At 53.0% G+C, this 144179-nt stretch overlaps 4 protein-coding genes across 8 annotated transcripts; 2 read left to right on the top strand and 2 right to left on the bottom strand.

The window, feature by feature from the left end:
- Nucleotides 1-4486: 4486 nt before the first annotated feature.
- Nucleotides 4487-32146, bottom strand: LOC144952229 (eukaryotic initiation factor 4A-II). Its single transcript, XM_078882649.1, has 10 exons — nt 32033-32146; nt 22467-22515; nt 19442-19574; nt 17529-17668; nt 16830-17108; nt 14870-15013; nt 13167-13304; nt 8819-8908; nt 8273-8352; nt 4487-4661 (listed from the first exon to the last, which is right to left on the bottom strand). Exons 1-10 carry the CDS (start codon nt 32056-32058, stop codon nt 4610-4612), a joined length of 1131 nt encoding a protein of 376 aa, XP_078738775.1. The 5' UTR covers nt 32059-32146; the 3' UTR covers nt 4487-4609.
- Nucleotides 32147-35836: 3690 nt separating this feature from the next.
- Nucleotides 35837-41419, top strand: LOC144952240 (uncharacterized). Of its 2 annotated transcripts, none has more exons than XM_078882666.1 (2): nt 35837-37233; nt 41051-41419. In XM_078882666.1, the coding sequence occupies exons 1-2, from the start codon at nt 35935-35937 to the stop codon at nt 41063-41065; spliced, it is 1314 nt and encodes a 437-aa protein (XP_078738792.1). In that variant the 5' UTR covers nt 35837-35934; the 3' UTR covers nt 41066-41419. The 2 variants fall into 2 exon arrangements, with proteins under 2 accessions (XP_078738792.1, XP_078738791.1); XM_078882665.1 differs by having other exon boundaries at nt 41030-41419.
- A 5413-nt stretch (nt 41420-46832) lies between these two features.
- Nucleotides 46833-52550, top strand: RPL39 (ribosomal protein L39). The gene is made up of 3 exons (XM_078882657.1): nt 46833-46939; nt 49770-49873; nt 52311-52550. Exons 1-3 carry the CDS (start codon nt 46937-46939, stop codon nt 52357-52359), a joined length of 156 nt encoding a protein of 51 aa, XP_078738783.1. The 5' UTR covers nt 46833-46936; the 3' UTR covers nt 52360-52550.
- Nucleotides 52551-62046: 9496 nt separating this feature from the next.
- LOC144952201 (F-box-like/WD repeat-containing protein TBL1XR1) lies at nt 62047-133022 on the bottom strand. 4 transcript variants are annotated; one of them, XR_013640590.1, is made up of 18 exons: nt 132472-133022; nt 109271-109353; nt 83584-83698; nt 81511-81656; nt 77253-77480; nt 75310-75403; nt 73744-73885; nt 72985-73192; nt 72244-72307; nt 70455-70552; nt 69556-69616; nt 68798-68919; nt 68203-68277; nt 67768-67895; nt 66994-67159; nt 66245-66346; nt 62199-63173; nt 62047-62072 (listed from the first exon to the last, which is right to left on the bottom strand). XR_013640590.1 is itself a non-coding variant. In XM_078882604.1 (17 exons), the coding sequence occupies exons 3-17, from the start codon at nt 83639-83641 to the stop codon at nt 63147-63149; spliced, it is 1719 nt and encodes a 572-aa protein (XP_078738730.1). In that variant the 5' UTR covers nt 83642-83698; nt 109271-109353; nt 132472-133022; the 3' UTR covers nt 62047-63146. The 4 variants fall into 4 exon arrangements, 3 of the variants coding, with proteins under 3 accessions (XP_078738730.1, XP_078738732.1, XP_078738731.1); XM_078882604.1 differs by having other exon boundaries at nt 62047-63173; XM_078882606.1 differs by having other exon boundaries at nt 62047-63173; nt 75310-75400.
- Nucleotides 133023-144179: the final 11157 nt, after the last annotated feature.

Raw genomic sequence — 144179 nt, 5'->3', positions numbered from 1 at the left:
GTCAGTTTTGTACCAGTTTAAAAGGGTAAAAACCTACTATATTTTGCCACTGGTAAAAGAGATCTCATAGGGGAAATTTAGTTCAGATCCACACGGCGTAGACGTTTCAATACGCGCAAAAAAAAAGTTGGTCTTTTCTTTGTGTATCTCTCCCTTGTGATGGGACTTTGTAGGATGAACGTTGAGACTTATAAAGGGGACACACGGGGTGACCGACATGGTCCGAATTGGTCCGTAATAAGGCAGGGGCACTGATCGTGGGTTGACCGGTATGAATAGGAGAGTTGTGGAGCAGAAGAGATGGGGGAGGTGGGGAGAGAAGACGGGACACAGCAGGTTCCGGAGAAGCCGCGGTGAGCGGAGGAGCCGGGAAGGGAAGAGGGGAACGAGGAGGAGAGGAGGGGAGGAGAGAGAGGAGGGGGGAGGAGGGGGAGCAGAGGGGAGAGAGGAAATGTGGTGGACAGGGGAGTGGGCGATGGAGGAGGCCGTGTGCTCGGTGGCAGATGACGGGGAGCTCTGCGTGCTGATGTGAGCTACACGTCGGAGGCCGTCGGGACTGCGAGAAGGGCTGCGTGCAGAACGAGAGAGAGCGAGAGAGTGAGCGAGTGAGTGAGAGAGTGACCGAGAGAGAGAGCGAGAGAGTGAGAGCGAGAGTGACCGAGTGAGTAAGCGAGTGGGCGAGAGAGTGAGCGAGAGTGACCGAGTGAGTGAGCGAGTGGGCGAGAGAGTGACCGAGAGAGGGAGAGAGTGAGCGAGAGAGTGAGTGAGCGAGAGAGTGAGCGAGTGAGTGGGCGAGAGGGGTGGAGCGAGAGAGAGAGCGAGAGAGTGAGCGAGAGTGAGCGAGAGAGTGACCGAGTGAGCGAGAGGGTAAGCGAGATAGAGAGCGAGTGAGTGAGCGAGAGAGTGAGCGAGTGAGTGGGCGAGAGGTGAGCGAGAGAGTGACCGAGAGAGAGAGCGAGAGAGTGAGCCAGAGTGTGACCGAGTGAGTGAGTGAGTGGGGCGAGAGGGGTGAGCGAGAGAGAGAGCGAGAGAGTGACCGAGTGAGTGAGTGAGTGAGCGAGTGAGCGGAGAGCGAGCGGTGGGGGTTTACATAAAGCAAAGTTAAAAAAAAAATTACGAAATGATGAACGAAGCAAAGTGCCGAATACACCGAGCATCTTCTTGTTTCCACTGATCGTAAAATAACTAAATAATAAATAAAAAAAGGGGAGGAGAGGGAAGGGATCGGAGGGGAGAGAAGAAATGTGCTGGAGAGGAGAGGGGAGAGGAGGCACAGGAGGTGGAGAGGGGAGGAGAGGCACAGGAGAGGGAGGGGGACGAGGTGGAGAGGGGAACGAGATGGAGGCGAGAGGAGGCACAGGAGGGGAGAAGGGGGACGAGGTGGGGAGGAAAGGGGAGCAGAGGGGAGGGGAGAGAAGAAATGTGGAGGAGAGGCACAGGAGAGGAACAAGGTGGAGAGGGGAGGGGGGCACAGGAGGGGAGAGGGGAGAGAAGGCACAGGAGAGCAGAACGAGGTGGAGAGATGGGAGGAAAGGAACAGGAGGGGAGAGGGGCACGAGGTGGGGAGGAGAGGCACAGAGGAGAGAGGGAACGAGGTGGAGAGGGGAGGGGGGGAGAGGCACAGGAGGAGGGGGGCGGGGTGTAGAGAAGAGGGGAGGAGAGGGGAGGCACAGGAGAGGGGGAGGGGGGCGGGGGTGACCCACACGCACACCACACCTCCAACTCAGGGCCGACTTAGAAAACATTTTAATTTTTCATTTTTTTTTCTATTTTTTTTTCCATTTTAAACACGCTTTTGTACAGAAAGTTGGCCAGTCGAGGTCAAAATCGGTTTCTTTTTTGCTCGAATCCCAAAAGCATGCACACACGGCAAACCACCCCCCCCACCGACCCCTGCCCCCCTCCACCCCCCCACTTCACGCAGCTTTTACTGTAAGTCGCTTCAGTCAATTCCTCCACGACTAACAAGAATTACTCTGCAATTGGCTAATTTTTAAACCATTTCTCTTATCTAAACTGCGTTACGTTGGCAAACGGGGGACGACGGATTGAGGGGGTGGGAAGATGAATCTGAAAAATAATATCACGCCGATTAAATTTCCCCGTTTCATCGCTGCGCTCACCACTGGTTAGGGGGTCCTTACGAATTTAAATTAAAAAAAAAGCAAAGCACCGCTCGCCAAGGTTGGAAGTGGCCATGAGCCGTCGTCCACGGCGACGGCCCGCGCCCAGAGCCGTTGTCAGGGCGACGACCCGCGCCCAGAGCCGTCGTCAGGGCGACGACCTGTGCCAGAGCCGTCGTCAGGGCAACGACCCACGCCCAGAGCCGTCGTCAGGGCAACGACCCGTGCAAGAGCCGTCGTCAGAGCGACGACCCGTGCCAGAACCGTCGTCAGGGCAACGACCCACGCCATAGCCGTCGTCAGGGCAACGACCCGCGCCTTAGCGGCTACCAAGGCCGGCACACGCACGAGGCGGGGGGTGGTGTGGGTCAGCATCACGCCCGGCCACCTTTGTCTCCCCCATGGCGATGTTTTACGGAGGGGGGGGCACCCATCGCCAAAGAGGCGCGTCACCGTGGCCGTGCCGACCTGGTGTGGCGGGGACCGAGGCCCAGGACCGGTTCAGATAAAATCGCATCGTGGGTCGGTGAGACCGCCAGAGCGGGGAATCTAACGAATGGGGCCCGGAGCCGGGATTCGTAGCGCATAGCGCACTAACGCTCCCCACACTCACTCACGCCGGCGGTGTGGTGGCGCGGTGGTGATTTGGTGGCAAAATGAAATCTTCGGTGGGACACCGGCGGTGTCACAGCGGCAGCCTGGGACCGGCGGGGGGGGGGGGGGGGGAGAGGGGGGTGTGTAGTGAGCCCCCCTCTCCACGGTCATCGTCGTCGTCGTCACATTCACTTTCTCCGTCACGTTCACTTTACCGCGTCGCCGTCGTCACCATGGTCAGGTTCAACTGTCACCGTCTTCACGTTCAACTGTCATCGTCGTCACCATGGTCACGTTCAACTGTCACCGTCGTCACCATGGTCACCGTCGTCACGTTCAACTGTCATCGTCGTCACCATGGTCACCGTCGTCACGTTCAACTGTCACCTTGGGCCATGGGCGTCCATTTTGAATACTTTTCAAAATGGCCACCGCATCCCCGTAGTCAACTTGCTAAACTCTTGAGTCTTCTCGTTGCTTTCCTTTGCTTGTTTAAACGGTTGTCTGTGTGTCGGTTCTATCTTTTAGCTTTTTTTCTTAATTACGTTTTTTGCTTATTTTTAAAGTTTCCATTTTCAAAGTTTTCTTTTTTTGTCGATTTTCATTTTTTTGGCCCGTTACCCAAACACCCCCTCCAACCCCACCCCATCCCTCCCTCCCACACCCTCCCCACCCCCACCTTTCCCAAAATGCCCGAGCGAGTCTCTTTCCTTTGAAGCAAATACGGTTACACACACACACAGAGAAATAGGCCCTGCGGTCAATGTCGAGCGAGACTGGGTTACGCGCGGACCAAAACTAAATCGGGGGGGGGGTTCGGGGGAACCAAACTCCGCCTGTAAAACTATCTGAAGAGGAAGTGAAATGAAAAACGGGGGGGCGGGGGGCGAGGGAGCGATTCGACGATTCAAAACAACGACAAAAAAGCGGAGAGAAATGTTTTGGGTATTTTTTAAATATTACGTCAAAAAAAGGAGAGGGTTGGGTCGGGGGGGTCGGGGGGTCGGATGGAAAAAAAACCGTGGTTGGAGAGAGGCCGCCGCCTCTCGTCACTTCGCGAGTGACGGAGACACAAGCAGGACCCCCCCCCCCTCCACCCACCACCACCCACACCCCTGGGGGAGGGGGGGTGGTGGTTGTGGTGGTGGGGGGAGAGGCCGATTTTTCCCGGCGACCACGCATAAAAAAAACCCACAAACAGCGGAGAGAAAACGTGGAGGGGGATGAAAAAAACACGCACAAAAGAATCGCGCAAAAAAATCAAGTCGAACCGGTGCCTAACGGGTGGTACAGGGGGGGTGTTGTGTGTGTGTGTCGCGTTAATTTTATGTCGTTTTTTTGTCACTTTTACTGTGGGGGGGGATTTTTAATCACATTTTTTTTAGACCCCTTTTTTATAACGTCACTATCGTTGGAAACAATCTCGCTCGCCCGATCGCCCGTCCGTCGCCCCGCCCGCGCGTGCGATGGGTGGTGGTCGTTACAACACTCGGCGGCGGGGTGGTGTGGGTGGTGCGGGTGACAGTGGGCGGTTGTTGTGGTGGTTGTCGAGCCGACTCTACAATCGCGGGCTTGGCTCGGTTGGTGGTGGTGGTGGGGGGGGGTGGGTGGGGGAGACGGTGGTGGTGGCGGTGGTGGGAGTGTGGGGGGGTGGGAGTGTGGGTGGGGGGGGTCGGTGTGGAGCCCGGTCGCTGTGTGTGGGTGGGGGGAGTCGTACATTAAACGACCCACCCCCCACACCTCCTCCCTCCTCCCCCCCCGTTCTTCTTCTCCCGCCCCTCCCCTCCCCCTCTCCTCACGCCTAGATGAGGTCGGCACGTTCATGGGCATCTCCTCCACCTGCGTGTTGTAGAACGTCTCGATGTCACGCAGAATCCGCTTGTCCTCCTCAGTCACAAAGTTATGGCGACGCCCTTGCGGCCAAAACGACCTCCTCGACCAATCCTACACGGGGGGTGGAGGGGGGGGAGGAGGAGGAGGAGGGGGGGAGGAGGGGGGGAGGAGGGGGGGGGAGGAGGGGGGAGGAGGGGGGGGAGGAGGAGGAGGGGGGGTGAGGATGGGGGGAGGAGGAGGGGGGTGGAGGGAGGGGGGTGGAGGAGGGAGAAGGGGGGGTGGAGGAGGAGGGGTGGAGGATGGGTGGAGGAGGGGGGAGGAGGGGGGGGGGGTGGAGGAGGAGGAGGGGTGGAGGCGGGGGTGGAGGAGGAGGGTGGAGGAGGAGGGGGTGGGGGTGGAGGAGGGGGGTGGAGGAGGAGAGGGTGGAGGGGGGGGTGGAGGAGGAGGGGGTGGAGGAGGAGAGGGTGGAGGATGGGTGGAGGGGGGGGTGGAGGAGGAGGGGGTGGAGGAGGGGGTGGAGGAGGAGGAGGGGGGGTGGAGGAGGAGGAGGAGGGGGGGTGGAGGAGGAGGGGGTGGAGGTGGAGGGAGGTGGGGGGACACGCACGCGTTGGTAAGTTGGCACAGTGGACAGGGAAGGTGGAGCGTGACAAAGTCATCCGGCGCAAACTCCAGTGATCGTCCCTCGCAGCAGCAGCTTTTGGCTAACCGTCGAACAAAGATGGTGGTCACCGCGGCAGTCTGGAACATACAGAGACCTGTAGACTCATCACACAAAGACCCACAGACTCACCACACAGAGACCCACAGACTCACCACACAGAGACCCACAGACTCACCACACAGAGACCCACAGACTCACCACACAGAGACCCACAGACTCACCACACAGAGACCCACAGACTCATCACACAGAGACCCACAGACTCACCACACAGAGACCCACAGACTCACCACACAGAGACCCACAGACTCACCACACAGAGACCCACAGACTCACCACACAGAGACCCACAGACTCATCACACAGAGACCCACAGACTCATCACACAGAGACCCACAGACTCACCACACAGAGACCCACAGACTCACCACACAGAGACCCACAGACTCACCACACAGAGACCCACAGACTCACCACACAGAGACCCACAGACTCATCACACAGAGACCCACAGACTCACCACACAGAGACCCACAGACTCACCACACAGAGACCCACAGACTCACCACACAGAGACCCACAGACTCATCACACAGAGACCCACAGACTCACCACACAGAGACCCACAGACTCACCACACAGAGACCCACAGACTCACCACGCAGAGACCCACAGACTCACCACGCAGAGACCCACAGACTCACCACACAGAGACCCACAGACTCATCACACAGAGACCCACAGACTCACCACACAGAGACCCACAGACTCACCACACAGAGACCCACAGACTCACCACACAGAGACCCACAGACTCACCACACAGAGACCCACAGACTCATCACACAGAGACCCACAGACTCATCACACAGAGACCCACAGACTCACCACACAGAGACCCACAGACTCACCACACAGAGACCCACAGACTCACCACACAGAGACCCACAGACTCATCACACAGAGACCCACAGACTCACCACACAGAGACCCACAGACTCACCACACAGAGACCCACAGACTCACCACACAGAGACCCACAGACTCACCACACAGAGACCCACAGACTCATCACACAGAGACCCACAGACTCATCACACAGAGACCCACAGACTCACCACACAGAGACCCACAGACTCATCACACAGAGACCCACAGACTCACCACACAGAGACCCACAGACTCATCACACAGAGACCCACAGACTCACCACACAGAGACCCACAGACTCATCACACAGAGACCCACAGACTCACCACACAGAGACCCACAGACTCACCACACAGAGACCCACAGACTCACCACGCAGAGACCCACAGACTCACCACGCAGAGACCCACAGACTCACCACACAGAGACCCACAGACTCATCACACAGAGACCCACAGACTCACCAAACAGAGACCCACAGACTCATCACACAGAGACCCACAGACTCACCACACAGAGACCCACAGACTCACCACACAGAGACCCACAGACTCACCAAACAGAGACCCACAGACTCATCACACAGAGACCCACAGACTCACCACACAGAGACCCACAGACTCACCACACAGAGACCCACAGACTCATCACACAGAGACCCACAGACTCACCAAACAGAGACCCACAGACTCATCACACAGAGACCCACAGACTCACTACACAGAGACCCACAGACTCACCACACAGAGACCCACAGACTCATCACACAGAGACCCACAGACTCACCACACAGAGACCCACAGACTCACCACACAGAGACCCACAGACTCATCACACAGAGACCCACAGACTCATCACACAGAGACCCACAGACTCATCACACAGAGACCCACAGACTCATCACACAGAGACCCACAGACTCATCACACAGAGACCCACAGACTCATCACACAGAGACCCACAGACTCATCACACAGAGACCCACAGACTCATCACACAGAGACCCACAGACTCATCACACAGAGACCCACAGACTCATCACACAGAGACCCACAGACTCATCACACAGAGACCCACAGACTCATCACACAGAGACCCACAGACTCATCACACAGACCCACAGACTCACCGCACAGAGACCCACAGACTCACCGCACAGAGACCCACAGTCTCACCACACAGAGACCCACAGACTCATCACGCAGAGACCCACAGACTCATCACGCAGAGACCCACAGACTCATCACGCAGAGACCCACAGACTCACCACGCAGAGACCCACAGACTCACCACACAGAGACCCACAGACTCACCACACAGAGACCCACAGACTCACCACACAGAGACCCACAGACTCACCACACAGAGACCCACAGACTCACCACACAGAGACCCACAGACTCACCACACAGAGACCCACAGACTCACCACACAGAGACCCACAGACTCACCACACAGAGACCCACAGACTCACCACACAGAGACCCACAGACTCATCACACAGAGACCCACAGACTCATCACACAGAGACCCACAGACTCATCACACAGAGACCCACAGACTCATCACACAGAGACCCACAGACTCATCACACAGAGACCCACAGACTCATCACACAGAGACCCACAGACTCACCACACAGAGACCCACAGACTCACCACACAGACCCACAGACTCACCACACAGAGACCCACAGACTCACCACACAGAGACCCACAGACTCACCACACAGAGACCCACAGACTCACCACACAGAGACCCACAGACTCACCACACAGAGACCCACAGACTCACCACACAGAGACCCACAGACTCACCACACAGAGACCCACAGACTCACCACACAGAAACCCACAGACTCACCACACAGAGACCCACAGACTCACCACACAGAGACCCACAGACTCACCACACAGAGACCCACAGACTCACCACACAGAGACCCACAGACTCACCACACAGAGACCCACAGACTCACCACACAGAGACCCACAGACTCACCACACAGAGACCCACAGACTCACCACACAGAGACCCACAGACTCACCACACAGAGACCCACAGACTCACCACACAGAGACCCACAGACTCATCATACAGAGACCCACAGAGTGGAGCGAGTGGGGGGTACCTGTGGATGTAGTTCTCTCGGTTGGTGGGCAGGTCGTAGTTGATGACCAGGGAGACTTGCTGCACGTCAATGCCACGGGCCTGGGTCACGCACAAAGACAAAGATCCCCCATGTAGCCTTAGTTAACTTGTCCGCCAAATACAGGCCTCGTCAGAGGTCGAATTCGGAACCACGACCTCCTGCGTACCGGGCTCGGTAGTTAACATCCTGCCAAATACAGCAGGCATCGTCAGGGTCGGCATCGGACCCACGACTTCCTGCGTACCGGGCAAGGTGGTCAACATCTCTGTGTCTGGGATCGAAACCACGACCTCCTGCGTACCAGGCGAGGTAGTCAACATCTCTCAGTGTCTGGGATCGAAACCACGACCTCCTGCGTACCAGGCGAGGTAGTCAACATCTCTCAGTGTCTGGGATCGAAACCACGACCTCCTGCGTACCAGGCGAGGTAGTCAACATCTCTCAGTGTCTGGGATCAAAACCACGACCTCCTGCGTACCACGCAAGGTAGTCAACATCTCGCGGCGAGTGGGCTCCGCTACTCACCAGCAGGTCCGTGGTGATGAGCACGCGACTGGAGCCCGAGCGGAACTCGCGCATGATGAGGTCTCGCTCCTTCTGATCCATGTCACCGTGCTGCAGACGGACACAACAAAGACAAAGATCCCCCGTGTAGCCTTAACAGACTGTAGGGGCAAGTGCTGTTAGCGAGCAGCACCTATGAAGGCCGGCACGGTGGCACACGAGGGGGTGGGTGGCCAACACCACGCCCGACCGCCTTTGTCTCCCCAGTGGCGATGTTTACACACCGCACCAGGTACTCATTTGAGGCTGAGTCGACCTAGGAGAGGCCCGGGACCGGTTCAGATAATCGTCACCGATGTTGGCCGTGAGCGGGAATCGAACCCGGGTCGCCAGGTTTGTAGCGCAGCGTAGCGCTAACCGCTACACCACCGCTCCCCATGCAGACGGACACACACAGGTGTACACACACACACACACGTATCGTGTGTCAAACTTCTTTGGCACCGTAACGTAGCCAACCGTGCCGTATGTCGAACTTCTTTCGCACCATACTTAGCCACAAGCGGCGGCGCGCGAACGCCCTAGCCGTCACTCGGCCCGTGTTTAACCGGCGGAGTCGGGGTGGATGGGAGGCGACTGAGTGGATTGGGAGAGCCGGTGAAGTGCGGTTGGTGGCGTTGTTGTGGAGTGTTGGTGTTAGACGGTGAACGGGCCGAATCGCCGGTTCCGGTGGATTCACGGAGCTGGCGAGACACGCCGAGAGGCAGCTTCAGGTCATCGGGGGTCATGAATATCGCAGCTCCGATTGGCACAGTTGGGTCTGGAGAATCAGCGAGTCTGGGCGAGCTGCTGAGCGTGCTGGCGAGCAGGCGAATCAGTGAGTTGGTGAGTAGGTGAGTCAGCGAGCCGATGAGCGAGTTGGTGAGTAGGTGAGTCAGCGAGCCGGTGAGTAGGTGAGTCAGCGAGCCGGTGAGTAGGTGAATCAGCGAGTTGGTGAGTAGGTGAGTCAGCGAGCCGGTGAGTAGGTGAATCAGCGAGTTGGTGAGTAGGTGAGTCAGCGAGCCGGTGAGTAGGTGAATCAGTGAGTTGGTGAGGTGAATCAGTGAGCGAGTTGGTGAGTAGGTGAGTCAGTGAGTTGGTGAGTAGGTGAATCAGCGAGTTGGTGAGTAGGCGAGTCAGTGAGTTGGTGAGTAGGTGAATCAGCGAGTTGGTGAGTAGGTGAGTCAGCGAGCCGATGAGCGAGCTGGTGAGTAGGTGAGTCAGCGAGCCGGTGAGTAGGTGAATCAACGAGTTGGTGAGTAGGTGAATCAGTGAGCAAGTTGGTGAGTAGGTGAGTCAGCGAGCCGATGAGCGAGTTGGTGAGTAGGTGAGTCAGCGAGCCGGTGAGTAGGTGAATCAGTGAGTTGGTGAGTAGGTGAATCAGTGAGCAAGTTGGTGAGTAGGTGAATCAGCGAGTTGGTGAGTAGGCGAGTCAGTGAGTTGGTGAGTAGGTGAGTCAGCGAGTTGGTGAGTAGGTGAGTCAGCGAGCCGATGAGCGAGTTGGTGAGTAGGTGAATCAGTGAGCGAGTTGGTGAGTAGGTGAGTCAGCGAGTTGGTGAGTAGGTGAGTCAGTGAGTTGGTGAGTAGGTGAGTCAGCGAGTTGGTGAGTAGGTGAGTCAGCGAGTTGGTGAGTATGTGAATCAGCGAGTTGGTGAGTAAGTGAGTCAGTGAGTTGGTGAGTAGGTGAGTCAGTGAGTTGGTGAGTAGGCGAATCAGTGAGTTGGTGAGTAGGTGAGTCAGCGAGTTGGTGAGTAGGTGAGTCAGTGAGTTGGTGAGTAGGTGAGTCAGCGAGTTGGTGAGTAGGCGAGTCAGCGAGCCGATGAGCGAGTTGGTGAGTAGGTGAATCAGCGAGTTGGTGAGTAGGTGAATCAGCGAGTTGGTGAGTAGGTGAGTCAGCGAGCCGGTGAGTAGGTGAATCAGCGAGTTGGTGAGTAGGTGAGTCAGCGAGGCGGTGAGTAGGTGAATCAGCGAGTTGGTGAGTAGGTGAGTCAGCGAGTTAGTGAGGCGAGTCAGCGAGCCAATGAGCGAGTTGGTGAGTAGGTGAGTCAGCGAGCCGGTGAATCAGCGAGTTGGTGAGTAGGTGAGTCAGCGAGCCGGTGAGTAGGTGAATCAGCGAGTTGGTGAGGTGAGTCAGCGAGCCGGTGAGTAGGTGAATCAGTCAGCGAGTTGGTGAGTAGGTGAATCAGCGAGTTGGTGAGTAGGTGAGTCAGCGAGTTGGTGAGTAGGTGAGTCAGCGAGCCAGTGAGTAGGTGAATCAGTGAGTTGGTGAGTAGGTGAATCAGTGAGCGAGTTGGTGAGTAGGTGAATCAGCGAGTTGGTGAGTAGGTGAGTCAGCGAGTTAGTGAGTAGGTGAGTCAGCGAGCCGATGAGCGAGTTGGTGAGTAGGTGAATCAGCGAGTTGGTGAGTAGGTGAGTCAGCGAGCCGGTGAGTAGGTGAATCAGTGAGTTGGTGAGTAGGTGAATCAGTGAGCGAGTTGGTGAGTAGGCGAGTCAGCGAGTTGGTGAGTAGGTGAATCAGCGAGTTGGTGAGTAGGTGAGTCAGCGAGTTGGTGAGTAGGTGAGTCAGCGAGTTGGTGAGTAGGTGAGTAGGTGAGTCAGCGAGTTGGTGAGTAGGTGAGTCAGCGAGTTGGTGAGTATGTGAATCAGCGAGTTGGTGAGTAAGTGAGTCAGCGAGTTGGTGAGTAGGTGAGTGAGTGAGTTGGTGAGTAGGTGAGTCAGTGAGTTGGTGAATAGGTGAATCAGCGAGTTGGTGAGTAGGTGAGTCAGCGAGCCGATGAGCGAGTTGGTGAGGAGGTGAGTCAGCGAGCCGGTGAGTAGGTGAATCAGTGAGCGAGTTGGTGAGTAGGTGAATCAGCGAGTTGGTGAGTAGGTGAGTCAGCGAGTTGGTGAGTAGGTGAGTCAGCGAGCCAGTGAGTAGGTGAATCAGTGAGTTGGTGAGTAGGTGAATCAGTGAGCGAGTTGGTGAGTAGGTGAATCAGCGAGTTGGTGAGTAGGTGAGTCAGCGAGTTGGTGAGTAGGTGAGTCAGCGAGCCGATGAGCGAGTTGGTGAGTAGGTGAATCAGCGAGTTGGTGAGTAGGTGAGTCAGCGAGCCGGTGAGTAGGTGAATCAGTGAGTTGGTGAGTAGGTGAATCAGTGAGCGAGTTGGTGAGTAGGCGAGTCAGCGAGTTGGTGAGTAGGTGAATCAGCGAGTTGGTGAGTAGGTGAGTCAGCGAGTTGGTGAGTAGGTGAGTCAGCGAGTTGGTGAGTAGGTGAGTCAGCGAGTTGGTGAGTATGTGAATCAGCGAGTTGGTGAGTAGGTGAGTGAGTGAGTTGGTGAGTAGGTGAGTCAGTGAGTTGGTGAGTAGGTGAGTCAGCGAGCCGATGAGCGAGTTGGTGAGGAGGTGAGTCAGCGAGCCGGTGAGTAGGTGAATCAGTGAGCGAGTTGGTGAGTAGGTGAATCAGCGAGTTGGTGAGTAGGTGAGTCAGCGAGTTGGTGAGTAGGTGAGTCAGCGAGCCAGTGAGTAGGTGAATCAGTGAGTTGGTGAGTAGGTGAATCAGCGAGTTGGTGAGTAGGTGAATCAGCGAGTTGGTGAGTAGGTGAGTCAGCGAGTTGGTGAGTAGGTGAGTCAGCGAGCCGATGAGCGAGTTGGTGAGTAGGTGAGTCAGCGAGTTGGTGAGTAGGTGAGTCAGCGAGCCGGTGAGTAGGTGAATCAGTGAGTTGGTGAGTAGGTGAATCAGTGAGCGAGTTGGTGAGTAGGCGAGTCAGCGAGTTGGTGAGTAGGTGAATCAGCGAGTTGGTGAGTAGGTGAGTCAGCGAGTTGGTGAGTAGGTGAGTCAGCGAGTTGGTGAGTATGTGAATCAGCGAGTTGGTGAGTAAGTGAGTCAGCGAGTTGGTGAGTAGGTGAGTGAGTGAGTTGGTGAGTAGGTGAGTCAGTGAGTTGGTGAATAGGTGAATCAGTGAGTTGGTGAGTAGGTGAGTCAGCGAGTTGGTGAGTAGGTGAATCATTGAGTTGGTGAGTAGGTGAGTCAGCGAGTCGGTGAGTAGGTGAGTCAGCGAGTTGGTGAGTAGGTGAGTCAGCGAGTTGGTGAGTAGGTGAGTCAGCGAGATGGTGAGTAGGTGAGTCAGCGAGTTGGTGAGTAGGTGAGTCAGTGAGTTGGTGAGTATGTGAATCAGCGAGTTGGTGAGTAGGTGAGTCAGCGAGTTGGTGAGTAGGTGAATCGGCGTGCTGGTGAGTAGGTGAATCGGCGTGCCGGTGAGTAGGTGAATCGGCGAGTAGGTGAATCGGCGTGTTGGTGAGTAGGTGAGTCAGCGAGTAGGTGAATCGGCGTGCCGGCAATCCGCGTGCGTACCATGGCGGACACGGTGAAGTCACGCGCGTGCATCTTCTCCGTGAGCCAGTCCACCTTCCGCCGGGTGTTCAAGAAGATCACCGCCTGGGTGATGGTGAGCGTCTCGTAGAGATCGCACAGCGTGTCCAGCTTCCACTCCTGAATCGCACGAGCAATGCACGCACACCAAGGCGGTCACACACACGCACACCAAGGCGGTCACACACACACACACCAAGGCGGTCACACACACGCACACCAAGGCGGTCACACACACACACGCACACCAAGGCGGTCACACACACGCACGCACACCAAGGCGGTCACACACACGCACGCACACCAAGGCGGTCACACACACACACGCACACCAAGGCGGTCACACACACACACACGCACACCAAGGCGGTCACACACACGCACACGAAGGCGGTCACACACACACACACACCAAGGCGGTCACACGCACGCATGCACGCAGCCCCCTGGGGTAGCAGTGGCATAGTCGGCTATAGCGTCTCTCGCACGCGTGCCCACGGTAGGCCTCGGCAAGGTAAGGTAAAAGTGTAAAAACAACGAGCCTACCTTTACCCTACCTTTCACCTTACCACAATACAATCACGCTACCCTACCTTTTACCCTTTAGCAGGTAAGGTAAAAAGCAACGAGCCTACCTTTTACCCTACCCTTTACCCTAACCCCTTGGCATGTCGACACCTTTACCTTTACCCTTTACCCCGGTAAAAAGGGTACCATTACCTCACCTTGCCGAGGCCTAGCCCACGGTCGGTCGCGCCTAGTACGCCCGATTCAGACTCGAGTCCTTGCAAAAGGTTTAATCCAATTGGCGCTTGAACATCTCAACACACCTCCCTGTTCTACTGCCAGAGAAGGAGAAAAACTACTCCTCAATCTCTCGGTCGTTTTTTAACCCACTTCCCGTGATCCAATCGAGCTGACATTTTCCACACAGACTCGTTGTGCGTGACAATGAATTTTGCGCAAAATTTTTTTCCAAAATTTTACACTTTTCAGGACAAAAAAATTATATTTAATTACAAATTGCTTAATGCTGCCATGCAATCATCTGACCCATAGGTGGCAGCCATCTCAAGCCAGAGGACGAGAGGACTCTAGCCGCCACGCATATAAAGGATTTAGAGTGAAAAACTTAGTTTTTACGGGTTATACTTGTTTCATACTTTGATACTGGCAAAAAAAAGGTGCCATGTTAGTAGCCGCTCATCCCGAGCTGTGAACGCTCTCATAGTGCACTGCCCTTGGCGCCGTCCGCATTTTGTCTATCGACCACCGTTGTGGCCGAAACGTCGTGAGAATTGTATTTTATTGTGTTTGAGTTTTATTATTTTATTATTTCCCTTCTACGTAACTTTACCGAAAGAACCAAGAAGATATCGACCACCAGTTCTAGTTGTGGTGGTTGTGGCGGTTGTTCTCGTTGTGGTAGTTCTAGTGGTGGTGGTTGTGACAGCAGCGATTGTGGTAGTTCTAGTTGTGGTGGTTGTGGCGGTTGTTCTCGTTGTGGTAGTTCTAGAGGTGGTGGTTGTGACAGCAGCGATTGTGGTAGTTCTAGTGGTGGTGGTTGTTCTCGTTGTGGTAGTTCTAGTTGTGGTGGTTGTGACGGCAGCGATTGTGGTAGTTCTAGTTGTGGTGGTTGTGGCGGTTGTTCTCGTTGTGGTTAGGTCAGTGGTTCCCCCACGCACCTCGCGCTCCACCATGATGTAGAACTGCTTGATGCCCTCCAGGGTGAGCTCCTCCTTCTTGACGAGGATGCGCACCGGCTCGCGCATGAACTTCTTGGTCACCTCCAGCACCTCGGCCGGCATGGTAGCCGACAGCAGCACCACCTGGGGGTGCGGGAGCAAGCCCAGGACGGTGAGCAAGTGAGCGAGCGAGTCAGTGAGCAAGCCCAGGACGGTGAGCAAGTCAGCGAGCGAGTCAGTGAGCAAGCCCAGGACGGTGAGCAAGTCAGCGAGCGAGTCAGTGAGCAAGCCCAGGACGGTGAGCAAGTGAGCGAGCGAGTCAGTGAGCAAGCCCAGGACGGTGAGCAAGTGAGCGAGCGAGTCAGTGAGCAAGCCCAGGACGGTGAGCAAGTGAGCGAGCGAGTCAGTGAGCAAGCCAGCGAGCGAGCCAACAGGCGTGCGTGCGATTGGGGAGCCGCGGGGCAGTGGTTATGTCCGTACGCATGTGTAGGTGTTCAACTTCTTTCGCACAGTACGTAGCTAACCGTGCGCATACCTCCCCCCCACACACACACGCGCAAACTCCACACACACATACAAACCCCCACACACAAACCCACGCACACAAACCCCACACACGCAAACCCCCACACACGCAAACCCCCACACACGCAAACCCCCACACACAGGCAAACCCCACACACAGGCAAACCCCACACACGTGAAGTGAACGAATGCCTGCGAGTAGGCGAGGTCACGGGACAGACCGAGGTGCCATGGATCGACTGACTGAGATAACTAGCCAACTTGCTGTGTTTTAGCCACCCGGCGCTCCGCTCGTTATTGTGAGCGTCGCTCCCTCTGACCTCCGTTGTTGCCTCCAACTGCCCAGTAGCATCCTTCACGAGCCTCCTCCAGAGGCCGATCTTGACACCGCTGGTACCAGTCATCGGCAAGTCCTATCAGCTCCACATCCTCCTGTACCACATCACTCCATCTCTTCTCTAGCCCGTGCCGCGCCCGTTTAGCCCCCTTGATCCGGCCAAACAAAAGCTGTTTAGGCATGCGGTGGCTGGGCATGCGGGCTACATGACCCAGCCAACGCAGCCTTGGCTAGAGGAGCTTACCCATGGGACTTTGCCCAGATCTTTCAAGGATTTGTGAGCTCCTCACACAATCCAGCCTGCAGGTTAAACCCAGGATGGATCGTCGGCAGGCCAGCCTAAATGTTTATAACCGGCGAAGATATTCCATTAGGGGAGTTCACGTTTCGCAAGCATGGAGAAGGGAGGGCATGACCTAAAGCTTCGTGTGGAGTGACAGACCAGGTAGCTTCCACACAGCGTTACACAACCGATGAAAAGATAATGCCGCTCGACTGATTCGGAGTGAGACCTCTGCTGTCAAACCGTAGCTGGTCATGAGCACACTGCTCAGGTATGGGAAACTCTCCACTCTCTCCACAACCCCCCCCCCATCACCAATTGGGAGTTGAGGGGGGACAAACATCACCGCACACACACACAATCCCCACACACACACAAACACACACACCCCCAAACACCTCGCCATTCGCCACTAAGTGGCGGTGATGTCACCACGACACTTGTGCCAGGCTATGTACACCTTGAGGCCACGTGAACTGTCGAATGCCCGCTGGCAGGTCATGTGGCCTCACACACACACACAAACACCCCCAACACAAACACCCCCAACACAAACACCCCCAACACAAACACCCCCACACGCACACACAAACACCCCAACACAAACACCCCCACACACACACACAAACACCCCCACACAAACACCCCCACACAAACACCCCCACACAAACACCCCCACACAAACACCCCCACACAAACACCCCCACACCCCAACACAAACACCCCCACACAAACACCCCCCAACACAAACACCCCCCAACACAAACACCCCCCAACACAAACACCCCCCAACACAAACACCCCCACACCCGCACCTGGATGTTGGAGTTGAGCTTCTGGAAGATCTCGTAGATCTGGTCCTTGAAGCCGCGACTCAGCATCTCGTCCGCCTCGTCCAACACGAACATGCGGATGGCGCGCGGCGAGAGGTAGCGGCGGTTGAGCATGTCGAAGACGCGCCCCGGCGTGCCCACCACGATGTGCGGAGCCTCCGCCTGCAGCTTCTGCATCTCGTTGCGCACGTTGGTGCCCCCGATGCAGGCGTGGCAGGCGGCGCCCATGTAGTCGCCCAACGCCAGCACCACCTTCTGGATCTGTCGGAAGGGACGAGACGGCGAGGGACGGTGAGCGAGTTTGCGGCCAAGCGAGTGTGCGGGCGAGTTTGCGGGCGAGCGAGCTTGCGGGCGAGCTTGTGGGCGAGCGTGCGAGTTCGCGGGCGAGCGAGTGAATCTGTGGGCGAGCAAGCGAGTTTGTGGGCGAGCGAGTGAGTCTGTGGGCGAGCAAGCGAGTTTGTGGGCGAGCAAGCGAGTTTGTGGCCGAGCGAGCGCGTTTGTTCACCGAGCGAGCGAGTTTGTGGCCAAGCTAATGAGTTTGTGGCCGAGCGAACGAGTTTGCGAGCGAGCGAGTTTCTTCACCGAGCGAGTGCGTTGGCGTTGGCCGAGCGAGTGTGCGAGTTTGTGGCCGAGTGAGCGATCTCGTGAGCGAGCTCGTGAGCGAGCGGTGCGTCCGTGTACCTGCTGCGCCAACTCGCGAGTGGGCGCCAGCACGAGGGCCTGCGTCTCCTTGGTGCTCACATCCAGCTGCTGCAGGATGGAGATTGCAAAGGTGGCAGTCTTTCCTGTGCCAGACTGAGCCTGGGCAATCACGTCATAGCCTGCGGGCACGGCAGGGACACGCAGCGCACACGCGTGTGCGCGAGGTTAGCACGGATGGCTAGGTACGGTGCGAAAGAAGTTCTACAAACGTGCACTACACGTCACACTACACGTCACACTAATCTATAAACTACACACCACTAAACACTACAATCAACACTATACTATACACCACACACTACACATTACTATACACTACGCTTCACACTCCATACCACACTATACACTACGCCACTAAACTAAATTGAAAACGAATTTCTTGAGAACTACTCTGTTTAGTTTGTTGTCCTTCCCCCGCTTCTCCGATTAGCACGGTTGGTTACGTACGGTGCGAAAGAAGTTCAACATACACACATTACACGCATGCCAAGATCCGTGTAGCCTGTGCCGACTGTTGGGGAAAGTGATATTAAGCGAGCACCTATGAAGGCCGGCACAATGCACAAGAGGGGTGGCCAGCACCACGCCCGGCCACCTTTGTCTCCCCAGTGGCGATGTTTACACACCGCACCAGGTACTCATTTGAGGCCAAGTCGATCTAGGCGAGGAGGCCCAGGACCGGTTCAAGATAATCGTCACCGGTGTTGATCGTGAGCGGGAATCGAACTGGGCTCGCCGGGTTCGTAGTGCAGCGGTGAAAACCGCTCCCCGCAACAACAAAACCCGCCATTCGCCACTAAGTGGCGGCGATGTCACCACGGCGCCTGCGCAGAGGTCGCAACCGGGTACCCGATACCCGTACCCTACCCGATACCCGTACCCTACCCGATACCCTACCCGATACCCGTACCCTACCCGATACCCGTACCCTACCCGATACCCGTACCCTACCCGATACCCGTACCCTACCCGATACCCGTACCCTACCCGATACCCGTACCCTACCCGATACCCGTACCCTACCCGATACCCGTACCCTACCCGATACCCGTACCCTACCCGATACCCGTACCCTACACGATACCCGTACCCTACACGATACCCGTACCCTACACGATACCCGTACCCTACCCGATACCCGTACCCTACCCGATACCCGTACCCTACCCGATACCCGTACCCTACCCGATACCCTACCCGATACCCGTACCCTACCCGATACCCGTACCCTACCCGATACCCGTACCCTACCCGATACCCGTACCCTACCCGATACCCGTACCCTACCCGATACCCGTACCCTACCCGATACCCGTACCCTACACGATACCCGTACCCTACACGATATCCGTACCCTACCCGATACCCGTACCCTACCCGATACCCGTACCCGTTTGCGACCCTGGTGCGGCCGGGTACGGGTAGGCCGTGAGTCACTGGTGAGTCACCGTTTGTCACTCATTTCCCAACGTCTTGTCTCTTCTCACAATTCAAGTTCCTAGAATCAACCCACCCGCGCCTGCAACATGGCTTCATCCCAGAGGTCGCAATCGGGTACCCGTACCCTACCCGATACCCAGCCACCCGTACCCTACCCGATACCCGGCCGGGTACGGGTAGCCGGGTATCGGGTAGGGTACGGGTACCCGTTTGCGACCCTGGTGCGGCCGGGTACGGGTAAGGAATCAAAACCCGTTTGCGACCTCTGCTTGGCGGCCACGTGAAGTGTCAAACGCCCGCTGGGACAGACCCAGGAGGTCACGGGACAGACCCAGATGGGTGCCACGGGTTGACCGACTGAGATGACTGGGCAGATGCACCACCTGTGCCCCCCCTACTCTGCCACACACACACACGCACACACACGCACACACACGCACACACACGCTCACCCTTTATGCAGGGCAGGATGGCGCGCTGCTGGATGGCAGACGGTTTCTCAAAGCCGTAGGCGTAGATTCCACGCAGCAGAGTCTCCTTGAGGCTCATGTCATCAAAGTTGTCCACGATCTCATTCCAGTTGCTCTGTACACGCGCACACGTGGGGAAACACGGCCATTCCATTGACGAGCGTTTAGCTTCGCGCAAGCGAGTTTGTGGCTCTTTATGCGAGTCTATGGGTCTCTGTGCGAGCCTATGGGTCTTTGTGCGAGCCTATGGGTCTCTGTGCGAGCCTATGGGTCTCTGTGTAAGCCTATGAGTCTCTGTGTGAGTCTATGGGTCTCTGTGCGAGCCTATGGGTCTCTGTGCGAGTCTATGGGTCTCTGTGTAAGCCTATGAGTCTCTGTGTGAGTCTATGGGTCTCTGTGCGAGCCTATGGGTCTCTGTGCGAGTCTATGGGTCTCTGTGCGAGCCTATGGGTCTCTGTGCGAGCCTATGGGTCTCTGTGCGACCCTATGGGTCTCTGTGCGAGCCTATGGGTCTCTGTGCGAGCCTATGGGTCTCTGTGCGAGCCTATGGGTCTCTGTGCGAGCCTATGGGTCTCTGTGCGAGCCTATGGGTCTCTGTGCGAGCCTATGGGTCTCTGTGCGAGCCTATGGGTCTCTGTGCGAGCCTATGGGTCTCTGTGCGAGCCTATGGGTCTCTGTGTGTGAGCCTATGGGTCTCTGTGTGTGAGCCTATGGGTCTCTGTGTGTGAGCCTATGGGTCTCTGTGTGTGAGCCTATGGGTCTCTGTGTGTGAGCCTATGGGTCTCTGTGTGTGAGCCTATGGGTCTCTGTGTGTGAGCCTATGGGTCTCTGTGTGTGAGCCTATGGGTCTCTGTGTGTGAGCCTATGGGTCTCTGTGTGTGAGCCTATGGGTCTCTGTGTGTGAGCCTATGGGTCTCTGTGTGTGAGCCTATGGGTCTCTGTGTGTGAGCCTATGGGTCTCTGTGTGTGAGCCTATGGGTCTCTGTGTGTGAGCCTATGGGTCTCTGTGTGTGAGCCTATGGGTCTCTGTGTGTGAGCCTATGGGTCTCTGTGTGTGAGCCTATGGGTCTCTGTGTGTGAGCCTATGGGTCTCTGTGTGTGAGCCTATGGGTCTCTGTGTGTGAGCCTATGGGTCTCTGTGTGTGAGCCTATGGGTCTCTGTGTGTGAGCCTATGGGTCTCTGTGTGTGAGCCTATGGGTCTCTGTGTGTGAGCCTATGGGTCTCTGTGTGTGAGCCTATGGGTCTCTGTGTGTGAGCCTATGGGTCTCTGTGTGTGAGCCTATGGGTCTCTGTGTGTGAGCCTATGGGTCTCTGTGTGTGAGCCTATGGGTCTCTGTGTGTGAGCCTATGGGTCTCTGTGTGTGAGCCTATGGGTCTCTGTGTGTGAGCCTATGGGTCTCTGTGTGTGAGCCTATGGGTCTCTGTGTGTGAGCCTATGGGTCTCTGTGTGTGAGCCTATGGGTCTCTGTGTGTGAGCCTATGGGTCTCTGTGTGTGAGCCTATGGGTCTCTGTGTGTGAGCCTATGGGTCTCTGTGTGTGAGCCTATGGGTCTCTGTGTGTGAGCCTATGGGTCTCTGTGTGTGAGCCTATGGGTCTCTGTGTGTGAGCCTATGGGTCTCTGTGCGAGTCTATGGGTCTCTGTGCGAGCCTATGGGTCTGTGTGCGAGCCTATGGGTCTCTGTGTGAGCCTATGGGTCTCTCTGCAAGCCAACCGAGCTGTGTGTGTGCATGTTGAACTTCTCCAACCGTGATAATCGGAGGTGCGGCGGCGGGCGGGGGGGTGAGGACAAACTAAATGCAAAAAGCGGTTCTAACGCAGCGAGTTTTGAGAATCGAGATTTAACCGACTTGAGACCCCGCAACGGTTCGTGTTTCTGGGCTACCTGAGCTGACGGGGGAGGGTGGGGTGGGTGAACGGACGCCACTTTTAGCGCAGACGCCGAGTCAGCTGTACCGGGAGACGATCTCCGGCTACGGGTGTGGTATCTCCACCGCCACCATCACCGCCACCTCCCATTCGCTATCATCGCCATCGCCGCTGTCGTGACTATCGCCACACCATCGTCACCATCTCACCGCTATTGTCACGATCACCACCACCGTTACCATCACCGCCACCACCACAACTATCATCACCATCGCCGCTATCAACACCATCTCTTGTCTCACGACTACGATCACCGCTACTAACACCATCACCACCAACCACCACCGCTGTCGTCACCATCTCCATCACCGCTACCGTAACCATCACCACCATCATTATCACCGCTATCGTCACCATCACCGCTATCCACCCCATCTCACGGTTATCATCACCATCACCGCTATCGTCACCATCTCCATCACCGCTACTGTAACCATCACCACCACCGTAACCATCACCACCATCATTATCACCGCTATCGTCACCATCACCGCTATCCACCCCATCTCATGGTTATCATCAATATCACCGCTATTTACACCATCTCCATCACTATCACCACCATCACCATCTCACCCGCTATCTTCACTATCACCATCACTCTCTATCAACATCACCGCTATCGTCACCATCACTGCTTTACTATCACTACCATCACCATCACCGCTCTCATCACCATCTTTATCACTGCTATTGTTACCATTACCACCACCATCACCATCTCACCCGTTATCTTCACTATCACCATGACTCGCTATCAACATCACCGTTATCATCACCATCACCGCTATACTATCACTACCATCACCATCTCACCGATATCGCCACTATCACCATCACCGCTATCAACAGCACCCGTCTTACGGCTATCATCACTTTTTCCGCTAACGCCACCATCTCCATCACCGTTATCATAACTATCAGTACCATCATCGCATCGCTATCCTCGCCATCACCGCTATCGGTGATGGTAAACATCAGCACTGAGCAGACAGTCTTGCGGTGGTCTCTCTATGTGTCTTGTGGTGTATGTCTGTGCAGCGCGCCACAAGAGTCGAAGCCACACGCGGCACCTCACCTCAATGATGCCATCGGGTTCCATACCCTCCGGGCCATTGTCACGGGATCTGCGGGGGGGGGGTGGAGGGTCAGAAGGGAAGGGGGAGAACAAAACGTCAAACTTCGAACGAGAAAACGAAACACGAACATTCCACGGCGACCCTCCCGGGCGTACAAAGACACTCGCCGTTACGATGACGCACGGCGTGTGCACGTTGCACGCCGTCGGGACGGGAATCGGAAGAAAAGCTAAAAATAAAAGAACTTTCCACCGGTACCGAGGCTCTCCCCACAAGGCCCGTGCGCGAGGGGGGAGCAAGCTCGTGTGGCGCAGTTTTGGTGCCGGCTATGGTAGAGTGTGGGGCGGTGATCACGGCGCTACGCGGTGAGGTAACGACGTCTTTATAAAAAATCAACGGCGCTGTTACCGCTACTACGTCTCTAAAAAAAAAGTCATCTCCTGTAGATGTCGATGCCACTGGTTCTTCACGTTCTGCAGATGCCACTGGTTCTTCACGGTCTGCAAATGCCACTGGTTCTTCACGGTCTGCAGATGCAGATGCCACTGGTTCTTCACGGTCTGCAAATGCCACTGGTTCTTCACATTCTGCAAATGCCACTGGTTCTTCACATTCTGCAAATGCCACTGGTTCTTGACGTTCTGCAAATGCCACTGGTTCTTCATGTTCTGCAGATGCCACTGGTTCTTCACGTTCTGCAGATGTAGATGCCACTGGTTCTTCACGTTCTGCAGATGTAGATGCCACTGGTTCTTCACGTTCTGCAGATGCCACTGGTTCTTCACATTCTGCAGATGTAGATGCCACTGGTTCTTCACGTTCTGTAGATGCCAATGGTTCTTCACGTTCTGCAGATGCCACTGGTTCTTCATGTTCTGTAGATGCCACTGGTTCTTCATGTTCTGTAGATGCCACTGGTTCTTCACGTTCTGTAGATGCCACTGGTTCTTCACGTTCTGTAGATGCCACTGGTTCTTCACGTTCTGTAGATGCCACTGGTTCTTCACGTTCTGTAGATGCCACTGGTTCTTCATGTTCTGTAGATGCCACTGGTTCTTCACGTTCTGTAGATGCCACTGGTTCTTCATGTTCTGTAGATGCCACTGGTTCTTCACGTTCTGCAGATGCCACTGGTTCTTCATGTTCTGCAGATGCCACTGGTTCTTCACGTTCTGTAGATGCCACTGGTTCTTCATGTTCTGCAGATGCCACTGGTTCTTCATGTTCTGCAGATGCCACTGGTTCTTCATGTTCTGCAGATGCCACTGGTTCTTCATGTTCTGCAGATGCCACTGGCTCTTCACGTTCTGCAGATGCCAACGCCACTGGTTCTTCACCTTCTGCAGATGCCACTGGTTCTTCACCTTCTGCAGATGTAGATAACACTGGTTCTTCACGTTCTGCAGATGCCACTGGTTCTTCACGTTCTGCAGATGCCACTGGTTCTTCACGTTCTGCAGATGCCACTGGTTCTTCACGTTCTGCAGATGCCACTGGTTCTTCACGTTCTGCAGATGTAGATGCCACTGGTTCTTCACGTTCTGCAGATGCCACTGGTTCTTCACGTTCTGCAGATGCCACTGGTTCTTCACGTTCTGCAGATGTAGATGCCACTGGTTCTTCACGTTCTGCAGATGTAGATGCCACTGGTTCTTCACGTTCTGCAGATGTAGCAACGGAGATCGCACGCCCAGCAAAGGAGCTCATTTGCTTTCTGGTAACCTTCAACAATTTAACTTTTAAACACAATCTAGTATATTCAATAATACTGTTTGATCTTACATGAAACTAAAACTATTTTAATTCGCCAGGTACGGCCCCCACAGAGCAATGTTTCTTTGAGAAGCGACGTGGCAATCACAAACGATAGCTCAACCAAGCGGCGGCTCATCATCATCATCATGACGCGGGGAAAAGCATAGCAGCCAAATACTCTAAAACGCATGACACGTCGATTCTAAATGTGGGAGGGAAAAACCAAGACGACCTGGAGAAGAATCTACCGGACCACGGGGGAGAGACACACGCAAACGCCAAATATACAGCAGGCGTCAAGGGGTCAGAATCAAACTCACGACCTCCTGTATACCAGTTTACACGCCTCTCTCCCCGTGGTCGCGTGGATTTTCCCCCGGGGTCCCTCCGATGTTTCCCCTCCACGTTTAGAATCAACGTCACATGTTTAAGAGCATTTGGGCTGCTATACACTACCACGTGATGATGGCGATGATGATTAATCCACTTCCGTTGAGCTATCATTTGTGGTAGCCAGGTCACTTCTGAAAAAGAGTTGCATGGGCTCACTCAGTCGCGTGGTAAATTAAAAAAATTGTTTCGATTACACGGGAATAAGCGCTGCTAGCGACCGCCTATTGAAAACGGGCGCAGCACACTCGCACGCCACCACCCACGCCATTTGAGGCCGAGTCTACCTAGGGGGAGGGTGATCCTTGCCAAACCAGTTCCAGACACCCTTCAGCCCCCCCAAAAAACGAAACAAATCGTGTTCAGGCTAATTATTTGAGGCCGAGTCGACCTAGCGGAGACCCAGGTCAGTTACGGACACCAATTTAGCGCAAAAAAACGCGGGGTGCGGTATGTGTAGAGCTTCCTTTCGCGCCGTACGTAGCCAACCGTGTTTTAAACTCAGAGGTGTCGTGGTGGCGATGCTCATTTGAGGTAAACCCCAACCACATTCACTCCGCTCCCCACTCACCCCCATGTGGCAACAGCTGATGACGATTTTGACGACGATGCTATGAGTCACGTACGGGCAGCAGTATACCCCCACCCCCCAATCGTGTAGACGGTGGGGGAAGCTTCTGCACCCGACTCGATGGGTTGGGTCCCTTACCCACCCAGCAATTCCCTTCCTCCCCCACCCACCAACTCCCTCCCCCCTCACTCCCCACTATTGCTTTGTTAGCACCAACTTCCCCCAACCACATCTGCCCATAACACTGGTGGATAAAAGCCATCGACCCGCACCAGTTGTTTGACCACACTTTCAGAATATGTACCGACACAGAAGGAATCTGATTAACTTCATTTTTCACAGACGTCCATGAAACTTCTTCTTGGTTCTTTCGGTAAAGTCACGTAGAATGGAAATAATAAAATCATAAAAAATTATACAATAATTCTCACGACGTTTTGGCCACAACGGAAGTAGCCGTCCTCAGGTGGAGAGCAGGTCTGTCGAGTAGACAGAGTCTGAATGACAAGCCCCAGGCTTGGAGCGACTATTTAAGCTGGGATGGAGGGGCGAAGAGCGCCTTGACAAAAGAATTTGCATATCAAGATGAATGTAGCATATTTATGGGAAATGCAGATATGCAATTAGTACTACTTGTGAAATGCGTAGGAGGTTTGGCGAGGGATTTAGTCCATGAAACTACTTAACTTTTACCAGGTAAGGCCCAGCGGCTCTTTTTAAGAATCGACTAGGCCAGCACAAACGATAGCTCAACGAAGTAGCGGCTCAACATCATCATCACGTGGAAACTTCTAGCAGCCGCCAAACACTCTCAATGCGTAGATATTGTTTCTAAATGTGGAGGGGGAATAAAAAAAACGGAAGACCCGAAGACTAAATTCACGTGACCACTTGGGAGAGACAGAAAGACACACAAACTCCAAATACACAGCAGGCATCCATTGTTCGGGATCGAACCCACGACCTCCTGTATACCAGGCGAGGGAGGTGACATCTCCCAGCCACCGTGGCGCCCCCAAGTGGGAACGGGGTGAGAAAGTTACTTCAAATGATGCGAGACTAGAATCGGTACGGACGTAACAGATGCCACTCATCACTGAACATTCACCGTGGGCTAAGTTCATAACGTGATGCGTTAACTGCACACACAGCGCGAAGCCAAAGCTATGTACTGTATGTACGTTGAACTTTTCGCACCGTACGTAGCCCACCGTGCTGCGTGTGTGTGTTCAACTTCTTTCGCGCCGTACGTAGCCAAACAAGCACTTCTAAAGAAAGCAAATAATTAACGCTCTTTATTCAACCCCAGAAGATATCCTGACCCGAGTCTCAAGACTAATTGCCAAGAGGGGGGTAGCTGCTATACTGGGGTTTGTTTGACCATTTCCGCTCACGCCATACAAACTATATGTTTTTTTTATTTGTAAGTGCCCACTCTTAATAAGGAGTGCGCGTCATACGATGCCGGGAAACCGGGATGATTCTGGACTCGCACGGGCAGACAATGCTTGCGACGCAGTCCCTCCCTTGGTCAATCCACTGCTGGATGAAGGCCGTGGCGGTCTAGACACCCCTGACCTTGCCACACGATGATTGCAGTTCACGAACCCGCTTGCTATGCTGCAACACCGCAACACCCACCCCCCGTCCCCTCCATCTGAACGAGTTTCATCACACGTAGTAGCAGTAAACTATTTTTATTGTACAAGTTGTAAGGCACCCACTGAACTGCTATGTGGTAAGGGCCCATCCATTTCGTACGTACGCATAGATGGGGGGAGGGTGAAACCTTGATCATACATTGTCTACATTGGCCTTCAAAATGAGTTAGATAATCCGGCGGTGCTTAAACACGTTAACGTTATTCATTCTTGATCGTTTCTGCGTGGATTAAATATCGGCCGTTCTATACAATTCGGGGAGGGGGGGCGCCAAGCGTACGTACGCAGGTGGGGGGGGGGGTCGGTGTTAAAAGTACACGTGCGTACAGGGAGGGGGGTAAGGGTGAAGTTGACAGATGTTTGCGTACGTACTAAATGGATGGGGCCCCCTAGCTCTTTTTTAGAAGCGACCCCTGGCTAAAACAAATGATAGCTCAACAAAGTGGCGGCGCATTATCATCATCACGTGGAAATTTATAAGCAGCGGACAAATACTCTCAACGCGTCATGTTGATTTTAAATGAGGGAAAAACTGGGGGATTCGGAGAAAAATCCACACAATCACGGGGGGAAACAGAGAAACGCAACTCCAAATATGGAACAGGCATAGTAAGGGTTGCGATCGAACCCACGACCTCCTGCGTACCAGGCGAGGTGGTCAACATCTCCAAGCCACCGTGACGATGATGATAGAGACACTTAAAACTTCAAATATACCGCATCAGGCGGTCAGGGTCGGGATCGAACGCACGACCTCCTGCATACCAGGCGAGGTCGTCAACATCTCCTAGCCACCGTGGCGATGATGATAAGAGACCCGCAAACTTCAAATATACCGCAGCAGGCGGTCAGGGTCGGGATCGAACCCACGACCTCCTGCATACCAGGCGAGGTCGTCAACATCTCCTAGCCACCGTGGCGAGCAGGGACGATGACCTCGGTAGCAGGAGAGTCGCGGTTAACAAGCGCCAGCAAAAAATCCCCATTACGCAAGAACTCGGCAAAGCCAGCCAGAGGGGACTGGCGTCAAGATCCCAAGGCAAACAAGGAATGGGGGAAGGAGGGAGAGATAGAGGGGGAGGAGAGGGAGTCCAAAAGCCTCTTTCACAAGCTCATCCGAAAGCATCGCGTGATGCGGTAAAAAAACGATGGGGTGGGTCACCGCATCATCATCATCGTCGTCGCGCACACGTTTTCAGATGAGCCGCAGCTTCCGCGGCCGTCTGGAACGCTCTCTTTCTGCCCGGTATTAAGAAGCCGCTGGGCGCTGTGCCACTTTTGAATCATTATCATCATTACCATCTAGGATTGACAAACTAATTTGACTTAGAACTGGTTGTTGCGTTTCAATAGCCGTCTCCCCCCCCCCGCATCTACGATTCGCGCGACGTACGATGCAAAAAAAGTTCAACACAGACCACACATAGCATGGTTAGCTACGCGCGGTGCGAAAGAAGTTCAACATGCACACGCGCTCGCTCGCATTTCGGCCACGCAAGGGAGGCAAAGGCAACTATCACAAAGCTCCAGGGTGTCTCTTTGTCCACTCGTGTGGCGGGGGTGGTGTTGGGGGAAGCGGTGGCCCATCCTGCCTCCCCCTCCCCCACCAGAGTTCGACTCCAGGCCGAGGATAAACAATAATGTAGCGGCGGCAGAGGTCGCAAACGGGTTTTGATTCCTTACCCATACCCGGCCGCACCAGGGTCGCAAATGGGTACCCGTACCCTACCCGTACCCTACCCGAAACGAGTGACAAACGGTTACTCACCAGTGACTCACGGCCTATCCGTACCCGGCCGTACCAGGGTCGCAAACGGCTACCCGTACCCGGCCGGGTACGGGTAGCCGGGTATCGGGTAGGGTACGGGTATCGGGTACCCGGTTGCGACCTCTGAGCGGCGGGCGAGTTGATGATAACGTCTGTAACTGGCCCTATCGTGTTCCCCCTCTTACGCCACATTCATTCGTTAAACCCTCCCCCCCCCTCCTCCTCCTCCGCGACTGATCAGCATGGGGGGAAGTATGGTCAAGCAAGAGCACGTGACCGGACACGGGTGGAGTTATGGCTCCGGGAGTTTATGTAACTAAAGCGTGTAAAAAATTTACCCGTAAAAACAAAGTTTTTCACTATAAATCCTTTATATGCGTGGCATCGGGGCGGCTAGAGTCCTCTCGTCCTCTGGCTTGAGATGGCTGCCACCTATGGGTCAGATGATTGTCTGCCACCATTAAGCAATTGGTAATTAAATATTTTAAAAAATTTCCCTAAACAGTGTAAAATTTGGGAAAAATTTTTTCACGAAAATTCATTGTCACGCACAACGAGTCTGTGTGCAAAATGTCAGCTCGATTGGATCACGGGAAGTGGGTTAAAAAACGACCGAAAGATTTGCAGGTCGTAAGCAAGCAAGTGAACTTAATATAAAGGATTTAAAAATAAAGAGTCTCTCTGAACGGATCTTTAACTCTAGCGCCTTGCCTGCCGCTGTTCGCTTGCTACATTTTGGACATTGGACCAAAACCAAAGCCAAAATCAGCCACCCCCATCCGCTCCTCCTCTGTTTCGTGAACCGGGAAGGGAGAAACGGGAAGGGGTGGATGTGCGGTGGGGGTGGGACTGGTCCCGCAAGATGACTCCGTACAGATGGATTTCACAAACAAACCAAAAAAAATCCACAACTAAAACCCACCCACCCACATCCCGTCTTTTGTGCCCACCTCTTAATCCCAACAAACCTATAAGACCTAGATAATAGATCCCCCCCCCCACAGCCTGAACTGTTGGTACAAGTGCTGTTAGCGAGTAGCAGCACCTATGAAGGGCCTGCACTGTGGCACACGAGGGGGTGGGTGGCCAGCACCACGCCCGACCGCCTTTGTCTCCCCGGTGGCGATGTTAGCTACACACCGCATCAGGTGACTCATTCGAGGCCTAGTCTACCTAGGGGAGGAGGCCCAGGACCGGTTCAGATAATCGTCACCCGGTGTTGGCCGTGAGAGGGAATCGAACTTGGGTCCGCCTGGTTTACGTAGCCCTAACCGCTGCACCACCGCTCTACCAAAACCACCACCACAACCACACCGCGTGCATTGTTTCACGGCTCAAGGCTCGGCACAGATGGATTTAACAATTCATTCAACTCTTGTGCCGTCCACTTGACTTGTGACTATCACCCCACCCCGCTCACCGTGGCCACTCTGGCGAGCCGATCCTTTCAACTGGTCCGTTTCGCCAAGCAGCACTACTAACACGAGACTAGCCACCATCATCATCATCAACAATCAGTAGCCACGGTCATTCCACTGCTGGATGAGGGCCTCCCAAGCCACACGTTAGTCCAATCTTCCTGGCGGAACCTCGACGGGAAATACCGTCAACTGGTCCGGTTCGCCAAGCAGCACTGCTAACACGAGACTAGCCACCATCATCATCATTATCAGTAGCCATGGTCATTCCACTGCTGGATGAGGCACAATCCTCCTTATCCAACCCAATCCGCTGCCATCTCATCCCCGCGATCCGAGAGATTATCCCTCTCGGGATACGTGCAGAGAAGCCCCCGGCTAATGGATGCCACACAAAGACAAAGATTTGCCTCCCCCGTGTTGGGTGGAGGAAAGTGCGGTTAGTAAGCGAGTTGGAGCGCCTACGCAGGAGGCCGGGAACTGTGACACACACACACGAGGTGATGGTGGGTGGCTAGCACCACACCCGGCCGCCTTTGTCTCCCCCCCCCCACGAACAGCACCGGGTAATCTCTAATTCGAGGACGAGTGGTACCGGACCGGTTCGGATAACGGGGATCTCCAAATGTGGGTTCGTATCGAACCACTCAAAGCACAGCCCGTGAAACGAACTCGCTCCCCACAGAGATGCCACACACAGCAGCAAGTCTCTCCACCACCATCACCACCATTATCGTGCCGTTGTTTAGTTCGTTTAAGACGTTGAAATCCACCCTTCCCCCCCCCCTCACACGTGATATAGTATAGTTTGTTTAACGAGATTACGTTAATATCTAAGCGGATTTAACGTTAAAGCGCTCGCATCACCCATCATCACCAACGCCCATCACCACCATCATTACCATATCACCCATCACCACCACTATCATCCATAATCACCCATCATTACCATCACCACCCGTCACCGCCACCACTACCATCACCCATCATTACCATCATGACCACCCATCACCCCATCATCACCACAATGACCCATCACCGACATCACCACTATCACCCATAACCATCACCGACATCACCAACATAATCACCATCACCACTATCCTCATCACCACCACCACCATCATCACCACCCACCATCATCACCACCACCATCATCATCACCATCACAATCATCACCACCACCACCACAATCATCACCACCCACCACCATCATCATCACCACCCATCACAACCCCCATCATCACCACCCATCACCATCACCCTCACCACCACCCATCACCGCCACCACCATCGCCCGCCGCAACCGCCTCCATTTTACGTTCGGAGCGCACGCGGCCCTCCCATCCCCCCACGCCTCCTCCTCCCCTCCCAGAGCCTGCGACTCGCCGCTCGCTCGCGCTCCCGCACCACGAAGCCTTCGACGGAGAACATTCGTGTCCTTCACGTCGTTTCGTAACGACGGTTTCACGTTTATTTATCCAACAACAAAACGCCGCTCCATTTTAACACAAAAGCCGCGGCCGTACGCACTTGCATCGGCTTTTTTTGTTGTAAAGGTCAAATTGATTTATTTAGTTTTGATTTCACGTAAATCTATTGTTGGTAACATCGACGCACCGAAGGGAAGGTACATTTAATAACGTTAACAAAAACGTCGACGTTGTATTCGCCACGTGCGACTTTTTATTTTAAAACTCCCTTCGGCGCGAGAACGTGGGTGGTGGTGGTGCTGGTGAAAGCCTAGGCCTCTACGGGGCCTCGAACGAAGCCTCGGTCTTGCCTGACCAACCTCCCCGGTTGGTTGCGCGACGACCCCGGCGACGCCAACCCCTCCGGACCAGAGGGGTCGGGCGGGTCTCGTGAGGGGAAAAAAAAAATTTCCGCCCACGAACTCGAGTCGCACGACAAACGACAGCGAACGATCTCGCCGCTCGAACGGCGACGATTGCGACGAACGCGGCGCGGCTTTTGGTGTCCCTTTGGTCGTCGAAGTCGTTACCTGTACTCGGCAGACGTGTCGGACATTTTCCCTCGCAGCTTCGCGGCAAAACGGAAAAGAAGGGCGGCCCGGTCCGCGCAGCGATACTTTATGTGAAGCGGCCGCGACCCACCCCCACCCACCAGCTCAGCAATGATGGGGTGGGTGGTTATTTAAATCACCGCAAATTAAATCGTTTTTAAAATAAATATACTTTGGTGGGTGAGAAAATATTAAATCGTTTCGAGTGTTGGGGGAGGAGGGGTTGAGAGTTTGCGTGAGAAATAAATCTCGGGTTTTTTTTATGATGTGTGTTAGCGCACTATTTCTTTTCAGAGGAGGTTTTTTTTGTGTGCGCACGTGTGGCGTTCGTCGGGTCGTGATGCGGCCTCGCCCGGGCTCCATTTAATGCGCGTGACGTCACCGGGATTGTGATTTTTTTTATTTATTTTTTTTCAATTCACAATCTGGAACTGAGGGGAAATTCGACTTAAAAGAGCCACGGAGAGACAAATTCCACCAAACCGAGGCTCCCCTTTTAGAAGTTAACGTTTTAATTTCCGTCAAATGGACCGTTATTTTTTTTATTTATAAAAAAAGGAAAAATATGCGGATTCACGTGACCCACCGTCAAGTCTCACCGTCTCACTCAATCACTCACTCATTCACTCACTCATTCATTCACTCACTCATTCACTCACTCAATCACTCATTCACTCATTCATTCACTCATTCACTCACCGTCTCACTCAGTCACTCATCACTTCACTCATTCACTCATCATTTCACTCATTCACTCACTCATTCACTCATTCACTCACTCATTCACTCACCGTCTCACTCAGTCACTCATCACTTCACTCATTCACTCATCATTTCACTCATTCACTCACTCATTCACTCATTCACTCACCGTCTCACTCATTCACTCACTCATTCACTCATCACTTCACTCATTCACTCACTCATTCACTCACCGTCTCACTCAGTCACTCATCACTTCACTCATTCACTCATCATTTCACTCATTCACTCACTCATTCACTCATTCACTCACCGTCTCACTCATTCACTCACTCATTCACTCATCATTTCACTCAATCACTCTCTCATTCACTCATTCACTCACGATTTCACTCACTCACCAACCATCTCACTCATTCACTCACTCATTCACTCATAATTTTACTAATTCACTCACCAATTATCACACTCATTCACTCACCATCTCACCCACCATCACACTCATGACTCACTCACCATCTCACTCGCCATCTCGCTCACTCACCAACTCAACCATTCAATCACCATGTCACTCATTGACTCACCGTCTCATTCATCATCTCACTCACCCACCCACCATCTCACTCTTTCACTCACTCAGTCACCATCTCACTCATTCACTCACCACCTCACCCATTCACTCACTGTCTCACTCATCATCTCATTCAATCGCCATTTCACTCATTCACTCACCCACCATCTCACTTATTAGCTCACCCATCAACTCACTCAACCACTCATTCACTCACCCACCATCTCACCATCTCACTCACCATCTCGCTCACTCATTCACTATCTCACTCATTCACTCACCGTCTCATCTCATTCAATCACCATTTCACTTACCATCTCACTCACCATCTCACTCACCATCTCACTCACCCATCAGCTCACCCATTCACTCACCCACCATCTCACTTAATAACTCACCGACCACCTCACTCAACCATTAATTCACCCACCCACCATCTCACTCAACTACTCATTCACTCACCCACCATCTTACTCATTAACTCACCCACAATCTCATTCAGCCACTCATTCACCCACCGTCTCACTCATTCACTAAACAACCATCTCACTCAACCATTCATTCACTCACCCACCATCTTACTCATTCACTCACCCACCATCTCATCCAACCACTCATTAACTCACCCACAATCTCATTCAGCCACTCATTCACCCACCGTCTCACTCATTCACTAAACAACCATCTCATCCAACCACTCATTCACTCACCCACAATCTCATTCAGCCACTCATTCACCCACCGTCTCACTCATTCACTAAACAACCATCTCACTCAACCATTCATTCACTCACCCACCATCTTACTCATTCACTCACCCACCGTCTCATCCAACCACTCATTCACTCACCCACCATCTCATTCAACCACCATCTCACTCATTCACTCACCCACAATCTCATTCAGCCACTCATTCACCCACCGTCTCACTCATTCACTAAACAACCATCTCACTCAACCATTCATTCACTCACCCACCATCTTACTCATTCACTCACCCACCGTCTCATCCAACCACTCATTAACTCACCCACAATCTCATTCAGCCACTCATTCACCCACCGTCTCACTCATTCACTAAACAACCATCTCACTCAACCATTCATTCACTCACCCACCATCTTACTCATTCACTCACCCACCGTCTCATCCAACCACTCATTCACTCACCCACCATCTCATTCAACCACCATCTCACTCATTCACTCACCAACCATCTCACTCAACCATCCATTCACTCACCCACCATCTCATTCAACTGTGCGCCCGATAACGCACCTGCATTGTCTTTGAAACTGATTGGTCTGCACACCAGAGACAGCTTTCCTTAGAGCCTAGTCTCATATGGTGTTCGACCAGATGACGCCAAAAGGCGCACAACTCAAAGACAATGCACCATCACCGTATGAGAGCTCGGGGTAAGAATTTACAAAGTCAATGCATAAAGTATCAGAGTCTTGTTTTTTGTTTGCATTTGACTGCAAGTATTGTGGTCAATGTAGTAAGCATGATTCCTTGCAAAAGGTGTCAGTTTTGTTGCCAGAAAAAGGGGAAAACCCCCTATTAGTATATTTTGGTACTGGCAAAGGAGGTCCCATGATGTAACCTGGAGGCGCTTTAACGATTTGTCTAGCCATCGCATGAATGGCAGCATTCTGCGATGGCTGTCGACCGGGGAATTCAGAAACAGCAACCGCTGTCCCGTTGGTGATTCAATACACCCCTGGCCGATGAGAATTTTCAAGGGCATCTTGCCTAGAAAATCGGTGCCCAGCAAACAATATATGTCCTTCCAAACAGATTCCCCCTATTTGCACAGAGGCCAGCATCCGACCCATTGTGCCCAGACCCTCCCCCCCCCCCCCGTTAGCTTCCACTCAAGCGCTCTCCATGGGGGTAAGAGGATCGGACGACGAAGGCAACGTACGAAACACAGCCTCGGAGACCATAGTCGCAACGGCCCCCGTGTCTATCAACAGACGAACCTGGATCTCCTGGATTAACCCCATAACTGCTGAGGAACCCGCCGTGGCGCCCACAACGCGATGAGCCAGAGCCAGAGGTCGCAACCGGGTACCCGATACCCGTACCCTACCCGATACCCGGCTACCTGTGTAGTGACATAAGAAGGGAGGGGCTGCTGGGGGCTCTGGGTTCCCAGGTGGGTCCAGACGCTAAGCCTCTGGGCGCCAGGCGTTGAGTTCCCAGGGGGTCCAGACGCTTAATCCCCTTGGCGCCGCCAAAGGGGGGGGCTGTGTGTGCTCTGTGGGATATCTGGGGGCGCACACGGCCCCACCCCTCGTTGTACCAGGCATAAAAGGAGAGCTCCCTGGACGATCGGGGCCCAGTTGTAACTCAAGACCCAAGACCCACGACCAGCCATCTGAAGACCCGGGGATGCTGTGAGAGCCAGCGCTGGGACTCTGGAACTCCCGACTCTACGACCTTGTGAGGGCGAGTTCCGGAGCGTAGCCAGAGTAGAGTACCTAGGCTGTAACAGAGTATCAGGACAGTTGGACTGTTGGACTGTTGGAGTGTTGTATTGTAATAAAGAAGTTACCTCTACAAGTGTCTCCGGAACCTGTTACATTTGGCGTCAGAAGTGGCAATGGAGACAAGAAGTAAGCCACGTACCTTCAGTCCTGACGGCGATGTTGAGGAGCAAGCGGCGACGGGGCAGCCAACTCGGGCCGACAGCGACGCTGCACCGCCGGCTCAGCAGTCGTCCACCATACCTGCCGATCTTCCTCCAGCGTCGGGAGCAGCAATGGAGGAAACGCTGCTTCGCCTCACCGAGCTGCTCCACGCCACCGTCTCCATCCTGGACGACATGCGTCGCTCACAGGCGGAGACAGCAGGGAGAGAGGAGGCGCAGCGGCCGCACCATCCCGCCGGCTCCCACACAAAGATGGCGGCCGTTCCCGCCGCAAATACATCCGGGTGTGTCGTCACTTCTGCGGGGGGAGCAGTGGCCGCTGGGAGCGACGTCACTTCCGGGCCCAGCGTGGGCCAACCCGATGACGCCGCGTCATCAGCGCTGCGTCCCTCACCGCCGGGTGACAGCGCTGCGAACGCGAAGCCAGCTTCAGCCGGGTTGCCAGGCAACGAAAGCTTGGCTCACGTCCAGCAACGCCTGCCGGCACTCAAGGCATTTTCTTCAGAGGGGGGTGAGTGGGCAGCGTTCGAACGCCGGTTCGTCTCTCTTATAGAGACGTCCGGCTGGTCGGAGTATGAAGCGCTCCAAGGCCTCCCGGCCATGCTCGACGACGACTCCCTCGCAGCACTCCTTACTGTGCCACGCGCAAAACGTGCCACGCTCACGGATGCCCTTCATCAGATGCGGCTGATTTATGGACCCCCATCCGAAGCACGTCACCGCTTCGATGCGAGGAGGAAGAAGGCCTCCGAGTCGGCGATGGGGTACCGCAGCGCGCTGCTGGCCATGGCAAAGGTTGCCTACCCTCGCATGGATGAAGACGCTGTGGAGTCACTCGTGCTGCAGAAGCTCATGAGCTTGGCCCGCCAGCTTCGAGTTGCCATGCCGACAGCCGACGACGACGACGACTTCACGTCGCTACGTGCTGCCAGGTGCATCCAAGCACACCTACATTGCGATGAGGACACGACCATCGCCGCCTGCGCAGGCCCACCTGATGCACAAGCCTATGACGTGCATTCGGGGCCTCATCAGGCCTTCGCAGCAACAGAAAATCGCGGATCGTCCAACTGGCGATCCCAGCGAGATCACCACCAGCGGGACCGGCCAACCTCGCGCCAGGACGGAGCGTCCATCGTCTGCCACAACTGTGGCCTTCGGGGCCATGTGGCGTCCGGCTGCCGGGTCCCCCGACGCCGGACTTCAGGACCTCCGGCGCCTCGGCCACCACCGTATCCTCGGCATACCCAGGCGAGTCACGACACCTCGCACTCTCGGCCCCCACTTACAACAAGCACGCACCCTCACACCACACAGGGGGGTCATGCTTCTGAGGAGGGGGATTCGGGCCCATCATTGAACAACCGGGCGCTCGGACCGGGTCAATGGTCCGAGTTGGCCCATAGGGTCGTTGCCGCTGCGGCAGGGTCCTCTGCCGTAGTGGGTTCCATCGAGGGCGTTGATGTTCGTATGTTGATCGATACGGGTGCGTCGGCGACCATCATTTCAGACATAATTTATAACATTTTGCCCGATATATGCCGTCCCTTGCAGCCAGTTGATGTGCCATGCTATGCCGCAAATGGGGGTTCGTTGGGCATCACCGGACGGATCAATGCTCAGATCCGCATTGCTGACGTCCAATTAGTTGGGCCCATTTTGGTCTCATCAACCCTCGCCGTTCCGTGCCTCCTCGGAACAGATTTCTTGGGGAAGATGCCCATTAAAATTCTCATTAACAAAGGGTGTATTGAGCTCCCCTCCGGCCGACGCATGGCCTTCCTACCCACACCCACTCGGTTGCACTCCGCATCTACGACGGTGCAGGCGTTGGCGGCGTGCACAATTCACATTCCTCCTGGCTCTCAGATGTTAGTTCCCCTCCGGTTTCGTAAACCCCTTGATTACGACGCGTTCATGGGGGGTGCTGTGATCGGGCCTTCGCGTTCAGCTGAGCGGGTGTCGGACCTCGTGTGTGCACAAACGCTCGTGCGAAGCGACCACGACCCCTTTATCCAGGTCCTTAACGCGGGATTGGAAACGGCCGTTATCTGTCAGGGAATGGTGCTTGCTCACGCGACGCCAGCCCCGCCAGAAGATGTGATCGTGGGTCACGTAGGGGGCGAGTTCTCTTCCGTTGCCAAGCCAGGTCCTGACACAGGATGGCTCGACGCGCTTTGCTCCACTTCTGCCGATTTGTCACCATTACAACATGCTAAATTACGCACGCTGCTGAGCGATTTCGCCGACGTTTTCAGTCAAAGCAAATTCGACATTGGCTGCACTAAATTGCTAAGCCACCACATCGACACGGGTGATGCCGCTCCAATTCGTCAAAACCCATTCCGGTTGAGCCCGGCCGAAAAGGAACATGTACGGGTGGCCGTCAACGATATGTTGGCGGCCGATGTCATTGCGCCATCAAATAGCCCATGGGGGGCGCCGATCGTTCTTGTTAAGAAGCACGACGGGAGCCTCCGCTTTTGTGTTGACTTCAGGAAACTTAATAAGATTTCGGTGGCCGACGCCTACCCGCTTCCCAGGATGGACGAGTCGCTCGATGCCTTAGCAGGTGCGCATTACTTCTCCACCTTGGATCTCCTCTCGGGGTTTTGGCAGCTACCCCTTGATGACGCATCCAAACCAAAGACGGCCTTTCGCACGCCGCAGGGACTGTTCCAATTCAACAGACTTCCCATGGGTCTTCACTCGGCCCCGGCGACGTTCCAGCGCCTGATGGAGCTGGTCCTCGCTGGGCTCCAGTGGGATTCTTGCCTAATCTACCTCGACGATGTAATCGTGTTCAGCAAAACTTTTGATGAACACCTCACGCGATTGAAGGCAGTTTTCCTTAAAATGCGAGCGGCTAACCTCAAATTCAAACCGCAAAAATGCCACCTCATGAGGGATTCGGTTCGTTATTTGGGCCATATTGTCAGCCGCTCGGGAATTGCCACGGACCCCGAAAAGACAAATTGCGTGCGCTCATGGCCAACTCCTACCTCTGTTGGGGAGGTGCGGAGTTTTATCGGCTTCGCCTCATATTATCGACGATTTGTTGCGGGATTCGCATCTATTGCGAAGCCCCTCCACGCATTAACGGCCAAAGGGGTCAAATTCCGATGGGGAGAGTTAGAACAGGCATCATTCAATGCCGTCCGAAAAGCACTGGTCGATGCTCCTACCCTGTCTTATCCAGATTTTACCACTCCGTTCATTCTGGATACAGACGCCAGCAACACCGGAATTGGAGGGGTGCTGTCGCAAATTGTCAATGGAGTGGAGCGCGTCGTCGCCTATGGCAGCAGGGTGCTGTCGCCCGCGGAGCAACGTTACTGCGTGACGCGCCGCGAATTGCTTGCTATCGTTTTTTTCATAAAGCAGTACAGGCCATACGTGTATGGCAGGCATTTCACAGTACGCTCCGACCACGCGGCGCTACAATACGCCTTGCGAGTGGACCAACCATCTGGACAGCTCTCGCGTTGGCTCGAGATCCTCCAGGACTTTGCGTTCACTGTCATTTACCGCAAGGGGATTCAACACGGGAACGCCGACGGGTTGTCGCGACTGCCGAACAATGGGCGCTGTGCTTGTTTTTTGGGTGCGGGGCGTTGTAGGCAGCCTGACGGGGTACCGCCCCCATCCCTTGCGGCCGCGGCCGGGGATGGGGTCGGGGACCACGGGGCTCCCTCCACGCAAGTTCCGCAGGACGCATTGCTGGGCCTCGGGTTGGACGACTGGGGACGTCTTCAGATGGAAGACGTCTCCCTCCTCAAATTGAGACGCCGCGCTAGGGATGCCGAGGGTCACAGGGGGCAGGGGGGCCCCGTATCATATGTCATCCGGGAAGGCGTCCTCATGCATTGGGATGGGGGGTCCCAATCCCACACATTGGTGGTGCCCACCTCCCTGCGGGGGCGACTTGTGTGGGAAACCCACAGTCGCCTCTTGCACTTGGGTGTTCAGAAAACACTAGCTAAAATCCAATTGGAATTTTTCTGGCCGGGCATGGCAAACGATGTGGCTGACCTTGTGCAAGGTTGCACAGAATGTGCACGGCGGAAACCACCTGCTAGGCCGTCCTGCCCGCCGCTCCAATCCATTAAAGTTTCCCGGGTCAATGAGATCGTCGCATTGGATATTTTGGGTCCGTTTCCCGCTACTCCTCGGGGTAATAAGTACCTTTTGGTTGGGGTCGAATATTTTACCCGATGGGCCATGGCCTGGCCACTCCCCAACCAGTCTGCAGCAGCCATTACAGAGGCCTTTTTCCAGGGCTACGTCCTGGACAAGGGTGCTCCCGAACGCCTGCTGACCGACCAAGGGAAAAATTTCTCTTCCACCCTGTTGCGGGATGTGTGCAACCTGCTAGGGACACACAAAATTCGCACCTCGCCATATCACCCCCAGACTGACGGTATGGTCGAGCGATTACATAGGACACTTACCTCCATGCTAAGCCACCAGGTGTCTGAGTCACAGACTGATTGGGATCTCCACATACCTGGTGTCTTGGCCGCCTATAGAATGGCGCCCCATGCTGCCACGGGGTACTCGCCATTCTATCTAATGTATGGTAGGGAGGTTTGCCCCCCAATCGACGTACAATTGCACATTAAACAGCCCGCACCTAAGGCTAAGATTGCCGACCACATCCGTGCTAATGTGCGTCGTCTCGTAGATGCCCGGGAGGCTGCTCAAAATAACTCAGAAGCCCGTCAGCTTGCCAACGAGCGGTTGCGGAATCTCCGCACATCCCGCCACGTTTGGGTAGAAGGGGACCGCGCCTGGCTCCACTGCCCGCAGGTACCATTGGCTACTTCCTCAAAACTGCTTAAGCCTTGGAGAGGGCCGGTTGTTATTATTCGCGTTCTCCGCCCGCAGTGTGTCAGGATCCAGCATGGCAAGCGACGTTGGTTCGTGCACCCGTCACGTCTAAAACCTTACATTCAACCCTACACACCTCCTTCACATCTCCGGGGCCGAGAGCGCGACATGTCTGACGAGTCGCGCCGCGATGATGCTGCTCCTAACTCTCGGGCAGGTCCCGCTGCCCCGCCCTCAGGTGCCTTGGGAATGAAATCCGCCACGGCCGACCCAGCGGGAACAAGCTTGCCCGCGGGATCAGCGACCCAGGACACAAGCGCAACAGCGGGTCGTCGGTCCCCTCCTGCCTCCGTCGCGACCGATGGACCTGCCACTCGGACTCGCTCAAAACTCAAACGATTTTCATGACCCCCGCCCACGAACTCTCGTCCCAACGCGACGCCACTCACTTTTCCATCATGTATAGTGGGCGATTGGGGCGTGCGTTCATCCTGCATATATGTGTTTATACAGTGTTGTTCTGCATCGGTGACCACAGGAGGGGGAGAGGCGCTTTCTTCTCATTTTTTTTTCTTGATTTGTCACACACTCATTCTGATGGCTAACAAATAATTTCTTGTACAATTGTATTTTTTCTTGACAGCCGGGTCGGCTGGAGGCTACGTAGAGGGGGGTAATGTAGTGACATAAGAAGGGAGGGGCTGCTGGGGGCTCTGGGTTCCCAGGTGGGTCCAGACGCTAAGCCTCTGGGCGCCAGGCGTTGAGTTCCCAGGGGGTCCAGACGCTTAATCCCCTTGGCGCCGCCAAAGGGGGGGGCTGTGTGTGCTCTGTGGGATATCTGGGGGCGCACACGGCCCCACCCCTCGTTGTACCAGGCATAAAAGGAGAGCTCCCTGGACGATCGGGGCCCAGTTGTAACTCAAGACCCAAGACCCACGACCAGCCATCTGAAGACCCGGGGATGCTGTGAGAGCCAGCGCTGGGACTCTGGAACTCCCGACTCTACGACCTTGTGAGGGCGAGTTCCGGAGCGTAGCCAGAGTAGAGTACCTAGGCTGTAACAGAGTATCAGGACAGTTGGACTGTTGGACTGTTGGAGTGTTGTATTGTAATAAAGAAGTTACCTCTACAAGTGTCTCCGGAACCTGTTACACCTGTACCCGGCCGGGTACGGGTAGCCGTTTGCGGCCCTGGTGTGGCCGGGTACGGGTAGGCCGTGAGTCACTGGTGAGTCACCATTTGTCACTCATTTCGGGTCGCAAACGGCTACCCGTAACCGTACCCGGCCGGGTACGGGTAGCTGGGTATCGGGTAGGGTACGGGTATCGGGGGGTACCCGGTTGCGACCTCTGGCCTGGGGTGCCATTCCCGTGCTGATGGGTGCAGGCCAGCGCTACTTCCCCCCTCCGTTCCGCGGGCGAAGGAGGCACACGCAATGCTCGCCCACGGCCGGCTCCGTTGCACCGGCCGCCACCGCCGGCCAGTCGTTAGGGTTGAGATGCGCTTGGATGCCGCGGGCCACCTGCAGAAGAGAAGTCGGGTCGTCTTCCTCTGCCACCGCGAGGGTGACCCCCAACTCCCGAGCCAAGGAGAGAAGCCGCTCCAAGGCCAGGGAATCCAAGGCGACTCTGTCCATGCGAGGGAAGGCCTCGTGCCCCAAGGCGAGGAGCGCCCTGCGTTAGGCCAGCCGCGTCTCGCTCTCACCCCGTCGCCGCAGCTTGAAATCTTCTCCGAACTTTAGGCGGGGGATCAGAAATAGCGGCCATCTCGGTGTGGGCGGCGCGTGCGAGGGTCGCTCTATCCGACTCGAGGATGGCGAAAAAGCGGCTAACGAGTCGTCGTCGAGGGCCGTGGGAAGAGCTTGGAGCGCCTCCCGGGATGTCCACCCCACCGAGATGTAGGCGGCCTCGAATCGACGACGAAAATGCGTCCAATCTCCACCTGCAGCAGTGAACTGATGCACCTGCAGCAGTGAACTGATGCACCTGCAGCAGTGAACTGACGCACCGGCGGCAGCCGTCGGAACTTGGGAACGACTTCCACCTTGGAACCCGGCGGCTGCTTCTGCGGCGCGGGCCGATCGCCCGAAATGGCGGACGAGTGGAGCATGGCTGCAACCCGCGGAATGGCGGGAAGGTCCAGCGCTCCAGTCGCCTTGGTCATGACAGCGGCGGGAAGTGCGTCTTGGCGTCAAAAACATGAGCGGCGGCTGACAGCAACCTCGCCAGGTGATCGGCGATGTCCAGCCAGCTCTGCGGAGGAGGTGGCTGGGCTGGACTCGCCATGCACTCCTGAGTGGCAGAGGTCGCAAACGGGTTTTGATTCCTTACCCGTACCCGGCCGCACCAGGGTCGCAAATGGGTACCCGTACCCGGCCAGGTACGGGTAGCCGTTCCCTACCCGTACCCTACCCGAAATGAGTGACAAACGGTTACTCACCAGTGACTCACGGCCTATCCGTACCCGCCCGCACCAGGGTCGCAAACGGCTACCCGTAGCCGGGTATCGGGTAGGGTACGGGTATCGGGTACCCGGTTGCGACCTCTGCTCCTGAGCCGACTGAAGCACGTCGTCTGAGCGAGCGCTCGGAGCTCCGGCAATCGGAGCTGTAGGAGGGACGACGTCTTGGTCGGCGTCGTCATCACCGGACGACGCAACAGGTGCGTTCTTACGTTCGTTGGCACTTCTAACACCAAATGTAGAGTCTTCAAAAATGTCTCACACCGACACGTTGTAACAAGTCACCTGCTTAGACTTTATTCAGCTGTTCTTGCACCAGCTGTAGGCACACCTATAACTACGCTTGGCGTGCAGTGCCAACCCCTACAGGACAGGGTGTGGGAATGCCGGCCGTAGGTATGGGGTTACTAAAGGTCATGGCACTCTCGTTAACCCGAGAGGACACGTGACCGGTTACGTCTACAAAGTGGCCCAGTGGGAGGGGCTAGGGGTGGTCACGTGGTTAGCATCCAGATCCTTCCCGAGGTTTCTGCAAGGTGGGCGTGTGTTCTACGGGACCGTCCATAAATGACGTCATGCACCTAGGGGGCGGGGGGTCAGACATTTGTGACGATGTGTGACGCGGGGGGGGGGGGTTTGAGAAATGTGACGTCACATTAAAATGCGCAACTTTAAATAAATATAAACAACATGTTCTACTTAGTTAAATAGACTTTTTGATAAATGTTTTCTCCTACAACATCAGAGTGCAGCGCCACATTGAATACGAACTACAATGAACGTGTTGTTTATATTTATTTAAAGTCGCGCATTTTGATGTGACGTCACATTTCTCCCCCCCCCCCCACCTCGTCACACATCGTCACAAATGTCTGACCCCCACCCTCCCCCCTAGGTGCGTGACGTCATTTATGGACGGCCCCTTCCTAATTCTAGATTTGAAGCTTTCGTGACTGCAAGGATCCATATTCTTTAGGGTTTTTCGGTAAAGTCACGTGTTGCCTCCGAAACGTCGTGATTTTTATTTAATTTTTATTTTACTTTTTGTTAATTAAAACATTTTTACCCACGTGACTTTACCGAAAAAACCTAAGAATATGGCCCCTTTTAAAATCCTTTATTAAATCCTTTATATTAAGTTCACTTGCTTGCTTGCGCGCTTACGACCGTGCAAATCTTTCGGTCGTTTTTTAACCCACTTCCCGTGATCCAATCGAGCTGACATTTTGCACACAGACTCGTTGTGCGTGACAATGCATTTTCGTGAAAAATGTTTTCCAAAATTTTACACTTTTTAGGAAAAAAAAATTATATGTAATTACCAATTGCTTAATGGTGGCAAGCAATCATCTGACCCATAGGTGGCAGCCATCTCAAGCCAGAGGACGAGAGGACTCTAGCCGCCACGCATATGAAGGATTCATAGTGAAAAACTTTGTTTTTACGAGTTAATTTTTTAATTGGCCGTGTCGTGTGGTGGCGGGTTTAACGACACAACAACATATTTATCTAACCCTCCCAAAAAACCCTCTATAATGAATGAAACACAACTTGCACGCGGACATTTCGTCTGTCGACAAAGAGCTTCATAGCTCCTCGGATTCCCTCCCCGCTGCACGCTCTGGAGAAGGGCCATTGCCCCGAAACGTCGACGGACGTGCGCTGCTGACGACACACCGCCGTGAACGCACGGCTGCGTCGTGACATCACCCGTGCGTCGTGACGTCATCGCGTCGCTCCACGCGTCGTGACGTCGTCACGCACGGTGACGTCACGCTCCAATCGGCCTTTTGTTCCTTCACTCGCAAACCGCGCGATGACGTCACGCCGCCTCGCGGTTTGTTTTTTATCCCCGTCTCGAAACTTCGTGACGCCACGCGCAGCGGCGCGGTGACGTCATTCCGCAAACAGCACCGATTCTCCACGCGACGTGGCGTCATCACAACCACGGTGACGTCACGCTAAACAACCGTCTTCTCGAGATGGCGTGACGTCACCACGCTAGGTTATGATGCCATGACGTCTCAATCTTAGCGTCGGATGGGATCGTCACCACGCGTCTGACGTCATCACACTTACACGGTGACGTGACACCACAATTCTCTTTTAACCTTCTCGAAGCCGTCGTCATCACGTGGCGTGACGTCACCCTCGGACACCGAACGCGGTGACGTCATTCCGCAAACAGCAACTTAAGTCTCGCGCGGCATGACGCAATACGCGCGGTTGACGTCACGCACAAAATCCGTCTCCACGCCTTCTCACAAACGGCGTGACGTCACCACGCTCCGGTTGTGCGAGGGTGACGTCACGCCGCAATCTCAGCGGTGACGTCACCACGGCGCTTGTGCCAGGCAAGGTGCACGTTTAAGGCCAATTGTCGAACGCCCGCCGACAGGTAACGGGCTGACCCAGCAGGTGTCACGGATCGACCGACACGCCCGGCCGCCTTTGTCTCTCCCCCAGTGGCGATGTTTGCTACACACCGCACCAGGTACTCATTTGAGGCTGAGTCGACCTAGGGCAGGAGACTCAGGACCGGTTCGAGATAATCGTCTCTACTGGCTTTTGGCCGTGAGCGGGAATCGAACTCGGGGCCGCCAGGTTCGTAGCGCTAATCGCTGCACCACCGCTCCCCACGTGGTTGCAGACGCACGCGCGCGGTGACGTCACGCCACAATCCGCCTTCCCTGTTCCCGCCAAACGGTGTGACGTCATCAAGCGCGATGACGCCACCGCGTCGGTACGGCCGCGCCGCGACGTCACCGCGCACGGGTGACGCGCGGTCAGCCGTGCGCGGTGACGTCACGACGCACTGTTAACTCCTCCCCCTCTCTAACCACGCCCCCCTTTAACCCCTCCCCTTCCTCCCTCTAGCCCCGCCCCTCCATCCTCTATAACCCGGCCTCTCCCCCCGTCCCTCTCTCTAGCCCCTCCCCTTCCTCCCTCTCTCTCACCTTTCCCCCCCTCTCTCTCTCTCTAACCCCTCCCCTTCCTCCCCCTCTCTCACTTCGCTCCTCCCCCTTCTCTCTTTAGCTCCTCCCATTATCGCCCCTCTCTCTCTCTAACCCCTCCCCTCCCTCTCTCTCTCCTCGCCCCTCCCCCTTCTCTCTTTAACCCGGCCTTCCCCCCCTCTCTCTCTCTAGCCCCTCCCCTTCCTCCCTCTCTCTCACCTCGCCCCTCCCCCTTCTCTCTTTAACTCCGCCCATTTCCGCCCCTTCCTCTCTCTAACCACGCCCATAACCTCTCTTCGAGATTTGAAGCTTTCGTGACTGCAAGTATTCATATTCTTAGGTTTTTTTCGGTAAAGTCACGTAGGTAAAAAATTAAAATTAATAAAAGTTAAATAAAAATAAAATTTAAATTTAAAATATGTATTTTTATTTTACTTTTATTAATTTTAATTTTTTACCTACGTGACTTTACCGAAAAAACCTAAGAACATAACCTCTCTCTCTAGCCCCGCCCATCCCTCTCTCTAGCCCCTCCTCTTCCCCCCCCTCGCCCCTCCCCCTTCTATCTTTAACTCCGCCCATTTCCGCCCTTCCCTCTCTCTAAGCCCCTCCCCTTCCTCCCCATCTCTCTCCTAGCCCCTCCCCCTCTCGCCCTCTCTCCTTTCCCCCTCCGCCGCCATCGACGCCGCCGCGACGTCGTCTCCCTCAGAATGGTGAGGAGCAAACCGCGCGCGACAAAATCCATCGCCATCCGCCTCCATCGCCGCGTTTAATCGCGACCGGGACACACCCCGAGTTCGCCCATCGTGGATCCGCGTCGCGATATCGACGCTTTATCGTTTTAATTTCCTTTTTAAAACAAAACTTTGAGGGGAGAAAAATTCTCCGACCGCCTCCCCCCACCCCCATTGCCCACAGCGGTTGAAGCCTTTCCTCGTAGGCCGCAATTGCGGTAACAGTCGCGGCCTGTCTGAGGAGATTCACGTTTGGCTGCTTTTATCTCTTCGCTCATCACCACCATCATCACCATCATCACCACCATCATCATCACCATCATGACCATCATCATCACCATCATCACCATCATCACCATCATCATCACCATCATCATCACCACCATCATCACCACCATCACCACCATCATCATCACCATCATCACCACCATCATCACCATCATCACCATCATCACCATCATCACCACCATCATCACCATCATCACCACCCGTCCATTCGTTGCTCTATCCACTGCTCGACGATTTCGCTTCCGAAACGAGCCGGCACATTCAGATTTTGACTATAAAGACGGCCTCGCTCGCCTCGCACTCACCACGACCACTCCAGCAGTAGACGGAGCACTGCCTCATACGTCACGACTACAGTAGAGTGACGTGGGGGGGGTGACATCATCCAGCAGTAGACGAAGCACTGTCTCATACGTCACGACTACAGTAGAGTGACGTGGGGGGGGGTGACATCATCCAGCAGTAGACGAAGCACTGTCTCTTACGTCACGACTACAGTAGAGTGACGTGGGGAGGGGGTGACATCATCCAGCAGTAGACGAAGCACTGTCTCTTACGTCACGACTACAGTAGAGTGACGTGGGGGGAGGGGGGTGACATCATCCAGCAGTAGACGAAGCACTGTCTCTTACGTCACGACTACAGTAGAGTGACGTGGGGGGAGGGGGGTGACATCATCCAGCAGTAGACGAAGCACTGTCTCATACGTCACGACTACAGTAGAGTGACGTGGGGAGGGGGGTGACATCATCCAGCAGTAGACGAAGCACTGCCTCTAAGAGTGAGATGATGATGGGTGATGATGGGTGGTGGTGGTGATGGTGGTGGTGGACTATGCTCTCTCTCTCGAGGCCCGTGGTTCGAAACGTCGCCTGTGAATTGGTCGATTCGGTGACCGCGAGTGTGACTTGTCAGACTTCAAATATTTTGACTGAGGCATCTACACACACGCGTGGTGCTTCAAAAACATGTTAACACTTACATGGGACTATCGTTTTTTAATGAGAAAACAATCGTAAGACGATGACATGTAACGTTTATAGCTTCAAAGAGTATCCCATTTGTTCGCCAGCGTTGTCAACAGCACGTCTGGAATCTTCTCCAGCTGGTCTTCGAAGCCTGGAGACGCAACATTTGTTGTTGTGCTGCTGTTGCAAATGCTCAGCAGCAGAAGCGTTAACATTTTTTTGAAGCACTCTGTATGTAGTGTATAGTGTGTAGTAGAGGGTGCTTCATAAAAATATTAACACTTGTATGGGACTATCGTTTTTAATGGCAAAAGAAGTGTAATGTGATAACGTGTAATATTAACATGATAACATGTAATATTAACATGATAACATGTAATATTAACATGTAATATTAATAGCTTCAAAAAGTTAAAGGGTCTCCCACTTGTTCACCATCATTGTCAACAGCACGTCTGGAATCTTCTCCAGATGGTCTCCGAAGCCTGGAGACGCAACATTCGTTGTTGTGGTGCTGTTGCAAATTCTCAGCAGCAGAAGCGTTAACATTTTTAACGTGAAGCACACCTCTATATTATAATGTGAGTTGTGTATCTGTGCGATTGTGTCAAAGTTGTTGTTAGCTGCGCTACGAAGCCGGCAGTCGATCCGAGTTCGAACCCCGCTCTCGGTCAGCCACTGCTGACGATTACACTGGTCAACATTTGCAGCTGTTTCAGACTAATTTCAGGGTGCTGATTCCAAATCTGATCTCAGATTTGCTCTATCACGTCTCATTTTTATGCTATCGGCATACCCCATTTTCATTTATTTTACCCGAAATTAACTCTGTCACTTATGATTGCAAGTTGTTGCGAGTCAGTGACTGCTTTAGTGTTAAAACATGGTGCTGTATTTTTAGGATAGTGCGTTTATAATATCATTTTATGTAGATATCCACATTTATTTAATATTTTTCTTCTGCAGTTTTTATTGAAAATGCAATATTTGACATCTCAAAAACCTGATGTGATAGACAAAAACTGATGCCACATTTGGAATCAGCACCCCCCAAAATTACCTTCAAACCGTTGGAATACCTTATGCCAGAAAAAGTGTGTTGACCAGTGTTATCCGACCGGTCCTGGGCCTCCTCCCCTAGGTCGACTCGGCCTCAAATGAGTACCTGGTGCGGCGGTGTTGTGTAGTAAACGTCGCCCGCTGGGGAGACAAAGGCGGCCGGGCGTCGTTGCTGGCCAAACCCATCTCGTGCGCCGGTCTTCCATCGTACCCAGCCGTGTGTCAAGGCTACGCGGGGGATTCTTTGTGTCCTCTTAGGTTTTTTCGGTAAAGTCACGTAGGTACAAAATAATACAAAATAAATGAAAATAAATCAATTAAATCACGACGTTTCGGAGGCAACACAAGCTTCCTTCATCAGGTGGAAACCGTCACAGCACGATAGCTGTATCAAGTTACCTACGTGACTTTACCGAAAAAACCTAAGAATATGAATCCTTGCAGTCACGAAAGCCTCAAGTCTAGGATTATTTGCGTGTCTGTGTGCCGTGTAGAGCTCACACAAGACGTTCAAGATCAAGCGCTTCTTGGCGAAGAAGCAGAAGCAGAATCGGCCGATCCCCCAGTGGATCCGCATGAAGACGGGGAACACGATCCGGTAACTCCTCGCTTTGCACTGCACTAGACACTACGTCACTATACACTACTTCATTATACACTACTACACTATACACTACTTCATTATACACTACACTATACACTACACTATACACTACTTCATTATACACTACACTATACACTACTTCATTATAAACTACACTATACACTACACTATACACTACACTACGTCACTATACACTACTTCATTATACACTACACTATACACTACTTCATTATACACTACACTATACACTACGTCACTATACACTACTTCATTATACACTACACTATACACTACTTCATTATACACTACACTATACACTACGTCACTATACACTACTTCATTATACACTACACTATACACTACGTCACTATACACTACTTCATTATACACTACACTATACACTACTACACTATACACTACCACACTATACACTACTTCATTATACACTACACTATACACTACTTCATTATACACTACACTATACACTACGTCACTATACACTACTTCATTATACACTACACTATACACTACTTCATTATACACTACACTATACACTACGTCACTATACACTACTTCATTATACACTACACTATACACTACTACACTATACACTACTTCATTATACACTACGTCACTATACACTACTTCATTATACACTACACTATACACTACTACACTATACACTACCACACTATACACTACACTATACACTACCCTATACACTACACTATACACTACTATACACTGCACTATACACTTCCCCATACACTACACGACTATACACTACACTATACACTACACTGCACTATACACTTCCCCATACACTACACTACTATACACTTCACTATACACTACACTACTATACACTACACACTACCCTATACACTACTACTATACACTACCCTATACACTACATCACGATACACTGCATCACTATACACTACCCTAGACGAGAGAGAGACACACAAACTCCAAATATACAGCAGTCGTCAGGGTCAGGATCGAACCCACGACCTGTACACCAGGCAAGGTAGTTAACATCCCCTAGCCACCGTGATGATGATGATGATGATGAGAGAGAGACGCAGACTCCACATACACAGCTGCAGGCATCGTCAGGGTCGGGATCGAACCCACAACCTCCTGTACACCAGGCGAGGTAGTCAACATCTCCTAGCCACCGTGATAAGAGAGAGACGCAGACTCCACATACACAGCAGCAGTAGGCATCGTCAAGGTCAGGATCGAACCCACGACCTGCATACCAGGCGAGGTAGTCAACATCTCTCAGTGTCTGGGATCGAACCCACGACCTCCTGCGTACCAGGCGAGGTCGTCAACATCTCCTGGCGGGACGCAATTACGGCGTCGGTCTGACCCCGATCACCGCGCCGCCATTATTCCCGCCAACATCAACGCCGCCGCGTGTCACCCACGCCTCCCCCGTCTCCCACGCACCTCGCCGCACGCCCCAGCGAGGTGCCGGGAGATACGGACACAGCCTTGCACGGTCGTCACCGTTGCGTGCCTACGTGCACCGTGCGTCGCCCAGCGTGTGATTCGATAACAAACTAAACGCAGCAGCAGCAGCAACAACAACAAGAAGCAGTTCTAAAGAAATGAGTTTGTCGGTGCAGACGACGATGATTTGAAAGTGCAGCGTAGCTCCCCAGCGGCTCCGTTATATCGGCAGGGAGAGCGTTCCAGACGGCCACAGAAGCAGCGCGTCTGAAAGCGCCGCGCGGCGATGATGCAGTGACCACCGTGTTAGTTGGACGGTTAGCGAGAAGCGGCCGCTGCGAAGATGACCGGAGTTTGCGTGGTGATGGTTTCCGCTTGTGCCAGGCTGTGTGCACTTATAAGGCCACGTGAGGGATAGACCCAGGTGCCATGGGTTGAGGCGCACACTCACGACGCACACACGAACCCCACACACACGACACACAACCCTCGCACACACGACCCACACACACCCCACACACACACGAACCCCACACACACCCCACACACATGACCCTCACACACCCGTGAGCCTCACATGAACCCCACACACACACGAACCCCACACACACACGAACCCCACACACACACACGAACCACACACACACACGAACCCCGCACACACACGAACCCCGCACACACACGAACCCCGCACACACACGAACCCCACACACACGACCCCCACACACACGACCCCCACACACACGACCCCCACACACACACTAACCCCACACACACCCCACACACACACACCTCACACACACGACCCACACACACTAACCCCACACACACACCCCACACACACGACCCCCACACACACACGACCCCCACACACACACGACCCCCACACACACACGACCCCCACACACACACGACCCCCACACACACGAACCTCACCCCTGCCCTCCGTCTCTCCCACCGCTCTCCCAAGGTACAACTCCAAGAGGAGGCACTGGCGGCGCACCAAGCTGGGCCTGTGAGGAGGACGAGGAGGAGGGGCCTCCATGGAGGGGGGCGGAGTGGAGAGGCGGTGGACCCAACATCGGCAGGGAATCGCAGCCCGCAGCGACCTTGTCCCACCACTCACCTCCCCACGGTCGAGGGCTCCCCCCCCCACCCCCACCTCACACTGTGGAGCTTTTCAAATAAACCCCCCTGATTGAGACGCAAAGCTGCCCTCCCCAAGACTTGTCTTCCTTTGGCCGCGGCGATTACTCCAAAACTTCCTTTCGACGGCTCTCTCTCTCTCTCTCGTTGTGTTGTTGTTGGTACGCGCGTGACCGCAGGTATTGTGGTCTCTGCAAACATGACTCCTTGTAAAAAAGGTGTCAGTTTGTTTGCCAGATAGAAGGGTAAAAAAACAATTATCATATTTTTTTACTGGCAAATGAGGTTCCAATGGTTGACAGAGCTCGCAAACGGGTTTTGATTCCTTACCCGTACCCGGCCGCACCAGGGTCGCAAACGGTTACCCGTACCCGGGTACGGGTAGGGTACGGGTATCCGATTGCGACCTCTGGGATGAAGCCATGTTGCAGGCGCGGGTGGGTTGATTCTAGGAACTTGAATTGTGAGAAGAGACAAGACGTTGGGAAATGAGTGACAAACGGTGACTCACCAGTGACTCACGGCCTACCCGTACCCGTACCCGGCCGCACCAGGGTCGCAAACGGGTACCCATACCCGGCTGGGTACGGGTAGCCGGGTATCGGGTAGGGTACGGATATCGGGTACCCGGTTGCGACCTCTGGTGGTTGAGCGTTACGAACACCACACCCCCCCCACCCCCCGATTCCCGTGACGATTCTTCGGAACCGGTCCTGGGCCTCCCGTAGACTCGGCTCATTTTTGCGTCTTTGTCGGCCGTAAAGATTTCTCCAAAACTTCCTTCGGCGGCTCTCTGTCTGAAATTTTGCTGCAAAGCTTTCGTGACTGCAGGGATTCATCTTCTTGGTTCTTTCGGTAAAGTCACGTAGAATGGAAATAATAAAATAATAAAAATGAAACAATAAATTCTCACGACGTTTCGGCCACAACGCAAGCAGCCGTCCTCAGGTGAAGAACAGGTCTGTCGAGAAGACAGCGTCTGAATGAAACACTCCAGGCTTGGAGCGACTAAGCTGGGATGGAGGGGGGAAGAGCTCCTTGACAAAAGAATTTGCATATCAAGAGGAATTTAGCATAATTATGAGAAATGCAGATATGCGATTAGTACTAGTGAAATGCGTAGGTTTGGCGGGGGTGGGGGGGTTAAAGTCATTATGCCCGTGCATTATGCAGGATTGCCGTGTTTGGAGCGCTACGAACCTCTCCGGCGACCCGAGTTCGATTCCCGCTCGCGGTTGACGCCCGTGTCGATTCTCAGAGCCGGTCCTGGGACCCTCCCCGAGACTGGCGCTCATTTGGTCTTGAGTTCTGGAGCGATTTCTACAACTTGCTAAGATTGTGAGCTGGTGTTCTTGACGAGGCTGAGAAAAGAGTTCGCATTCGGTGTGGTGGTTGCAAGGCGTTAATAATACAGGTAGGAACAACGGTTCCACACTGCCCACCAGGGATTATTTGTCTGTCGTGCATAGCCACGCCCTCGATTTGTATTTCATAAAGCGCTTCGGGCAGGCTCAGCATCCGTGTCACGCGGCTTGCGCGTGACACGGATCGCACGAATGCGCTGTCCAACCAAGTTCCTACCTGCCCACTCCGAAGGAACGTGTTGGAGGGGTGGGGGAGTGCCTTGCTGCTTTGTTAAAAGTTGGGCGTGTCTGTGTGTGTGAATGTGTTACGGCTACGTAACGCCGTGTGAAAGCTACCCGGTCTGTCGCACCACACGAAGCCTCAAGTCTTCTCGGACACGGTCATGCCCTCCCTTCTCTACGCTTGGAAAACGTGGACCCCCCCATAATGGAGCATCTTCGCCGGATAGAAACATTCAGGCTGGCCTGCCTACGATCCATGCTGGGTTTAACCTGCAGGCTGGATTGTGTGAGGAGCTCACAAATCCTTGAAAGATCTGGACAAAGTCCCATTGGTGAGCTCCAGCAGGCAAGGCTGCGTTGGCTGGGTCATGTAGCCCGCATGCCCAGCCACCGCATGCCTAAGCAGCTTTTGTTCGGCCGGATCGAGGGGGCTAAACGGGCGCGGCACGGGCTAAAGAAGAGATGGAGTGATGTGGTACAGGAGGACGTGGAGCTGAGAGGACTTGCCGATGACTGGTACCAGCGGTGTCAAGATCGGCCTCAGTGGAGGAGGCTCGTGAAGGACGCTGCTACTGGGCAGTTGGAGGCAGTCGCCCTCCAACAACAACGGAGGGCGGAGGAGCGACGCTCACAACAACGAGCGGAGCGCCGGGTGGCTAAAGCACAGCAAGTTGGCACAGTAGGGGGCACAGGTGGTGCATCAGCCAGTCATCTCGGTCATCTCGGTCAGTCGACCCGTGGCACCTGCTGGGTCTGCCCCGTGACCTCCTGCCAGCGGGCGTTCGACACTTCACGTGGCCTCAAGGTGCACTTGGCCTGGCACAAGCGTCGTGGCGGTTGTTGTTGTGTGTACCCTGTGTGTGTGTGTGTACTCTGTGTGTGTACCCGTGTGTGTACCCTGTGCGTGTACCCTGTGTGTGTGTACCCCTGTGTGTGTACCTGTGTGTGTGTGTACCCGTGTGTGTGTGTGTACCCGTGTGTGTCTGTGTCACTGTGTGTGTACTCTGTGTGTGTGTACCCTGTGTGTACCCCTGTGTGTGTGTACCCCTGTGTGTGTGTACCCTGTGTGTGTGTGTACCCTGTGTGTGTGTGTACCCCTGTGTGTGTGTCGCTGTGTGTGTACCCCTGTGTGTGTACCCGTGTGTGTGTACCACTGTGTGTGTGTACTCTGTGTGTGTGTACCCGTGTGTGTGTGTACCCGTGTGTGTGTGTACCCGTGTGTGTGTGTACCCGTGTGTGTGTGTGTACCACTGTGTGTGTACCCGTGTGTGCCTGTGTGTGTGTGTACCACTGTGTGTGTCTGTGTGTGTGTACCCGTGTGTGTGTGTCACTGTGTGTACCCGTGTGTGTGATCGTGTTAAGAGACAGAAAGACGACCAGGCAGGCGGCCACTAAGAGCCACGCGGTAGTTTTGTTTCCGTGTTTTCTATTAACAAAATAGAGGCATTTAGTACAAGACGACGACTGCCGTGGGGACATGGGTGGGGGGGAGGTGGGGGGGGGGGAGGTGGGGGGGAGGGAGGGGGACGTCGCAGATGTGGGCGGCGCGCGCGCGTGACCCTACTGGGCAACCCGGGGGGGCGGGGCTGGGAGGAGGGGAGGGGGGCCGAGGGGAGGGGCCCGGGGGGAGGGGGGGGTGCAGGGGGGGAGGCGAGGGGAGGGGGACCGGGGGGGGGCAGGGGGACCGGGGTTCTAAAAAAAAAATTTGTTTCAACTTCCTTCGACCCGCCCAGTAGCGAGCGTCCTTCATCACGAATCTCAATCACCATCACCACCAATCATCATCACCATCACCACCATCACAGACAAACACCCCTCCACCCCCGTGCAGCCTCCAACAGGCCGTTTGGGGGGCGGTGGAGTGGGAAAGAGGGGGGGGGGGCAAGTGCTGTTTGCGAGCACTTCACGAAGACTGTGGCACACGACAGTGTGACTAGCAACCACGCCCGGCCGCCTTTGTCTCCCCACCCGCCCCCCCCCCATGTTTACACTACCGCTAACACCTCACCAGGGGCTCGGGATCGGTTCGGACACAAATCTCCACCGGTTTCGATTTAAAGCTTTCGTGACTGCAGGGATTCATCTTCTTGGTTCTTTCGGTAAAGTCACGTAGAATGGAAATAATAAAATAATAAAAATAAAACATAATAAAATACAATTCTCACGACGTTTCGGCCACAACGCAAGCAGCCGTCCTCAGGTGAAGAACAGGTCTGTCGAGAAGACAGCGTCTGAATGAGTAATATATAATTACTTATGTCATACTGATGACAATACCATATTCAGACTCTGCCTTCTCGACAGACCTGTTCTTCACCTGAGGACGGCTGCTTGATTTGTGGCCGAAACGTCGTGAGAATTATTTTATGTTTTATTTTTATTATTTTATTACTTTCCTTCTACGTGACTTTACCGAAAGAACCAAGAATACATCTCCACCGGTTGTTGTTGTTGGTGGCTCACGCAGACGGGAATCGAACTCGGCTCCTCAGCATCGCAGGCTGCCCGCGCTAACCGCTGCACCACCGCTCCCCCACAACAAACACCACCAACCCCACCACCAACCCCACCCCTCATCCTCTGCGAAGCAACAATAAACCAGGGGACTCACGGTGACCATTACCGCGACGAGAGGTTTTTGATTTGATCGAGTACACAGACGCAGTGTGTCGTCAAACACGCCGCCGCCACCACCACCACCACCCGACACGACCAATTTAAGTAAGTGATTTGTGTCACGTAAATCACAAGACGTGGCATTTATTAGTTTACGACTTTAGCACTAACCGGTTGTGTGTGTGTGACTGTGTCTGTATGTCTGTGTGACTGTCTGTGACTGTGTGTGTGAGACTGTCTTTGTGTGTGTGACTATGTCTGTGTGACTATGTCTGTGACTGTGTGTGTGAGACTGTCTTTGTGTGACTGTCTGTCTGTGACTGTGTGACTATGTCTGTGTGACTGTCTGTGACTGTGTGTGTGTGACTGTGTCTGTATGTCTGTGACTCTTTGTGTGTGTGACTGTCTTTGTGTGTGTGTCTGTCTGTGACTATGTGTGTGACTGTATAACCGTGTGTGTATGTCTGTGTGTATGTCTGTGTGCGCGCAACTGCCACCAACACCCCCCCCCTAGGTTGACTCAGCCTTAAACGAGTACCTGGTGCGGTGTGTAGTGAACATCGCCACTGGGGGAGAGACAAAGGCGGCCGGGCGTGGTGCTGGTAGCCACCCACCCCCTCGTGTAGCCACAGCGCCGGTAGCCTTCACAGGCGCTGCTGCTGCTCGCTAGCAGCACTTGCCCTGCAGCCTGCTAGAGGCTACACGAGGGGGGGGGGATGATCTTCGTCTTTGCTGCAGAGTTTTTTTTAAGGTTTAAAAAAAAACCCTCAACAATTTAACAATTTCGGGCGACGTTTTACCGACACACTCGCCAATTGCACCGCGATCTCCCCGCGACGCACGAAAATTAACAACAAACTCCCCACCCCCTCCCCGCCCCTCCAATAATAACAACAAAAACATCATCATCATCGTCGTCGTCGTCATCGTATCTCCACCGACTCATCGCCGGGGTGGTTTGTGGGTTTGTCAGCAGCCGTAGCAGCCAGCTACCCGGCTAGCACCTAGCGGGGAGAGGAGTTCAGCGGAGGGAGGGAGGGAGAGTTCGATCCCTGGTCTGTTCGTGCGGTTTCACCGGGATGGGGATGGGGGTGAGGTCAATAAATTCACAAAACCGTGGGGGTGAGATTCGGCCCCGTCGTAGGAATGTGGAATTTCCCACCCGGGGGAAGGGAAGGGTCGCCGGTGATGTCTCGTCGTTACACGAGCGGGAGGCTGGAATGGATTGTAACGCGGATTAGCGGAGCTGAGGGTGAGAGAGATGAGGTGAGAGAGTGGGAGAGAGAGAGAGAGAGATAGGGTGAGGAGAGATAAGGAGTGGGAGAGAGAGATAGGGGGAGAGAGAGAGATAGGGGGAGAGAGAGAGATAGGGGGAGAGAGATAGGGGTAGAGATAGGGAGAGAGTGGGAGAGAGAGAGTGGGAGAGGGTGAGGGAGATAGGGGGAGAGAGAGAGATAGGGGGAGAGATAGGGAGAGAGTGGGAGAGGGTGAGAGAGATAGGGAGAGATAGGGAGAGGGTGAGAGATAAGGAGTGGGAGAGATAGGGAGATAGTGAGACAGAGTTAGGGAGAGATAGGGAGAGAGTGGGAGAATGAGAGAGATAGGGAGAGATAGGGAGAGTGAAAAAGAGAGTGGGAGAGAGAGATAGGGGGAGGGTGAGAGATAGGGAGAAAGTGGGACAGAGATAGGGAGGGGGAGAGGGTGAGAGAGAGGGTGACAGAGTTAGGGAGAGTTAGGGAGAGAGACGGAGAGGGGGGGAGAGATCCGCATGGACATCAGAGTCGGATTCGCCACCAGAGTGACAATCACAAAGATGTTTGGGGCGTAAAAACGAGAGGGGGAGAAAAAAGATCGCGGCCTACGATGGGAGGCTCTCATCCAGCAGCGGATCGACGGGGGGCGGGAGGGCGGGGGGGCCGTGACGCTATTGACAAGAGCAGTGAGGAGGTTGCCAGGGGGGGGGCGGCGGGGGCGGAACGAGGAATGAACGTCGGCTTGCCAACGTCAGGAAAACGTTCGGAAACAAAACACAAACATGACGAGACGAGCCGTGCCGCTGCATTTATCCGAAACCGTGCGCGCACGTGGGACTTCTTACGCACCGTACGTAGCCAACCGTGCGAGTCGGAGGTGCCGGGTGGATTTGCCGGTGGAGGTATTGGTGGAGGTGGCGGTGGAGATGCCGCGGGGAGCTATTCGGTGGCGGTGCCGGGTGATTTTCTGGTGGAGTTGCCGAGGGATTTGCCGGTGGAGATGCCGCGAAAGATTTGCCGGTGGAGGTACCGGAGCGATTTGCCGGTGGAGGTGCCGGGGGGGATTTGCCGGTGTAGCAGCGGCGCTTCAATGGAGCGGCGGTCGCGGTGAGAACTCGACAAACCCTCGAGGTCATCGACGACGGAACCGCCGGATCGGTCCGGAACCGGAGTGCCGATTCCCGGAGCCGCGGCTACGGTGGTGCCACTGGGCCCTTCGTGCCCCCCCCCCCCCAAAAAACACACAGGGGGAATGGGGGGGGGTCATGGTGGGGGGCATGGAGACCCCCCCCCCCGTCCCGCCGTACTCGAGATGAAGGGACCGGATTCCTGCGGTGGTCAAAACTCCACATTCCTAAGGCGGGGAGACGACGGGGGGAGGGGTGGGTGGTGGTGGTCAAGGGTGGTGGTGGTGGTGGGGGTCGCGGGTGGTGGTGGTGGCAGGTGGTGGCGGGTGGTGGCGGGTGGTGGTGGCGGGTGGTGGTGGTGGCGGGTGGCGGGTGGTGGGGGTGGCGGGTGGTGGTGGCGGGTGGTGGTGGTGGCGGGTGGTGGTGGTGGAGGGTGGTCGCGAATGGTGGTGGTGGTGGAGGGTGGTGGTGGTGGTGGTCGCGGGTGGTAGTAGTGGTGGTGGTCGCTGGTCGCTGGTGGTGGTCGCTGGTGGTGGTCGAGGGTGGTGGTGGTGGTGGTCGCGGGTGGTAGTAGTAGTGGTGGTGGGTGGTGGTGAGGGTGGTGGTGGTTGCGGGTGTGATCGCGTTCCTCTTGCCGAGTGGAATAGGGGGACGATGAGAGGAGAGGTTGGTGGGATGGGAGGGAAGAGTGGGATGATGAGAGGGGGAGGGAGTGGGATGATGAAGGGAGACGATGGGAGGGGAGGGAGGAGTGAGATGATGATGGGAGGGGAGTGAGATGATGATGGGAGGGGAGTGGGACGATGAGAGAGGAGTGGGGAGGTGGGGTGGGTGCGGTGTGGGTGGATAGCAGTGGGGGAAGGGGGGTGAAGTAACCACCACCACCACCCCCTTGCCCCCACCAGTCACCAAGTCGCGGGCTGATAATCGTTGCTTAAAACAAAACACAACAACACCAACCACCACCACCACCACCGCCACCACCACCGACTTCCTCCACGGAACTCACAGACGGACGGCAACCTCCTGTCGGGGCCGCCCGCCTCCCGTCGTTACTCGCCGCTTGTTGTTGTTGTATCGGTGTTGTTGTTGTTGTTGTGTATCTGTGTTGTTGTGTATCTGTGTTGTTGTGTATCTGTGTTGTTGTGTATCTGTGTTGTTGTGTATCTGTGTTGTTGTGTGTGTTGTTGTGTATCTGTGTTGTTGTTGTGTATCTGTGTTGTTGTGTATCTGTGTTGTTGTGTATCTGTGTTGTTGTTGTGTATGTTGTTGTGTATCCGTGTTGTTGTTGTGTGTGTTGTTGTTGTTGTGTATCTGTGTTGTTGTGTGTGTTGTTGTGTATCCGTGTTGTTGTTTATCTGTGTTGTTGTTGTGTATCTGTGTTGTTGTTGTCGTCCCTTGTTGTTGTGTATGTGTTGTTGTTGTGTGTTGTTGTCGTCCCTTGTTGTTGTGTATGTGTTGTTGTTGTTGTGTGTTGTTGTCGTCCCTTGTTGTTGTGTATGTGTTGTTGTTGTTGTGTGTTGTTGTCGTCCCTTGTTGTGTATGTGTTGTTGTTGTTGTGTGTTGTTGTCGTCCCTTGTTGTTGTGTATGTGTTGTTGTTGTTGTGTGTTGTTGTCGTCACTTGTTGTTGTGTATGTGTTGTTGTTGTGTGTGTTGTTGTCGTCACTTGTTGTTGTGTGTGTGTTGTTGTTGTGTGTGTTGTTGTCGTCACTTCTTGTTGTCGTCACTTGTTGTTGTGTATGTGTTGTTGTGTGTGTTGTTGTCGTCACTTGTTGTTGTGTGTGTGTTGTTGTGTGTGTTGTTGTCGTCACTTCTTGTTGTCGTCACTTGTTGTTGTGTATGTGTTGTTGTGTGTGTTGTTGTCGTCACTTGTTGTTGTGTATGTGTTGTTGTTGTTGTGTGTGTTGTTGTCGCCACTTGTTGTTGTGTATCCGTGCTGTTGTCCCTACTGCGAACGACGCTTCCGCGCGGAGTAAAACACAAATTTAGTTGCAATTAATTCAGTTCTTGTTTTTGCCTCTCCCGTCACCGTAAAATCGTCGCCACCACCACCATCCCCCCACTTCCTCTCCTTGCCCTCGGTGCTTCGTGCCGCTCCGTACGGAGGGGGTATAGGGGGGGCCCGGGCCCCCCACACGACAATCAAGCCGCTACCCCCCCCCCCAGCCCCCCCTCGCGCGCTCACACAAAACAAAATAAACCAAACAAGATGCAAAATCAAGACGACGGTCCCGCCACACGGGATAGACGGGCGGCCGATTTAAACCTCCCCCCCCCCACCCCTGGCCCCCCCCCTCCACCCCTGCCCCCCCCCCCTCCCGCCCCCCCCCCTCGCGAACCGCGGCGGTTGTTTACAGATCATCGTAATTTTTTTGCGGTTTAAATTTTAAGTTTTTAGGTTTTTTTTTTTACACAACAACCACCGTTTAACCGACGCCCGCCACTGAAACGATAGGAAACCTTCCCCCCCCTCCCTCATACCCCCCCCTCATACCCCCCCCCCTCATACCCCCCCCCTCATATCCCCCCCCCTCAAACCCCCCACCCACCCCCCCCTTCATCAATAATAAAATCTAAACTCTTAAACCTACGCAAAAGTTATGTACAGGTGCGTGTCGATAGGAACAAAAATACAAGGTCGCTCGCCACCGCCGGTTCTGTTTGTATCGTCGCCGCAGCCGTCGTCATCGTCGTCGTCGTCATCATCGTCGTCATCATCATCGTCATCGTCATCATCGTTGTCATCGTCGTCGTCATCGTCATCGTCGTCATCATCGTCGTGGTTCCTGTGAAATCTCATCCGCCACTCCGCCCACCCCCCCCCCCTCCCCACCAACCTCTTTACAACAACAAGAAAAAGAAAAACAAAAAATTATTTCCACCGAATCTGGGATTTTTGAATTTTCCTCTGCCGTCTGCCGCGCCCCACTCCACTTTTTTTTATATATAATTTTTTGTCGCCGTGGCAACCGCCGTCGTCGCCGTGGCGACCGCCGTCGCCGCCTTGGAGATCCCCGCCACCGTCGCCTTGGAGACCGCCGTCGTCGCCGTGGCGACCGCCGTCGTCGTCGCCTTGGAGACCACCGCCACCGTCGTCTTGGAGACCACCGCCGCCGTGGCGAGCACCGCCGTGGCGACCGCCGTCGTCGCCGTGGAGAACCCCGTCGTCGCCGTGGCGACCGCCGTCGTCTCCCTCTCCTGCGCTGCCCCCCGCCGTTGCTGTGAGCGTCGTGACGCGGCCCGGCAGCAGAGAGGTGTGAACAGTGGGGGGCACGACAACACCTGGCCAACGGGGGGGGGGGGGGCGGCCTCGCCAGCGCAGTCGTCCATCTGCTGCTGCTGCTGCTGTAGCTGCTGCTGCTGCTGTAGCTGCTGCTGCTGCTGCTGCTGTAGCTGCTGCTGCTGTAGCTGCTGCTGTTGTAGTTGCTGTTGTAGCTGCTGCTGCTGTAGCTGCTGCTGTAGCTGTAGCTGCTGTAGCTGCTGTTGCTGTAGCTGCTGCTGTAGCTGCAGCTGCTGTAGCTGCTGCTGTAGCTGCTGCTGCTGTAGCTGCTGCTGCTGTAGCTGCTGCTGCTGTAGCTGCTGCTGTATTTGCTGTAGCTGCTGCTGTAGCTGCTGCTGTAGTTGCTGCTGTAGCCGGCTGGCTCACTGCGAGGTTGTGAATGGGGGGGCGGCCGGAATGCTGCAGTTGGGGTGGTCCGGTGGGGGAGGTGGTGGGCGACGTAGAGGCGGGGGGGAGGGTAGTGGAGTCACTTGGTGTGGTGGGGGGTAGTGGGAGGGGGGTAGTGGGGGGTAGTGGAGTCACTTGGTGTGGTGGGGGGTAGTGGGGGGGGGGGTAGTGGGGGGTAGTGGAGTCACTTGGTGTGGTGGGGGGTAGTGGAGTCACGGGGTGGGGGGTAGTGGGGGGAGTAGTGGAGTGGACATTTCTAAAGTTGAACTTCTTCAAATCTCTCCCTCCTTGACCACCACCACCACCACCACTTTGTTGTTGTTGTTGTTGTTTATTTTTAACGTTATTATTATTATTTACACATTCACCGTCGGTCCCCCCCCCCCCCCCTCTGTCGATCTCGGCCACAGCTACTTCCTAAGATCCAGCACGCACACCTGCACACACGCACGGCGCACACAAAGACACCACCACAGACACCACCACCACCAGGAGCTGTCATCGGAGTGTCGGGGCAAGTGCTCCATGATACAGGCACGGTACAAAGTAACAGGTCCCTGCGGGGTGGGGCTGGTAGGAACGAATAACCAAAGAACATAAACATCATGTATTGTTACACTTGTTTAGCCAGGAAAGCCTCACTGAGTGTAAAGGTTTTTGTAGGGTCCTGCCAAGTGTTTGCAGTAGGGGGCGATGCTGCTACACCTAATCGGACAATACGAAGGGAGAGTTTGAGGCCTAGTTCTAGGCTTTAGGCCTAGCTGTAGGCTTGAGGCCGCTGTGAGTTATTTTTTTATTTAAATGTTTAATTATTCATGTAAAAGCTTTAAATGTAAATGTTTCTATTTAAAAACATCAGGGAATGTAACATTGTTAAACATTAACTCCCTTTCACACACGCGGGGGTACGATACGAAGGGAGAGTTTGAGGCCTAGTTCTAGGCTTTAGGCCTAGCTGTAGGCTTTAGGCCGCTGTGAGTTAATTTTTAATTTAAATGTTTTAATTAAAAGCTATCTCAGGGAATTACAAGGGAATGTTACACTTGTTTAGCCAGGAAAGCGTCACTGAGTCTAAAGGTTTCTGTAGGGTCCTGCCAAGTGTTTGCAGTAGGGGGCGATGCTGCTACACCTAATCGGACATCGGACGGACGGACGATATAATCTATTGTCGGCTGGTTCACTTCGTTCCTACCAGTAATAAATAGTAATATATAGTATCGTAATTGTATAGTGAATATACAGCAGTGTGAAATATACATTAGGGTGGGTAGAATAATACATAGTGTAATATTACAATGTATAAGGCGTGTGTATAGTAATACGGTATGTAATTTAATGTTGGGTTTGTCTATGGCAGTGTATAGTACGGTGTAGACCGTGTGATGTAAGAGAATAAAGTTTAGATGGAAGCATATTATATTTTTTACGACGTAGAATTGTAATGTATTACTTACTGTTAGTAGCTCAGCTTATTGGAGAGTATATTTAGCATACTGATGATACTATGTAGTTTATACCTTAGTTGTTTACGTGGTGGTTTTAGTTACTGCAGCTACATACTATTAACACTCCTTCCCTTGATTAATGCAACCCCCTATCCCCTCCTTTTGATGCTGCCAATCCTGCATAATGCACGGGCATAATATGACTTTAAACCCCCCGCCAAACCTCCTACGCATTTCACAAGTAGTGCTAATCGCATATCTGCATTTCCCATAAATATGCTACATTCATCTTGATATGCAAATTATTTTGTCAAGGCGCCCTTCCCCCCTCCATCCCAGCTTAAATAGTCGCTCCAAGCCTGGTGGTGTTTCATTCAGACGCTGTCTTCCGGACAGACCTGTTCTTCACCTGAGGACGGCTGCTTGCGTTGTGGCCAAAACGTCGTGAGAATTTTTAAATGTTTGATTTTTATTATTTTATTATTTCCCTTCTACGTGACTTTACCGAAAAAACTAAGAAGATGAATCCCTGCAGTCACGAAAGCTTTAAATCGAAAAATTACGTGACTTTATTTGAATGTCACGTAAACAGAACGTGGCCAATTCGTTGCTAGTACAGCACTAACCGGTTGCTGTGTGTTGGAGAATTAAACCCACTACAACATTTACAATTCGTTGCTAGTACTGCACTAACCGGTTGCTGTGTGTTGGAGAGTTAAACCCACTCACTCGCTCCCTCACTGACTCGCGCGCTCACTCACTCGCTCCCGCACTCACTCACTCGCGCGCTCACTCACTCACTCGCTCCCGCACTCACTCACTCGCGCGCTCACTCACTCGCTCGCTCACTCACTCGCTCGCGCGCTCACTCACTCGCGCGCTCGCTCACTCACTCACTCGCGCGCTCGCTCACTCACTCGCGCGCTCACTCACTCACTCGCGCGCTCACTCACTCACTCGCGCGCTCACTCACTCACTCGCGCGCTCACTCACTCGCGCGCTCACTCACTCACTCGCGCGCTCACTCACTCACTCGCGCGCTCACTCACTCACTCGCGCGCTCACTCACTCACTCGCGCGCTCACTCACTCACTCGCGCGCTCACTCACTCGCGCGCTCACTCACTCACTCGCGCGCTCACTCACTCACTCGCGCGCTCACTCACTCGCGCGCTCACTCACTCGCTCCCTCACTGACTCGCTCGCTCACTCACTCGCTCGCGCGCTCACTCACTCGCGCGCTCGCTCACTCACTCACTCGCGCGCTCACTCACTCGCGCGCTCACTCACTCACTCGCGCGCTCACTCACTCACTCGCGCGCTCACTCACTCGCGCGCTCACTCACTCGCTCCCTCACTGACTCGCTCGCTCACTCACTCGCTCGCGCGCTCACTCACTCGCGCGCTTCGCTCACTCACTCACTCGCGCGCTCGCTCACTCACTCGCGCGCTCACTCACTCACTCGCGCGCTCACTCACTCACTCGCGCGCTCACTCACTCACTCGCGCGCTCACTCACTCGCGCGCTCACTCACTCACTCGCGCGCTCACTCACTCACTCGCGCGCTCACTCACTCACTCGCGCGCTCACTCACTCACTCGCGCGCTCACTCACTCACTCGCGCGCTCACTCACTCACTCGCGCGCTCACTCACTCGCGCGCTCACTCACTCACTCGCGCGCTCACTCACTCACTCGCGCGCTCACTCACTCGCGCGCTCACTCACTCGCTCCCTCACTGACTCGCGCGCTCACTCACTCGCTCCCGCACTCACTCACTCGTGCGCTCACTCACTCGCTCGCTCACTCACTCACTCGTGCGCTCACTCACTCACTCGTGCGCTCACTCACTCACTCGCTTGCTCCCTCACTCACTCACTCACCCACTCACTCACCCACCCACTCACCTCACTCACTCGTGCGCTCACTCACTCACTCGCTCCCTCGCTCACTCGTGCGCTCACTCACTCGCTCACTCACTCACTCGTGCGCTCACTCACTCACTCGTGCGCTCACTCACTCACTCGTGCGCTCACTCACTCACTCACTCGTGCGCTCACTCACCGATCCATCGCTGGCGCTCGCCCCGACTTTGTCGCCCGACGAGTTCCAGCAAACCTCGAAGATGCCCCCCGTGCCCCGGTAGCTGTGCACCAGGCACCCCGTCTGTGCGCACACCGCAGAGATACACGCACACACACACGGGGACACATGGACACACAGGGACACACACACAGGGGGACACGCGTACACACAGGGACACACACACAGGGACACACACACAGGGGGACACACACGGGGACACGCGTACACACAGGGGGACACACACAGGGGGACACACACACAGGAAGACACAGGGAGACAAGAACACACAGACAAGCATGTCAAACCTCACCCCGGGTCTCTCTCTCCCTGGGTGTCTCTCACCCTGGGTCTTTCTCTCTCCCCCTGTGTCTCTCTCCCTGTGTCTCTCTCTCCCTGTGTCTCTCTTTCTCCCTGTGTCTCTCTCTCTCCCTGTGTCTCTCTTTCTCCCTGTGTCTCTCTCTCTCCCTGTGTCTCTCTGTGTCTCTCTCTCCCTGTGTCTCTCTCTCCCTGTGTCTCTCTTTCTCCCTGTGTCTCTCTCTCTCTCCCTGGGTCTCCCTGTGTCTCTCTCTCCCTGTGTCTCTCTCACCCTGTGTCTCTCTCTCTCCCGGAGTCTCACCCTGGGTCTCTCTCTCTCTCCCTGTGTCTCCCTGGGTCTCTCTCACCCAGTGTCCCTCTCACCCCGGGTCTCACTCACCCTGTGTCTCTCTCACTCTCTGAGTCTCACTCACCTGCGTGTTCCATATGTGGACACACTTGTCGAAGGAGCCACTGGCCAGGTACTTCCCGTCGGGGCTGAAGGCGACGCTGTACACGGGCTCCTGGTGCTTGGTGAGGGTGTGGATGCCGATTCCCCGGTCCACGTCCCACAGCCGCACCGTCGAGTCAAACGACGCGCTGGCAACACACACGCACACGTGGTGATGCACACACACACACGTGGTGACGCACACACACACACGCGGGCACACACACACACGCGGTGACGCACGCACACACACGTGGTGACGCACACACACACACGTGGTGACGCACACACACACACGGTGACACACACACGCGGTGACGCACACACACACGCGGTGACGCACACACGCAGTGACACACACACACACACGGTGACGCACGCACACACACACACGTGGTGACACACACACGGTGACGCACACACACTCGCACAAACGCGGTGACACACACACACAAAAATGCGGTGACACACACACACACGCGGTGACGCACACACACGGTGAGACGCACACACACGGTGAGACGCACACACACTCGCACAAACGCAGTGACACACACAAACGCGGTGACGCACACACACACACACGGTGAGACACACACACACACGGTGAGACACACACACACGCACGGTGAGACACACACACACGCACGGTGAGACACACACACAAACACACACAGGCTCCGACACACACACACGTGCGAACGTGTCCCTGACTACCGCCACCACCGCCACCACCGCCACCACCGCCACCACTCACCTGGCTAGCATGAGGTTGGCGTTGGGGTTGCTGGTCCCTGGCCCCGTGGGGCTCCAGCGTATGGTGTAGATCTCCTTGCTGTGCGCTTGCAGGTCGTGCACGCACGCATCTTGCTTCATGCTCCAAATCTGCGCGCACGCACACACACAGATCCCGCGGGCAGCCTGTAACAGACCGTCGGGCACAGCGCTGTTCGTAGCCAGTAGCGGCACCTGTGAAGGTAGGCACGGCACACGAGGGGTGGGTGGGTGGGTAGGCACGGCACACGAGGGGTGGGTGGGTGGGTAGGCACGGCACACGAGGGGTGGGTGGGTGGGTGAGCAGCACCTGTGAAGGTAGGCACGGCACACGAGGGGTGGGTGGGTGGGTAGGCACGGCACACGAGGGGTGGGTGGGTGGGTGGGTGTGGTGAGTGTGGTGAGGTGGGCCCCTCACCTTGAGCGTCATGTCATCGGAGCAGGAAGCGAGCAGCGACCCCGAGGGATCCCACTTGATGGCGTTCACCTCGTTCTGTCGGAGGCGGCACACAGACGAAGGTCACCCGCGTAGCCTCGACAAAGCGCGGGCGGGGGGGGGGGGTGCCGCTGTCGGCAAGTAGCGGCAAGGCCTTCCAAGGCCGGCACGGCGGCGCACGGCGGGTGGCCGGCTGGCACCACACCCGGCCGTCTTTGTCTCTCCCGTGGCGATGTTTACAAATCGCACCGGGTACCGGGGTTACTCATTAGAGGCTCTCCATGTGTCTCCTGGCGCGTCCCATTTCTCCCCGTGTCTCCCTGTGTGTCCCTGTCTCTCTGTGTGTCTCCCTACATGTCCCCGTGTCTCCCTGTGTGTCCCTGTCTCTCTGTGTGTCTCCCTACATGTCCCGGTGTCTCCCTGCGCCCCTGTCTCTCAGTGTGTCTCCCTCCACGTCCCCGTGTCTACCCCTTATTGCGTGCCCCCGTGCGCCCCACCCCGTGTCTCCCCGCGTGTCTCACTGTACCACCCCCCCCACCCCCACCGTGTCTCCCCCCGCGCCCCCTCACCCCCGTACCGTGTGACCCTGGAAGGTCTTGATTGGCCGGTCGGCGCCCAGGCGACAGATGTGGATGCACATGTCGGTGCTGCACGAGGCAAAGCTGGTGTTGCTCTGCCAGTCCACGTCCAACGCTGGGGCTGTGGGGGATAAACCGCCACGGTGAGAAGGAGGAGGGGCCGCTCACCCGCCACGGTGAGGAGACGCTCACCCGCCACGGTGAGGAGACGCTCACCCGCCACGGTGAGGAGGAGGAGGGGCCGCTCACCCGCCACGGTGAGGAGACGCTCACCCGCCACGGTGAGGAGACGCTCACCCGCCACGGTGAGGAGACGCTCACCCGCCACGGTGAGGAGACGCTCACCCTCGCTCGCACGGTTAAGTGCCCACTCACTCACTACAATGAGTGCCCACTCACGTACACGCACTCACACACACATGCTCACACACTCGTACACGCTCGCACACGTACACACACTTGTACACGGTCACACACACACACACGTACACACACTCGTACACACACACACGTACACACACACACGTACACACGCTCACACACACACGCTCACCAAGACGCTCACACACAAGTACACGCTCACACACACACACTCACCAAGACGCTCACACACAAGTACACGCTCACACACACACACACGCTCACACACGCTCACACACAAGTACATGCTCACACACACACACACACACGCTCACACACACACGCTCACACACACACACACACACGCTCACACACAAGTACACGCTCACACACGTACCAGAGTGGAAGGGGAACTGCTGTTTGGCCTCTCCCGTGTGAGCGTCCCAAATGATGGTCGTCTACAGGAAAACACGCGCACACACGTTATACACACGCTAAACACACGCTAAACACATACTATACACACGCTAAACACACGCTAAACACACGTTATACACACGCTAAACACATACTATACACACGTTATACACACACTATACACACACTATACACACTATACACAAGTTATACACACGCTATACACATACTTTACACACACTATACACAAGTTATACACACACTTTATACATACTATACACACGCTAAACACATACTTTATATACACTATACACAAGTTATATACACGCTAAACACACTATACACACACTTTACGTGTGATTCACGTGCTATAGACACGCTATACACACGCTATAGACACGCTATACACACGCTATAGACACGTTATAGACACGCTATACACACGTTATAGACACGCTATACACACGTTATAGACACGCTATACACACGTTATATACACGCTATAGACACGTTATACACACGCTATACACACGCTATACACACGCTATACACACACTGCACATGCACTATATATACACGCGCTAAAGACGCGTTATACACACACGTATGAACAGATGGACAAATGGTGTGTGCGTGTGGCGTGTGCGTGTGGTGTGCGTGTGGCGTGCGTGTGTGGTGTGCGTGTGGTGCGTGTGGTGTGCGTGTGGTGTGCGTGGTGTGCGTGGTGTGCGTGTGGTGTGCGTGTGGTGTGCGTGGTGTGCGTGTGTGCGTGTGTGGTGTGCGTGGTGTGCGTGGTGTGCGTGTGGTGTGCGTGGTGTGCGTGTGTGGTGTGTGTGCGTGGTGTGTGTGCGGTGTGCGTGTGCGGTGTGCGTGCTCCACCTTGTCGACGCCGGCACTCAGGATGTAGTTGCCGCGCTTGTTCCACTTGAGCGCGAAGATGGGGCCCTTGTGCTGCCCCAGCGTGCTCGCCAGGTTCCCTGACAGGCACGGGAGCGGCACGCCACCATCACCATCATCGCCATCATCGCCATCACCACCATCACCACCATCGCCACCATCGCCACCATCGCCACCATCGCCACCATCGCCACCATCACCACCGCCATCACCGCCATCACCACCATCACCACCGCCATCACCACCATCACCACCATCACCACCATCACCACCATCACCACCACCACCACCACCACCATCGCCATCATCGCCATCACCGCCATCACCGCCATCACCACCATCACCGCCATCACCACCATCACCACCATCACCACCATCACCATCGCCATCACCGCCATCACCGCCATCACCGCCATCACCACCATCACCACCATCACCACCATCACCACCACCATCACCACCACCATCACCACCACCATCACCACCATCACCACCATCACCATCACCACCATCACCATAGCCACCATCACCACCATCACCACCATCATCATCATCATCACCACCATCACCACCACCATCACCACCACCATCACCACCACCATCACCACCATCGCCACCATCACCACCATCACCACCATCACCACCACCATCATCACCACCACCATCACCATCACCACCATCACCACCATCACCACCATCACCACCATCGCCATCACCATAGCCACCATCACCATCACCACCATCACCATCACCATAGCCACCATCACCATCACCACCATCACCATCATCGCCATCACCATCATCACCATAGCCACCATCACCATCACCACCATCACCATTGCCACCATCACCACCATCACCACCATCACCATCAACACCACCATCACCACCACCATCGCCATCACCACCATCACCATAGCCATAGCCACCGCCATCACCGCCATCGCCACCATCATCGCCGCCACCATCACCATCAACGCCATCACCATCAACACCATCGTCATCGTTACCACCGCCATCACCACCACCGTCATCACCACGATCGCCACCACTATCACCGCCATCACCACTGCCACCACCACCATCAACGCCATCGTCACCACCGCCATCACCACCACCGCCGTCATCAACACCATCATCACCATCACCACCACAAAACAAACAATGCTTCGTCTCTATGGAATCATGAATCAGCAGATAAAAGTTTTCTCAGTGTAATATAAAACTTAAGCTGATTGGTGAAATCTAAGTTTTATTTTTTACCAAGCAAGCTCCCACTGAGCTGCGACGTCGCTCTTTCTCAGATGCGACCCCCTGGTTACCACAAACGATGCTCACACGAAGTAGCGGATTATCATCATCATCGCGTGTACATTTATAGCAGCCGCCTAAGACGCGTGACGTCGATTCTAAATGTGGAGGGCGAAAAAAAAACGCAGGGCCCGGAGAAAAATCTACGCAACCACCACGGGTAGAGAGAGACACGCAAACTCCAAAGTTACAGCAGACGTCAGCGTCGGGAACAAACCCACGACCTCCTGTACACCAGGCGAGGTAGTTAACATCTCCTAGCCACCCTGATGATGATGATGATGAGAGAGAGACGCAGACTCCACATACACAGCAGCAGGCGTCAGGGTCGGGATCGAACCCACGACCTCCTGTACACCAGGCGAGGTAGTCAACATCTCCTAGCCACCGTGGCGCCCACGTTCAGAATAATAAACTTCAGCCCCGAATGGAGGAAGGAGGGACGATGAACTCCACTCACCATCTTTGGTCCATATCCTGGCAAACCCATCGTAGGACCCCGTCGCCAGGAGTGACCCCTCACTCTGCAAAAGATAAAGATCCCCCGTGTAGCCTTTAGAAGAACGCTGGGGCAAGTGCTGTTAGCAGCGAGTAGAGATGGAGAGACAGACAGAGAGAGACGGAGAGAGACAGACGGACAGTCGGACAGACAGAGAGAGACAGACAGAGAGAGACACAGAGACGGACAGAGAGACAGAGAGAGACAAACACAGAGACAGACGGAGAAAGACACACGGAGAGAGACACACAGACAGAGAGAGACACAGAGAGAGAGGGAGACAGACAGAGAGAGACACGGAGAGACAGACAGAGAGAGACAGACAGAGAGACACAGACACAGACAAAGAGACACAGACAGAGAGAGACAGAGAGAGACAAACACAGGCACAGAGAGACAGAGAGAGACACAGACAGACGGAGAGAGAGACACAGACAGAGAGAGACAGACAGAGAGAGACAGACAGAGAGAGAGACAAACACAGACACAGAGAGACAGACAGAGAGACACAGACAGAGAGAGACAGACAGAGAGAGACAGACAGACGGAGAGAGAGACACAGACACAGAGAGACAGACAGAGAGAGACACAGACACAGAGAGAGACAAACACAGACAGACACAGAGAGACAAACACAAACACACAAACACACAAACACAGAGAGACACAGACGGAGGGAGAGGGAGGACAGATGCGACGCACGTTCCAGTCGAGTGACGTCACGTCCTTGTTACTGGGCACGTCTTGACCGCCCTCGCGGATGCAGTGGCGCAGCACCAGCTGATTGGCACCGCCACCAACGCCACCACCAACGCCACCACCGACGCCACCACCGACACCACCACCACCGCCACCACCGCCGCCTCCACCCTCCCGCAGGTCCCATATACGCGCCGTCGAATCTCCGGAACTGAGCCGGAAGGGAGACGACACGGTCAGGGTGAGCGTGGGTGAGCGTGGGTGAGCGTGGGTGAGCGTGGGTGAGCGTGGGTGAGCGTGGGTGAGCGTGGTGAGAAGTGTGACAAGCGTGGTGAGAAGTGTGACGAGCGTGGGTGAGCGTGGTGAGAGCGGGCGAGCGAGGTGAGAGCACGAGCATGGCGAGCGTGGTGAGAGCGGGCGGAGCGTGGGTGAGCGGATGAGGGGTGAACGAGTGAGCGTGGGTGAGCGAGCGAGGGGCGAGCGAGCGAGCGAGCGTGGGTGAGCGAGCGGATGAGGGGCGAGCGAGCGAGCGGGGGGCGAGTGTGGTGAGCGAGCGAGCGGAGCGTGAGCGAGTGGATGAGGGGCGAGCGAGTGTGGTGAGAACGAGCGAGCGAGTGTGGTGAGAGCGAGCGTGGCGAACGTGGGTGAGCGAGCGGAGCGTAGGTGAGCAGATGAGAGGCGAGCGATCGAGCGTGCGCGAGCGTGGTGATGAGCGAGCGAGTGAGCGAGCGTGGGCGAGCGGTGAAGTGCGCCGCCGCTCACCCAGAGGCGAGGAGGTCGCACACGGGGTTCCAGGCGCAGATGAACACCTCGCTCTCGTGTCCGCGCAGCACCGTCGCCTTGCTGGGGGGTATCTCAATGTCCCCCTCGGCGGCGTCCACCTCCATGGCGTCCGCGTGGCTGTCTGCTCCGCCCACGCCACAAAGACAAAGGTCCCCCGCGTAGCCTTAGCAGACCGTTGGGGCGAGGGCTGTTAGCCAGCGGCATCGGCGCCAACGAAGGCCGCTGCCTTGCCACACGAGGGAGGTGGATGGCAGAGGTCGCAAACGGGTTTTGATTCCTTACCCGTACCCGGCCGCACCAGGGTCGCCAACGGGTAGGGTACAGGTACCTGATTGCGACCTCTGGGATGAAGCCACGTTGCAGGCGTGGGTGGGTTGATTCTAGGAACTTGAATTGTGAGAAGAGACAAGACGTTGGGAAATGAGTGACAAACGGTGACTCACCAGTGACTCACGGCCTACCCGTACCCGGCCGCACCAGGGTCGCACACGGGTACCCGTACCTGGCCGGGTACGGGTATCGGGTACCCGGTTGCGACCTCTGGTGGGTGGGCAGCAACCGCCCCCGGCCGCCTTTGTCTTCCCAGTGGCGATGTTTGCTACACCCCGCATCGCACCGGTTACTCATTTGAGTCGATCTAGGGGGAGCCTCAGGTTTGGTTGCGAACGGGGAGCAAATCGCAGCGCACACAAGCGTACATACACGCACGCACAGGCAGGCACGCACAGGCAGGCACGCACAGGCAGGCACGCACAGGCAGGCACGCACAGGCAGGCACGCACAGGCAGGCACGCACAGGCAGGCACGCACAGGCAGGCACGCACAGGCAGGCACGCACAGGCAGGCACGCTGACAATGATAATGACAATAATGCCGATGATGACAATGATGACGCTGACAATGATAACGATGACGATGAGAATAAAATCGCTGACGATGATGTTAATTGTCATGCCGACGATGATGATGACAAATGACAAAGCTGACGATGATGACAACGACGATGATAATGCTGACGATGATCATAATGATATCGTTGATGACGACGATGATGATAATGATATAATGCTGACGACGATGATGACAACGATGATGATAATGCTAACGATGATGATAACGATAATGCTGATGATGACGACAACGATGATGATAATGCTGACGATGATGACAACGATAATGCTGACGATGATGACAATGTTGAGGATGATGACAACGTTGATGACAATGCTGATGACGATGATGACGATAATGCTAACGATGATGATGACAACGATAATGCTGACGATGATGATGACAACGATAATGCTGACGATGATGATGACGACAATGTTGACGATGATGACAACGTTGATGACAATGCTGATGATGATGACAACATTGATGACAATGCTGATGATGATGACAACGTTGATGACAATGTTGACGATGATGACAACATTGATGACAATGCTGATGAAGATGATGATAATGCTGACGATGATGATGAGAACGATGATGCTGCTGCTGCTAACAACGACGACCCCCGAACGGTGGAGGGCAACGTACTTGACAGACTGTGGCCCCCGTTCTCCACGGGTTCCCCGTTCTTGGCCGCATTCACCATTTGTCCTGGAAGGGGACCCACCCCCACGACTGTCTGCTGCACACACACACAGACACACACACACACAGTTACACACACACAGATACACACACAGTTACACACACACAGATACACACACAGATACACGCACAGACACACACAGATACACGCACAGACACACACAGATACACACACACACACAGATACACACACACACACACACAGATACACACACACAGATACACACACACACATACACACACACACACACAGATACACACACACACACACAGATACACACACACACACACACAGATACACACACACACACACACAGATACACACACACACACACAGATACACACACACAGATACACACACACACACACAGATACACACACACACACACAGATACACACAGAGATACACACAGAGATACACACACAGATACACACAGTTACACAAACAGATACACACACACACACAGGCACACACACAGATACACACACAGATACACACACACACAGAGAGATACACACACAGAACAGTAGCGCAGCGTAGCGCTAACCGCTACACTCCCGCTCCCCCCACACACAACCCCCCCACACACACAGCTCAGTAGCGCTAACCGCTACACTACAGTGGCATCTACATCTACAGAACGTGAAGAACCAGTGGCATCTACATCTACAGAACGTGAAGAACCAGTGGCATCTACATCTACAGAACGTGAAGAACCAGTGGCATCTACATCTACAGAACGTGAAGAACCAGTGGCATCTACATCTGCAGAACGTGAAGAACCAGCGGCATCTACATCTACAGAACGTGAAGAACCAGTGGCATCTACATCTGCAGAACGTGAAGAACCAGCGGCATCTACATCTGCAGAACGTGAAGAACCAGTGGCATCTACATCTGCAGAACGTGAAGAACCAGCGGCATCTACATCTGCAGAACGTGAAGAACCAGTGGCATCTACATCTGCAGGACATGAAGAACCAGTGGCATCTACATCTACAGAACATGAAGAACCAGCGGCATCTACATCTGCAGAACGTGAAGAACCAGCGGCATCTACATCTGCAGAACGTGAAGAACCAGCGGCATCTACATCTGCAGAACGTGAAGAACCAGTGGCATCTACATCTACAGAACATGAAGAACCAGTGGCATCTACATCTACAGAACATGAAGAACCAGTGGCATCTACATCTGCAGAACATGAAGAACCAGTGGCATCTACATCTGCAGAACGTGAAGAACCAGTGGCATCTACATCTGCAGAACATGAAGAACCAGTGGCATCTACATCTACAGAACATGAAGAACCAGTGGCATCTACATCTGCAGAACGTGAAGAACCAGTGGCATCTACATCTGCAGAACGTGAAGAACCAGTGGCATCTACATCTGCAGAACGTGAAGAACCAGTGGCATCTACATCTGCAGAACATAGAAGAATCAGTGGCATCTACATCTGCAGAACGTGAAGAACCAGTGGCATCTACATCTGCAGAACGTGAAGAACCAGTGGCATCTACATCTACAGAACATAGAAGAATCAGTGGCATCTACATCTACAGGAGATGATACAACTTTTGAAGCCATTCCCCGTGTTTAGCGTACACGCCGTACAACGCGTTTGCAATCGACTTACGAACAAGACCTCTGGAACGTGATTTCGTCCTTGAGTAGGGTAGTCGCTCTAACTAAATTTGCCACGTTTTGTCCACGTGACGGAACCTTGCCAATCGGCCGTGTCGGGGGGGTGGTGGTGGTGGCGGCGGTGTCAACGACCCAAGCCAAACAAATAACTGCCTCTACTGCGAATAACATTGGGCCGCGAAAGCCTACGTGTTTAAACTGAGACCTCAAGCATCATCACCGTGCCACCGCAAATAACCTGCTGCTGTTGCTGCTGTTGCTGCTGTTGCTGCTGCTGTTGTTGCTGCTGCTGTTGCTGCTGTTGTTGTTGCTGCTGTTGTTGTTGTTGCTGTTGCTGCTGCTGCTGTTGCTGCTGCTGCGCAATCTTCTCACGGTAGGCTTGCTGTCGCGTGGACACCACGTCCGGCATCACCGCATCGATGAGGGACAACGAGTCGATGGGCCGCCCCTCAAACACCGTGCCATCCTGCGGCGACACACACGCAGACACACACACACACAGATATACACAGATATACACACACAGACATATATACACACACAGACATATATACACACACACAGATATACACACGCAGACACACACACACAGATATACACAGATACACACACACAGACATATATACACACACACAGATATAAACACAGATATACACACACACACCCAGACATATATATACACACAGATACACACACACATGCACAGATACACACACGCAGATACACACACGCACAGATATATACACACGCAGACACACACACGCAGACATATATACACACACACCCAGACATATATATACACACAGATATACACACCGCACAGACATAGACACGCAGACATATACACACGCAGACATATATATACACACAGAGATACACACACGCAGATATATACATATATACACACACAGACATATACACACACACACACACAGACATACGCACACACACAGACATACACACACACACAGACATATACACACACACACACAGACATACACACACACACAGACATATACACACACACACAGACATATACACACACACAGACATATACACACACACAGACATATACACACACACACAGATATACATACACACACACAGACATATACACACACGCAGACATATACACACACGCAGACATACACACAAAGACACAGATTCCCCCGTGTAGCCTTGACAACCTGTCGGGGGGCAAGTGCTGTTAGTAGCAAGTAGCAGCAGCAGCAGCAGCAACAGCCTATGAAGGCCGGCACGGTGGCACACGAGGAAGGGGTTGGGGGTGGCCAGCACCACGTCCACCCAGCCGCCTTCGGCCAACCCAGTAGCAGAGGTCGCAAACTGGTTTTGATTCCTTACCCGTACCCGGGTAGGGGTATCGGGTACCTGATTGCGACCTCTGGGATGAAGCCATGTTGCAGGCGCGGGTGGGTTGATTCTAGGAACTTGAATTGTGAGAAGAGACAAGACGTTGGGAAATGAGTGACAAACGGTGACTCACCAGTGACTCGCGGCCTACCCGTACCCGTACCCGGCCGCACCAGGGTCGCAAACGGGTACCCGGGTACGGGTAGCCGGGTATCGGGTAGGGTACGGGTATCAGGTACCCGGTTGCGACCTCTGCCCCGTAGCGATTGCTTTCGTTTGCCGACTCATTTATGTTCAAAATAAAACCTTAATGTTCTAAATAAAACCTTGAGTTTTAGAGAATTAAATAAGGGGTGGAGAGGGTGCGGTGTCACAAGACATCTGGACAACCCTGTAACATTCACCACTGTGGCCGAGAATTATACGGAAAAAAGGAAATAGGTTTTGGTCGTTTGGTAAAGTCACGTAGAAAGGTTCAAAGAAAATAACCAAAAAATAACCAAAAAAACGACGTTTCGATCGCAACACAAGCGGTCGTCGTCGTCTTCCCGATGGCGACCCAAAGAATATGAATTCCTGCAGTCACGAAAGCTTTGAGTCAAGGTTTTACTGGTAGGGACCTTCTGGTTACACCAGCCCACAGGGGATTAGTGTGTCCGTCCGTCGTGCAGGGAGGGGCTGGGTGGGGTGGGGCTGGGTGGGGAGGGTGGAGAGGGGCTGGGTGGGGAGGGGAGGGTGGGGAGGGGCTGGGTGGGGAGGGTGGAGAGGGGCTGGGTGGGGAGGGGAGTGTGGGTAGGGGGGCTGGGTGGAGAGGGGCTGGGTGGGGGGTGGGAGGGGTGGGGCTGGGTGGGGAGGGGCTGGTCACCCCGTGGTGCCCTTATAAAACTCAACGTGTAACCTACTCACGCCGGCTTGTGCCCGCCCTCACAGTCGGGCATATTTGCGGAATACACCACGCCCTGGCCGTTGATCCTGCAGGCCATTGACCGAGCAACCCAACGTTGCTACCAGCTCCCTCCGCAGGAATGTGTTATACACTTTTTGGCAATAAAACAGGTGGTGGTTAAGATGGTCAAACAACAAATAGAAACCCTTTGCAGGGAATCAACACTCTTTTCATTGCCAGAAAGGGTAAAACCTATTCTTATATTTTCACACTTTGATACTGGCAACGTGGTCCCGTTTTAATACTGACGCTGCTGCTGCTGCTGCCACTTAGCCCAGCAGAGGGCGCTGGGAGACTGCACTCCACGTGCGGTTACAGGCAAAGTCTAAAGAAAATAACCATACCCACAAATTTCGATTTGAAGCTTTCGTGACTGCAGGGATTCATCTTCTTGGTTCTTTCGGTAAAGTCACCACGTAGAATGGAAATAATAAAAATCAAAAATAATAAAATAATTCTCACGACGTTTCGGCCACAACGCAAGCAGCCGTCCTCAGGTGAAGAACAGGTCTGTCGAGAAGACAGCGTCTGAATATGGTATTGTCATCAGTATGACATAAGTAATTATATATTACTCATTCAGACGCTGTCTTCTCGACAGACCTGTTCTTCACCTGAGGACGGCTGCTTGCGTTGTGGCCGAAACGTCGTGAGAATTATTTTATTATGTTTTATTTGTATTATTTCCATTCCACGTGACTTTACCGAAAGAACCAAGAAGACATACCCACAAACTATTCTTATTTAAACCATCGTATAAAGGTGCCCTCACTGAGCTGCCGTGCATCTCTTTTTTTCCGGAAGCGACCTGGACATCGCAAACGACAGCTGTTCAACACAAGCGGCGGCCGATCATCATTGCGTGGAAAATGAAAAGCAACAGCCAAAATGCTGCTAAACGCAGCAAGGTGGTCTCGATTCTAAACGTGGAAGGAGAAACCGGAGGACCCGGAGAAAAATCCACGCGACCACAGGGAGAGAGAAACACGCAGACTCAAAATATACAGCAGCAGCAGCAGCAGGCATCGTCAGCGTCGGGATCGAACTCACGACCTCCTGCGTACCAGGCGAGGTAGTCAACATCTCCTAGCCACCGTGATGATGATGAGAGAGAGAGACGCAGACTTCAAATATACAGCAGCAGGCATCGTCAGGGTCGGGATCAAACCCACGACCTCCTGTACACCAGGCGAGGTAGTCAACATCTCCTAGCCACCGTGATGATGATGAGACACCCAAATTCCAAATATACAGCAGCAGGCGTTAGGGTTGCAATCAAACCCACGACCTCCTGTATACCAGGCGAGGTAGTCAACATCTCCTAGCCACCGTGAGTCCACAGTGAAGGGAGTAGATCTGTGCGGTCAAACTGAAACGGAACTGGGCCTCCCCTAGGTCGTCTCGGCCTTAAGTCGGTATCCATCGGTGCGCCGTGCGCCTGTGCGTGGCGAAAAGGAGTTCCGATTCCCGTTCATGACCAACGCCAGTGCCGATGCACTGGTCATCAAAAAAACGTTTTTTTCTGGCCTGGACTTTTGCAGCTGTTTTAGACTAATTTCAGGGTGCCGATTCCAAATCTGATCTCAGATTTGCTCTATCACATCTCATTTTTATGCTATCGGCATACCCCATTTTCATTGATTTTACCCGAAATTAACTCTGTCACTTATGATTGCAAGTTGTTGCGAGTCAGTGACTGCTTTAGTGTTAAAATACGGTGCTGTATTTTTAGGATAGTGTGTTTATAATATCATTTTATGTAGATATCCACATCTATTTAATATTTTTCTTCCGCAGTTTTTATTGAAAATGCAATATTTGACATCTCAAAAACCTGATGTGATAGACAAAAACTGATACCAGATTTGGAATCAGCACCCCCCAATATTACCTTAAAACGGTTGGAATACCTTATGCCAGAAAAAAAATGTGTTGACCAGTGATCTGAACCCGTTTGCGACCCTGGTGCGGCCGGGTACGGGTACGGGTAAGGAATCAAAACCAGTTTGCGACCTCTGGTGTGACGTGCGTGCGACGTGCGTGCGACGTGCGTGCGACGTGCGTGCGACGTGCGTGCGACGTGCGTGCGACGTGCGTGCGACGTGCGTGCGACGTGCGTGCGACGTGCGTGTGACGTGCGTGTGACGTGTGTGCATGGCGCGTAGGTGCAGGCACCCGCCTCGTTGATCGAGATCTCCGCCTCCACGTACTGCAGCCCCTTCTGGATGATGGAAATGAGGGCGGCGGGTGGCACCAGCGCGCCGTTGATCGTCGACTGGCTGATGTGGCTCTCGATGCCGAACGTGAAAGCCGAGTGGGAGAAGCCTGGGCGGGGAGGGAGGGATAGTAGCGGTGGTGGGGAGGGGCGACTATTAGTAACGGTTGGCTGGGTACGGCAAGAAAAAAAGTTTGACGTGCGTACACTACACTATACACTGTAATATTACACTACACTATACACTGTAATATTACACTACACTATACACTACACTATAAACTACAATACACACTACACTATACACTACAATACACACTGCACTATTACACTATACACTACAATACACACTACACTATTACACTGTACACTACAATACACACTACACTATACACTGTAATATACACTACACTATACACTGTAATATTACACTACACTATACACTACACTATAAACTACAATACACACTACACTATACACTACAATACACACTGCAATATTACACTGTACACTACAATACACACTACACGATACACTGCAATATTACACTGTACACTGCACTATACACTGCCATATTATACTATACACTACAATACACACTACACTATACACTACACACTACACTATACACTACAATATTACACTGTACACTGCAATATTACACCACACTATACACTACAATATTACACTGATCACTACAATACACACTACACTATACACTACAATATTACACTGATCACTACAATACACACTACACTATACACTGTCATATTACACTATACACTACAATACACACTACACTGTCATATTACACTATACACTACAATACACACTATACTATACACTGCAATATTACACTACACTATACACTACATATTACACAATAAACTACACTATACACTACACTATACTACATACTACACTATACACTACACACCACATACTACAATATACACTACATACTACACTACACACTACATACTACACTACACACTACACTATACACTTCACTATACACTACACACTATACACTACACACTATACACTACATACAACACTATACACTACACACTACACTATACACTACGCATTGATTGTGTGTGTGCGCAGGTGTGGCTGTGTGCGGGTGTGGTTGTGTCGTTGTGTGTGCTGATTATAGCTGTGTGTGTCTGCATGCGGGTGTGCGCATGCGTGTGTAGTTTGTGTGTGTGCACGGGTGTAAGGTTGTAGCTGTGGGCGGTTGTGTGTGCGTGCTTGCGATTGTAGTTGTGTGCGTGTGTATGCGTATCGGTGTGATTGCGTAGTTGTCTGCGGGTGTGTGGATATGGTTGTGTGGTTGTGTGTGTGGGAATGTCTGTGGTTGTGTGAGTGTGTGTGGTTGCGATTGTAGTTGTGTGCGTGCGTATGCGTGAGGGTGTGATTGCTTGGTTGTGTGCGGGTGTGTGTGGGAATGGTTGTGTGGTTGTGTGTGTGGGAATGGCTGTGTGGCTGTGTGTGTGTGCGTGGTTACGATTGCAGTTATGTGCGTGTGTATGTGCGAGGGTGCGATTGCTTGGTTGTGTGCGGGTGTGTGATTGCTTGGTTGTGTGCGGGTGTGTGTGGATATGGTTGTGTGGTTGTGTGTGTGGGAATAGCTGTGTGGTTGTGAGTGTATGTGCGAGGGTGCGATTGCTTGGTTGTGTGGTGCGGGTGTGTGTGGGAATGGTTGTGTCAGTGTGTGTGTGGTTGGGGAGCGGTGGTGCAGCGGTTAGCGCGCTGCGCTATGAACCCAACGACCCGGGTTCGATTCCCGCTCACGGCCAACACCGGTGACACTTATCTGAACCGGTTCTGGGCCTCCCCTAGGTCGACTCAGCCTCAAATGAGTACCTGGTACGGTGTGTAAACATCGCCACTGGGGGAGAGACAAAGGCGGTCGGGCGTGGTGCTGGCCACCCACCCCCTCGTGTGCCGTTGCGGCCTTCATAAGTGCTACTCGCTAACAGCACTTGCCCCTGCGGTCTGTTGTGGCTGCGTGCGCGCGTGAAAGACACCGACCTGACTCCTGCAGGTAGCGGTAGACCAGGAAATTCACTTCATCGCTGCTGATGCTCATCTTTCTCCACTCCGCCCTACCTACGCATGGGGAGCCCTGGGGGCAGCCACTGGCACCCTGCACACACGGACACGGACACAGACACCCCCACCGTAGCCTTTAACAGCGAGCGGCAGCAACTATGAAGGCACACGAGGGGGTGGGTGGCCACCACCACGCCCGACCGCCTTTGTCTCCCCCAGTGGCGATGTTTACTACACACCACCACCAGGTACTCATTTGAGGCCGAGTCGACCTAGGGGAGGGACCAGGACCGGTTAAGATAATCGTCGCCGGTTGGCAGTGAGCGGGAATCGAACCCGGGTCGCCAGGTTGGTAGTGCAGCGTAGCGCTAACCGCTGCACTACCGCTCCCCACACATGTACCGCTCCCCATATGCACGCGCACATGCACACACGCGCACACACACGCGCACACACACGCGCGCACACACACACGCGCACACGCACGCGCACACGCGTACACGCACACACACGCGTACACGCACACACACGCGCACACGCATACACGCACACACACACACGCGCACACGCGCGCACACGCGCACACGAGTGCCAAGAAGTCAGTGCCGTTGCTTCCGTCCCCCTGTTAAGGTTCCTCAGCGTGGGTACAACTTGCCACCATCATCACAACCACCACCACCACCATAATTAACACAACCACCATAATTAACACAACTACCATCATCACCACAACCACCATCATCATCACAACCACCATAATTATCACCACAATCACCACCATCATCATCACCACCACAACCATCATCACCACCACAACCATCACGACCACAACCACAATCATCATCACCATAACCACAATCATCATCATCACCACCACAACCATCACGACCACAACCACAATAATCATCACCATAACCACAATTCATCATCATCACCATCACAACCACCATCATCACCACCACAACCACCATCATCACCACCACAACCACCACCATTACCGTCACCATCTGGCGTTACGTCTTCCCTCCTTACACAGTCTGTGCGGGGGTCCTTCAAATTGCTGCTCTTACCATCTCATCGCTACCACGACCACCAACCCACACCACGAATATCAGAACCACAACAACCAAGATGACCACCACCACCACCTGTATCACCATCATCGTTACCATTCTCTTTGGTTCTTTCGGTAAAGTCACGTAGGTAGAAAAAGAATACATCACGACATTTCGATCGCATCACAAGCAATCGTCATCATTATTAAATCCTTTATATTAAGTTCACTTGCTTACTTGCTTGCGCGCTTACGACCGTGCAAATCTTTCGGTCGTTTTTTAACCCACTTCCCGTGATCCAATCGAGCTGACATTTTGCACACAGACTCGTTGTGCGTGACAATTTATTTTCGTGAAAAAGAAATTTCCAAAATTTTCCACTTTTTAGGAATTTTTTTTTTAAATATTTAATTTAAAATACCAATGTGATAAAAATGAAACACTTACTCAAGAAAAACAGAAATGAATAATAAAATAAAACCGATGCCACGCATATAAAGGATTTATAGCGAAAAACTTTGTTTTTACGGGTGAATTTTTTTTTCTACCTAAGTGTGGATTCCTGCAGTCACGAAAGCTTCAAATCATCATAATTACTCCCAAAATCATCATCACCACCACCACCAACAACAACAACAGCCATTCGCCAATAAGCGGCGGTGACGTCGTCACGGCGCCTGTGCCAGGCAAGGTGCACTCCGAGGCCACGTGAAGTGTCGAAGGCTCGCTGACAGGCGACAGGACAGACCCTGCAGGTGCCATGGGTTGACCGACTGAGACGACTGGCAGATGCACCAGCTGTGCCCCCCTACTGTGCCAACTCGCTGCGTTTTACCCGCCCGGCGCTCGGCTCGTTGTTGTGAGCGTCGCTCCTCCGCCCTCCGCTGTTGTTGGAGGGCGACTGCCTCCCAACTGCCCAGTAGCAAGCGTCCTTCACGAGCCTCCTCTATCACCACCACCACCAGCACCAAAGACAAAGATACCCCGTATAGTCTTAGCAGACCGTTGGGGCAAGTGCTGTTAACGAACACCTATGAAGGCCGGAACGGCACACGAGGGGGTGGGTGGCCAGCACCACGCCCGGCCGCCTTTGTCTCTCCCCCAGTGTCGATGTTTACTACACACCGCAGCACCAGGTACTCATTTGAGGCTGAGTCGATCTAGGGGAGGCCCAGGACCGGTTCAGATAATCGTCACCGGTGTTGGCCGTGAGCGGGAATCGAACCTGGGTGGCCGGGTTCATAGCGCAGCGCGCTAACCACTACACCACCACTCCCCAGCACTTCACAAAGACAAAGATCCCCCGTGTAGCCTTAACAGACTGTTGGGGCAATTGCTGTTTGCGAGCGCCTACGAAGCACCGGCATGACACAAGAGGGGGTTGGGGGTGGACCAGAGGTCTCAAACTGGTTTTGATTCCGTACCCGTACCCGGCCGCACCAGGGTCGCAAAGGGGTACCCGTACCCGTACCCAGCCGTACCCGTACCCTACCCGTATCCGGTCGGGTACGGGTAGGGTACGGGTATCGGGTACCCGATTGCGACTTCTGGGATGAAGCCATGTTGCAGGCGCGGGTGGGTTGATTCTAGGAACTTGAATCGTGAGAAGAGACAAGACGTTGGGAAATTCGTGACAAACGGTGACTCACCAGTGACTCACGGCCTACCCGTACCCGTACCCGGCCGCACCAGGGTCGCACACGGCTACCCGTACCCGGCCGGGTACGGGTAGCCGGGTATCGGGTAGGGTACGGGTATCGGGTACCCGGTTGCGACCTCTGGGGTGGACACCACCATGTCCGGCCGCCTTTGTCTGCCCAGTGGCGATGTTTACCCACCGCACCAGGTATAGTGACCACCATCATAATCATCACCATCACCACCACCACCACGTGGTGTTTACTCAGGAATGCCTCACAGTCTCAAGACTCTCTTTCAGGAGGGTCCTGCCACGGAGTGGTGTGGGTGGCAATGGTTGCTGTGCATTTCCCAAGCGAGTTGTGGGCACGTGTATTTGTTGAACTTCTTTCGCGCCGTACGTAAACAACCGTGCTGTGTGTGTGTGTGTGTTGAAATGATTTCACGCAGTACGTAGCTAAATGTGCTAATGGGAGGTGCGGGGACAAGAGGGCACACCTGGACAGGGAGACACGGGGACAGGGAGACACGGGGACAGAGAGACACGGGGACAGAGAGACACGGGGACAGAGAGACACGGGGACAGAGAGACACGGGGACAGGGAGACACGGGGACAGGGAGACACGGGGACAGAGAGACACGGGGACAGAGAGACACGGGGACAGGGAGACACGGGGACAGGGAGACACGGGGACATGAGACACGGGGACAGAGAGACACGGGGACAGAGAGACAAGGAGACACGGAGACACGGGGACAGAGAGACACGGGGACAGAGAGACACGGGGACAGGGAGACACGGGGACAGAGAGACACGGAGACACGGGGACAGAGAGACACGGGGACAGGGAGACACGGGGACAGGGAGACACGGAGACACGGGGACACGGGGACAGAGAGACACGGGGACAGGGAGACACGGGGACAGAGAGACACAGAGACAGGGAGACACGGGGACAGAGAAACACGGAGACAGAGAGACACGGGGACAGAGAGACACGGGGACAGAGAGACACAGGGACAGGGAGACACGGGGACAGAGAGACACGGAGACACGGGGACAGGGAGACACGGGGACAGAGAGACACGGGCACAGGGAGACACGGGGACAGAGAAACACGGAGACACGGGGACAGAGAGACACGGGGACAGGGAGACAGGGAGACACGGGGACAGGGAGACACGGAGACACGGGGACAGAGAGACACGGGGACAGGGAGACACGGGGACAGGGAGACACGGAGACAGGGAGACACGGAGACAGGGAGACACGGGGACAGAGAGACACGGGGACAGGGAGACACGGGGACAGGGAGACACGGAGACAGGGAGACACGGGGACAGAGAGACACGGGGACAGAGAGACACGGGGACAGGGAGACACGGGGACAGGGAGACACGGGGACAGGGAGACACGGGGACAGGGAGACACGGAGACAGGGAGACACGGGGACAGAGAGACACGGGGACAGGGAGACACGGGGACAGAGAGACACGGGGACAGAGAGACACAGGGACAGGGAGACACGGGGACACGGAGACACGGGGACAGAGAGACACGGGGACAGAGAGACACGGGGACAGGGAGACACGGAGACACGGGGACAGAGAGACACGGGGACAGAGAGACACGGGGACAGGGAGACACGGGGACAGGGAGACACGGAGACACGGGGACAGAGAGACACGGGGACAGAGAGACACGGGGACAGGGAGACACGGGGACAGGGAGACACGGGGACAGGGAGACACGGAGACACGGGGACACGGGGACAGAGAGACAAGGAGACACGGAGACACGGGGAGACACGGGGACAGGGAGACACGGGGACAGGGAGACACGGGGACAGAGAGACACAGAGACGAGCTGTGTGTCGTTATCGAGGCAAACACATTCTTCAGGGACCAACATTACCGGCTCATCAGCACCGCCGTAGCCTCCCCCATTGCACGCTCAGCTCGTCCTCTCGCGAGTTCCGTGCGCCTGGTTTTCTCTCCCCTCCTCCAACGCCTCTTCTCTCACCGCTCCACCCAAAATAACCTCCAGCCCCCTCCCTCATCCTCCCTCCTCCACCCGTCTCCTCCTACAGCATCTCCTCCTTCTGTTCATCCTCCTCTGCTCCCCCCTCCTCCATCACCTTCACCCCCTGCCTGCTGTTCACATCCTCCTACACCACCCCTCTCATATCCCCCAGCTATCCTCACCACCCTCTCCTCCTACTCCTGCATATCCTCCTCCTCATCATCATCATCATCCTCCTAATTCATCATCATCATCATCATCTTCCTCATCATCCACCACCTCCACCATCTGCGGCTGATAACGATGAGGATCGTGAGAGATGCCGACTAGGGGAGAGGGCCTTCATCCAGCAGTGGATTGGCCATGGCTGACGATGGTGGTGTGCAGGTGTTGCGTGTGTGCGAGCAGGCTGTGTGCAAATGGACTTGGCAATGAATAATAAAACGTTGGCTGTGCGTGTGTGTGAGGGCATGTGCGTGTGTGCGTGTGAGTGCGTGTGAGTGCGTGTGTGTGTGTGAGTGCGTGCGTGTGAGTGCGTGCGTGCGAGTGCGTGCGTGCGTACGAGTGCGTGTGTGTGAGTGCGTGCGTGTGAGTGCGTGTGTGTGTGTGAGTGCGTGCGTGTGAGGGCATGTGCGTGCGTGCGTGTGAGGGCATGTGCATGCGTGTGTGTGAGTGCGTGTGTGTGAGGGCATGTGCGTGTGTTTGAGTGCGTGCGTGTGTGAGTGCGTGTGTGTGAGGGCATGTGCGTGTGTTTGAGTGCGTGTGTGTGTGTGTGTGATTGCGTGTGTGTGAGGGCATGTGTGTGTGAGGGCATGTGCGTGTGTGTGAGGGCATGTGCGTGTGTGTGAGTGCGTGCGTGTGTGTGAGTGCGTGTGTGTGAGGGCATGTGCGTGTGTGTGTGTGAGTGCGTGTGTGAGGGCATGTGCGTGTGTGTGAGTGCGTGTGTGTGAGGGCATGTGCGTGTGTTTGAGTGCGTGCGTGTGAGTGCGTGTGTGTGAGGGCATGTGCGTGTGTGTGAGTGCGTGTGAGTGCGTGTGTGTGTGTGAGTGCGTGTGTTTGAGTGCGTGCGTGTGTGTGAGTGCGTGTGTGAGGGCATGTGCGTGTGTGTGAGTGCGTGTGTGTGTGAGTGCGTGTGTGACGGCATGTGCGTGTGTTTGAGGGCGTGTGCGTGTGTGAGTGCGTGCGTGCGCGCGCGTGAGTGTGTGTGAGTGTGTGAGTGCATGTGCGTGTGTTTGAGTGCGTGTGTGTGTGTGAGTGCGTGTGTGTGAGGGCATGTGCGTGTGTGTGCGTGCGAGTGCGTGTGAGTGCATGTGCGTGCGTGTGAGTGCATGTGTGTGAGTGCGTGTGAGTGCATGCGTGTGTGTGAGTGCGTGTGTGAGTGCATGTGTGTGAGTGCGTGTGAGTGCATGTGCATGTGTGTGAGTGCGTGTGTGAGTGTGTGCGAGTGCATGTGCGTGTGTGTGAGTGAGTGAGTGCATGCATGTGTGTGAGTGCATGCGTGTGTGTGAGTGCGCGCGTGTGAGTGCGTGCGTGTGCTTGTGTGTGCGTGTGTGTGAGTGCGTGCGCGTGTGTGAGTGCGTGCGTGTGTGCGTGTGCTTGCATGTGCGTGTGTGAGAGTGTGTGCGTGTGTGTGAGTGCGTGTGCGTGCATGTGCGTGTATGTGAGTGCGTGTGCTTGCATGTGCGTGTGTGTGAGTGCGTGCGTGTGCTTGCATGTGCGTGTGTGTGAGTGCGTGCGTGTGCTTGCATGTGCGTGTGTGAGTGCGTGCGTGAGTGCGTGTGTGTGAGTGCGTGCGTGTGCTTGCATGTGCGTGTGTGCGAGTGCGTGCGTGTGCTTGCATGTGCGTGTGTGAGTGCGTGTGTGTGAGTGTGTGCGTGTGCTTGCATGTGCGTGTGAGTGCGTGCGTGTGCTTGCGTGTGCGAGTGCGTGCGCTTGCATGTGCGTGTGCTTGCATGTGCGTGTGTGTGAGTGCGTGCGTGTGCTTGCATGTGCGTGTGCTTGCATGTGCGTGTGTGTGAGTGCATGTGCGTGTGTGTGAGTGCATGTGCGTGTGTGAGTGCGTGTGTGTGCTTGCATGTGCGTGTGTTTGCATGTGCGTGTGTGTGAGTACATGTGCGTGTGTGTGAGTGCGTGCGTGTGTGTGCTTGCATGTGCGTGTGTGTGAGTGCGTGCGTGTGCTTGCATGTGCGTGTGTGTGAGTGCATGTGCGTGTGTGTGAGTGCATGTGCGTGTGTGCGAGTGCATGTGCGTGTGTGTGAGTGCATGTGCGTGTGTGAGTGCGTGTTTGCGTGGGCAGCGGTATTTGCAGCGGTTAGCGCGCTCACGGCCAACACCTGTTCTGGGCCTCCCCTAGGTCGACTCGGCCTCAAATGAGTACCTGGTGTAACGGTGTGTAGTATAAGCATCGCCACTGGGGGAGACAAAGGCGGCCGGGCGTGGTGCTGCCCACCAAATGCCCCCTCGTGTGCCACAGCGCCGGTAGCCTTCACAGCTGATGCTTGCTGCTGCTGCTGCTGCGCCCGCTAACAGCACTTGCCCCAAGCAGCCTGCTAAAGCTACACGGGGGACCTTTGTCTTTGTGTGGCGCGTGCGCGCGAGCGGGCGAGATGACCGCTCATCCACTCAGCCGCCAAAATCATCATCGCGTGGGAAGGAGGCCACGGGGTTTGCTTAGCAACAAAGACGCCCCCCTCCTGCCGTGTAGCCTCTAACAGGCTGTAGGGGCAAGTGCTGCTAGCGAGTAGCAGCACCTATGAAGGCTACCGGCACTGTGGCTACACGAGGGGGTGGGTGGCTACCAGCACCACCACGCCCGGCCGCCTTTGTCTCTCCCCCCAGTGGCGATGTTCACTACGACACCACCGCTGCACCGGGCACTCATTTGAGGCTGAGTGAACCTAGGGGTGGGTGAGTAGCGGGGTGAGAGTGAGTAGCGGGGTGAGTGAGTAGCGGGGTGAGTGAGTGGGTGAGTGAGTGGGTGAGTGAGTGAGTGGGGTGGGTGGGTGAGTGAGTGAGTGAGTGGGTGGGTGGGTGGGTGAGTGAGTGAGTGGGTGAGTGAGTGAGTGAGTGGGTGGGTGAGTGAGTGGGTGAGTGAGTGAGTGGGGTGAGTGAGTGGGTGAGTGTGTGGGTGAGTGAGTGGGTGAGTGAGTGAGTGGCTGGGTGAGTGAGTGAGTGCGTGAGTGGGTGAGTGAGTGGGTGGCTGGGTGAGTGAGTGGGGTGAGTGAGTGGGTGGCTGGGTGAGTGAGTGGGGTGAGTGAGTGGGTGAGTGAGTGGGTGGCTGGGTGAGTGAGTGGGGTGAGTGTGTGGGTGAGTGAGTGGGTGAGTGAGTGGGTGAGTGAGTGGGTGGCTGGGTGAGTGTGTGGGTGAGTGAGTGGGTGAGTGAGTGAGTGGCTGGGTGAGTGAATGGGGTGAGTGAGTGGGTGGTCAGCACCACGCCCGGCCGCCTTTGTCTCTCCCCCAGTGGCGATGTTCACTACACACCGCCACACCAGGTACTCATTTGAGGCAGAGTCGACCTAGGGGAGGCCCAGGACCGGTTCAGTTAATCGTCACTGGGTGGCGTTGGTTGCCGTGAGTGGGAATCGAACTCGGGTCGCCGGGTTCGTAGCGCAGCGTAGCGCTAACCGCTGCACCACCGCTCCCCACACACGCACACACACAAAGATAAAGATCCCCCGTATAGCCTTAACAGACTATAGGGGCAAGTGCTGTTAGCAGTAGCGAGTAGTAGCGTCTATACACTTACAAAGATCCCCCGTGTAGCCTCTAACAGACTGTAGGGGCAAGTGCTGTTAGAAAGCAGCACCTATGAAGGCTACCAGCGCTGTGGCACACGAGGGGGTGGGTGGCCAGCACCACGCCCGGCCGCCTTTGTCTCCCCAGTGGCGATGTTTACACACCACACCAGGTACTCATTTGAGGCCGAGTCGACCTAGGGGAGGCCCGCGAGCGGTTCAGATAATCGTCACCGATGTTGGCCGTGAGCGGGAATCGAACTCGGGTCGCCGGGTTCACTGCGCAGAGCGATAACCACTATGCCACGACTCCTCACCACACATCCACACACTGCGTCACATACACACAGCGCTCCAAAGACAAAGATCCCCCGTGTAGCCTCTAATAGGCAGTTGGGGCAAGTGCTGTTATCACGTACGGAGGCCGGCATGTCACACACGAGAGGGTCGGTGGCTAACACACACACACAATGCGTCACACACGCGTACAACACGCACACATCACACACTGCGTCACACACATACATATACCACACACACACCACACACACACATATAAGAGCTCACACACATACCGTGTCACACACGTAAGCTACAAATACAAAGCTCTCCCCGTGTAGCGCTAAGAGACTGTTGGGGCAAGTGCTGTTAGCGAGCACCTATGAAGGCCGGCACAGTGGCACACACAAGGGGGCTGGGGTAGCTAACCGCTGCACCACCGCTCCCCACGGATAAAACACGGAACACACACACACAGAGAATAACACACACACACAGAGAATAACACACACACACACACAGAGAATAACACACACACACAGAGAGAATAACACACACACAGAGAATAACACACACACACACACACAGAGAATAACACACACACACACACAGAGAATAACACACACACACAGAGAATAACACACACACACAGAGAGAATAACACACACACAGAGAATAACACACACACACACACACAGAATAACACACACACAGAGAATAACACACACACACACAGCAGGCGACATCTCAAAAACACACACACATCCACCAACAACAAAAACTCCCACAACACACAGCCAGAAAAACAAAGATCCCCCGTATAGCCTAACCAGATGTTGGGGCAAGTGCTGTTAGTGAGCACAGATGAAGGCCGGAACGGTACACGAGGGGGTGGGTGGCCAACACCACGCCCGGCCGCCTTTGTCTCCCCAGTGGCGATGTTTACACAGCGCAGCAGGTACTCATTTGATGCTGAGTCGACCCAGGGGAGGCCCAGGACCGGTTCAGACAATCGTCACTGCTGTTGGTGGCCCGTGAGAGGGAAACGAACCGGGGTCGCTGGGTTCGTAGCGCAGCGCGCTAACCACCACACTATCACTCCCCATATACCACACACACGCACCCCTACAGATACATACACACACCCCTACAGACACACACACACACACGCACCTACAGACACACACCTACAGACACACACACGCACACCTACAGAAACACACACGCACACCTACAGACACACACACACACACCTATAGACACACACACACAACTATAGTCACACACACGCACACCTACAGACACACACACACCTATAGACACACACACAACTATAGTCACACACACGCACACCTACAGACACACACACCCCTATAGACACACACGCACAACTACAGACACACACACCCCTATAGACACACACGCACAACTAGACACACACACGCACACCTACAGACACACACGCACAACTACAGACACACACACGCACACCTACAGACATATATCTGTTAGCGAGAAGCACTTATGAAGGCGGGAACGACACACGAGGGGGTGGGTGGCCAACATCACCCTCGGGCCGCCCTTGTCTGTCTCTCTGTTGGCGATGTTCACTACGCATCGCACCAGGTACTCATTTGAGGCCGAGTCGACCTAGTGGAGGGCCCAGGACCGGTTCAGATAATCGTCACCGGCGTTGGGTCGCCAGGTTCATAGCGTAGCGCGCTAACCACTACACCACCGCTCCTCACACTACAGACACACACACGCACCCCTACAGACACACACGCACCTACAGACACACACACACACCCACCGACAGACACACGCACGCATCCCGACTGACACGCACCCCTACAGACACACACACACACCTACAGACACACACACACCTACAGACACACACACACCCACCCCGACTGACACGCACCCCTACAGACACAAATACACCTACAGACACACACACACACTTAGACACACACACACACCTACAGACCCACACACCTACAGACACACACACGCACCCCTACAGACACACACACATACACCCCTACAGAGAGACACACACACCCACGCACCCATACAGACACACCCACCGACAGACACACGCAAGCATGCATCCCGACTGACACGCACCCTAGACACACACACCTAGACACACACACGCACACCTATAGACACACACACGCACACCTATAGACACACACACGCACCCCTACAGACACACGCACCCCTACAGACACACACGCACCTACAGACACGCACACCTACAGAGAAACACGAACGCGTACGCCGTGACAGCAGAATGGTGTCCCCACTTTGGCACGCAAGTCACCGCCACAGCCAGCAGTCAGCAGCCGCCTTCCCCCATCCCCCACGCAAGCACTCGGGAGGAGGAGGCGGAGGTGGTGGTGATGTCTGTGGGGGGTGGCCGAGGTAAAGCGAAGGCAAAAACAAGGGTGGGTGTGGGGGTAGGGGAGTGGGTGGTGGTGGTGGGGGTAGGGGAGTGAGTGGGTGTGGGGGTAGGGGAGTGGGTGGTGGTGGTGGGGGTAGGGGAGTGGGTGGTGGTGGTGGGGGTAGGGGAGTGGGTGGGTGTGGGGGTAGGGGAGTGGGTGGTGGTGGGGGGGGTAGGGGAGTGAGTGGTTGTGGGGGTTGGGGAGTGGGTGGTGGGTGTGGGGGTAGGGGAGTGGGTGGTGGTGGTGGGGGTAGGGGAGTGGGTGGGTGTGGGGGTAGGGGAGTGGGTGGTGGGTGTGGGGGTAGGGGAGTGGGTGGTGGGTGTGGGGGTAGGGGAGTGGGTGGTGGGTGTGGGGGTAGGGGAGTGGGTGGTGGTGGTGGGGGAGTGGGTGGTGGTGGGGGGGGAATGGGTGGGTGTGGGGGTAGGGGAGTGAGTGGTTGTGGTGGGGGAGTGGGTGGTGGGGGTAGGGGAGTGAGTGGTTGTGGGGGTTGGGGAGTGGGTGGTGGTTGTGGGGGGGGGGTAGGGGAGTGAGTGGTTGTGGGGGGGGGGAGTGGGTGGTGGTGGTGGTGGGGGTAGGGGAGTGGATGGGTGGGTGTGGGGGTAGAGGAGGGGATGGTGGTGGGTGTGGGGGTAGGGGAGTGGGTGGTGGGGGTAGGAAAGTGGGTGGTTGTGGGGGTAGGGGAGTGGGTGGTGGTGGTGGGGGTAGGGGAGTGGGTGGGTGTGGGGGTAGGGGAGGGGATGGTGGTGGGTGTGGGGGTAGGGGAGTGGGTGGTGGGGGTAGGGGAGTGAGTGGGTGTGGGGGTAGGGGAGTGGGTGGTGGGGGTAGGGGAGTGGGTGGGTGTGGGGGTAGGGGAGGGGATGGTGGTGGGGGTAGGGGAGCGGGTGGGGGAGCGGGTGGGGGGTGTGGGAATGGGGGTAGGGGAATGGGGGTAGGGAAGCGGGTTGGGTGGGGGTAGGGGAGTTTTGCTCATCCCAAAAACGAAGATCCCCCGTACAGCCTCAACAGACTGTTGGGGCAAGTGCTGTTAGCGAGCACGCCACACGAGGGGGTGGGTGGCCAGCACCACGCCTGACCGCCTTTGCCTTCCCAGTGGCGATGTCTACTACACACCGCTACACCAGGTACTCATTTGAGGCCGAGTCGACCTTGGGGAGGCCTGGGACCGGTTCAGATCATCGCTACCACTGGTGGTGGTTGTAAGCGGGAATTGAACTTGAGTCATTGGGTTCGTAGAGCAGCGCGCTAACCGCTGCGCCACCGCTCATGCCCCCCCCCCGCCTCCACACACGCACGCTCACGATAAGGGCTGGCTCTCACACAAAGACAAATATCCCCCGTATAGCCTCAACGTACTGTAGGGGCAAGTGCTGTTAGCGAGCAGCACCTATGAAGGCCCGAACAGCACACGACTAGGGATGTGGGTGGCCAGCACCACGCCCGGCCGCCTTTGTCTCCCCAGTGGCGATGTTAACTACACACCGCACCAGGTTACTCACTTGAGGTCGAGTCGACCTAGGGGAGGCCCAGGACCGGTTCAGATAATCGTCACTGGTGTTGGCCATGAGCGGAAATCGAACCTGGGTGGCCGGATTCGTAGCGCAACACGCTAACCGCTGCACCACCGCTCCCCAGTCACACACACACACACGCAATAACACATACACACACACACAAACGCAATCACACATACACAAACGCAATAACACATACACACAGACACACAAACGCAATCACACATACACACACGCAATAACACATACACACAGACACACAAACGCAATCACACACACACAGACACACACACAATCACACATACATACACACATCCACACACGTAATCACACATTCACAGACACACACGCAATCACACATTCACAGACACACACGCAATCACACATACACACACACACGTAATCACATTCACAGACACACGCAATCACACATAGACACACATACACGCAATCACACATTCACAGACACACACACACAGTCACTCATACACACAGACAACAACAACCGCCATTCGCCACTAAGTGGCGGTGACGTCACCACGACGCTTGTGCCAGGCCATACACACAGACACACACAGTCACAGACAAAGATCCCCATATACCATTGAACAAACTGAGGCAAATGTTATTAGCGAGCACCTACTGAAGGCTGGCACGGCACGCGAGCGGGGGGGCAACACTACACACACAGCCACACACACACAGCCACACACACACAGCCACACACACAGCCACACACACACACACAGCCACACACATACACACACACAGCCATACACACACACAGCCACACACACACACACAGCCACACACACACACACAGCCACACACACACACACAGCCATACACACACACACACAGCCATACACACACATACAGACACACACACAGCCATACACACACACAAACAGCCATATACACACACAAACAGCCACACACACAGCCATACACACACACACACAGCCATACACACACAGCCAGACACATACATACACACACAGATATATACACACAGCCATACAGCCATACACACATACACACACAGACACACAGCCATACACACACAGCCAGACACATACATACACACAGACACACAACCACACAGCCACACACACAAACAGCCACACACACTCACGGTCTCCTAGCACCAGCAGGAGACCCACTTGAGCAGGACCGGTCACCGCGCCGCTGTAGTGGGGGATGGGCTGGCTGAACGATGCGTCTGTGTGACTGTGTGTGTGTGACTGTGTGTGTGTGACTGTGTGTGTGTGTGACTGTGTGTGTGTGACTGTGTGTGTGTGACTGTGTGTGACTGTGCCTGTGTGTGTGTGACTGTGTGTGTGACTGTGTGTGACTGCGTGTGTGTGACTGCGTGTGTGTGTGACTGCGTGTGTGTGACTGTGTGTGTGTGACTGTGTGTGTGTGACTGTGCCTGTGTGTGTGACTGTGTGTGTGACTGTGTGTGTGTGTGACTGTGTGTGTGTGTGACTGTGTGTGTGTGTGACTGTGTGTGTGACTGTGCCTGTGTGTGTGACTGTGTGTGTGTGACTGTGCCTGTGTGTGTGACTGTGCCTGTGTGTGTGACTGTGTGTGTGTGACTGCGTGTGTGTGACTGCGTGTGTGTGACTGCGTGTGTGTGACTGCGTGTGTGTGACTGTGCCTGTGTGTGTGACTGTGTGTGTGTGACTGTGTGTGACTGTGTGTGTGCGCCTGTGTGTGTGCGCCTGTGTGTGTGTGTGTGACTGTGCGTGTGTGTGCGTGTGAGTGCGCGTGAGTGTGACTGTGCGTGTGAGTGTGTGTGTGAGTGTGCCTGTGAGTGTGCCTGTGCCTGCGAGTGTGAGTGTAAGCGTGACTGCGTGTGCGTGCGACTGCGTGTGCGTGTGAGTGGGGGATGGGCTGGCTGAGATATGCGTGTGAGCGAGTGTGACTGTGCGTGTGTGTGCCTGTGCGTGCCTGTGTGTGTGTGTGTGTGGGGATGGGCTGGCTGAAAGACGCATGCGTGTGTGTGCGTGACTGTGCGTTTGTGCAGTGTCTGTATGTGCCTGCCTTGTGTATGTGCCTGGCGGTATTTGTATGTGTCTATGTGTATGTGTCTGTGTGTATGTGTCTGTGTGTATGTATGTGTCTGTGTGTATGTGTCTGTATGTATGTGTATGTGGCTGTGTGTATGTGTCAGTGTGCATGTGCCTGGCTGTGTGTATGTGGCTGCATGTATGTGGCTGTCTGTATGTGGCTGTCTGTATGTGTACCATCAGTAGGACTGGGCTTTGGGTTGTTCTTCGTGCTTTCGGAGTCCCTGACCCTCTGCTCACGATCATTAAGGACCTTCATGATGGTGAGCGGGCCCGGGTAAAACTACGTGGCCGGGAGTCGGAGCCTTTCCCTGTACACCTTGGGGTGCGACAGGGATGTCCTCTGGCTCCCACATTATTTAACATCTATTTCGACTGCATAGTTCGTGAAGCCTTCAATAGCTGTACCGGGGGAATTTCCATTTGGTACAGATATAATGGGAGGCTGATCGACGCCCGGGTGCGATCAAGGGATGGCTCCCTATTGGTCAACCACGTTATGTATGCCGATGATTTGGTAATAGCTGCTCATTCAGAAGAGGAGTTGGAGACGCTGCTGCTGAGACTGGAGCGTGCCACTAAGAGGTGGGGCCTTACCATCAGCCCCACCAAAACTAAGCACCTGCCTGGGTATTTTGTACCATCGGACACTCCACCCCCACAACTCCCAATTGGTGATGGGGCAGTTGTGGAGAGAGTGGAGAGTTTCCCATACCTGGGCAGTGTGCTTATGACCGGCTCCAGTTTATCAGCAGAGGTCTCACTCCGAATCAGTCGAGCGGCAATATCTTTTCATCGGTTGCGTAACGCTGTGTGGAAGCTACCTGGTCTGTCGCTCCGCACGAAGCTTCAGGTCTTCTCGGCCACGGTCATTCCCTCCCTTCTCTACGCTTGCGAAACGTGGACCCCCCTAGTGGAGCATCTTCGCCGGTTGGAAACATTTAGGCTGGCCTGCCTACGATCCATCCTGGGTTTAACCAGGCTGGATTGTGTGAGGAGCTCACAAGTCCTTGAAAGATCTGGGCAAAGTCCCATCAGTGGAGCTCCTCCGGCAGGCAAGGCTGCGTTGGCTGGGTCATGTAGCCCGCATGCCCAGCCACCGCATGCCTAAACAGCTTTTGTTCGGCCGGATCGAGGGGGCTAAACGGGCGCTTCACGTGGCCTCAAGGTGCACATGGCCTGGCACAAGCGTCGTGGTGACGTCACCGCCACTTAGTGGCGAATGGCGGTTGTTGTTGTTGTATGTGTCTGTGTGTATGTGTCTGTGTGCATGTGTCTGTGTGCATGTGTCTGTGTGTATGTGTCAGTGTGCATGTGCATGTGCCTGGCTGTGTGTATGTGTCTGTATGTATGTGTCTGTATGTGTCTGTGTGTATGTGTCTGTGTGTATGTGTGTGTGTCCGGCAAAACAACCTCCTACCTCCTCGCGGTGCCGGACGGGCAACACTGTCGTGGGCAGTGCTGTGGGGGGAGGGCCAATGCCCATTGGCCTCTCCCCTCATGGCGTCTGTGACCACCACAGTGGCTAAACGGGGGCTCTGGACGGGTGCGAGGGGCTGGTAACCCCTCCACCTTCAATTAACCACCACTAAACTACGATTTAAACATAAACCTGTAATTAATAAGCTTGTGCCGGAGGCCCCGGGGGGTCAGGCTTTTATGACGTCTCCTGGCCAAACCCCATTTGGCGGAGCCAGGAGATTGAATTTTAACCCTCGGGGCTCCTCCAGTAACAACGAAAAACCATTGCGGATGGCCACGTGGAATGTTCGAACGCTCACTGCGGAGGAGAGGCTGCCACTCCTCTGTCGGGAGCTGGACCGGTACCGCCTGGATCTCTGTGGCATTCAGGAGGTCCGGTGGACCGGTTCTGGCTCCTGCCACCATGAGGGGTGGACAGTCCTCTACTCGGGGCAGGAGACTGCCAAACAACAGGGTGTGGCTCTTCTTCTGAACAAAAGAATGAAGGGGGCGTGGGAGCGTGGCGGTGAGGTGTGGGAAGCTGTAAGCCCCAGGATACTTTGGGCTCGCCTTCCCATCAACCAGAGGCGAGGAGTGGTGGTCGTGGTTACTTACGCCCCCACCGAAGACGAACATCCGTGGAGGGATGCAGGCAAAGCCGATGAGTCAGACGCTTTCTATGACCTACTGTCACAGGTGCTGGCTAAAGTGGCCACTCGGGACAGAGTCATCTTGTTGGGTGACTTCAATGCCCGAGTTGGTCATGATGCTGGCACCTGGTCTGGAGTGATTGGAAGGCATGGGCCAGATCAGCTCAATAACAACGGTAGGAGGCTGCTAGATTTCTGTGCAGCCCATGGGCTTGTAATTACCAACACGCTCTTCCGGCATCGGCGCATCCACACAACATCATGGATGCATGCCGGGTCCAAGCAAGAACATCTGCTGGACTACGTAGTGACGGACCAGCGGATGCGAGCCCATGTCCTTGACACCAGGACCTACCGTGGAGCTGATCTGCCCTCTGACCATCGACTAGTCATCTGTAAGATGCGCCTGCCATTCTTCCACTCCGGTGGTGGGTGTACACCCAGGATCCCATTCCAACCAAAAGTGGCCTGGTCTAAGTTAGCTGATGAAAGTTGCAAGCGAGAATTTCATCATCGCTTGCAGCTGGGGTTGGCATCGTCCCCCACTCCACCTGATGTCGAGGGTAAATGGGCGAGGTTTAAGACTGTGACTCATGCAGCTGCAATGGCTGCTTTGGGTACGCGGTCCAGACCTCCCCGGGAACCCTGGCTGACGGAGGAGGTGTTCAGGTTAATTGAGAAAAAGCGACAGGCCCACTCTCATCGCCTACAGCATCCCACGTCAGAGAATGAGGAGGTTTACCGCAGCCTTCGCTCGGAGGTTCGGAGAGCCGTAAGGCGCTGTAAGGATGGGTGGTGGTCGCGGGTTGCTGAGGAGATGGAGTCTGCCTCAGTGGCCCGCGATCACAAATCACTATTTAACTCCATCAAAAAAGTAACCTGCAGCGCCACACCTATTACCATCATTAGAGGAAAAAACGGTGATCCAATCTCCGACCCCCAGGAACAGGTTTGCAGATTTGCTGAGCATTTCTGTGAGGTCCTGGGGGAGGGAAAATCTCTCAGCCAGGAAAACATCATGGCACAAAGTGGGGATAACCCTGCTGAGGCTGCGGTGCCTCAAATATTGGAAGAGGTCACCCCCTGTGAGTGGCTGGCTGAGGTACCGGCTGTTGAGGAAGTACTGAGGGCGATCCGGAGTCTGAGACCAGGGAAGGCACCGGGCAGAGATGATCTCCCAGGCGAAATGCTGAGGGAGGGTGGCGTTTGTGCACAGACTGCCCTATATGACATCATAACAACAGTCTGGACCACTGGACGGGTTCCGCAGGACTGGAAGGATGCCCTGGTGGTCCCCCTCTTTAAGAAGGGGGACCGCACAGACTGTAACAACTACAGGGGCATCTCACTCCTCAGTGTGCCGGGTAAGGTCCTGGCAAGGATTATTCAACATCGCCTTGCTAGGCATGCTGAGGAGAGGCTTGCGGAGCCCCAATGTGGTTTCAGGAAAGGGCGGTCCTGCACAGATGCCATATTTTCTGTCCGTCTGCTACAGCAGAGGTGTAGGGAATTCCAAAAAGACCTACATCTCTGCTTTATTGACCTGGTCAAGGCCTATGATACCATCAGTAGGACTGGGCTCTGGGTTGTTCTTCGTGCTTTCGGAGTCCCTGACCCTCTGCTCACGATCATTAAGGACCTTCATGATGGTGAGCGGGCCCGGGTAAAACTACGTGGCCGGGAGTCGGAGCCTTTCCCTGTACACCTTGGGGTGCGACAGGGATGTCCTCTGGCTCCCACATTATTTAACATCTATTTCGACTGCGTAGTTCGTGAAGCCTTCAATAGCTGTACCGGGGGAATTACCATTTGGTACAGATATAATGGGAGGCTGATCGACGCCCGGGTGCGATCAAGGGATGGCTCCCTATTGGTCAACCACGTTATGTATGCCGATGATTTGGTAATAGCTGCTCATTCAGAAGAGGAGTTGGAGACGCTGCTGCTGAGGCTGGAGTGTGCCACTAAGAGGTGGGGCCTTACCATCAGCCCCACCAAAACTAAGCACCTGCCTGGGTATTTTGTACCATCGGGCACTCCGCCCCCACAACTCCCAATCGGTGATGGGGCAGTTGTGGAGAGAGTAGAGAGTTTCCCATACCTGGGCAGTGTGCTCATGACCAGCTCCAGTTTATCAGCAGAGGTCTCACTCCGAATCAGTCGAGCGGCAATATCTTTTCATCGGTTGCGTAACGCTGTGTGGAAGCTACCTGGTCTGTCGCTCCGCACGAAGCTTCAGGTCTTCTCGGCCACGGTCATTCCCTCCCTTCTCTACGCTTGCGAAACGTGGACCCCCCTAGTGGAGCATCTTCGCCGGTTGGAAACATTTAGGCTGGCCTGCCTACGATCCATCCTGGGTTTGACCAGGCTGGATTGTGTGAGGAGCTCACAAGTCCTTGAAAGATCTGGGCAAAGTCCCATCAGTGAGCTCCTCCGGCAGGCAAGGCTGCGTTGGCTGGGTCATGTAGCCCGCATGCCCAGCCACCGCATGCCTAAACAGCTTTTGTTCGGCCGGATCGAGGGGGCTAAACGGGCGCGGCACGGGCTAGAGAAGAGATGGAGTGATGTGGTACAGGAGGACGTGGAGCTGAGTGGACTTGCCGATGACTGGTACCAGCGGTGTCAAGATCGGCCTCAGTGGAGGAGGCTCGTGAAGGACGCTACTGGGCAGTTGGAGGCAGTCGCCCTCCAACAACAACGGAGGGCGGAGGAGCGACGCTCACAACAACGAGCGGAGCGCCGGGTGGCTAAAGCACAGCAAGTTGGCACAGTAGGGGGCACAGGTGGTGCATCAGCCAGTCATCTCGGTCATCTCGGTCAGTCGACCCGTGGCACCTGGGTCTGCCCCGTGACCTCCTGCCAGCGGGCGTTCGACACTTCACGTGGCCTCAAGGTGCACATGGCCTGGCACAAGCGTCGTGGTGACGTCACCGCCACTTAGTGGCGAATGGCGGTTGTTGTTGTTGTTGTTGTGTGTATGTGTCAGTGTGCATGTGCATGTGCCTGGCTGTGTGTATGTGACTGTATGTATGTGTCTGTATGTGTCTGTGTGTATGTGTCTGTGTGTATGTGTCTGTGTGTATGTGTCTGTGTGTATGTGTCTGTGTGTATGTGTCTGTGTGTATGTGTCTGGCCTTCGTAGGTGCTGCTGCTACTCGCTAACAGCACTTGCCCCTGCAGTCTACGAAGGCTGTACGGGGAATTTTTTGGTGGTTGCCTCTATGTATTCATGCCTTGTGCGTTTGGAGGTTGGGTAAGGAACTCAGTCTTGAAACGACCGCTGCCCATCCCCCAACTCACACGCACACCCGACAAAGACAAAGATCCCCCGTGTAGCCTTCAAGGCTGGTCCGGAGTAAAGGGGGCAAGTGCTGTTCGTAGCGAGTAGCAGCAGCGCCTCTGAAGGCTACCGGTGGCAACACGAGGGGGTGGGTGGCCAGAAACCACGCCCGGCCGCCTTTGTCTCCCCAGTGGCGATGTTTACTATACACCACGGCACCCCAGGTATAGTCAACATCATCATAATCATCGACAGGGGGGGGGGGTTCAGATAATCGTCACCGGTGTTGGCCGTGTGCTGGAATCTATCTCGGATCGCCGAGTTCGAAACGCAACGCGCTAACCGATGCGCCACCGCTCCCCTATACAACCGCCATTCGCCACTAATTGGCGGTGACGTCACCAGGGTGCTTGTGCCAGGCTATGTGCACGTTGAGGCTGCCACGTGAAGTGTCGAACGCCCGCTGGCAGGAGGTTACGGGGCAGACCCAGCAGGTGCCACGGGGTCGACAGGCACGCGCACACACACACACATCAATAAGAGTTTTTTACGGGTTAAATCTCAGAAAAATGTGTCGTTAAACCCGCCACCAACCGACGCAGCCAATTAGCGATGATTTGTCCCGTGAACTGGTACAGCACTAAACATGGTGGTGTGTTGGGAGAGTAAAACCCACAACATTCACAATTCGAGTCCGACGTTTTTGCCAGTAATTACAAAACCGGCACCCATCATGCGACACAGCCAGACTTGCGGAGAAATCCTCCTACTTTAACATCGAAATTTAGCCGCCACCGCGGAGTGGGATTCCACAAAACTTTAAGATACTTCAACAAACTCCGTGACAAGAATGCTCACCTAATCGGAGTCTCTCACCTTTCTGAAGAGATGCCGCGACTCTAAGGTAATACCAATCGCATTTACACTAACATCTGCTGCTGTAACTTCTTGATATGCAAATTCCTTTGTCAAGGCGCCCTTCCCCCTCCAACCCAGCTTCAATATACGCTGCCAAGCCTGGTGGCGCTCATTCAGACGCTGTCTTTCCGACAGACCTGTTCTTCACCTGAGGACAGCTGCTTGCGTTGTGGCCGAAACGTCGTGAGAATTGAATTTTATTGTTTTATTTTTATTATTTCCCTTCTACGTGACTTTACCGAAAGAACCAAGAAGATAAATCCTCCTCCTGTTTCGTTCTTAAATCGGTGGGAAAACGCAAAACAGCTCCCTATTATGGATAACATTGGTCTCGAAAGGCAACGTGTTAAACACACACACATTTTTACCCCACACATTAGACCAGAGGTCGCAATCGGGTGCCCGATACCCGTACCCTACCCGATACCCGGCTACCCGTACCCCACCAGGGTCGCAAACAGGTACCCGTACCCGGCCAGGTACGGGTACCTGTTTGCGACCCTGGTGCGGCCGGGTACGGGTACGGGTAGGCCGTGAGTCACTGGTGAGTCACCGTTTGTCACTCATTCCCCAACGTCTTGTCTCTTCTCACAATTCAAGTTCCTAGAATCAACCCACCCGCGCCTGCAACACGGCTTCATCCCAGAGGTTGCAATCGGGTACCTGATACCCGTACCCTACCCATACCCGGCCGGGTATCGGGTAGGGTACGGGTAACCCGTACCCGGCCGGGTAAGGAATCAAAACCCGTTTGCGACCTCTGCATTAGACCCACGATGTCACGCACAAGCTCACACACACACAATGGCACATCACACACACAGTATGCATGTCAATCGGACACACACAGCCACGCAATTTCACAATGCCATGCAAACGATGAAGACGAAGATCCCCCCCCGCCCCGTACACCCTTCAACAAACTGTTGGGGACAAGTGGTGTTCAAGCGAGAAGCTTTGAAGGCCTGCACGGCACACGAGGGGGTGGGTGGCCAACCCCACGCCCGACCGCCTTTGTCTCCCGAGCGACGATGTTTACTACGCACCGCAGCACCAGGTACTCATTTGAGGCTGAGTCGACCTAGGTGAGGCCCAGGACCGGTTCAGATAAATCGTCTCCGGTGTTGTTGGCCGTGAGCGGGAATCGAACCCAGGTCCGCCGGGTTCGTAGAGCAGCGCGCTAAGTTGCTGCACTACCGCTCCCCACACAATGCCACACACACACACGCGTCACATGACACACACGCGTCACATGACACACGCGTCACACGACACACACACACACACACGCGTCACACGACACACACACACACACACGCGTCACACGACACACACACGACACACACACGCGCGTCACACGACACACACACACGCGTCACACGACACACACACACGCGTCACACGACACACACGCGTCACACGATACACACACACACACGCGTCACACGACACACACACACGCCACACGACACACACACACACGCGTCACACGACACACAGACATAATAGCACTGAGTTCATTTCCTGCTTATTTTGTCTCAACCACCCTTCCTCCTCTCACTCATCAACCACTGACAAAGACGCCCCGTGTAGCCTCTAACAAACGGTTGGGGCAAGTGCTGTTAGCGAGTAGCAGCACCTATGAAGGCTACCGGCACGGTGGCGCACGAGGGGGTGGGTGGCCAGCACCACGCCCGGCCGCCTTTGTCTCCCCAGTGGCGATGTTTACTACAAACCGCTACACCAGCTACTCATTTGAGGCTGAGTGGACCGAGGGTCACCGGGTTAGTAGCGCTGCACGCTAATAGCGACACTACCGCTGACACTGATGGCACCACCCCCACAGACACCACCACAGAGACTACCACCCCCCCGCCAACACCACCACCAACCACCACCACCCCCACCACCCCCACCACAAACCACCGACACCACCACCACCACCCCCACCACCAACCACCGACACCACCACCACCACCACCACCGACACCACCAACCACCAGCCCCTCCCCACCCAGCCCCACCCCTCCCATTTTTGGATGCTCGACGGACGGACACAATAATCCCCTGTGGGCTGGTGTAACCAGGAGGTTCCTATCAGTAAGAGTCCTCTGACAGAGACACAACCAGAAGCAATGGCTTCAAATGTATAACATCTCTAAGTGTCTCTGACACGGCCACCATGAACCACCTTTCAAGACACATCCAGACCCCATGGTTTCAAGCGTACGATGTCATTCATCGGTCCTGGCGAAGCGTCTCAGACACGACCATCACAAACCATCTGACACGAGATACAACCAGACACACTCCCCGCCCCCCATGGCTTCAAACGTATGACGTCACCCGTCCTGGCTATTACGAATCCCATGACACACACGAGCACAGAGAGGCACACAGAGACACAGAGAGACACAGAGGCCTCATGGGGCGCTGGAACCCGGGACGTGAGTGTTGCTGCCTAAGTGTACACGGCACGGCCATTATGAACCGCAGCAGCAGCAGGAGAGACGTTCATCCCTGGGGGTGCAAACCACGGACTTGCTGCCTCAGCGTCTCCGACGACGCGGCGATTGCGAGCGAACGTCCCCACCACCACCGCCACCACCACCACCACCGCCACCACCGCCGTCCGGGGTTACTCGGCAATTTGCCGTCGCGGGCGAGAGCTCGTTAGCAGCGGCGGCCAATCAGCAAGAGCTCCGACCAGAGGTCGCAACCGGGTACCCCCCGATACCCGTACCCTACCCGATACCCAGCTACCCGTACCCGGCTGGGTACGGGTACCCGTTTGCGACCCTGGTGCGGCCGGGTACGGGTACGGGTAGGCCGTGAGTCACTGGTGAGTCACCGTTAGTCACTCATTTTGGGTAGGGTAGGGTACGGGGTAGGGAACGGGTACCCGTACCCGGCCGGGTACGGGTACCCGTTTGCGACCCTGGTGCGGCCGGGTACGGGTACGGGTAAGGAATCAAAACCCGTTTGCGACCTCTGGCTCCGACTCATTAATCTGGGTCCGCCCCCCCTCCTCCCTGCCCCCCCTGGACCCCCCGCCCCCACGGCCCCCACCCTCCGAAAACGGACGAGAGAAATTCCACCGCGCCACGGCATGACCACAACCACCACGACCGCCACCATCATCATCATCATCACAAAGACGAGACAAAGTTCCCCGCACCTCAGTATAGCCTTCAACAGGCTGTCGGGGCAAGTGCTGTCAGTAGCGAGTCGCAGCGCCTATGAAGGCCGACACAGCAGCACACACGATGTGCTGCCGGGTGGGTGGCCAGCACCATACCCACCCGGCCACCTTTGTCTCCCCGGTGGCAATGTTTCTACACACAGCGCCAGGTACTCATTTGAGGCTGAGTCGACCTAGGGGGAGGCCCAGGAATCGGTTCAAATAGTCGACACCGACGTTGGCCGTGAAACGGGATTGGAACTCGGCTCGCTGGGTTCGTAGTGCAGCGCAGCACTAAACGCTACCACCACCACTACTACTACAAACACAACAACCACCACAATTACCACCACAATCACCACCGTAATCACGACCACCGCAGACCAACAATCACCGTCAGATCCACCTCCTCAATTACCACCATCAGCATCACCGCCCTCCACCAGTTCCAAAATGAATTTTTAAAACTACATTTGTAACAATAATAACAACAATCATGCCTCTTCTTGGTTCTTCCGGTAAAGTCACGTAGAAGGGAAGTAATAAAATAATAAAAATAAAACATAATAAAATAATTCTCACGACGTTTCGGCCACAACGCAAGCAGCCGTCCTCAGGTCTGTCCCTTCTACGTGACTTTACCGAAAGAACCAAGAAGATGAATCCCTGCAATCACGAAAGCTTTAAACCATGTAGCGCACTTTCAGAATCGACCTAGCTATCACAAATCATAGTAGCCCATCATCATCACCACGTGGAAATGTATAGCAGCAGTCAAACACTCCGAAGGCACGTCGACGGATCTGGAGAAAACTCCACGTGATCACCACGGAGAGACGCGCACAAATTACAAATATACAACTTGTGTCAGGGTCATGATGGAACCCACGACCTCCCGCGTACCGGGCAAGGTAGATAACATCTCGGCCCAATACAGGCATCTTCAGGGTCGGGATCAAACCCACGACCTTCCGCATACCAAGTGCAGAAGTTAACATCTCAGCCAAATACAGGCATCGTCAGGGTCGGGATCAAACCCACGACCTTCCGCATACCAAGCGTGGGAGATAACATCTCAGCCAAATACAGGCATCGTCAGGGTCGGGATCGAATCCACGACCTCCTACATACCAGGCAAGGTAGTTAACATCTCGCCAAATGCAGTCATCTTCAGGGTCGGGATCGAACCCACGACCTCCTGCGTACCAGGCAAGGTAGTTAACATCTCGCCAAATGCAGGCATCGTCAGGGTCGGGATCGAACCCACGACCTCCTGCGTACCACCAGGCGAGATAGTTAACATCTCGCCACCGCAGTGGGTGGCACCCTGAAAGAGCAGCTGATACACACAAACACAATGTGGAGGTGGAGACTGTTACTGCTGCTGCTGCGACCGCTGCTGCAACTCACTATGAGGGCAGCCGGCGTCTTGACTCTTGGCGGCTGCACCTAGGGAGCTCCTGGGCCAGGCGAGACGGGGGAGAGCATCAGGGCTGCAACGGCGTATGGGGGGGGAGGGGGGAGAGGGGGGAGAGAGGCAGGGCAAGATTAAGAACAGGGATGAGACCGGGTCGCAGCAATAACAACCACCAGCACAGTCAACAACAGCAGCATCATCATCACCATCATCATCATCATCACCACCATCATCATCATCAGCAGCAGCAGCAGCATCACCAGCTTCGCGACCACCACCAGCATCACGTAACCAGCATCATCACCAGCATCATCACCAGCATCATCATCATCACCAGCATCATCATCATCACCAGCATCATCATCATCACCAGCATCATCACCAGCAGCATCATCACCAGCAGCATCATCACCAACAGCATCATCACCAGCAGCATCATCACCAGCAGCATCATCACCAACACCATCATCATCACCAGCAGCATCATCATCATCACCAGCAGCATCATCATCATCACCAGCAGCATCATCATCACCAGCAGCATCATCATCATCACCAGCATCATCATCACCAGCATCATCATCACCAGCATCATCATCACCAGCAGCATCATCACCACCAGCATCATCACCACCAGCATCATCACCAGCAGCATCATCACCAACAGCATCATCACCAGCAGCATCATCATCAGCAGCATCACCAGCAGCATCATCACCAACAGCATCATCATCACCAACAGCATCATCATCACCAACAGCATCATCACCAGCAGCATCATCACCAGCATCATCATCACCAGCAGCATCATCACCAGCAGCATCATCACCAGCAGCATCATCACCAGCAGCATCATCATCAGCAGCATCATCATCAGCATCATCACCAGCAGCATCATCACCAACAGCATCATCACCAGCATCATCATCACCAGCAGCATCATCATCAGCAGCATCATCATCAGCATCATCACCAGCATCATCATCACCAGCAGCATCATCACCAGCATCATCATCACCAGCAGCATCATCACCAGCAGCATCATCACCAGCAGCATCATCATCAGCAGCATCATCATCAGCATCATCACCAGCAGCATCATCACCAACAGCATCATCACCAGCATCATCACCACCAGCATCATCACCAGCAGCATCATCACCAACAGCATCATCACCAACAGCATCATCACCAACAGCATCATCACCAGCATCATCATCACCAGCATCATCACCAGCAGCATCATCACCAGCAGCATCATCACCAGCATCATCACCAGCATCATCATCACCAGCATCATCATCACCAGCAGCATCATCACCAGCATCATCATCACCAGCAGCATCATCACCAGCATCATCATCATCACCAGCAGCATCATCACCAACAGCATCATCACCAACAGCATCATCACCAACAGCATCATCATCACCAGCAGCATCATCACCAGCATCATCATCACCAACAGCATCATCATCACCAGCATCATCATCACCAACAGCATCATCATCACCAGCAGCATCATCACCAACAGCATCATCATCACCAGCAGCATCATCACCAACATCATCACCAGCAGCATCATCACCAACAGCATCATCACCAGCAGCATCATCATCACCAGCAGCATCATCACCATCATCATCATCACCAGCAGCATCATCATCACCAGCAGCATCATCACCATCATCATCACCAGCAGCATCATCATCACCAGCAGCATCACCAGCATCATCATCACCAGCAGCATCATCACCATCATCATCATCACCAGCAGCATCATCATCACCAGCATCATCATCATCACCAGCATCATCACCATCATCATCATCACCAGCAGCATCATCATCACCAGCAGCATCATCACCAGCATCATCATCACCAGCATCATCATCACCAGCATCATCATCACCAGCAGCAGTAGCATCACCAGCATCATCATCACCAGCATCATCACCAGCAGCAGTAGCATCACCACCATCATCATCACCAGCATCATCATCACCAGCAGCAGTAGCATCACCACCATCATCATCACCAGCATCATCATCACCACCACCATCATCAGCAGCAGCAGTAGCATCACCACCATCATCATCACCAGCATCATCATCACCACCACCATCATCACCAGCAGCATCACCATCACCACCACCACCATCACCATCACCACCACCACCAGCAGCATCACCACCAGCATCATCATCACCAGCATCACCACCACCACGACCAGCATCATCACCAGCATCACCACGAACATCACCACCAGCACCACCAACATCACCACCACCAGCACCACCACCGCCACCACCAGCACCATCACCATGACCAGCATCACCACTATTATCATCACCAGCACCATTAATTAGGATAACGCTCCCCGGTAAACTCTTTGGTTCTTTCGGTAAAGTCACGTAGGTCGAAAAATAAAAAACAAAACAATGCATCACGACGTTTCGATCGCAACACAAGCGGTCGTCCTCGGGCGGGAAAAAATAACCCAGCAGTGGAACTGCTGAACCGTGTAGCCTTAACAGACTGCTGGACAAATGGTGTTAGCGAGCACCCATGAAGGCCAGCACGGCTGACGAGAGGGCGGGTGGCCAACACCATAACCGCCTTCATCTCCCGAGTGGCGATGTTTACTACACACCGCACCGGGGACTCATTTGAAGCGGCTTCGACCGAGGGGAGAACCAAGAGAGGTTCAGATCATTGTCAGCGGTGTTGGCGGTGAGCGGGAATCGAACTCGGTCCGCCAGGTACGTGGCATGGCGCGGCGCCAACCACTACACTACCCACTCTCCGCCGATGTCCACACACACACAGACGACACTCACGCGCTGGGCACCCGCTTGGCCATTCTCTGTTGGCTAAGAGCCAATCTGTCTCTCTCTCCCTTTCCAGCAGCAGCAGCAACAACCACCACCGCCGCTCTGAGCAACGCACTGGCGATTAGAGGCCAAAAATAGTAAGTTTCAGGTATGTTGCACGTATGTACGTTGGACTTCTCTCTGGCATCGTACGTAGTCGACCGCGCGAATCGGAGGTACGGGGAGGGGGGGAACAACAAACTCAACACAACCAAGAATAAGCAGTCGGAAAGAAATTCGTTCGTCAATATAGATGATTTCGATTTAAAGCTTTCGTGACTGCAGGGATTCATCTTCTTGGTTCTTTCGGTAAAGTCACGTAGAAGAGAAATAATAAAATAATAAAAACACAACATAATTAAATAATTCTCACGACGTTTCAGCCACAACGCAAGCAGCCATCCTCAGGTGAAGAAACAGGTCTGTCGAGTTTCAGACGCTGTCTCCCCGACAGCCCTGTTCTTCACCTGAGGACGGCTGCTTGCGTTGTGGCCGAAACGGTGTGAGAATTATTTTATTATGTTTTATTTTTATTATTTCCCTTCTACGTGACTTTACCGAAAGAACCAAGAAGATGAATCTAGATGATGATTTAAAAGTGGAACAGCTCCCAGTGACTCCTAATATTGGAAGGAAGAGCGCTCCAGACCGCCGCAGAAGCGTATCTAAAAGCGCGCGATGCATTGTGTGAGTCCATGGGTCTGTGTGACGAGTCTATGGGTCTATGTGTGACGAGTCTATGGGTCTCTGCGTGATGAGTCTATGGGTCTCTGCGTGACGAGTCTATGGGTCTCTGCGTGATGAGTATGTGGGTCTCTGTGTGATGAGTCTATGGGTCTCTGCGTGATGAGTCTATGGGTCTCTGTGTGATGAGTCTATGGGTCTCTGTGTGATGAATCTGTGGGTCTCTGTGTGATGAGTCTATGGGTCTCTGCGTGATGAGTCTATGGGTCTCTGTGTGATGAGTCTATGGGTCTCTGTGTGATGAATCTGTGGGTCTCTGTGTGATGAGTCTATGGGTCTCTGCGTGATGAGTCTATGGGTCTCTGCGTGATGAATCTGTGGGTCTCTGTGTGATGAGTCTATGGGTCTCTGCGTGATGAGTCTATGGGTCTCTGTGTGATGAATCTGTGGGTCTCTGTGTGATGAATCTGTGGGTCTCTGCGTGATGAGTCTGTGGGTCTCTGTGTGACGAGTCTGTGCACCTTAATGTATGTATGTTGAACTTCTTTCGCAGGCGTACGTAGCCAACCGCGCGAATCCGAGGTGCGTGGAAGGACAGCAAACTAAACACAACAACAGCAGCAGCAGCGCTGCAGTAACGAGTTTTCAAGAAATGACTTTTCAATCCAGATGACGATGAGCCGCCACTTCGAGGAGCCAACATCATTTGCGATGGCCCTGGGGCAGAGGTCGCAAACAGGTTTTGATTCCTTACTCGTACCCGTACCCGGCCGCACCAGGGTCGCAAATGGGTACGGGTACCCGTTCCCTACCCGTACCCTACCCGAAATGAGTGACAAACGGTGACTCACCAGTGACTCACGGCCTACCCGTACCCGGCCGCACCAGGGTCGCAAACGGGTACCCGTACCCGGCCTGGTACGGGTAGCCGGGTATCGGGTAGGGTACGGGTATCGGGTACCTGATTGCGACCTCTGGGATGAAGCCATGTTGCAGGCGCGGGTGGGTTGATTCTAGGAACTTGAATTGTGAGAAGAGACAAGACGTTGGGAAATGACAATCACGGTGACTCACCAGTGACTCACGGCCTACCCGTACCCGGCCGCACCAGGGTCGCAATCGGGTACCCGTACCCGGGTATCGGGTCGGGTACGGGTATCGGGTACCCGGTTGCGACCTCTGCCCTGGGGTCGCTTCTTAAATAATTGAGCTACGACAAAGCGGGGGCCTTACACATGGCACAATACAATAACAACGTAGCTTGGTTCGAGTTGAATATTAACACCGCGCGTACAAAACGCCCGCCGGCTTCACCGACCAGCACTGACCGAGCGTGGTGAAGTACGGTCAAATAACCCCCACGGGACCCCCGCCCCCCTCCCCCCACGCTGGCACGGCGAGGCCCCTTTCCAGAACAGTCGATGGTGGGGCATTGCGGGCGCTTTAGGTGACTGGCTGATTAATTAACCCCCCCACAATCCCTCCCCCCTCCTACCCCCCCCCCGCCAGTCTCGTGAACGGGAGTTAACGGTGAAACAGCCCCTACCCCCTTGCTCCCAAACTCCTCTTACACACCCACCCACCCACTCACCACCCACCCACCCCCATTCGCATATTTTGAAAAGCGACCCCTAGCACACAGCTGGCTCTTACGTAAGGTCTTAGCAATGCGAGCGTGTGAGTGTGTATGGGTGTCCGTGTGTGCGAGTGTGTGTGGGTGTCCGTGTGTTTTGGTGACTGTGTGAGTATCCGTGTGTGTGTGAGTGTCCGTGTGTGTGTGTGAGTGTGTGCGCGTGTGAGTGTCCGTGTGTGTGTGTGTGCGAGTGTGTGTGAGTGAGTGTCCGTGTGTGTGTGTGAGAGTGTCCGTGTGTGTGTGTGTGAGAGTGTCCGTGTGTGTGTGTGAGTGTCCGTGTGTGTGTGAGTGTCCGTGTGTGTGTGAGTGTCCGTGTGTGTGTGAGTGTCCGTGTGTGTGTGTGTGTCCGTGTGTGTGTGTGTGTCCGTGTGTGTGTGTGAGTGTGTGTGTGAGTGTCCGTGTGTGAGTGTCCATGTGTGAGTGTGGGTGTCCATGTGTGTGTGTGAGCGTGTGATTGTGTGTGGGTGTCCATGTGTGTGTGAGCGTGTGATTGTGTGAGCGTGTGATTGTGTGAGCGTGTGATTGTGTGAGCGTGTGATTGTGTGAGCGTGTGTCGGTGTTCGTGTGTGCGTGTCTGCGTGTGTCCGCGTGTGTGATTGTGTGATTGAGTGTGGGTGTCCATGTGTGTGTGTGATTGTGTGATTGTGTGTGGGTGTCCATGTGTGTGTGAGCGTGTGATTGTGTGTGTGGGGAGCAGCAGTGTTAGCACGCTGCACTATGAACCCGGTGACCCGAGTTCAATTCCCGCTCACGGCCAACACCAGTGCCGATTATCTGAACCGGTCATGGGCCTCCCCTAGGTCAACTCAGCCTCGAATGAGTACAGTATGTAAATATTGCCACCAGGGAGACAAAGGCGGCCGGGCACGCTGCAGTGCAGACCTCATCGTCTTCCGACACAGCCATTATGAACGCCCGATGCAAATCCCACTGGTATTGAGATAATCAAAACTTTTTACTGATGATACTATGTAGTTTATACTTTAGTTTTTTACGTGGTGGTTTAGTTACTGCAGCTACATACTATTAACATTCCTTCCCTTTATTAATGCTACCCCTATCCCCTCCCTTTGATGCTGCTAATCCTGCATAATGCACGGGCATAATATGACTTTGAAACCCCCCGCCCACCTCCTACGCATTTCACAAGTAGTGCTAATCACATATCTGCATTTCCCATAACTATGCTAAATTCCTCTTGATATGCACACTCTTTTGTCAAGGCGCCCTTCCCCCCCCTTGCAACCCAGCTTAAATATACGCTCCAAGCGTGGTGGTGTTTCATTCAGACGCTGTCTCCCCGACAGACCTGTTCTTCACCTGAGGACGGCTACTTGCGTTGTGGCCGAAACGTCGTGAGAATTGTATTTTATTATGTTTTATTTTTATTATTTTATTATTTCCCTTCTACGTGACTTTACCGAAAGAACCAAGAAGAGGACAACCAAAACTATTAAAGTTATTTTATTTTAGGCCCCGCTGAGCTATGTAGCGCTTTTCAGAAGCGACCTGGCAATCACAACCCCACAGCTCAACCAAGTGGCAGCTCACCATCATCATCACCATCACGTGGGAATTTATAGCAGCAGGCGAATACGACGAATGCGTGTGACGTCGATTCTAAATGTGGAGGGAAAAACCGGAGGACTCTGAGAAAAATCCACGCGACCATCACGGGGAGAGGAGACACGCAAACTCCATAACTCCATAAGTACAGCAGGCGTCGGGGGTCAGGATCGAACCGCACGACCTCCTGCATATCAGGCGAGGTAGTTAACATCTCCTAGCCACCGTGATGATGATGAGAGAGAGACACGCAAACTCCAAAAATACAGCAGCAGGCATCGTCAGGGTCGGGGTCGAACCCACGACCTCCTGCATACCAGGCGAGGTAGACTGCCAGTACACTCACTCCGATTAAAAACCAGGCTGCAGTCTACATTAATGTTTTGTTTTATTATTATTTTTTATACACATTATTTTCTATTATTATTCTCAACGACGGTAAATAGGTCCACGTAACCGGTTAAGTCTTCTTGGTTCTTTCGGTAAAGTCACGTAGAATGGAAACAATAAAAATAATAAAATAAAACATAATAAAATTATTCTCACGACGTTTCGGCCACAACGCAAGCAGCCGTCATCAGGTGAAGACCAGGTCTGTCGGGGAGACAGCGTGAGAATTATTTTATTATGTTTTATTTTATTATTTTATTATTTCCATTCTATGTGACTTTACCGAAAGAACCAAGAAGATGAATCCCTGCAGTCACGAAAGCTTTAATTCGAAATTTAACGTGGTGCGTTTAGTTTTTAAATCCTTTATATTGAGTTTGCTTGCTTGCTTAGGACCGTGCAAATCTTTCGGTCGGTTTTTAACCCACTTCCCGTGATCCAATCGAGCTGACATTTTGCACACAGACTCGTTGTGCGTGACAATGCATTTTCGTGAAAAATTCCAAAATTTTACACTGTTTAGGGAATTTTTTTAAAATATTTAATTACCAATTGTTTAATGCTGCCAGACAATCATCTGACCCATAGGTGGCAGCCATCTCAAGCCAGAGGACGAGAGGACTCTAGCCGCCCCGATGCCACGCATATAAAGGATTTATAGTGAAAAACTTTGTTTTTACGGGTTAATTTTTGTTTTTTTATTTTGTTTCCAAAGGATTTTTGCCCCCCCCCTCTCGCCCTCCCCCACTCCAGGAATTTGGTATCAGCAACCGGAACGGGGGGAGCCCAGCCGACAGAGAGAAAAGGGCATTTAGGGAGAGAGGACAGTAGCAGAATGGGGGTAGGGTACACAAATGATGGTGGTGACGAGGCCTTCCCTCGAGGAGGTTCGGGTCTGGCGGGCTTGCCCTGGTTATTACTCTGTGGCTAGGAGATGTTAACTACCTCGCCTGGTACGCAAGAGGATCGTGGGTTCCATCCCAACCCCTGAAGCCCGCTGCATATTTGGAGTTTGCATGTTTCTCTCTCTCGTGATCATCACGATGGCTAGGAGATGTTAACTACCTCGCCTGGTATGCAAGAGGGTCGTGGGTTCGATCCAGACCCTGACGATGGCTGTTGTATATTTGGAGCTTGCTTGTCACTCTCTCGTCACAGTTAGCGCAGAAATGCTAACTAGCTCCCCTGGTATGCAGGAGGGTCGTGGGTTTGATCCCGACCCCTGACGCCTACTGTATATATTTCAGCAGTTTTTTCTTGCCGTAGTTGTCTCACCTGATGACGATCGCTTGCGTTGCGATCGAAACGTCGTGATCTATTATTTTTATACCTACGTGACTTTACCGAAAGAACCAAAGAGTATGTATGTATATTTGGAGTTTGCGTCTCTCTCTCTCTCGCTCCCCGTGGATTTTTCTCCGGGTCCCCCGGTTTTTCCCCTCCACAGTATTTGGCTGCTGCCATCAATGTCCATGCGACGATGATTATGAGGAAAAGCTGCCACTTTGATGAGCTATCATTTGTGATGGCTAAATCTCTTCTGACAAAAAGCTAGCTCATAGCAGCTCTGTGGGATATTACCCCTGGAAGAAAATAGTTTAAAAAATAGTGTAAAAAAAAATACTCGCACTCATCAGAATCCGAATCTGTATTTATGCCTGGAAAAATCCGATGAGCTATGAATCTCTTTTTACACGCGTGCCCAAGTAGAGGCACTGGGTCAGAAAGTTACGACAAACAGAATACCTTAAAAGGGAAAAATATAAAAAAAGGTTTCACGTCTGGGGTAATGGCCCTTCTTCACAGTGCATAGGGGAGGGGGTCAGATGTAGAGCGATATCCATTCTCTCTTCCTCTATATCTCTAAGAGACCCATCGACTCACAGATCTACAGGCAACACAGAGACGCACAGACAACACAGAGACCCATAGACGAGCACAGATCAACAAGCAACAGAGACCCACAGACTCGCACAGATCTACAGGCAACAGAGACCCATAGACTCGCACAGATCTACAGGCAACAGAGACCCACAGACTCGCATAAATCTACAGGCAACAGAGACCCACAGACTCACACAGATCTACAGGCAACAGAGACCCATAGACTCGCACAGATCTACAGGCAACAGAGACCCATAGACTCGCACAGATCTACAGGCAACAGAGACCCACAGACTCACACAGATCTACAGGCAACACAGATTCACACAGATCTAAAGGTAACAAAGACCCACAGACTCACACAGATCTACAGGCAACAGAGACCCACAGACGCACACAGATCTACAGGCAACACAGATTCACACAGATCTGCAGGCAACACAGATTCACACAGATCTAAAGGCAACACAGATTCACACAGATCTAAAGGCAACAAAGACCCACAGACTCGCACAGATCTAAAGGCAACACAGATTCACACAGATCTAAAGGTGACAGAGACCCACAGATTCACACAGATCTAAAGGCAACAGAGACCCATAGATTCACACAGATCTAAAGGCAACAGAGACCCATAGATTCACAGATCTACAAGCAACAGAGACCCACAGACTCGCACAGATCTACAGGCAACACAGATTCACACAGATCTAAAGGTAACAAAAGACCCACAGACTCACACAGATCTACAGGCAACACAGAGACCCATAGACTCACAGATCTACAGGCAACAGAGACCCACAGACTCACACAGATCTACAGGCAACACAGATTCACACAGATCTAAAGGCAACAAAGACCCATAGATTCACACAGATCTACAGGCAACACAGACTCACACAGATCTAAAGGCAACAGAGAACCATAGATTCACACAGATTTAAAGGCAACAGAGACCCATAGATTCACAGATCTATAGGCAACACAGACACCGATAGACTTGCACAGATCGCCATCATCACCGTCATTGTCATCGTTGTCGTGATCGTCGTCATCATCGTCGCCTTCATCATCATCGCGTATTCTTTGGTTCTTTCGGTAAAGTCACGTAGATAGGAAAATAATAATAAAAAATAATGTGTATAAAAATAATAATATAAAACAAAAACACTAATGTAGACTGCAGCCTGGTTCTTAATCGGAGCGAGTGTACTGGTAGTCTATGATGTGGACCAGGGGTGGGAAACCTTTGTTCTGCCAAGGGCCATTTGGATATGTATACAGTGATCCCTCGCCACTTCGCGGTTCAAGTTTCGCGGCCTCCGTGCATCGCGGGTTTTTCGAACTGATTTAAAGGCCTCATTATACCTGTGCAGTAACACCATCATCATCATCATTCATCATCACATTCATCGAACTGCACAGGTCTGTCATTGTCGTCATTGTCATCGTCGTCATTACTGGAGTCAAGTCTCAAGATACTACTGTCATTGGTGAGTGTAGAACACCATAATACGTATCGTATGAGAGAGTGAATGTATAATATTAAGGTTTTATAATTAAATAGATTTAAGTAAAATATATATATAAAGTATAAATATACATATTTTAAACATTCTGGTACCCACACACACATATACGGAAATTCCTAGGGGGCCAATCCTACTTCGCGGATTTTCACCTATCGCGAGGGGGTTCCGGTCCCCATTAACCGCGATAAACGAGGGATCACTGTAACATCATTCGCGGGCCAAACAAAATTATCAACTTTAAAATTTGCCTGTTATATTTGGTCAAACATTTAATTAACTCACCCCTAATGTGATGGCTGGAACAGATCAAATGATTTCACGGGCCTCATACGGCCCGTGGGCCGGACGTTCCCCACACCTGATGTAGAAGCCCATGTACTGTTGAGTACAGTGCACTGTAGTTAGTGCAGTGTTTTATGGACAGTGTACGATGAACAGTAGACTAAGTAAACGAGCGATGATTGGATGTTCGGCTGCGTATGCAACGGTAACACGATCGCATTCCTGCAGCTACGCTCGTTGTGGACTAAACTAAAAACGAAACTCTGCGACCCTGGCTATTACAAATGATAGCTCAATGAAGTGACAGCAGGTCATCATCACCATCATCGCGTCGAAATTTATAGCAGCAGTCAAATATTTATAAACGCGTGATGTCGATTCTAAATTTGGAGGGAAAAACCGGAGCACCCGGAGAAAAATCCACGGGACTACGGGGATAGAGAGAGACCACAAACTCCAAATACATAGCAAGCATCGTCAGGGTCGGGATCAAACCCACGACCTCCTGTACACCAGGCGAGGAAGTTAACATCTTGCCACTGGGAGCTTCACAGGGGTTATGCGCCTTCAATCGTGTGAGGGTGGAACCACGTGGCTATGGTGGGTGGATGGTTCAGCAGCCAGGCGTCTGGGTCGGGATCGAACCCACAACCTCCTGTACACCAGGCGAGGTAGTCAACATCTCCTAGCCACTATGGATCGTGATAGTAATAATCACAGCCCAAACTAAAAACGGGGTAACAGCGAAACTGTTTCCAAGTGAAACCGTTTGATCCATCACCTCTCGCGTGAATAGCGAGGCCAAGGATAACCAAAAGAAGTAAACCCGTAAAAACAAAGTTTTTCACTATAAATCCTTTATATGCGTGGCATCGGGGCGGCTAGTCCTCTCGTCCTCTGGCTTGAGATGGCTGCCACCTATGGGTCAGATGATTGTCTGGCAGCATTAAACAATTGGTAATTAAATATTTTAAAAAAATTCCCTAAACAGTGTAAAATTTAGGAAAAAAAATTTCACGAAAATGCATTGTCACGCACAACGAGTCTGTGTGCAAAATGTCAGCTCGATTGGATCACGGGAAGTGGGTTAAAAAACGACCGAAAGATTTGCACGGTCCTAAGCAAGCAAACTTAATATAAAGGATTTAAAAATCAAAGGGTACCCCCCCGCCTCAGAATTAGTTCTGCAAAGTCAACTTCCTCGACACCGTTTCCTCAAACGTGCGAGCGATGTCACCGGGGCGTTCCGCCTGGAAGAATGCCCTCGCTAATCGACAACTTTAGAAGTTATATTTAAAAATACTTTTTTTTTTAAACACGCTTTAATTAAATGTACCGTACGAGTAATGACAGAACTCCACGACTCCAGGAAGTGGCCCCGAGGCTTGCCGTAACGTAAGGGGCCGTGGTGATTTACAGCCAACGTGAGTTGAGCGTGGACAATTCGACCCAAGGCGAAACATAACATAAAAAATATGGTTTAAATTTTTTTTTTATGATATAATATAGTATTGTCATCAGTATGACATAAGTATACCAAGTTTGCAGTCGATACCACATTGGGAAGTGGGTTAAAATTGAGTTACAATATTTGAAGATACGATAACAACAACAGAAAGAGTGAGTTCATAGAAAGCGTGTAAAAAGATCGTTTAAAATGTTTTATTTCATTTTTATGATAGAATATAGTATTGTCATCAGTGTGACATAAGTATACCAAGTTTGCAGTCGATACCACATTGGGAAGTGGGTTAAAATTTACTTACAAAATTTGAGAATATGACAACAGACAGACAGAGCGAGTTAAATAAAAGCGTGAAATAAACTATTTCAACTAAACTATTTTTTATTTACCAGGTAAGCCCCCACTGAGCTATGTTGCTATTATTTCAGAAGAGGACATGGCTATCACAAATAACAACTCAACCAAGTGTCTGGTATCATCATCATCATCACGTGGAAATGTATAGCGTTAGCCAAACACTCTGTGAGCGTGTGACATTGGGGGCCATCCATTTAGTACGTACGTATAGAGGGGGGATTAACCCAAATGTGTACGCTTGCGTATGGGGGAGTCTACTGACAATGTACGTACGCATAGGAAACGGTGTGGGGGAGGGTGAAGCCTCGATAATGTGTCGACATTGGCCTTCAAATTAGTTAGATAGTCCAGCGGTGGACTATCTGTTTGCTTAAACACGGTAAAATAGTAGTAGGTTTTTACCCTTTAAACTGGTACAAAACTGACACCTTTATACAAGGCATCATGTTTGCAATAACCGCAACACAAGCAGTCAAAATGCAAACAAAAAGAAACAACTCTGATAATGAGATTAAAGGGTTGTTATCATTATCAGAGTTGCTTCTTTTTGTTTGCTTTTTAGACTACTTGTGTTCTGGTTATTGCAAACATGATGCCTTGAATAAAGGTGTCAGTTTTGTACCAGTTTAAAGGGTAAAAACCTACTACTATATTTTGCCACTGCTAAAGGAGGTCTCAGTGTAAACACGTTAATATTATTAATCCTTGATCGTTTCTGCGTGGTTTAAAATCGTCCGTTCTGTAAGATTCAGGGGGGGGGTGCGTCAGGCGTACGTACGCAGGTGGGAGGGGGTGTAAAAAGTACGCGTGCGTAGAGGGAGGGGGGGTAAAGTTTTGACAGATTTTTGCGTACGTACTAAATGGATGGCCCCTTGATTCTAAATGTGGAAGGGAGAAAAACCGGAGCACAGTAGGCATCAGGGTCAGGAGCGAAACCACGACCTCCTGTATACCAGGCGAGGTAGTTAACATCTCCTAGCCATCACGGTGTATCTCACCACTGCTGCCTAAACTTGACTCACACAGAGACCCGTAGACTCACACAGAGACCCGTAGACTCACACAGAGACCCGTACACTCACAGAGACCCGTAGACTCACACAGAGACCCGTAGACTCACAGAGACCCGTAGACTCGCGCAGAGACCCGTAGACTCACGCAGAGACCCGCAGACTCACACAGAGACCCGTAGACTCACACAGAGACCCGTAGACTCACAGAGACCCGCAGACTCACACAGAGACCCGTAGACTCACAGAGACCCGTAGACTCACACAGAGACCCGTAGACTCACACAGAGACCCGTACACTCAGAGACCCGTACACACAGAGACCCGTAGACTCACACAGAGACCCGTACACTCACAGAGACCCGTAGACTCACACAGAGACCCGTAGACTCACACAGAGACCCGTACACTCAGAGACCCGTAGACTCACGCAGAGACCCGTAGACTCACACAGAAACCCGTAGACTCACAGAGACCCGTAGACTCACACAGAGACCCGTAGACTCACACAGAGACCCGTAGACTCACAGAGACCCGCAGACTCACACAGAGACCCGTAGACTCACACAGAGACCCGTACACTCAGAGACCCGTAGACTCACGCAGAGACCCGTAGACTCACACAGAGACCCGTAGACTCACAGAGACCCGTAGACTCACACAGAGACCCGTAGACTCACACAGAGACCCGTAGACTCACACAGAGACCCGTAGACTCACACAGAGACCCGTAGACTCACGCAGAGACCCGTAGACTCACACAGAGACCCGTACACTCAGAGACCTGTACACACAGAGACCCGTAGACTCACACAGAGACCCGTACACTCACAGAGACCCGTAGACTCACGCAGAGACCCGTAGACTCACACAGAGATCCATAGACTCGCGCAGAGACCCGTAGACTCACACAGATACTCAAACACTCACACAAAGACCCATGCCAGCGCATACATAACGTAGTTTGGAAAGTATTTTTTTTTCCTGTATACGTTCTCCTCGGCTGCCCCCATAGTCTGGAACTCTATAGGGTATGTATTAAGTAAATATGCTCACTGTTTCTGTTCAACGGCCTGGAAATGTGGTCACATGTATCTACCATACAAACCCACAAAAGTCTACTTTATTGCACCTAAGTAAAACCATCAAAATTATGAACATCAGAGACCCAGATACTCACATAGACCCATAGACAAAATACAGAGACCCATAGACATACAGAGACCCATAGACATACAGAGACCCATAGACATACAGAGACCCATAGACTCACACAGACCCAGAGACTCGCACACAAAGACCCATAGACTCACACATGCACCTACAGACTCACACATGCATCCACAGACTCACACATACACCCACAGACTCACACATACACCCAGACTCACACATGCATCCACAGATTCACACATACACCCACAGACTCACACATACACCCAGACTCACACATACACCGACAGACTCACACATACACCCACAGACTCACACATACACCCAGACTCGCACATACACCCAGACTCACACATACACCCACAGAATCACACATACACCTAGACTCACACATACACCCACAGACTCAAACAGATCTACAGGCAACACAATTATTTAAACATCAGAACAGAATAGTCGCTCCAAGCCTGGGGTGTGTCATTCAGACGCTGTCTTCTCGACAGACCTGTTCTCCACCTGAGGACGGCTGCTTGCGTTGTGGCCAAAACGTCGTGATAATTATTTTATAATGTTTTATTTTTATTATTTTATTATTTCCCTTCTACGTGACTTTACCGAAAGAACCAAGAAGATGAATCCCTGCAGTCACGAAAGCTTTAAATCGAAAAAAAATCAGAACAGAACTCGCAAGCTAAAGCCTAGACTACACGACATCCTCTAGCGTGGATGGGCAACCCAGGATACACGGAAGGTCAGGTCAACGTCAATTTCCAACCACATTGTCAACGTTGGCCCAACGTTGGCGTTGTTTATCGAAGGGACCACCGTCCACCGACAGGTTGCTATAGTAAAATTTCGATTTAAAGCTTTCGTGACTGCAGGGATTCATCTGCTTGGTTCTTTCGGTAAAGTCACGTAGAAGGGAAATAATAAAATAACAAAAATACAACATAATAAAATTTCGATTTAAAGCTTTCGTGACTGCAGGGATTCATCTTCTTGGTTCTTTCGGTAAAGTCACCACGTAGAAGGGAAATAATAAAAATACAACATAATAAAATTTCGATTTAAAGCTTTCGTGACTGCAGGGATTAATCTTCTGTCTAGATTTGAAGCTTTCGTGACTGCAAGGATTCATACTCTTAGTTCTTTCGGTAAAGTCACGTAGGTAAAAAATGAAATTAAAATTAATAAAAATAAACAATAAAAAATCACGACGTTTCGGAGGCAACACAAGTCTCCGTCATCAGGTGGGACCGTCACAGCCAGATTTGCTGCATCAAGTGAGGGAGGGATTCAAGATGCAAGCCCTTAAATGCAAGTTCAATCCTTGCCTCACTTGATGCAGCAAATCTGGCTGTGACGGTCCCACCTGATGACGGAGACTTGTGTTGCCTCCGAAACGTCGTGATTTTTTATTTTTTATTGTTTTATTTGTATTAATTTTAATTTCATTTTTTACCTACGTGACTTTACCGAAAGAACTAAGAGTATTCATCTTCTTGGTTCTTTCGGTAAAGTCACGTAGAAGGGAAGTAATAAAATAATTATTTTATTATATTATTTTATTATGTTTTATTTTTATTATTTTATTACTTCCCTTCTACGTGACTTTACCGAAAGAACCAAGAAGAGGTTGCTATAGGCTGCTGTGGGCCTACGGACAGGTCGTCAGGTGAGGGCAGTGTGACAGATACCCGTAGACTCACACACATGGACATGTAGACTCACAAAAAGACCCGTAGACTCACACGAAGATCCACAGACTAACAACTGGGTTATCAAGAACAGCGAGTTGATGGACTCAGCCCGGTCACCAATGACTGCAACACAAAAAACCCACGACGCTAAAATCTGGTTCTGAACTCAATTAGGCCAAATCCATCTCAGAGATTTACACTATGAGATCTCTTTTACCAGTGGCAAAATATAGTAGTAGGTTTTTACCCTTTTAAACTGGTACAAAACGGACACCTTTATTCAAGGCATCATGTTTGCAATAACCAGAACACAAGTAGTCTAAAAAGCAAACAAAAAGAAGCAACTCTGATATAGATAACAACCCTTTAATCTCATTATCAGAGTTGCTTCTTTTTGTTTGCTTTTTAGACTACTTGTGTTGTGGTTATTGCAAACATGATGCCATGAATAAAGGTGTCAGTTTTGTACCAGTTTAAAAGAGTAAAAACCTACTACCATCTCAGAGAATTAACATAACGGTTTGACCGTCGCGTGACAAGCACGACTCCCACACCAGAATCAGGATGTTAATGTACACTGGAGGAATCCGATGAGCGAAAAAGCTCTTCGTCACAGATGTGGCACAGCGGGGCGGGAGAGCGCGTGTCCAACCGTGCTAATCGGAGATGCGGAAGAGGCACAAACAAACTAAACACAACAAGCAGTTCTAAAGAAATTCGTTTGTCAACCAAGATGATTTAAAAGTTCATAAATCCAGTGGCTTCCTAACACCTGAAGGAAGAGCGTTCACATGTTCACGTGTAGATGCCACAACCCTTTAATCTCAAATCAGAATATTGATTCATATTTGAGGAATCCGATGCGTTACAAAGCTCCTTTTCTTCACAGATATCCAGGAGACACCTATCCGCTGCTAGACGATTGCTTCACCACGTGACACTGCACCACGATGGGTCGCTTGTTGAAAGCGGAGGAATATTTTGGGGGGGGGGGGGGCACAGACGCTGAGAGCAATAGTAGAGCATGGGCAGTCCACGACTTACTAGCGCAATCAGACCCGTTCGTAAGTCAAATTTCAAAGATTAAAAGTTTCATGTATTAGGTATAGCCCTGTGAGCCATTCGGCTCTTGAATCGGGTGCAACCGCAACAAACAAAAAACAAAAACATGAACAAGAAAACATCTTAAAGTGACTCTGTGCAAACAGAAAATCCAAGAAAAGACAGCAAAATATTGCAGAAAAAAACACCGTGTACACCAACCCTGTGCAAATATCCCAGTGGTATGCAAGTCAAACAACAACAACAACAACAACCACAAGACAACTTAGATTAAGGCCATCAGTCCAACTCTGTACTACAACAAACAAACATGGCCAAACCAAAAAACTTTTCGAAAATCACCATCAGAACACAACAATCTCCTGTATTTAGATGCCCGCCCACACACGCACACATACGCTCGGAGCGCGAGGCCGACTCGTTTACATCTCGCCGAGGATCGCTACGCCGAACAAAATGGTGCCGCGGTTCAATTTGCAGGTGCGAGCTCGCGTTTAAAGTACAATGTTATAAAATAATAATAATGGGAGCCGGTTCTCGTAAGTGTGCGCGTTGGTAAGCGCGGGCGAACGAAAGTGCGGGCGATCGAAAGTCCGGGTGTTTGCAAGCACGGGATGTTCGCAAGTGTGGGTGTATGTAAGCTCGGTGGTGTTCGTAAGTGCAGGTGCTCGTAAGTGTTGTTCGTAAGAGTGGGTGTTGTTCGTAAATGGAGGTGCTCGTAAGAGTGTGTGTTGTTCGTAAGTGTAGGTGTTGTTCGTAAGCGTGTGTTGTTCGTAAGTGCGGGTGTTGTTCGTAATTGACGACGGGTGTTCGTAAGCGAGGGGTGTTCATAAATGGGGGTGTTCCCAAGTGCGGGTGTTGTTCGCAAGTGCGAGTGTTCGTGAGCGCGGATATTTTTAAGTGACGGGTGTTGGTAAGTACAGGTGTTATTCGTAAGTGACTGGTGTTCGTAAGCGCGAGTGTTTGTAAGTGCGGGTGTTGTTCGTAAGTGCGAGTGTTCGTAAGTGCGGGTGTTGTTCGTAAGTGCGGGTGTTCATAAGTGACAGGTGTTTGTAAGTGCGGGTGTTGTTCGTAAGTGCGGGTGCTCGTAAGTACGGGCGTTAAGAAATTCAGGACTGCCCGTACAACGAATTTCATCTGCACTGCCCTCCGCTAACAACACAACCCCCCCCCCCGCAACAACCTGGTTCATTTATACACGTGATCGCCATTTTTCCTTTCACCAGCACTTGGGAGGCTCAAACCCCTTAGCTTCATAAGAGGAATTCTCCCGCAGTTGGTGCGCATTCCACGATTGGTTTGGTAATCGGGCCGGCCCCCCCACCCACACCCCCGGGAGTATTGTAAACAAAAGTTGTATTGTACCGTCTCGTGTTTCTACGTCACCGTGTGCGTGCACACAGTTAAACGCGTGTTATCGCCACTGTCCACACAGCGCTCGTGTCAGAGAGACACGGGATTTTGTTTGTGGAGGCAATGGCGGTTACCTCAATCCATCGGTAACCACTAAGTCACCACTCTGCTAACACAGTGACCACTACTAACAGTAACCACTCCACTAGCTGTGACCAATCCACCAACAGTCACCACTCCACTAACAGAGTGACCACTCCACTAGCAGTGACCAATATTAACAGTGACGAATCTACCAAGACGATCATCACTCCACTAAGTGACCACTTTTAACAATGACCAATCCACCAACAGTCATCACTCCACAAGCAGTCACCACTCTGCTAACAGGGACCACTCCATGAAACAGTGACAATTCCACCAACGTGGTGAAAGACATGGCTATGTTTGTGGAGCCATGGGGTAATCTCCATCCATCGATGACCCCTCCGCAGACACGTTAACCACCGCACGAACGAAAAGGTGAACACTAAGTGACCATATTTCGATTTAAAGCTTTCGTGACTGCAAGGATTCATCTTCTTGGTTCTTTCGGTAAAGTCATCACGTAGAATGGAAATAACAAAATAACAAAATAAAACATAATCAAATAATTCTCACGACGTTTCGGCCACAACGCAAGTAGCCGTCCTCAGGTGAAGACCAGGTCTGTCGGGGAGACGCTACTTGCGTTGTGGCCGAAACTTCGTGAGAATTATTTGATTATTTTGTTATTTTGTTATTTCCATTCTACGTGACTTTACCGAAAGAACTAAGTGACCACTCCACTAGCAGTGACTATTTCACTCACACAATGACCAACTCCACGAGCATTGACCACTCCATGCAACAAGGACAATTCCACCAACACGATTACCGCTCCACTAACAGTGACCACTTCACTCACACAATGAACACTCCACTAGCAGTGTGACCACTCTTGAACAGTGACCAACTCCACGAGCAGTGACCAATCCACTAACGCATTGACCACTCCATGCAAGTGACAATTCCACTAACACGGTCATCACTCCACTAACAGTGCCCACTGCACTCACTCAGTAACCACTCCATGCAACAGTGAGCAGTTCACCATCAGTGACCACTCTAACAGTAACCAACGCAAAAACACAGTGACCAATCCACTCGCACAGTTACCACCTAACTCACAGTGACCACTCAACTCACACAGTGACCACTCAAATCAAGTGACCACTCTGCTAGCAGTGACAACTCCCACGACCAGTGACCACTCCACTAGCAGAAACCACTCTTAACAGAGTGACCAATCCACCAACACCGTCTCCACTCACACAGTTACTACTCAAATCAAGTGACCGCTCTGCTAGCAGTGACAACTCCCACGACCAGTGACCACTTCACTCACAGTGACCACTCTGAACAGTGACCAATCCACAAACACGGTTACCACTCCACTCACTCAGTGACCACTTAACTCACACAGTGACCACTCTACTAGCAGTGACCACTCTAACACAGTGACAGCTCCACTAACACTGGCACCTCGCCATCGGAATGAGGAATGTCCACCACTGGCTCTGCAGGATTGTACAAAAGAGATGTCTCAAAGCTCATTTTAGCAGGAAATCACTTTTTTGTTAACAGCATTTCGTGAGCATCTGGTTCAGTTTCGGAAATGTCCCCGTTGAAAAATGTCCCCCCTCTCTCCCCCCATTTTAATTTGCTTAACGTTGAAAAGTTGTGTTTACACACCGCGTAGAACAATGGGCGAGCATTTCTCGTAAGTAAATAACGCACTGTACAACGATTCATGTAAATAATAATCACCGTAGCTGCGGCACGCTGTGCCCATCAGACACCGGTAAATCAATGCGGTTACACGCACTCAACACACCAACATCTCATCAATTCGCTACCAAATGTTTCAATAAAAAAAAATCGCACCTTTTTTTTGCGACATTTCATAGACTTGGTTCAATGTTAAATTTCGATTTAAAGCTTTCGTGACTGCAGGGATACATCTTCTTGGTTCTTTCGGTAAAGTCACGTAGAAGGGAAGTCATAAAATAATGGTTCAATGTTGTTTATACAAAAGACAAACATCCCATCACCGTCACCCCCCCCGTGATCGCCTTTAACAGAATGTCAGGGCAAGTGCTGCTGTTAAGCGAGCAGAAGCAGCATCGCCTATGAAGGCCCGCGCTGTTTGGGACGAGGGCATTAGGTGACCCGGCCGCCTTTGTCTCCCCAGTGGCGATATTTTGTGTGTGTACGCACCCCAGCATCAGGTGACTACATTTGAGGCCGAGTAGACCTAGGGGAGGCCCTCGGGGTATCATTTCACAAAAAAAAGGAACCGCCGTATAACCTAAAAACAGCCTTTTGCTGTTAGCGAGCAGCAGCAACCAGAGGTCGCAACCGGGTACCCGATACCCGTACCCTACCCGATACCCGGCTACCCGTACCCGGCCGGGTACGGGTAGGTCGTGAGTCACTGGTGAGTCACCGTTTGTCACTCATTTCCCAACGTCTTGTCTCTTCTCACAAATTAAAGTTCCTAGAATCAACCCACCCGCGCCTGCAACATGGCTTCATCCAAGAGGTCGCAATCGGGTACCCGATAACCGTACCCGGCCGGGTACGGGTAGGGTACGGGTACGGCCGGGTACGGGTACCCGTTTGCGACCCTGGTGCGGCCGGGTACGGATACGGGTAAGGAATCAAAACCCGTTTGCGACCTCTGCCAGCAACCTACGAAGACCACCACGGCACCAACGAGGTTGTTGGGTGATACAACACCACTGCCCGGCCGCCTTTGTCTCCCCCAGTGGGTACACTCGTTTTTTTAGGCCGAGTCAACCTAGGGGGGAGGCTCAGGCCCTGTGGTGATGGTGGTGGCCTTCGTGAGCGGGGAATCCAACTCGGGCACTAACCACCACCACCACCTCACGCCATCCGATAAACCTGCCTCGGCGTATCGCAACGAGGCCGAAATAATCATCTGCGTTATGTAAATTGTGATGTGGCGGCGAGGGAGGTGGTGGTGGTGTTGGTTGTCCGACGTTTCGCAGTGCGCCCCAATTGTGGACACTAGCAACCGGGCGTCTTTGATATTGAAACGTTGGGGATTGTTTGGTTCGCTCGACGTGAACGAAGGCCTCTGGTTTGACATTCGTGTACAAAATAACGATCCCCTTGATGTTAAAAAGATAAATAAACCAACGATGTTACTACTCTACCATCATCAACACCACGACCACCCACACAAACCCAGCACCAAAATCAGAGGGCCCACCACCCCCAAGTCAAACCCCGCCAAACGCGGATCGGAAACGTTAACAATTGTCTGAGGTTAAAAAATATAAAAATTATATCCATGAGGAGGGGGAGTTTATTATCGATCGGAAAGGTTAATAACAATTGTCTGAGGCGAAAAAATAAAAATTATATCCATGAGGAGGAGGGGGGGGGTTATTATCGATCGGAAACGTAAAAAAATTGTCTGAGGTAAAAAAAAAGATTAAAATTAATTCCATGAGGGGGGGGGGGTTTATTATCGATCGGAAACGTTAACAATTGTCTGAGGTAAAACAATATAAAAATTATATCCATGATGAGGGGGGGGGGGAGTTTATTGTCGATCGGAAATGTTAACAACAATTATCTGAGGTAAAAAAATATATAAATTATCCATGAGGAGGGGGGGGGGAGTTTATTATCGATCGGTAACGTTAACAACAATCGTCTGAGGTAAAAAAATATATAAAAATTGTTATCCATGAGGGGAGTTGAAAGTCGACCGGAAACGTTTATAACAATTTTCTGAGGTAAAAAAAATATTAAAAATAAAAAAAATATCAATGAGGAGGGGGAGGGGGGGCGGAGATGATGATCCGTGGCGGCAATAGCTGTTACACTGTGACATTTGCTTAAACAATGTTAACGTAGCGAGACATTTGCGGCTAAAGGAGAAGAAGTTTCGAGATTTCGCCTCTCCTCAGAGTCTTAGCGCGCGCGATTCAACGCGCCACGCAAAACCAACTTGATTTTATTTATTTCTTAACAAAACAACCCCGAGTTTGGTTAACTAGTCCATCCTGAAGGGAAGCCTGCGGGGTTTTTTATTTGATTGTTGACAAGCGACGCGATTGTTGTGTGTTGTGTGTGTTGAGTGTGAGAGAGAGAGGGGAGAGAGAGGCTTGTACTCACAAAATGGCGTAGGCCTCGATTTCCTATCTCTCCTCCTCCCTCGTTCCTCTCCTAACAGGGCAAAGATTTCACGCGATTGTTGTTATCGCTCTTACGTTGCCGTCAGTCGCCTCCGACGAATTTTCCTCTCGTTTCCCCCACCACCTCCTCCTCCTCCGTAGAGTCACTTTTCGTCGGAATTAATCCGCGATTTTCTCTCGCACACTCCCAAGTCTTCGTTCGCCTTTGCCCTCGGCGTGCCTTGCGTTGTAGGGGATGATGAGGAGGAAGGGGGGTAGGGAGCGAACCGACACGAATTTGTGTTAAAGCGACTTAAAAAAGACGTCGAAAACTGTCGCAGAAAAAAAGTCTTCGCGCCCGAGGCCCAAACCCTCGCAATCCGCGACGATTCTCCGTTCGTCTCCTTTAGAAACAAATTGCGGCTTCGATAATGGCACCAAAGTTAAGACGGCCAGCTTGTGTGTGAGTGTGTGAGAGAGACACACGGGGGGGAGGAGGCCTAACACGGGTCCGTAACGATCTCTACCCTCGAGCAATGGCCGCTCGCGCGCACCCCCAATAGCCCCTCCCCCTCGCCAGCCCCGCCCCCTCGCCAGCCCCCACCCCGTCCCCAAAACAGCCCCTCCCCCTCGCCCACCCTCCCCCAATAGCCCCCAAAACAGCCCCCACCCCCCCAAACAGCCCCTCCCCCTCGCCAGCCCCCACCCCCCCCAAAACAGCCCCTCCCCCTCGCCAGCCCCCACCCCCCAAAACAGCCCCTCCCCCTCACCCACCCTCCCCCAAACAGTTACCCCCCTCCCCCAACAGCCCCGCCCCCAACAGCCCCGCCCCCACCTCCCAAACAGCCCCGCCCCCAGCCCAACAGCCCCTCCCCCTCACCCACCCTCCCCCAAACAGTTACCCCCCCTCCTCCAATAGCCCCGCCCCCACCCCCCAAACAGCCCCAGCCCAACAGCCCCGCCCCCAACAGTCCCCCCCCCCAATAGCCCCCAAAAACAGTTCCCCCCCCCACAGCCCAGCTAGCTCCGCCCCTCATTCCCCGCCAGTCCCCCGCCCACGCTTCCGGCCCCTCCCCCTGCCCAACTGACAGCTGCGTTCTAGATTTAAAGCTTTCGTGACTGCAGGGATTCATCTTCTTGGTTCTTTCGGTAAAAGTCACGTAGAATGGAAATAATAAAAATAAAACATTATTATATTCTTAGGTTTTTTCGGTAATGTCACGTAGGTAAAAAATTCAAATTAATAAAAGTAAAATAAAATAAAAATAACGACGTTTCGGAGGCAACACAAGCTTCCGTCTTCAGGTGGAACCGTCACAGCACGATAGCTGTATCAAGTGAGAGCTCTCACTTGATACAGCTATTGTGTTGCCTCCGAAACGTCGTGATTTTTATTTTATTTTACTTTTATTAATTTTAATTTTTTACCTACGTGACTTTACCGAAAAAACCTAAGAATATGACAGCTTCGTCTTTTGTAATCGAGGGCCCATGCTCAGTCGACTGCTGGATAAAGATGCTCACTCCATTTCCAAAAGACTTAATTAAATATTAACAAAATGTTTTTATTTTTACCAGGCATAAGGCCCTACCCCCACTGAGTTGAACTTGTTTTTCAGAAGCGACCCTGGTTATCACAAATGATAGCTCGAGGAAGTGATGGCTTCTTATCATCATCATCACCACATGGAAATGTATAGCAGCAGACAGATACTCTCAAAGCGTGTTTCCACAGACTCATTGATACCCAGAGACCCATACTCATAGAGACCCATACTCATAGAGACCCATACTCATTGATACCCATAGACCCATACTCATTGAGACCCAGAGACCCACAGAGACCCATACTCATAGAGACCCATACTCATAGAGACCCATAGACCCATACTCATTGAGACCCAGAGACCCACAGAGACCCATACTCATAGAGACCCACATAGACCCACACTCATAGAGACCCATAGAGACCCACATAGACCCACACTCATAAAGACCCAGAGACCCATACTTATTGAGACCCAGAGACCCACAGAGACCCATACTCATAGAGACCCATAGACCCACCTAGACCCATACTCATAGAGACCCATAGACCCACAGAGACCCATACTCATAGAGACACATACTCAAAAAGACCCATAAACACATACTCATAGAGACCCATAGACACATACTCATAGAGACCCATAGACACATACTCATAGAGACCCATAGACCCATACTCATAGAGACCCATAGACACATACTCATAGAGACCCATAGACACATACTCATAGAGACCCATAGACACATACTCATAGAGACCCATAGACACATACTCATAGAGACCCATAGACACATACTCATAGAGACCCATAGACACATACTCATAGAGACCCATAGACCCATACTCATAGAGACCCATAGACACATACTCATAGAGACCCATAGACACATACTCATCAGGTGAGCCTCACCAACACAAGCGTCGTCATCAGGTGAGCCTCACCTGATGACGGACGCTTGTGTTGCGACCGAAACGTCGTGTTTTGTTTTATTGTATTTTACTACCCACGTGACTTTACCGAAAGATCCAGAGAATATCGATTCCTGCAGTCACGAAAACTTCAAATTAAGACTCGTAATATTATCCATAAAGGGTTAAACCTATTATTTTATGTTGAAATACCCGAAAGAAAGTTCCCATATTGTAAAATGTGACCGTAAATCGAATACCCTGAACCGATTACGCTTAATCGCTTACCCTGAGCCGATTGCTATTAATCGATTACCATTAATCGAGTGTCCTTAGTCGAATATCCTGAACCGCTTAGCCTGAACCGATTACTCTTAGTCGATTACCCTGAACCGATCACCATTAATCGATTACCATTAATCGTGTCCTTAGTCGAATGTCCTGAAACGATTACACCTAATCGATTATCCTGAACCGATTACCATTAATCGGTTACCCTAAGTCGAATATACTGAACCCGCTTCAAATGAATCGATTATGCTAAATCGATTATCCTGAATAAATTACCCTGAGCCGATCATCTTGAACCACTTAGCCTGAACCGCATACCCTTAATCGATTACCCTGAACCCGATTACGCTAAACCGATTACTCTAAAGCAATTACAGTACCCAGAATCGATTGCCCAGAACCCGTTACCCTGGATCAACCCGCCTGAATTCGATTAGCGTGAATCGGCTGTCACCCCCTCCACCCCGCGCTTAATGTGCAAACAACGAACATTGCTTTAAAGATTTGAAGCTTTCGTGACTGCAAAGGATTCATATTCTTAGGTTTTTTCGGTAAAGTCACGTAGGTAAAAAATTAATATTAATAAAAATATAATTTTATTTTATTTTACTTTTATTAATTTTAATTTTAATTTTTTACCTACGTGACTTTACCGAGAAAAAAACCTAAGAATATTGCTTTAAAGCATCGGGCGTGCGGATCGTAATCTTGGGGCCGTCCATAAATGACGTCACGCGATTTAGGACGATTTTTAACCCCCCCCCCGTCGTCGTCACACGGCGTCACAAAAAGTCAGCCCCCCCCTCAAATATGACGTCACAAAGCACTGCCCCCCCCCAAAAAAATATATTAAAAAAATGCTTCAAATCGCTTTAAACTATTGTCATTGTAGTGCGTATTTAATGTGGCGCTGCTGCACTCTGATGTTGTAGGAGAAAACATTTATTAAAAAGTCTATTTAATTAAGTAGAACGTGTTGTCTATGTTGATTTAAAGTTGCGCATTTTGATGTGACGTCACATTTCTCAAACCCCCCCCCCTCGTCACACATCGTCACAAATGTCTGACCCCCCCCCCCCTAGGTGCGTGACGTCATTTATGGACGGCCCCAAAGTCACGTGGTAGGTTCAAATACTTTTTAAAAAAATAAATTTTAACCTATCCACTTTACCGAAAGTCCCAAAAAAAATGTATGTTGAGTGTGCACCTAGCCTGGTACAGGGGCCGTGGTGACGTCACCACCAACCAAGTGGCGGTTGTCGTCAGTGCGCTTGTGAGTGGATGAGATGTGTAATAACTTTATCGACAGTTCAACACGTAACTTTATTGACACCTCCGCTGCGTCTTATAATCCGGCACTCGATTTTTTTATATCATCCCCCGCCGTCACTTCCGGCCCCCCCTCCCGCCGCCATCCATTCCTCTCCCCCTCCCCTCATCCCCCCCCGTGCCCGCTTCCGGTCACCCCCTCCCCTTTCTAATCTGGCACCGCCCCCTCACATCTCCCCCCTCCCCGCGTCTCCTCGCGACCCGATGACGTAGAGGGCTCGGCGCGCGCGAGATTCCAGCCAATCAGAGGAGCCAGGATCAAGGGTAGGGGAGGGGCTGTCAGAATTGCGGGGGCGGGAGTGGTGGAGAGGAGAGGAGGGGGCGGTGGAGAGGAGGGGGGAGGGGCGATTTGGAGAGAGGGGGGGCCATTGTGAGGTTTCTTGGGTTTCACGCAGCAAAACACGTGGTTGAGTTTGCCACAATGGAATGTGGGACGTGGTGGTGAGCTGATTTGGTCCGTGGTTTGCGTGGTTTGCGTTCCACGTCACGGTTGGAGAGGGCTCTGTAAGGGCTTTTGTGACCAATCTTATCCATGATAGAGGGTGGGTGGGGGTTTGAATGGGGTAAATATTAAATGCGTATCGTGAAAAACCCGCCAAAGCTGTCGTGACTGCAGGAATTCATTTTCTTTTTGGGTCTTTGGGGCCGTCCATAAATGACGTCACGAACCTAGGGGTGGGGGGGGGGTCAGACATTTGTGACGATGTGTGACGAGAGGGGGGGTTTGAGAAATGTGACGTCACATCAAAATGCGCAACTTTACATAAATATAGAATTGTTCTCACAACACTAATTGTTAAAACAACAATCCTACAACATCAGAGTGCAGCGCCACATTAAATACGCACTACAATGACAATAGTTTAAAGCGATTTGAAGCATGTTTTATTTTGGGGGGGGGGCAGAGCTTTGTGACGTCATATTTGATGGAGGGGGGGTCTGACTTTTTGTGACGCCGTGTGACGAAGGGGGGGGGGGTCAAAAATCGTCCTAAATCGCGTGACGTCATTTATGGACGACCCCTTTGGCATTCGCAGGTCACCTGGGGTCGCTTCCGAGACGCGCCAAGCACAAAGGCAAAGATGCCCCGTGTAGCCTCAACAGACTGTAGGGGTAAGTGCTGTTAGCAAGCAGCACCTATGAAGGCAACCGGCGCTGTGGCACACAGCGCCGGCCGGGTACGGGTAGCCGTTTGCGACCCTGGTGCGGCCGGGTACGGGTACGGGTAGGCCGTGAGTCACTGGTGAGTCACCGTTTGTCACGAATTTCCCAACGTCTTGTCTCTTCTCACAATTCAAGTTCCTAGAATCAACCCACCCGCGCCTGCAACGTGGCTTCATCCCAGAGGTCGCAATCAGGTACCCGATACCCTACCCGTACCCGGCCGTGTACGGGTAGGGTACGGGTACGGCTGGGTACGGGTACCCGTTTTCGACCCTGGTGCGGCCGGGTACAGGTACTGGTAAGGAATCAAAACCCGTTTGCGACCTCTGCTGTACTGGAGGAAGGGAGGAACTTTTCCTTTTGTTGACTGTGGGGAGTTCCACCCGGAGGTCAACATCGCCCCCGAGTGGTTCACACGGGGACATCACCACGCATGTGCAGAAGTCACAACAACAACAGCAACCACCACAACAACAACAAGATTCTAGATTTGAAGCTTTCGTGACTGCAAGGATTCATATTCTTAGGGTTTTTCGGTAAAATCACGTAGGTGAAAAATAAAAATTAATCAAAGTAAAATAAAAAAATAAAAATCACGACATTTCGGAGGCAACACAAGCTTCCGTCTTCAGGTGGAACCGTCACAGCACAACAATAATATCCAGGGCCTACCTTGGCTCCTCCCACCCTCAACCAGTATATATACAAGGACTGTTTCCTTGCAATTTCTCTCACTTGATACAGCTATCGTGCTGTGACGGTTCCACCTGAAGACGGAAGCTTGTGTTGCCTCCGAAACGTCGTGATTTTTTATTTTATTTTTATTTTACTTTTATTAATTTTTATTTTTTACCTACGTGACTTTACCGAAAAAACCTAAGCATAGCAACAAGATGTCAACAACAGCAACATACCGTGGTCGACGCGTACGGGGGGGTTCACACCCCGTATTGTTGTACAGCCGTTTCAATGCGGGCACAAATAAAAGAATGTGTGTTGTCTGTTTGTTTGTGTTTCTCTCCCTTGTGATGGGACTTTGTCGGATGAACGTTGAGACTTATAAAGGGACACACGGGGTGACCGATAAGGCCTGAGTTGGTCTGTGATAAGATAAGATACTGATAAGGGGTTGACAGGTTTGTAGTAGTGTAGTGTATAGTAGTGTAGTGTGTAGTAGTGTATAGTGTAGTGTGTAGTGTAGTGTATTGTAGTGTATAGTAGTGTATAGTGTAGTGTATTGTAGTGTATAGTGTAGTGTATTGTAGTGTATAGTGTAGTGTATAGTAGTGTATAGTGTAGTGTATTGTAGTGTACAGTGTAGTGTATTGTAGTGTATAGTGTAGTGTATGGTGTAGTGTATAGTGTAGTGTATGGTGTAGCGTATAGTGTAGTGTATGGTGTAGTGTATAGTGTAGTGTATGGTGTAGTGTATAGTAGTGTATAGTGTAGTGTATAGTAGTGTATACTGTATAGTGTAGTGTATGGTGTAGTGTATAGTAGTGTATAGTGTAGTGTAAAGTAGTGTATAGTGTAGTGTATAGTAGTTTATGGTGTAGTGTATAGTGTAGTGTATAGTAGTGTATAGCGTAGTGTATAGTAGTGTATAGTGTAGTGTATAGTAGTGTATAGTGTAGTGTATAGTAGTGTGTAGTGTAGTGTATAGTAGTGTATAGTGTAGTGTATAGTAGTGTATAGTGTAGTGTATAGTAGTGTATAGTGTAGTGTATAGTAGTGTGTAGTGTAGTGTATAGTAGTGTATAGTGTAGTGTATAGTAGTGTATAGTAGTGTATGGTGTAGTGTATAGTAGTGTATAGTGTAGTGTATGGTGTAGTGTATAGTAGTGTATAGTGTAGTGTAAAGTAGTGTATAGTGTAGTGTATAGTAGTTTATGGTGTAGTGTATAGTAGTGTATAGTGTAGTGTATAGTAGTGTATAGTGTAGTGTATAGTAGTGTATAGTAGTGTATAGTGTAGTGTATAGTAGTGTATAGTGTAGTGTATAGTGTAGTGTAGTGTGTAGTGTAGTGTATAGTGTAGTGTATAGTCTAGTGTATAGTGTAGTGTGTAGTAGTGTATAGTGTAGTGTATAGTGTAGTGTATAGTGTAGTAGTGTATAGTGTAGTGTATAGTGTAGTGTATAGTGTAGTGTGTAGTGTATAGTGTAGTGTATAGTGTAGTGTATAGTGTAGTAGTGTATAGTGTAGTGTATAGTGTAGTGTATAGTGTAGTGTATAGTGTAGTGTATAGTAGTGTATAGTGTAGTGTATAGTAGTGTATAGTGTAGTGTATAGTGTAGTGTATAGTAGTGTATAGTGTAGTGTATAGTAGTGTATAGTGTAGTGTATATAGTAGTGTATAGTGTAGTGTATATAGTAGTGTATAGTGTAGTGTATAGTGTAGTGTGTAGTGTAGTGTGTAGTGTAGTGTATAGTGTAGTGTGTAGTGTAGTGTGTAGTGTAGTGTATAGTGTAGTGTGTAGTGTAGTGTATAGTGTAGTGTATAGTGTAGTGTATAGTAGTGTAGTGTATAGTGTAGTGTATAGTCTAGTGTATAGTGTAGTGTGTAGTATAGTGTATAGTGTAGTGTATAGTGTAGTGTATAGTGTAGTGTGTAGTGTAGTGTATAGTGTATAGTGTAGTGTATAGTGTAGTGTGTAGTGTAGTGTGTAGTGTAGTGTATAGTGTAGTGTATAGTGCAGTGTATAGTGTAGTGTATAGTGCAGTGTATAGTGTAGTGTATAGTGTAGTGTGTAGTGTATAGTGTAGTGTATAGTGTAGTGTATAGTGTAGTGTGTAGTGTAGTGTATAGTGTAGTGTGTAGTGTAGTGTATAGTGTAGTGTATAGTGTAGTGTATAGTGTATAGTGTAGTGTATAGTGTAGTGTATAGTGTAGTGTATAGTGTATATAGTGTATAGTGTAGTGTATAGTGTAGTGTATAGTGTAGTGTATAGTGTATATAGTGTATAGTGTAGTGTATAGTGTATAGTGTAGTGTATAGTGTAGTGTATAGTGTAGTGTATAGGATGAACATTGAGGTTCATAAGGGGCACACGGGGTGACCGATAAGGTCTGAATTGTTCTGTACTAAGATAGGGCACTGATAAGGGGTTGACAGGTCTGCTATACTGAAGCAGGTCCGTTGCCCGAAACGTCGCCTCCTATTGCGCAATGCGCCCTGAAGCAGGTTCGTTGCCCGAAACGTCGCCTCCTGTTGATCCGTCAAAAGGTTCCGGGTCGGACGCGATGTGTCCTGAAGCAGAGTCGTTGCCCGAAACGTCGTCTCCGTCTTGCGCAGCGTGTCCTGCAGCAGGGTTCGTTGCCCGAAACGTCGCCTCCTGTGTAGCCGTGAAAAGGTTCCGGGTCGGACGCGATGTGTCCTGCAGCAGGGTCGTTGCCCGAAACGTCGCCTCCTGTGTAGCCGTGAAAAGGTTCCGGGTCGGACGCGATGTGTCCTGCAGCAGGGTCGTTGCCCGAAACGTCGCCTCCTGTGTAGCCGTGAAAAGGTTCCGGGTCGGACGCGATGTGTCCTGCAGCAGGGTTCGTTGCCCGAAACGTCGCCTCCTGTGTAGCCGTGAAAAGGTTCCGGGTCGGACGCGATGTGTCCTGCAGCAGGGTCGTTGCCCGAAACGTCGCCTCCTGTGTAGCCGTGAAAAGGTTCCGGGTCGGACGCGATGTGTCCTGCAGCAGGGTCGTTGCCCGAAACGTCGCCTCCTGTGTAGCCGTGAAAAGGTTCCTGGTCGGACGCGATGTGTCCTGCAGCAGGGTTCGTTGCTCGAAACGTCGCCTCCTGTGTAGCCGTGAAAAGGTTCCGGGTCGGACGCGATGTGTCCTGCAGCAGGGTCGTTGCCCGAAACGTCGCCTCCTGTGTAGCCGTGAAAAGGTTCCGGGTCGGACGGTGCTTCGTGTCTCCCCGAGTCGCTGGGGCACAGAGCCTCAGGTAAGGCGGGCGCCTTTCGTAGGATCTCGACGTTTTAATTTCATTGAAACAACCCCCCCCCACACGTTTACTAAGACACAACAAGAGCGTTTAATACGTCTCGCGAGTATATTGTTATTGTTGTTATTATCGTTATAGTTCATTAAATTGTGATCGTTATTAAGAGATTCGATTAAACCCGCGGGGCCGCCGATCAGTACGGGCCTACTAGGCCCAAGGCTTGTGGGGTCTCGTCTGCGTCGAGTTTCAATGAAAAGTTTTTAAACCACGTTTATTAAGACACAGAAAGAGCGTTAATTACGTCTCGCGAGTATATTGTTATCGTTATAATTAAAATCGTCATAATTATTATTAAGAGATGCGGGGCCACAGATAGGCACGGGCCTACTAGGCCCAAGGCTTTTGAAAGTCTCATCTGCGTCGAGTTTTAATCTATTCTTGTTAAACCACGTTTATTGAGACACAACAAGAGCGTTTAATACGTCTCGCAAGTATATTATCGTCGTAATTTAAATTGTGATAATTATTAAGAGATGCTAATAAAACCCGAAGTGTCGGCCGATACGGTCGGGCCTACTAGGCCCAAGGCTTCTCAAGGCGATCGCGTTTAAACTTTTAAATCGCTATCATCGCCGTATGTTGAATGGTTGTTTGTTGTTGTGTTTTTGTGTAATCGTATTCCGTAATCCGCTGTTCAAAACTGTTTAAGCTTCGTGTTAAAGTAAGTGGTGCCGGGGCCTCCCCTAGGTCGACTCAGCCTCAAACGAGTACAGTACCTGGTACTGCTGCTGTGTTAAGTAAACATCAACCACTGGGGGAGAGACAAAGGCGGCCGGGCGTGGTGCTGGTAGCCACCCACCCCTCGTGTAGCCACAGCGCCGGTAGCCTTCATAGGTGCTCGCAAACAGCACTTGCCCCTACAGCCTGTTCGAGGCTACACGGGGGGCCTTTGTCTTTGTGCGGAGCGGTGGCGCAGTGGTTAGGTCCACACTGCGACGATTGTCTGAAACGGTCCTGAGCCTCCTACTCCTAGGTCGACTCAGCCTCAAAATGAGTATATCCCGGTGCGGGGTGTGGTAGTAGGGAGAGACAAAGGCGGTCGGGCGTGGTGCTGACCACCCACCCCCTCGTGTGCCACAGCGCCGGTAGCCTTCATAGGCGCTGCTACTCTCGCTAATGGCACTTGCCCCTACAGCCTGCTAGAGGCTACACGGGGGACCTTTGTCTGTGTGTCTACAGCTGCTACTCGCCACTTGCCCCTACAGCCTGCTAGAGGCTACATGGGGGACCTTTGTCTGTGTGTCTATAGCTGCTACTCGCTAACAGCACTTGCCCCTACAAGCCTGTTAGAGGCTACACGGGGGATCTTTGTATCTTTGTTGAAAGTGAACTTTGAAAGGCCACAGGGCACTTGAGGTCGTGACATTACCTTCGTAGGTTGTTGTGTCCTTTATTTAACCAGGTGAGACCTCCCCCCCGCTCCCCACCGACATTCACCGTCTGTTGTGAGTGACGGCCTTCGTTTCACCTGGTCACCTTGCCGTCATCACATTGCTGCGTCCCACCGTGTCCCCACGTGTCTCCATTCCTCGCCGTGTCTCTCCCGTGTGTCGCCGTGTCTCTCCCGTGTGTCCCCGTGTCTCTTCCGTGTGTCTCCGTGTCTCCCCGTGTGTCTCCCCATCTCCCCGTGTCTATCCGTGTCTCTCCGTGTGTCTCCGTGTCTCCCCGTGTGTCCCCATCTCCCTGTGTCTCTCCGTGTCTCCTCGTGTCTCCTCATGTCTCCCCGTTTGTTCCAGTGTCTCTCCCGTGTATCCCCATGTCTCCCTGTGTCTCCCCGTGTCTCCCCGTGGTGTCCCCATCTCCCTGTGTCTCTCCGTATGTCTCCGTGTTTCGCCGTGTATCCCCCGTGTCTCCGCGTGTTGTCCCCATCTCCCTGTGTCTCTCAGTGTCTCTCCGTGTCTCCCCATGTCTCCCCGTTTGTTCCAGTGTCTGTTCCAGTGTCTCTCCCGTGGTGTCCCCATCTCCCTGTGTCTCTCCGTGTCTCGCCGTGTGTCCCCCGTGTCTCGCCGTGTGTCCCCCGTGTCTCCTCGTGGTGTCCCCATCTCCCCGTGTCTCCCCGTGTCTCACCGTGTGTCCCCCGTGTCTCCCCGTGTTGTCCCCATCTCCCTGTGTCTCCGTGTCTCTCCGTGCGCCCCTGTGTATCCCCCTATCTCGCCGTGTCTCCCCGTGTCTCCCCGTGTCTCCCCGTGTCTCCCCGTGTATCTCCGTGTCTCCCCGTGTCTCCCCGTGTTGTCCCCGTGTCTCGCCGTGTCTTTCCGTGTCTCTCCGTGTCTCTCCGTGTCTCGCCGTGTCTCGCCGTGTCTCAGCGTGTCCCCCGTGTCTCCCCCCGTGTGCCCCCAGGTGCGTGTCGCCATGGGGAGGAGACGCTCGCGCAGCGACGAGAGACGCGGACACCGAGGAGAGAAGCACAAGGGGCACTCGCACGGACGGCGCGAAAGGCACGGAGACGCGCCGGGAGACACGGGGAGAC

This window comes from Lampetra fluviatilis, chromosome 66, assembly GCF_964198595.1.
Source record: "Lampetra fluviatilis chromosome 66, kcLamFluv1.1, whole genome shotgun sequence".
NCBI lineage: Eukaryota > Metazoa > Chordata > Hyperoartia > Petromyzontiformes > Petromyzontidae > Lampetra > Lampetra fluviatilis.
The sequence above is the reverse complement of the archived record's forward strand: the minus strand, read 5'-3'. Positions and strand labels throughout refer to the sequence as shown.

Excerpts from the sequence above, each read along its gene's own strand:
- LOC144952229 (XM_078882649.1), bottom strand. The coding sequence starts at position 32,058 with ATGTCCGACACGTCTGCCGAGTACAG. Across the intron at positions 22,516-32,032 it reads GACACGTCTGCCGAGTACAG|ATCCCGTGACAATGGCCCGG; the intron begins GTAACGACTTCG and ends CCCCCCCCGCAG. Across the intron at positions 17,669-19,441 it reads CATCCTGCCCTGCATAAAGG|GCTATGACGTGATTGCCCAG; the intron begins GTGAGCGTGTGT and ends CCGTGCCCGCAG.
- LOC144952240 (XM_078882665.1), top strand. The coding sequence starts at position 35,935 with ATGGAGACAAGAAGTAAGCCACGTACCTTCAGTCCTGACGGCGATGTT. Across the intron at positions 37,234-41,029 it reads CGTATCCTCGGCATACCCAG|GTCCCGCTGCCCCGCCCTCA; the intron begins GCGAGTCACGAC and ends ACTCTCGGGCAG.
- RPL39 (XM_078882657.1), top strand. Across the intron at positions 49,874-52,310 it reads AAGACGGGGAACACGATCCG|GTACAACTCCAAGAGGAGGC; the intron begins GTAACTCCTCGC and ends CGCTCTCCCAAG.
- LOC144952201 (XM_078882604.1), bottom strand. The coding sequence starts at position 83,641 with ATGAGCATCAGCAGCGATGAAGTGAATTTCCTGGTCTACCGCTACCTG. Across the intron at positions 67,896-68,202 it reads CCGATGACATGACGCTCAAG|ATTTGGAGCATGAAGCAAGA; the intron begins GTGAGGGGCCCA and ends GCGTGCGCGCAG. Across the intron at positions 66,347-66,993 it reads TCCACATATGGAACACGCAG|ACGGGGTGCCTGGTGCACAG; the intron begins GTGAGTGAGACT and ends GTGTGCGCACAG.